The 121,896-nt window shown below is 39.2% G+C and overlaps 2 protein-coding genes and 1 pseudogene across 2 annotated transcripts; all 3 read right to left on the reverse strand.

Moving 5' to 3' along the window:
* Positions 1-33,777: 33,777 nt before the first annotated feature.
* Positions 33,778-36,921, reverse strand: LOC131707317 (uncharacterized; annotated as a pseudogene).
* A 21,593-nt stretch (positions 36,922-58,514) lies between these two features.
* Positions 58,515-66,422, reverse strand: psat1 (phosphoserine aminotransferase 1). The gene is made up of 9 exons (XM_034034305.3): positions 66,224-66,422; positions 65,533-65,593; positions 65,362-65,431; positions 64,693-64,898; positions 63,277-63,449; positions 62,575-62,744; positions 62,329-62,457; positions 61,334-61,471; positions 58,515-59,129 (listed from the first exon to the last, which is right to left on the reverse strand). The coding sequence occupies exons 1-9, from the start codon at positions 66,281-66,283 to the stop codon at positions 59,024-59,026; spliced, it is 1,113 nt and encodes a 370-aa protein (XP_033890196.3). The 5' UTR covers positions 66,284-66,422; the 3' UTR covers positions 58,515-59,023.
* A 2,669-nt stretch (positions 66,423-69,091) lies between these two features.
* cep78 (centrosomal protein 78) lies at positions 69,092-108,614 on the reverse strand. The gene is made up of 16 exons (XM_034036054.3): positions 108,395-108,614; positions 107,457-107,715; positions 107,017-107,186; positions 106,762-106,834; positions 105,583-105,686; positions 105,091-105,265; positions 103,012-103,125; positions 102,492-102,556; positions 102,015-102,123; positions 83,323-83,449; positions 82,783-82,831; positions 82,228-82,359; positions 75,223-75,300; positions 73,967-74,133; positions 72,419-72,569; positions 69,092-70,023 (listed from the first exon to the last, which is right to left on the reverse strand). The coding sequence occupies exons 2-16, from the start codon at positions 107,707-107,709 to the stop codon at positions 69,832-69,834; spliced, it is 1,959 nt and encodes a 652-aa protein (XP_033891945.1). The 5' UTR covers positions 107,710-107,715; positions 108,395-108,614; the 3' UTR covers positions 69,092-69,831.
* Positions 108,615-121,896: the final 13,282 nt, after the last annotated feature.

A 121,896-nucleotide genomic window follows, 5' to 3' on the forward strand; every position in this document is an offset into this window, starting at 1 on the left:
ATGGATATCACGATCCTGGAGTATGCGCTTCCACCCACTGTTGCCCTTTGCTGATGATGTCTTTCCCTCAGAGTTCCATGCCGACATCACCTTAGACACCGTTGCTCGTGAAACATCAGCAAGTTGAGCTGTCTTGGTCACTGAAGCTCTGCCAAAAGCACCCCAACAATCACCCCTCTTTCAAAGTCACTGAGGTCTCCTCTTGCAGCCATGCTAGCCATAATTATAGGCAACCAGGCCTGTCTAGCATTTTTATACATGACCCTAAGCATGCTGGGATGTTATTTGCTTAATTAACGCATGAGCCACACCTGTGTGGAAGCCCGTGCTTTCAATATACTTGGTGTCCCTCATTTACCCAGGTGTTTCCGTTTTTTTGTCCACTACCTGTACCTTACCCCCATCTATGCAGCAAGCACTAATAATGCTGATTCCCAAACCTAACAAGGACCTCTTAGATTGCTGTAATCAACCTCCAAGTTCTTTGCCTATTTATTCAATAAATCAGGAAAGTCATTATCGAGCTGTTGTATATGATTTAACATAAACTTCAGTTTTTTCCGGTTTTATTCTAAAATGTATTTAGCACATCCCCTACAGTTTAATTTTCTGTCAGATTCATTCATTCGTTCATAATAACACTGAAAATTATACCTGTTGTAAAGGGGTGGAGCTAGGGTTGGGCCAGGAGAGACCCAGACAGTCCGAGAATTGGCATCTGTGTCCGGGTGGCAGGAATTAAAAAGCCTGGACACCCTAGTGTGTGATTTTTAAATGAAACGCATAAGAAACACCAACCTCCCTATAAGTAAAATATTTTCATTGACATACATTAGTTGCTTAAACGATTTCCACTATCTTATTAGAAATGTACTGTTTACTACTGATTTATACATTTTACTTTGTCCCCAGCATTTGAATAATGCTGAAGACAGCGAACATATCCACGTGATGTAAACAAGAGTATATCGCTGCAGAATGAAGGCACCAACAGCGTAGCTCACACAGGGTAGCGCACACAGCGTAGCTCTCGCAGGGAGCTCACACAGGGTAGCTCACACAGGGTAGCTCACACAGGGTAGCGCACACAGCGTAGCTCTCACAGGGAGCTCACAAAGGGTAGCTCACACAGGGTAGCTCACACAGGGTAGAGCTGTGTGCGCAACTTATAATTTACATAGTGCTTGATTCACCCTCAACACCTCTACCACGTGACAATAATACCCCACGGACCTTAGGTTACAGGTTAGGTTATTGTTGTTTGTATTTAAAGTTACGGCCAATACCCCACGAGCCTTAGGTTTAGGGTTAGGTTATTGTTATGAAATAAACTTTGTTTTAGTATCCACACTTATCATACTTATCATGTGATCGGGCTGTAGCATATAATGATGATGTCTATTACCAGTTGCGCACACAGCACTACCCTGTCTGAGCTACGCTGCGGGAGCCTTCGTTCTGCAGTAATACCCCTCTCAATGTAAACATTATTTAAAGTTTATTTTATTTAACAGTAGAACCGCTGCCGGCAGTCATTATGATGGTTACATTTTAAACAACATCAGTATTAAAATGAAAGACAAACTATCAGATACAACTCAAAAGTTTTATTCAAGCACATCATATCAAACATCTGCACAGCTGAAATGCCGTATTTAAATGAACAATTAAACATAAAAGGGTTTATTTTCTAACTTACCACATATAAAACACTACTTCAAAAAATGAAAAACTATAATAAAATAAACATTTCAAAAGAAACTAGTATGTAAACAGTATGTAAACATGTACGTTTCAAAAGAAACTGTTACAAAAGAAACAGTATGTAAACATGTACATACAAATCTGTAAAAACACATTTTAAAATGAAAGTAACATATGTTTTCTCTTGCGTGTGTGTCACTCGGTGCAGCATTGAATCCAGGTTCAGCTGCAGCAGCCTGCTGCTTTGCAGTTTTCTGATAGAAATGTTTCTGCTGAAGCGCTGCGGCTAGCTTCAAGATGAAATCTCTCCTACTGATATTTTCCCTGGTGCATTCCTTGTACAAAATGAAAGAAATGGTGGCTGTCAGGTCCAGTAGAGATAACAACAGCCTTGTATATAAAAATAAAATAGAATATTGTAGGTTATATTCAAAATAAAAACATGTATTGTAAAAGGCAGTTAAAATGACTGCTCTGGCGGTTCTAGGTAGAGGGGTGTCACACAGCTGGCTGAGTGGTGACATCAGAACCAGAAGATGAATAACACAGACAGGACAGATGAGATGAAATGATGAAGACGCTTGCTTGTGCCGGTTTATTATAAATAAAAAGGTTTTAACAAAACACAGGACATGGCACTTTAGCCTAAATAAACAGACAAACAAAACGAACAGACACTAAGACACAGGGACGAACACTAAACAAACAAGTACCGTGCTGGTCCTCCAGCACCACGTAGCAACTGATTATTATTTATCTCCTCACTCTCTCCCATTCCTTCGCCCTGAACACACAACCCTAAGTGAATTTAATGTGCATCTATATATACAATTGTGCTGGGATTCAATTACCAATTAATTATTCACTTGAATTCCAGCACGTGAACTAATCTGTGAAAACCCTGTGTTCACATATTAAAGTACTTTAAATGCACGTGAAGTGAAGTGCAATCCCCGTGCCTAAATACAATTATACATTTTAAATAACTCGTGCTGCACACACCCATTTATATCCCGTGCAGCCATATCTATACATCAAAATTAACACATGCAACATACAACATAAAATACAAGAATACACACGGGCGGGGCACATTGCCACACGGGGATTATAACTTTTTTTTTATTTTTGCAATCCTGCCTTTCAAACGCTGTCAGGGTTTTTAATACATGTATTTAGAAAAAGACAAGAACAGACAACCAGTCTGGTCTGACGTCACCCACCAAGCCATCCTGCCATACGAGCATATAACTTCTAGGCATTGGTTAAAAAATAGTTTTTTCGCTTCGGTGAGTGGTAAATGTTTTCTTTTTTAAAAGATAAAAGATTTGAGGCAAAAGTAAATATTTAGTAATCCTAGAGCTTTGATTATTAGTTATCTGTGCAAACAAATCATGTTGGCAAGACAGATACAGAATGATATTAACCCTGTTTTATTATATAAACAGCTATTTTGCGGGTTCACTACAACCTTGCAGTGACTGTTTCTGTGTCTCATGGAAACACCTTCTACTATCCAAGTCTGCCTACTGTTGTGAAAACACAACTTTGGCTTTGATCTGTTGGCTCAACAACAAGTCCCATATACTTTATTTCATGCAAACAGTGAGAAGGAAGGTACTATTCTATTAGGTATTACGACCCTGGTAAAAGTAGTACATATTTAACAAGGCTGACTTTTAATGCTGTTTTTCTTTTCTGAAATCTACCAGTTTATTAATATATATATGTATTAATAAGCATGACAACCAGAATATATATATATATATATATAAGGAAAAAAAGAGAAAAGCATATTTCAGGTAGTTATAAAGGTAGAATAATTGATTACAAATCAATTATCAGGACGTTTCGGACTACAAGTCCTTCATCGGCTGAATACAAAAAAACAGTGCCAAAAAACTATATATTGTTCTCTTACTACGTTTTAAAATTGTAGATTGTATTGACCTGTAGTATCTTATGTTGTCTCGGTTTGGGTTTAAATTGATTTTGAAGCCTCGTGGAATTATGTTTTCTTTCAAACATTTTCTAATGAAAATGCAGTGGTTGGTTAATCTGGTCTTGGTTCAGCTTGATGACGAAGATGGCTGCTCCAGGATCCAGATGATTAGCAAAATTGCTGACAATAATGTTGCTAATTTTAAAAGTACAAACCCACCAAATCCTTCAGGTGAATTTCAAGCACTACATTTATAAACAAATGTGAAAGAGAAATAAATTTTAACATACCTACAAAACATCTTAATCAATCTAAAGAAGAACAGACTGCGCTACGAAAGCGAGATGACATTATAATAAAACCAGCTGACAAAGGAGGAGCTGTAGTTGTCTGGAGTAAAGACCTTTACATAAAAGAAGCTCGGCAACAACTCTCTGATACCATCTTCTACACTAATAATGATAACGATATCACTCTGAAATTACCTAGACACTGTGATTTCCACTATTGATAACGCCATCCTAAAAAACTTGTTAACAGCATCTGCAAGGAACCTCATTGTAGAAAACCCTTGTTGCAGTTGTTTCTATTTACTTTTACTCAAAATCCACAAACAAAACAATCCAGGTCGTCCCATAGTATCAGCCTGTTTATGTCCCATTGAACTCATTTCCAAATTTCTTGATGATATCTTCAAACCCATTGTTGAATCACTGCCTACATATGTAAAGGACTCTACACATTTTCCACAAATATTGGACAATTTCAAAGATCACTATCACTGTGATAATCCTATTCTGTTTACAATGGACATTAAAAGCCTCTACACTGTTATCCCCAACAGTGAAGGTTTAATAGCTTTAAAACGGATAGTGAAGGAGCCCCAAACAGATATCCTTTTGAGACTAGCTGAACTTGTGCTCACTTTGAATGGTTTTTCTTTTAATGGAAATTTTTACACTCAAGTAAGAGGTGTCAGCATGGGAACTAAAATGGGACTGTCATATGCCTGCCTTTTTGTAGGATCAGTTGAGAACACATTTTTGTAGCAATACAATGGTAACACACCAAAACTCTGCTTCGGATACATTGATGACATCTTTGGAATATCATTTCTAGACATTTCCTTCACAGCTGAGAATTCCACTATCAACACCACTATTCACTACAAACCTACCGACACTCATTCATATCTTCAATGTGACTCCTCACACCCAAAGGCTTGCCACAATTCAGTTCCCTATTCCCAACTTTTAAGACTCAGACGTATTTGAAGTGATGATCATGACTTTTTCATTAAAATTGAGGAAATGTGTGGATTTTTTGCAAATTGCGGTTTTCCAGACAAGATCATCAACAGTACTAAATCCTGTGTTTTGTGTTTAGACAGAAAGCATGTTTTAAGTACCACTAAAGAACACATAGTGAACAGAATTCATCTAGTCCTCACTTACCATCCCACCAACAGAGAAGTACAGAAAATTGTGCAAAGAAATGTTAAAATTCTACAGCAAGACCCATCTACAGCACCTATTTTTAAAAATCCTCCACTAATGTCCTATAGAAGAGACAAGAATCTAAAATAATACATGGTCCACAGTGAAATTTGCTCTCCTGCAGAACCTTTAAAAGGCACAGTCCCATGCACAGTCCCAAACTGAGATCAGAAGCCCTAAATCATCACATCCACCAGCCCTGTACATGTACTTCTAAAGGAGTAGTGTACTGCATCATTTGCACAAAATGCAACCAATTTACGAAGCATTTGAATTAACACCTTGACATTTCCCGTAGCTCGACACTTCAACAGCAATAATCACACTGCTGAAGACATCACCATCTGTGGAACCAGTCAGTGTTTTGGTACAAATTATACTCAGAAGCAAAGAGAACATGATCTTATCTTCAAACTTGGAACCTTGGAGCCTCTTGGAATGAACATTCTATTCTGACATCATCTTAACATCATCCTCAGAAGTTTTGGGAATCAACAAGTTTACTGCACTGTGTTATTTTTCTTTCACACAGCTGAAGAAGGGCTTTTGGTGGAAACGTCCTGAAATAAATTATTTTTTAATCATTTAAACTTTTTGTGTACATTATTTTTATTTTATTTTTTAAATATATGTATGTATTCTGGTTGTCATGCTTAGATATGGTCCGGGTGAGTTTAACAGTTTAAGCAAATTTAACATACACTACGTTTTTGGTTCCCTGCACTTCTGTCAAATAAATGATCTTCCAAGCCATATTACTCCACGCATTCTCCCAGTTGGCAATGGTCCTTACTGGATGTTCTCTCAATTCAAACCTCTGTGGCTTAAGGTGCATTCTTGAAGAGTGGGAAGATGAAGGACATTTTCTTTTCCTCCAGAGAGTGATGTTGCTGGTTCTCCATGCCAATGAGTTTCCATGCCAATGGGTTTCCACTAACAGAACCACTTTATGTGCAAATAGCAAACTCCAGAATACGCTTTAGTCAACTGTAAAAGAAACGTGGTGCTCGGGTATTGAGGTCCCCACTTCTCTTCAATACCCACAGCAATATCCACAGCCTTCATACTCCTATGCAAGAAAAGAACAAGGCTGGATTGGCCACACGTGGTTCAATATACAATAGCTAGTGGTTACATTGTCTGCTATTCCCATCCACATAAAATGATTTACTTTGCAGTGCTATAATCTTTCATAAGGGCAAGAAAGAACCTCCATCTGTTTTGCTTGCTTCACTTGTCTGGTTTAGTCAGAATGCAATCAATATGTAAATCAAAATCAATATTGCAGCAAACAGGTTATATCGACTTTTTCTTTCAGAAACACGTTTCTGAATCAGGTCTTAATCCAAGAAATCATTTTCAGTCCTTTGGGATCATATGGGACATTGTTTTTTTTCCTATGGTATTATGTTCATTATCTTTTAATTCTATTGTATATCATTATATATATTTCTGTGGAATCCAATAGGATATTTTTCTGTTATTTCCATTGAGATCTGATTGAAGATCATTTTTAATGATTTAATGAAGATCGACTTAAATATACAAATCTGTGAAGCAGTTGGGTTTGATAGTCGACTGTGAAAAGTTGCAATTTCCACATCTTGGATCTGATGGATCAGAGGGAATTTTTCTGGACTTCAAAGAATATATACTTCAAGAGAGGAACAGCATGAGTTCAGCTGCTCTGGCAAACAGCCTCTCAAATGATTCAGTCTTCAACATTTTGCAGGCCAAATTTTATATAAAGTAGGAAACACAAAAATCCTATTATTATTATTACAGAGGAATCCCTCTATCACTGCCTCCAAAAAGAGTCCAGAATGGTGTCAACAGAGAGCTGGGCTTTGTAAGGACATGAGCATGGATTTAAAGTAAAGAAACAAACATGAACAGAGGCAACTTACAGTACATTATTTTACTATTTGTTTTCCACGCTAGTGTTACCAGGGCTATATCATTAATGACTTTGAGCCAAGGCACTTGTTCTTAGTGCTGGGATGATATTCTGACCTTCCATTCGAACTCAGGGCCAGCTTTAACCAAAAGGGATCCAAGCATTACTACTACCATCTACTGGTTGCTGAAGTGTATTCTTTAAAAAATAAAGAAAACAGCAGGAGGCAGTCACTGGAACTTTCATTTTAAACCTTCTAATACCACGGTTGCTATTACATTATAGAACTTCAATTAACCTTTTTTGAACTATTGTTAATTCTGTTATTTTACCAGGACACTTGATTCTTATTAAGTTACAAATACATTATAATAATAATTTGTATAGCTAATCACTTTAATGAGTGACAATAACTTTTGTCTGTCTCCTGAAACTATGACTATAGGCTTTGCTGAATAGCAATCAGGTCATTCTATTTATAGCTGAGTCTTTCTCCAACATTTCAGTATACAGTATACAGTATTTCAGATGAGCTGCTTTCAATCAGGAGATGTTAGATGTGCAATTTCCAAGCACACAAAATGTCATTATTTTAAATCAATAGACAGTCTCTTCTTTTAAGCTACCCTAGCCATGCCAAATTAGATCTTGGCTCCTGGCCAGCTTTCATTATCAGCCCAATTTCTGGTTAATTGAAATTGATTCAGATGAGAAGTGTGTGGCCAGCCCAGTGTCAGCATTTAGTTCACACCACTAACTGCAATGCTACAGTGCTGAAAACTGCCTCTCCAGCAAGATATCTGTATGTAGAGAGAGGCTTGATAGGCAAGAATGAAAAGAAATAAAGTGAGAGCACAGTTGGGAAGCTGTGAATAGCACTTTTTAATGTCTGTTTTTGTATTTTCTTGGAGAGATGACTACTTTATGACTTTTGTTTATGAGTTGGGCTGATAAACAGATCATACCAAGAACCCATTTTGAGAGTGTTATCTAAAAAAGTCTTTGTAAAGATGAACAGTGTGTATGTTTGTCCCTTTATGCTGGGGTATAGTATGTTACCTCTCACATGTGGATGAAACCTGCAGCACAGAATAGTTACAGTTGCAAGAGAACCAGGTGGCACGTGGGTTTGAATCCAGCTTAGGTCACAAATGGTCTTAACTATCCTCAAAACCACCAAAAATGCATTCCTAATGGATACCTCAGGTCACAAAAAGACTCCCCTGGAGAATTAGAGCTTTCAACACTGGAGCAGGACTCTACATCATTACAGAAGCCTGCACCATCCAATCAGCACAGCAATTCAACAAAACATTGATTTGGCAGCCTTCATTTACAGCAATAGATGAGGCTTGAAAATGTATGAGCAAAGCCACTGACTAGGGTAATGTAGTTATAGTGTCTTGCTGTAATTACATACCAGTGTGTATATACTACAAGGGTTAGGTTATTTCATTCTGATAACAAGCAGTTTATACTTCAGCCTGAATAATTATCTCTTGACAATCAGATCTTTGAATTATAAAAATACAAGGTGGATGTTATTGTTGTAGATGCAGAGGAGAGACACAGGTTTCTACTTGAAATGCAAATGTGTAATGTCCTGACCTTTGCTGTCACTGTTTTTATATTTTATAGACAGTTTACAAGGCTCCCTGCCATGCAGGTCATGTTTTAGTCTAAACACAGTACTCTTATAGGTGTGTGAGGCAAGGTAATGATTACATTGGAATGATACTAATTAGGATATGTTGTTACATGCTGTCTTTAGGGGCTTCTTTTGTTGTCGTAAAATATTTTCTTGAAAAATAACTGGTGTGGGATTTTATTTCTTACAACAGTACTTTTGGTATAGGATAATTAAAAGGCTGTCATGTAAGCTAGCTGTTGGTATAGCAAAGATTTCAAACCAAATTTGTGACTTTTAGGGATGCTGCAAACTGGGAAAAAATTGGCAAACGGTTTTGGAGAAGCTACCAAATTAATATTCTGCCTTTCTGTTTTTTTAGTGGTTAGTTGATAATCCTTTGAGGAAATGATGATGAAGGTTGGTCATGTTGTGTAACAGTTTATGTATACTAGATTCAGGCTAATAAAACTCAAAACTCTTAGGTCCAACACTTATAAAAATAAGGCCTACGGGGTCCCCGAGTATCTCACCTGATAGAAGCGCAGCCGTGTGGTGTGCAGGGTGAGTCATACAGCGCAGGTTCACATCCTGGCTGTGCGAAGTAGGCCGTTCTTTGCTGGGGACTCCTGTGAGTTAGGGCAGGAACTGTTTCTCCTCATCGCTCTACAGCGAAGCATGCTGGCCAGGCGCCCAGTGAGCTCAGCGCAGACACCTGCAGGGCTGGCCTTTGTCCTCCAGAGATCAGTAGCTCGCTGACATCCGCTCTCGAGTTCCTGAGTGAAAAAGGAAGCCCCCTGAACCTTCAGTTCTACTGAGCTATGTGGGGAATTGCTACGGTGAGGGGAAAAGCGATTGGGCATTCCAAATTCAGAGAAAATGGGGGGGGGGATTATAATTGGACACACTAAATTAAAAAAAAGGCCTACAACAGTATACTGTTACGAAACACTGAACATAGTACATATGTTAAGCTAAAAGTCAGAATATTTGCAAATCTTAAGATTTACTATAAATTTCGACATTTACCAAGCAAAACTGTAAATGTCCGAAATAAACATGATAACGCTTTATTTTGTACATTTACCGGTAAATCTCAAGAATCACCAAGTGACTTTAGATAATGACCAAATGTCTCGCTTTTGCGCATTGTAAGGCTTCAGGAGTCCTGTGTAACTGCAAGTGCCACAAGAGTCTACCATGCTGCAATAAATAAGTAAATATATCTATTCAGTGCCTGTATTTGTCACATTTTGTGTCATAACCAAAGTGTGATTTTCTGTTGAAAAAATGCTGTTTGGAGTACAATATCCATCAACACTATTGTGAATGGTTTTATATGCAAATTCACCAAAATGCTGATTGTTCTACATAAGTGGATCACAATATTGTTCAGTACCATGTTGACTTGCTCAATTGTGCATTACTGCAAGCTCATTAATGATTATTTTGTTAATGGAATATGCATATGCAGAAATAAATATATTGTTCGACATTAATGTTTTTTAATGGAACATTTGTATGCAGAAATACATCTATAGTTCGACATCCGTATTTTTTTGTTAATAGAAAATGTGTATGCAGAAATAATGATGATTTTGTTAATTGACAGTTTATATGCAGGAATAAATACATTCTTTGATGATATACCTGCATTTACCAATACACTTCAGTAAATCATAAGATTAACCGGTAAATGTCTGAAAAGCAATCGATTTCTTAATAATTTCGGACATTTACCACCTCATTTGGTAAATGTTGACATTTACCAGTAAGACCAGGTTCATCGTAGCACATACACTATATTACTTATGCCTGTTTTGAAAAGGTTGCATGATTCCATTCACATCTTGCTTTATATTAACCGGACAATAACTTACAATTATAACATGGAAATTAACATGATAACACCTGCAACAACCTGGTAAATTATATTAAATATGCTTTGGGTTAGGTATATAGGTAGCATTGGGGTAATAAAACCAGCCATTACACAATAATGCTTTATGAGTAACAACTGCGGATAACTATTGTCTGATTAATTGCTCTGGCACTGTCCTATACTTGCAAATAAGGGTCAGATATAGTTTTTGCACTGGTATTACATTTTTCCTCATAACCATTTCTCTTCTATACAGTTCTGACTTACAATTATAGAAAAAATTCACACTTAACCATGCATGTATGAACTTCTCAGCTGCTGTTATGTATGTAAGATTTAATAGAAAAAAATACTGCTACACTGAAGAACAAAGACTCAATGCCCAATTAAATTGTGGAAATAAAAATTCTCTGTAAACCTCAATTACTTCTTATGTCTTATGACAGCCATGCTTTTCAAGGCATAATTACACTGCAGTGTTTGACATTTAACGTCCATGGCTAATTTATGCAACCTCAGCTTCAGAGGTGCTCCTCACCAGCAATGGTAATCACTGCAATTAGGTTGGAACCATTACAATGTTACAAGAATTTGTTTGACTTCCTATCAGCAGTAGTGGAGCTGTGCATGCCTGCTAATTCACCAGAAGCTGCTAATTCCTAGGTTATGCACAGAAAGGAACAGTAACACTTCAAATTAAGTGTGTTCATTAACATCTTATATGTACATGATTAAAATGATATATTGGCATTTTACTAAAATGTTCAACACAGGTTTCTTGTTTAAGAGTTGCTGTTTACATAGCTATGTGCAGTTTACTTACATTTAATGTAGAATTTTACTACACTCAAGAAGTTATTTTCTTTGATACAAAACAGAGTTTGGTTACAAGCAGTGGTAGTTGGTGGAGGGTCCAGAACACCCCTGAAATATAGAGAAGTTCAATTCATAGACAAACAACTCAATTACAATTCTCAAAAAACAATGAAAAGGTTTACTCAATTTAATTTTAGTACTTCTGTATATCTTAAGCGTTTAACATTATGAATGAACACCCAAAATAAAGACTGAAAAAAATATATATCATACAGTATCACTTCAGATTTTATTTTGAAAGTGTCTTTTTATTTAAGAAACTTAAATTTGAATGCGTCTGTTGAGAGAGGTATTAAGCTACTTAACAAATAATTGAAACTGATACATGATAGAAGCTATTAACTGTTGTTTGTATTTTACTGCTTTTTGCTGTGTGACGCAAAAGTCCTAAAAAGCAAATCATACTCTACTAAACCAAACAATAAATAAGACAGTGAGAAGTAATGAGGAGTGTACTGAAATTCCAATAATCGCATTTAACTTGGCTTTCAAAAAGAGGATACATAAAAACTGCAGTCATTCTTTGTACTTACATATAACAGGCACAACATTGAACCATGTTAAACTGAATCATATATTATTATTATTATAATATTAAAACAACAATTACAAGTAGGGATGTCACGGTATAACATTTTGATGGTATGATAACGTCAAAAAATACACCATGGTTATCGTTATAACGTATAATATATTTTTATTATACAGCTATTAAAACCAGTATAAATGTCATTAACATTTTTTTAAGTAGTTAAAGAAATAAAATTTTAAAAAAGTGTTTTAGCGAACATATTTTCCAGTTCTCTCTACACCTACAAAATACAATGAACATCCTATATAAAAGGACATATTTTATTCTATGACAGTGCAAAGCTTGCAACATTTTTCTATTAGGAAAAAATAAAGCGTTCAGTGTTTCAAACCAGAAATATGCTTACGGTTAATTTACAGTCATAAAATATTATGCAATCTTGGGGTACAACGCTACGCCAGGGTACTCACTGGTGTCTCATTTGTAGACTTCACTGCCATTTGACTTTTTTTTTTTTGGATCAAGCGCCAAATCGGCAAGCACCAATTAGGAGCCAGTAGGGGACAAACAAGTAAACTACTTTTGTATACCACGGTAAATCGTGAAATCGATAACCGTGGTATGGAAAAAAGGATCGTGGTATCAAAACCAGTAATTAAGGAATATATGGCCATTGCAGGTTGAAAAACTATGTTCAAAAAACAAATTATATATTAAAGTGACATTTATTATGTTCACAAGTTTGCAGCTCAATTACTTGCTTTTTGTGTTTTGTTTTTTAATTATTTCTCAATTGTACCCCATATTTGAAATGACTAATTCAAATGGCTATTCAGCCCTGTAACCCCCTTATCGATCAGGTGGAATGAAGATCAATAGATGACCTGCATTCTCACATTAAGACAAATGCATCTTTTCACCTGCTGAACCGAAGCAACAGATATTACCAAGCGAGCTACTGGAGGCTTCGCTTCATAGTGAGAATTAGATATTTTATACATCTTCAAATAATTGTTTTCTTTATTTCAGCACATTTTATTAGTTCTTAATTAAAATGGGCAAAAAACAATGTTGCTTTGGTGCTCAATTCCAGTGGGGTTTTAAATGAACTGGAGAAAAGTCACAGCTGTTCCAGAGTGACATAACAGAAATGAGTAGGAGGAATGTATGCATATTTTTTTCCAATAAATGGTCTGCCCTGTTGACATCACTCTGTATGCACAGGATATAAAAACATGAGTTATGTGAAACCCTTTGTGGTGTTTCCCACAAAAATAAATCGATTGTGACTTTTTCAATGCACATCCTTATTATTTAAAAAAAGCAGCCAATCAGTGCAAACGATATGACACTACAATTTGCGTCACACATTCTTCCATAGACAAAATGCCCGAATACACAGTAGGGAGGTGCAGTAAAAACACCAAATTGTGAAGTGGTCTGCTTGAATCAAACTCTGTTCCTCACGTGGTTTGAACAAAGGGTTCAGTCGAATTAACTTTTAGCTAGGAAAAAACATGTTAGGACCCGATGTATAAACCAATCGACTCAACTCCATTTGTTTTCTCAATCTATACCCAAGCAGGTTTTTTTAATGTTTCTGTAATCCCAGAAATCAAGACTACTGCTAAATACCTGTTGAATTTATAACAATGTTGAATTTACTTTTCAGAAAATTGATGGTTCTGGCAAATACCCTGAAGGGGGGCAGGTAACTCATGTCAAGGCAATTTACATTTGAAGACTGGTTTGCCACAAATGTAATACCACATATTACCAATTCATGACTATTTTGTTAAAAACAAACCTGCTGTCTGTCAACTTGCATTCTCATAAACCCCAGGACTGGCTGAGCCGACAACCCACACTCCTGAGGCCTAATAGCATTACAAACTCTCTCCCAGCATCCTTCTGCCCTCTCTTTCCCCTTTGCTTTCTGAATTAACTCGCCTTGACTGCATGACACTTTGTCTGGTGCTGTGTGCAAAGGCTGTCAGGAAGAGTCCCGAGCAACACAGGGAAAAAAACGTGTCTGGGGAGATAAACTCCTCCAGAGAAGGAAGCAGCTCAACCTCCCAGTAGAGCTGTATGGGTTTTGTTCAGTTCAAGGACAGTGCCAGCAGCAGTTCTTAAGTGACAGAAGTAACGGACACATGCAGTGTATCTGACTAGTGCTCCCGAAAGGCTATCATCAAGCATTCACTGTCAATAATGTATTTTACAGGGACAGGCTCGCCAAGTTAAATACCACTGATAGGACTGAAGTAGAACAGCCCGTGTGACAAGGAAGCTTTGGACTGACAAGAACTTGCTCACAATGTGTCCTTTGTTGTTAATCATTCATGTTGAAAATTCTTCCTGTAGTCTTTGATCCTTGAACCTACTCTAAATAGGGCCATCTTCTGTTGATTAAATCAAAGAAAATAAGCTGATCAGAGAAATATAGCTTGCAATAAGATTTTGTTTTCCACGAATCAAAAGTAGTATATAAAGGTCATTAACATAATCTAGCATTCAGCCCATGGTAAAATGCTGTGTCTACTGTTATCGTATGCTATCATTCGTAGGCATAATTAGAACTACAAATACTGCATAATGAGGCGTGGTTTCATTATTCAATAGATGCCTTCTTTTTCAAATGCACACTAAAACCTCTCTTGAGCACTACTGTGATCAATGCAATATCATTTACAATTATTATGGTTATTGTGCCTAAACGTTTATTGTTAATCACGTGTGATAACACTTTTTCAAATTTTCTTCAGCAAATCACATATATAATTATTTACATGTTTAACCTGAAGGTCTGAGAAAAAAAAGCATACAGAGCTGTATGAAACAAACTGACAAACCTTAAGCATGCATATTAACTGAAATGTTATCTTGTACTACCAGAGAAAGCATTGTAACATTATGAGAGAAACAGATTGCAGTAGCAGACCTTTTCAAATGCTGTGATCACTACTGTTACAAAAAAACTGTGAAACTAATCCTTGCCGTCACACAAGCATGTGCACACCTTATGCTACTCCAATAATACTCTCACTGCAATCATTGTCTCTGATCTGACAGATAGAAATGATGCATTATTACATGTCATCACCATTATAGAATGTTACCTTCGGATCCTGGTTGAGACACATCAACACTGCATTCTTCTAGCCTGTGCACGTCACTACATATTTGACTGGTGTGGATGTATTTTTGCAGATGTTCCTTGTACAAGGCTGCTGATTGGCAGATAGATATTGTATCATAATTGTTCCACAAAGTCTTTGTTGCAATTCCGGTACTGAAAACTTTTGATCGATCCTGAAAAAAATGCCTTAACTTATGAGTAACTGAGACACTGCAAGGGTTCAAACTTTCAGCTTCTGCTTATATCAGCAAACAACCAATTCCCAGCACGATTTTATACATTAAAGGATAATTTGATAATCCCATAACCATTTCCTGTCGCATACTGTCTGAGAAAGCACCCCCCCACCCCCCCACCCTACCTTGAGAGCAAATCAATACAAGTAAATCATCTTGATTCAACAAAATAATACTGTCATCATTGTTGTTGAATAATTACCCTCTCTGTGGAAGGAAACTTGAAGAACTAGAGATTCTATGACTAATATTTATAATCTTGATTGAATGGCACTAATGAATGAGTGGGCGTGCATTAGATAGGAATTTAATGGTATCTGATTTATACAGAGTCCAGGTCAGATTACTAATGTTAAATCCATTAAACTGTCTCTTACATCTGCCTTAATGTACTTCCATGAATGCAATACAGATTAAACAAATCAATTTGCTTAATAATACAGTTTTGTTAAAGAAGATCTGGCCAACTGGAGAATGATTAATCAATAAATGTGTTTTATGTTATTCGACGGCCAGTCAGATTTTTTTTATAAAGATGGCTCTGTGATTAGTTTGCTTCAGTATAAATCTTTTCATGTTCACTGCACTGTGTTCAGTTACATATTACTAATATATTCACTGTTGTCATCAGTGCAGAGGTCTGCAACAATTGACATTGCAAGGCTATCTTTGTTTTATGACATATCTCTTATACATTTCTTGGCTATGATTCAATGTATAAACTGAGAAACATGATGGGCTGTTACATTGTTGGTGCTGTTAACATTTGATGAATATCATGCCAGTGACCGTTCAGTATCACTTGATACATCGCCTTGTCAGGTTTATAGTGAATGCAAAATTCATTCTACAGATAAGAAAAGACGTATCACCCACCCACTCCCATTGTCTTTCTATTTTACAGGTGATGAGTTTAATATTTTTTAATATAAATTGAATTTAGCTTTGTTTGTTGATGCTGAAAGAATGCACTATTTCTACTATATAGCCCCCACCTCAGCAGCAGCAGCATAGGGGTCAGAATGTGCTGTATGTCTTAAATGTACATTATGTTGCATATGTAATATTCCATGTAGTCAAAGGTCAGTAAATTATATAGATGAGAATGATTGAATGCATACAGCAGCTTAACTAATACATATATTTACTGACGTTGGAAATACAGCTGATATACTTGTGTTCCAGTAGCAAGCTATTCCAGGTATACTGTATGAATAGTCTGGATTGAACCATTTGATGGGAAACACATCTGAAATTATTCATTAAAAGAAAATTAGTTATTTAATTAATTAAAAAGGTAGGGTTAATCAATCAGTCTTTATTTTATATAGCGTCTTTCATAGGACCACCATCACAAAGCGCTTTACAAGAAGCAGCAACAAGAAAATCCATAATACTTTAAATACAGAGAAATGCATAATACATGATATACAGTAAAAAGAAAAAAAAGCATAAAACATTAAATACAGTGAAAAATAGTTAAGTCTCAATGGGGCAAGAAAACAAACAACATAATATGAGACATCTTTGTCAGGCCTTTGTTATGACACAAAATAGATTGCAAAAAAAATACTATTTGAAAGTGTGATAATCTAATTTTTCTAATTTTATATATTTGGAACCCATAATTGTACAAAACACCCAGGAACCCTTTTTAAGAGTGTACAGTGCGAGTAACCTGGAAAAAAACACAAAATAGATTACCTTTGACATGATAGTCTGAATGCTTGAAAGGTCATAGATGCATGATAATGCATGCATCAAATGAAAGCTTTATTAGCCAGTGGTATTTCTGAACTGTCAAGCATAAAATAATGTACAGTCAGTTCTAAAAGGATAATTGATAAAGGGAGTGTTTAAGTCATTCTTCTACATACACAAATGTATATTGATGTATACTATTGCCATAATTTAGGTATTTTTATTTAGTATTATATTTTCTTCATTTATGTTTTTCTTTTGTGCCAGGGGTGGGGGGCACAGAATAAAATAAGCGTAATCGCCTTATAATTTTGTTTTTAGCAGACTTAACTGAAGCATCTTAAAACTTCTTATTCACTGTAAATCCAACAAGGCAGATGCTGAATATGCTTGCCACGTTGTTTATCATCTTGGATCTATCTCTGCTACATTCAATTCAGATTGCAGGGTCTAGCCAATTGATCTGAAGTGTGGCAGACCTACACACTGCCATTAAGTTAATTATAATTTGTTTACCAAGGTTATGAAAATCAAACATCTACAGTGCATGTGAGTCTCTTTTGGCAGTAAAAATATAAGAAGCTCCCAACCTGTTGAATACCACGAGTCAGCTCAAAATAAATAGGTTAGCCCTACTCTAAAATGCAAGTACATTGTGTGCTCCTTAAAAAATAAACACAGATAAAAAAAACTGAAAACTTCACACACAATCAAAGTATACAAACGCAAATTTACATAAATCGTGCCCAGCCAGTTTTGAATTGCATGGGCATTCTTTTGAACACCTCTTCAAAAAGCAAGATTCTTCTTTTTTTTCAAAACATGAACTATGTATATTTTATGATAACCTAAAATTTCTTGTATATCAAAAAACAATACAGACTTTCAAGATAAGAAGGATTAGGGGTTGGTAATGCATTTTCCATGAGTGGAATGATGGCTGCATACAAATGAAACAAATAAAAGTCTTAGACGTGGAATGAGTATGGAAAGGCTCAGTGCTTTGCTGGAAGTGACTCCTAGTTACAATAAATCAGACAGACAGTGTTGGCCTTTGAGGATAAACCTGTGAAGGCTTGTTGTGCCTCTCTGAACTGACTCTGAGGTCCAGGGACTAGAAAAGTGCCTGAATGCCATATTAAATCTACCAGGAGGATGGAGCACTTCAAAGAGGAGCACAATCATATCTGATGGAAAATACATTTTCTGAAAGCCACTGACAAAAAAGTACTCTTTGATGTGGATGTTGAATAACAATTGATATGGTCTTTCCTGACATTTTTCATTATTGCTGTCTTATGCTGCCTACTTCTTGTATTAAAGTAATATTAACCATTTGACAGGAACAGATCCTCAAACCTTCACACAGACAATTATTTTTTGAACTGTCTTAGCCCTCAGCCTGGAAAGAAGGTTCCCAAAATGCTTTTTTCAACATGACATTGCCACTGTACATTTTGGCTCCCCTACACCTGTTTGATAGCACACTGCTGTTGTACATAATTGTTGTTCCACCTCCTTATACATGTCTAAGAGAGGGCTATGATGTCCCAAGGTTATTGCTTCCATATGCACTCACATTTATCTTTACTTCAGTTAAAGCTTTGATTATAGCCGATCCAGCTGTTCTACAAAACACGGGTGTTGTTTGGAAATGTATCTGATTAATGTTTGTTGCTTAGTTTGCTTATGTTTGACATAGGATCATAAATAGTAATTCACTGTAAATTTCAATTTGAAAGGGTTCTGAAACATGCGTTATTAAAATAACAAACTGTATATATTAAAGAATTTTTTTTAATTAACTCACTTTTATCAAGTATTATTCCTATTGCTTTTGTATTTTCTGTATTTCAGCCTAGATGCAATGTTCTCTTTTGCTCATTGAAGTTCTGTTGTTTATATAGATTTGCACAAATTAGATTTTTTTTTCTTTTTTTTTTTCAAGCTCTGAAAATCTGGCTCATAGTATCAATTGCATTTTAAAATGAATTAAAAAGGCACATCATAAAGTGATGACCAAAGCTTTAAAATCTATTGTCTCTTTTTGGTATTGGCAACATACTGGTTCCCTTTTTGTTATTTACTTATTGTGTGCTTTTTATAACATTAAAATCACTCAGTAGATTTGTAAAGCCCTTTCCATCTTTTGCTTCTTGTGTTTACCATAGAGAATGACATTTACCACAATATGGAATAGTACCAGCAAAAAAGTAGTGTAGTGGTAGTTGAAAAGTCTGTATAGTGTGTCCCAAATTTTAAAAAAAAGCAATTAACAAAATTATCTTCATCCCAGTAATAGAGGGAACCAGTGATTTTATTGTCAGTGCTAACAAGAGATCGATTTAAAAGCTTTGGTTAATAAATCCAATATTATAATGATACTTGCAGCTTTAAAGAGTGAAGGAATAGTGTGTGTTTAGCACCACCCCTGCTATAGTGTATAGAGAGTGAGGTGATCTGACCAGGAGTGTTAAGTAGTGTATACTTGGCAAAGAGATGGAGCTTGGCAGAGCAGGACATAATATAGAAATGTAAAAGGGCTCACAACAGTTTGGCTGAAGGATTATTATTTGTATATTACAAGTATGGTATATGGCTGTAAGGACTATAACAGTGTGCAGATTCATTAATTCCCCTATTTAACCCTGAATGCAATGTAAGGGTATTGTCACTTATAACTAGGGCTTCTGATGTTCGGTTTTAACCGATAAAAACTTATAAAACACCCCCGATACAAAGAAAATGAATTTGATTATATCCAATAAACACCAGAAAAACACTGGAAATGGTTACTTGATTCATGTTGACTTGACCCCTCTCCCCGTGAAAAAAATTAAAATTAAAATAATCTGCAAAAAAAACTTTGTGTAGTGCAGTTGGGCAATGTCCCTACTTCCTGATTTGTATCTCGCATTGATTCGTTCTGAATACTTAAACCCACCCCAACTACTGAGTGGCAGCACATTCCTACATTTGTATTGGAGGATTGTAACATGCTTGCAAGATTTAAAATGAGATTACAAGAAACGTAGGATTGCTCTTGCTCGTGAGATTTATAGCTATATTCCAGTTCGATATGGAGTATTTACACACTCGTAGAATTTAAAACAGAATTGCAAATTGTGGCGAAATGTAACACAAAAAAAACCCCAAAGAAAATGCCCTGACCATAAGGATTTTGTTGTGGAAGACAGCAAAGGAAATAAGGTACAATTGAAAAAGTGTGCAAGTACTGTCGAGTTACTGTACAAAATATGACAGAAAAAAAAAACAAAAGTAACTGAAAACAATATTTTCATACAGCTTATAAAAAGTGAAAGCTCCCCCTTCCCCACACACACACAAAAAAAAGCATTTAAGTGTAACTCGAAACTAGCTAACAATAAGCACCAAAAAATGTCATTAATAAAAAACAGAAGCCCTACTTCTAACCAAAACCATGCACCAAGTACGGGGTTCATTTTTATTGTTCATGTGGTTCCCAGTGCTTCATTTCATTTTGGATCAAATTAACGTGCCAGATACCATAGGAATTTGTACGTTTGTTTTTTGGTGTTGTTTTGGGCAGCTTGAAGACCATAAGAACTTCTATAGAGACACAAACAAGAACATCTTTATTCCACAATAAACCACAGCTTTCTGGTAGTTTCTTTAGCACTGTTGTGGTACCATTACATGTTTTTTATTTTTATGTCAAGGAGTGAGAGCCAAAAGCGTGACTCAGTTCAGTGAAGCTGAACCTGAATAGAATTGGAAACACATGATTTAGTGGATGCAGCAACCTCACTCACATGGTAACAAAAGCATGTACAGAACAATAACAGAAAGATAATCCACAGGTTAATGGAAGCTATTTATAGAGGATGGCTCTTCAAGCGTGTGTGGTGGTGATGGCCATAAATCTTTATTATACACGTGATCTTTGAAGAGGAGATTTGATCTCTCAAGCCCCTGCTCCCTTATGAGAGGGCTCTACTAGGCAACCTACTGGAGTATTACCTCCAGCCCAGCTAGAAGGAATTTCCATTTACGCCAACACGTTATCTATTAGGAGACTGTTCCCATAGGGAGCATGGGGAAATAAATCTTCATGACAATATCTACTCCATTTGGAGTGTCTTTGAAACCTGTCCTTTTATACCTGCATGGCTTATTAAATTATGAACAGGTGTATTAGCTGAACTGATTTCCAGTCAATCAGTGTTCTTGGATAACTATGGCATTCTGGGAGATGTCGTTCCTCATTTAAACAGCAAGAACTTCATTTCTTTTTTTCCACCCACATTCCAGGGTAAAGACTGTGTATTATTCAGGGTCCTATGTCTTCTGGACAGGTTCAGGAACAACAGCAATTTCATCATTACAGTAACTCTCCATTAATTATATAGACTAGATTTAAACTCAGCTTTTGCATTTCTTTCCTGGCTTTAATCATTTTAGGAACATTACTAAATCATCTTTTTATCACCTGAGAAATATTGCAAAACTCAGACCTATTATCTCTGTACCGGATGCTGAAAGACCTTTGTGTCATCTAGGACTGATTATTGCAATGCTCTGTTTTCTGGTATTCCAAACCGCGCTGTGTCTCACTTGCAGCTTGTTCAGAATACGGCTACTAGAGTTCTGACTAGAACTAAGAAAAGCGAACATATCACCCCTGTGTTGGCCTCCCTGTGCAATTTAGTTGATTTCAAGATTCTGCTTTTAACTAACAAGGCCTTGAATGGACCAGCGCCTATTTATTTACAGGAACTGCAGACCCCATACATCCCTAATCGCAATCGCAGATCACAGAATAAGGGATTGTTGGTTATTCCCAAGGTTAATAAAATAAAAACGAATGATTTGTGGAATGATTTGTCAATTTTTGTCAGCAAAGCTGGGACTTTAACAGTTTTTAAATCCAATACATTTTATATTTTATAATTTTTTTGTATTATTATTTTTTTTATATGTACATACATTTTGTATTAGACTGTTTTTCATTTAATGGTTTTATTATGATTATTATTATTAATATTATTATTTTTAAGCGCTTTGGAACCCTTGGGATGAAAGGCGGTATAGAAATGTGAATTATATTGTATTGTATTGTTCAAACAAGATTACAGCCTACTTACATTTTGACTGAGTACTTCTCAAAAGCCAATCGCTGGCAATTATATTTAGGTCTTTGTCTGTTTCAGGTTCAGCAAAACAATCAATAACTTTACGCTCCATTTCTGGTTCACATTCCTTTGTTTTTTTCTTTTTTTTCTAATGCCACTTTCATCTCTAGATCTAAAACATAGTCCTCGCTTCTATCTTCACTTAGAAAAGACAATTGTCTATGTAAGCCGGATTTCAAACTCAAACTCCAAGGAACTCGTGACAACATTCCCACAATGTGCAAAAACCAAATCCCATTACCAAATTAGGAGTCAATTGAATCACGTTATCGAACAAGTATCAATTAGGAAGAAATGTTTTAGGTGGCATAAACAACTCAAAGTGTTGAATCGGTAAGACAATAACGCGACTCAAAACAGTGAATTCAACACTTACAGTTGTTTATCCCTTACCTAAACTGTGCTGCTGCCGAGACATTAAAATGTTGTTTTCACCTTCGGGATTGATTACTGCAGTTTGATTGATGACTGAGACTTTTGGCCTTTTTTGCCAATAACTATACATTCTATGGCACAGTTATATATCATACAAGAGTGCTGCTGCTTCTGTTCTCAGTCATGTTATTCCAATCCATTTTGTTTACAGTGCCTTCCAGTTACAAAGAGGGTGTAATTCAACATGTTGGTATGGCCCTCAAAGGCCTGCAAGGCCTGGTTTTGAGGTATATAGATTTAAACTTGGATGTTGGGGCTTTAGGCCATTACACCCCTGTATATAATCATCTATCTACACAAATGAGGTATTAGAGTGCAGTGTTTCTGTGCCTTGTTCCTGAATCACTGCCTGATTACAGTTTTGTAGTTTAAAGAGGTTTTAGAAAGTCTTTACCACCATCTAGTGGTGTTCATGATGCAATGGTTACCTCTTAATTGTAACAACAGTAAGATTTCAGTTGGTTTATAAGCAAATATCCAGCCTCACCATTATGTTCAGAAAAGGCACACTTATTGCATATTAACCTCAGAAATGTGAAAATTAATTGTATTCACATTGCATTTAATCTCTTAAAAACAAATTCCACCCACCTCCCTCTGTAGTTAGCTGGAACAACCTAATTTAAAAATACTGTACGGTACATACTTCAAGCCATTTTCTAAAAATGTATATAAGCCACAATTAATTTCACTATGCATTGGAGATGAAGAAAATTCTAAAAAAAATCTTCTGTATAATGGTGGTTACATGAATAATAAAAAAATATATTTCTCCAATGCTGTTTTTTTTTTAAACCTTAAAAATGACTGTAGGTCTATAAATTAACTATCATTTGTGTTACATAAAGGTATGACTTTTTCAATAAGGATTAACCCAGTCACATTTTTCACAGGAGTTGTCCATGTGACAGAGCACATTGCAACTAAGAACCAGTAATTTGCTTGTAATTCAAGTCAGGAATTAGTCACAGTAATGGGTGCTTGGTGGAGAGGTGGATTTCCTTGTTAGGAGCTAAATACAGGATTAGCAAAATTCTCCATGGAGAAAACTTGATTTGTCTTTCATGTTTTCTACAGAGAAGGGATTATGTCTGCTTAAAGCAAGTCTTTCTTAAAAAGATACAAAGTATAAGAAGAAGGATTTAGGGTTGCAGAGCCTGTGCTTATTTAAGTAGCCAAAGAGTAGATGATTTTAGATCAATGGATTATTTAAAGCCACAAACCTTGTTAAAACCACTGGGTCAAACAGACTAAAAGTAAAATGCTGAAAAGATGTTGGACAATGGCTAATACAGACATGCTCAAATTTGTTGGTGACAAAAGTAATTGGCATCCACCATTGTTTATTCCATATTTAATAGAAATCAGACTTTGCTTTTGATTTTTTATTCAACATAATATTGTAAATAATAAAACAAATGAAAATGGCATGGACAAAAATGATGGGACCGCTAACCTAATATTTTGTTGCACAACCTTTAGAGGCAATCACTGCAGTCAAACGTTTTCTGTAGCTCTCAATGAGACTTCTGCACCTGTTAACAGGTAGTTTAGCCCACTCTTCCTGAGCAAACAGTTCCATGGACCTTAAACTTCTTAATAATATTTGCAACTGTTGTCACAGGAACATCAAGCTGCTTGGAGATGGTCTTGTAGCCTTTACCTTTACCATGCTTGTCTATTATTTTCTTTCTGATCTCCTCAGACAACTCTCTCCTTTGCTTTCTCTGGTCCATGTTCAGTGTTGTGCACACAATAATACCAAACAGCACAGTGACTACTTTTCTCCATTTAAATAGGCTGAATGACTGATTACAAGATTGGAGACATGTGTGATACTAATTAAAGAAACTAATTAGTTTGAAATATCACTATAATCCAATTATTTATTATCATTTCTAAGGGGTACCAACAAATGTGTCCAGGCCATTTTAGAATATCTTTGTAGAATAAACTATAATTCATCTAATTCATCTCTTTTGTTTTATTCTATGACATACCAAAGGCATGCAAGTATACATGATAAAATAGCTTTTAATTTCATCACTTTTCAGGAGGAATGAAGCATTATTTCAATGAGCTGTAAGGGTACCAACAAATTTGAGCACGTCTGTATATATATATATATATATATATATATATATATATATATATATATATATATATATATATATATATATATGTTTATTTCTTTTTGTACTATATCTTAGGTGATGATTGCAATGTTAACATAAAAATGGTTAAATAAATTGCTACCGCCATTGCATTTACTAATTAAATCATCACCAATACAGGACAAAAAATGCATCAGAAAAATGTTCATTTTCTGGTTTAATCTTTGTGTAAAAGAAAAGGGAATATACTAATGTAACAATAACCTAATGTGTCAGTACGACATAAATGGTGCATGGGTTCAATGAGGAACCAAACAACCAAGCACTCTTTTGAAAGAGGAACTTTAAGGGCAGCAGTGTGGAGTAGTGGTTAGGGCTCTGGACTCTTGACCGGAGGGTTGTGGGTTCAATCCCCAGTGGGGGACACTGCTGTTGTACCCTTGAGCAAGGTACTTTACCTAGATTGCTCCAGTAAAAACCCAACTGTATAAATGGGTAATTGTATGTAAAAAATAATGTGATATCTGTATAATGTGAAATAATGTATAATGTGATACCTTGTAACAATTGTAAGTCGCCCTGGATAAGGGCGTCTGCTAAGAAATAAATAATAATAATAACTTTATTTAGTGAAACATGCGGCACAGTAATATTGATTCGAGCGGTGGGGCATTCACTATTTTAAACAAGATAGTAACAGTCATATATACCTCCATATGCTGACTGTGACCTACATTCACAGTGTGTGGAATAACATGTTCATAATTTCATGATCTATGTAGCTGCAATGAGACTAAAACAGAAGTATAGCACTGCACATAGATTTCATCTATGAACACTAACGTAGCACAGTAACTGCTAGGGGCTCTGCAGCCTGACATGACATTACTTGATCACTACGATGTAAAAAGTGCAGGGTTATAATTAACAGTCTTCTGCTGTACAGTGTAATTGGGTCAGGGTAATCATGATGTTGTTGAATAACTACTGTGTGTGTCAAAAATGTAATATACGGTATCTCAAATATACTACAGATTTATCTGATTACATTTCAGTTGCTGTTAGATATTTGGGGATTCTTTATTCTGTTTATTCTTAGATTTACATTTATTTAGATACCGTACAGTTATGAGCCTCATTTCTGCAGTGTTGAATGTAAAACGTTTAACGTGATATAATTACCCATGTGTAAAAACCATTGCGTCATCATTAGATTTGGCTGTTTGCATTATGTTACAGTGCCTTGCGAAAGTATTCGGCCCCCTTGAACTTTGCGACCTTTTGCCACATTTCAGGCTTCAAACATAAAGATATGAAACTGTAATTTTTTGTGAAGAATCAACAACAAGTGGGACACAATCATGAAGTGGAACGAAATTTATTGGATATTTCAAACTTTTTTAACAAATAAAAAACTGAAAAATTGGGCGTGCAAAATTATTCAGCCCCTTTACTTTCAGTGCAGCAAACTCTCTCCAGAAGTTCAGTGAGGATCTCTGAATGATCCAATGTTGACCTAAATGACTAATGATGATAAATAGAATCCACCTGTGTGTAATCAAGTCTCCATATAAATGCACCTGCACTGTGATAGTCTCAGAGGTCCGTTTAAAGCGCAGAGAGCATCATGAAGAACAAGGAACACACCAGGCAGGTCCGAGATACTGTTGTGGAGAAGTTTAAAGCCGGATTTGGATACAAAAAGATTTCCCAAGCTTTAAACATCCCAAGGAGCACTGTGCAAGCGATAATATTGAAATGGAAGGAGTATCAGACCACTGCAAATCTACCAAGACCTGGCCGTCCCTCTAAACTTTCAGCTCATACAAGGAGAAGACTGATCAGAGATGCAGCCAAGAGGCCCATGATCACTCTGGATGAACTGCAGAGATCTACAGCTGAGGTGGGAGACTCTGTCCATAGGACAACAATCAGTCGTATACTGCACAAATCTGGCCTTTATGGAAGAGTGGCAAGAAGAAAGCCATTTCTTAAAGATATCCATAAAAAGTGTCGTTTACAGTTTGCCACAAGCCACCTGGGAGACACACCAAACATGTGGAAGAAGGTGCTCTGGTCAGATGAAACCAAAATCGAACTTTTTGGCAACAATGCAAAACGTTATGTTTGGCGTAAAAGCAACACAGCTCATCACCCTGAACACACCATCCCCACTGTCAAACATGGTGGTGGCAGCATCATGGTTTGGGCCTGCTTTTCTTCAGCAGGGACAGGGAAGATGGTTAAAATTGATGGGAAGATGGATGGAGCCAAATACAGGACCATTCTGGAAGAAAACCTGATGGAGTCTGCAAAAGACCTGAGACTGGGACGGAGATTTGTCTTCCAACAAGACAATGATCCAAAACATAAAGCAAAATCTACAATGGAATGGTTCACAAATAAACATATCCAGGTGTTAGAATGGCCAAGTCAAAGTCCAGACCTGAATCCAATCGAGAATCTGTGGAAAGAACTGAAAACTGCTGTTCACAAATGCTCTCCATCCAACCTCACTGAGCTCGAGCTGTTTTGCAAGGAGGAATGGGCAAAAATTTCAGTCTCTCGATGTGCAAAACTGATAGAGACATACCCCAAGCGACTTACAGCTGTAATCGCAGCAAAAGGTGGCGCTACAAAGTATTAACTTAAGGGGGCTGAATAATTTTGCACGCCCAATTTTTCAGTTTTTTATTTGTTAAAAAAGTTTGAAATATCCAATAAATTTCGTTCCACTTCATGATTGTGTCCCACTTGTTGTTGATTCTTCACAAAAAATTACAGTTTCATATCTTTATGTTTGAAGCCTGAAATGTGGCAAAAGGTCGCAAAGTTCAAGGGGGCCGAATACTTTCGCAAGGCACTGTATATATGCAGTGTATACTACCAAACTACATTTAAAATATATTATGAAATATAACCAGTTAACCAGAGCAGTTACAGTGCAGTCTGAATCCAGATCAGGTGATACAGTAGCCCTCATCCTCTGTGGAAGTTATTGCCAGGTTGTATATTATTTTTGTTCATCGCTGGTTTCCAGTTCAACAGCTGTGATAGTCCCTAAGCACAAAGAACCCAACTTTTCATAATTTCCCTCATGATTTGTGCCAAAAAAAATAAAATGGAAACACCTTGAAAAAAAAACTCACATACTTAATGGATTTAGTAATAGATAGTCTGAAGGCAAGTTTAAAACACCCAAATCATGCAATACTTGCTCTAACCCTATGTGTTCTGCTACTGATTATAAATTGAACAATATACCCAATCACAGTTGAAAAGGACTAATGCGCATATAATTGACTTTTTCGTTTTGAACTGGAATAATTTATCATAGCACCTTAGCATTTTTCCTTGGTCTGAATGATTAAAACAAAACTAATTAGGGACAGGGAGTAGATGTTTCAAACTACTTAACCTTGAAATGGTGTGGAAGTCCTCTACTTAATATATTAATAAAGCTTTACATCTAGTTTCAGGTAGGGCGGCAAATATATTAGTTTATACTTGAGGAGTAGGGTAAGGACAGGAAAAAATGTAATAAAATAAGTGTGGCTTAATTTACTGTTGCTATTATTGTTTACTGTTTTGATTTAGTTATTCCATCTCACAGACCCCAGGCTAATTGGCCCTCTTTCCCATCTCTCCCCCCTCGACCCTGCCCAAAAGAATTGAAAATATAGGCTCTTGTTACCAGTATATTGCTTGTTTTTCCTCTAACCCCTGTTATAATTGCAATGATAAGCAGAAATCATAACCGCATTGCTGGATTGCTGTAGGACTGACCTCCCTTGACAGTTCCTGAATTATTCAGCTATCAAGGGCCCGCTAAACATTAAATTAAGCATCCTCTCTTCCCTGTCCTAAACCATTAAGTTATGCAAATGTGCAGATAATGGGACATATGACAGCTGGAGGCATTAATCAGGCAGCTCTGATTCAGGGCTGCTGTTATGTGGAAACCACATCTGCCAACAGACAGAAAAGACACAATTAGATCTCACTTAATGCAATGATAAGAAACTACCCAGCACTCCTCAGCTGTGCTGGGCTATAAACCAGGTGATGAATGGCTCACTGGGGAAATACATCCGTTGCCTTCTTATTCACTTAATTATTATTGTTTGTAAATAAGCCTGCTTTCATAGTACCCCCCTCCCCCCCCCATTTCCTCTCTAAATCTGTTAATTAGGGTATTTACACACAATATGCTGTATATAGAAAAGATTATGTGTCTATAATGTTGTAACCATAAGCACAAATAGATTTGCATAGCAGTTTCTTTCCTTGTTTTACTATGAATTTAATACGACAAACCAGAACGTGTTACCTATACATTGGCTCTAATCAAGCACATATTAAAATCTGAACTGGGTGAAACTGCTAAGCAATAAGAGTCCTATTTCCATCCTTGTGATATTATCAGACAATTTGAGTTATACATGTTAAAGCAAATATTTGTTAGATTTTAGTTACTGTATTTGATTTGCTGCATTTTCATTGTTAAATACCAGTATTTATTTATGTATACAGTGCCTTGCATAAGTATTCACTCTCATTGGACTTTTCCACATTTTGTGGTGTTACAACCTGGAATTAAAATGAATTTAATTAGGATTTTTTGTCACTGATCTACACAAAATAGTCGAAGTGGGGAAAAAAATCTACATATTTTTCAAAATTATTTACAAATAAAAAACTGAAAAGTCTTGATTGCATAAGTATTCACCCCCTTTGCTGTGACACCCCTACATAAGCTCTGGTGCAATCAATTGCCTTCAGAAGTCAGATAATTAGTTGAATGAAGTCCACCTGTGTGCAATTAAAGTGTCACATGATCTCAGATTAAATACACCTGTTTCTGGAAGGCCCCAGAGTTTGTTAGAGAGCATATCTAAACAAACAGCATCATGAAGACCAAGGAGCTATCAAAACAAGTCCGGGATAAAGTTCTGGAGAAGCACCAATCAGGGTTGGGTTATAAAAAAATATCCCAAACTCTGAACATCCCCCGGAGCACCGTTAAATCCATTATTAAAAAATGGAAAGAATATGGCACAACCACGACTCTGCCTATAGAAGGCCGTCCACCAAAACTCAGTGACCAGGTAAGGAGGGCATTAGTCAGAGAAGCAACCAAGAGGCCAATGGTAACTCTGAAGGAGCTGGAGAGATCCACAGCTGAGATGGGAGAAACCCGGACGCTCCACAAAGCTGGGCTTTATGGAAGAGTGGCGAGAAGAAAGCCATTGCTGAAAAAAACCCATATCAAATCCCATTTGGATTTTGCCAAAAGCCATGACCAAAATTGAATTTTTTAGCCTTAGCACAAAACGCTATGTGTGGCGCAAAGCCAACACTGCACATCACCCTGAGAACACCATCCCCACAGTGAAGCATGGTGGTGGCAGCATCATGTTATGGGGATGCTTTTCATCGGCAGGGACTGGGAAACTGCAGGATTGAGGGCAAGATGAATGGAGCCAAATACAGGGAAATTCTAGAGGAAAACCTGTTTCAGTCTGCAAGAGACCTGGGACTGGGGCAGAGGTTCACCTTCCAGCAGGACAATGACCCTAAACACACAGCCAAAGCTACACTGGAGTGGTTTAAAAACAAGAACCTGAATGTTTTAGAATGGCCCAGTCAAAGCCCAGACCTCAATCCGATTGAGAATCTGTGGCAAGACTTGAAAATTGCTGTTCACCAACAGTCCCCATCCAACTTGACAGAGCTTGAGCAATTTTGCCAAGAAGAATGGGCAAAAATTGCAGGATCCAGTGCAAAGCTGGTCGACACTTACCCAAAAAGACTCACAGCTGTAATTATTATTATTATTATTATTATTATTATTATTATTATTATTATTATTATTATTATTTATTTATTTCTTAGCAGACTCCCTTATCCAGGGCGACTTTCAAAATTGCTGCCAAAGGTGCTTCTACCAAGTATTGACTCAGGGGGGGGGGGGTACTTATGCAACCAACAAATGTCTTTTTTTTTGTTTAATTAACTTTTGTGTCACAATAAAAAAATATTTTGCACCTTCAAAGTGTTAAGTATGTTGTGTAAATCAAATGGTAAAAATCCCAATTAAATCCATTTTAATTCCAGGTTGTAACACTACAAAATGTGGAAAAGTCCAAGGGGGGTGAATACTTATACAAGGCACTGTATATTTATTTATTTATTTATTTCAGGGTTCAGAAATGTGTACAGGTTGTTAAAACAGCCTGCAGATAATAATAATAATAATAATAATAATAATAATAATAATAATAATAATAATAATAATAATAATAATAATAATAATAAAAACTAGAACTGCCAGGCAGTTTTACGGCTTCCAAGCCCAGAGCCAGTACCAGTACCAAACACTTTGACAAATACTAGTGCAGAATGCCATTTTTACTAATATGAATTCTATTGATACCTACTAAACTGTTTTTCTACTGAAGCAGTATTAAATTGAAGAAAACATAGGTCTGGTGGCCGTCTTGTTTTACAGAAGAACAATATTTTGGCATATTTGTACTCTATCATCACCAGGATGATGCGTACTAAGTTTGGAGTTAGTTGGCTATACGGTTTTCGAATAGAAGCAGTTTGATATTTGGGACGCATTTCGATTAATATGCTAGCGGCCATTTTGATAGTAACATTTATCTCAGCAACTACTGCTTTCAAAACTTGAAGTGGGTTCGGTGGCATATGACATATACAAAGTTTCAGATCAGTGGGTTCAACGGTTCCCAAGAAGAAGATTTGAATGTTTAAAAAAAAAAAAAAAAATGTGTCAGGCCGTCATCTTGGTTGACATAGGAGCACAATTTTTTTTTTTCATTTGATTTGTAATCTAGACGGTAGAGTCCTGCGCGGGTCCAATGTTTACAACCCGCTTCCGACCCGGACCCGCTACTACAGGACCGGAGCCGAACCTGCACCCCGCTGCAACACCGTCTTCTTACCCGAGACCCGACCCGCTTTAATAAGACCTGCCACCCGACCCAAACCCGCAAGTGTTTGTCCTTTACCTACTGTCTGCATCAAGTGACTCACTCACGCTCTCACATTCACACACAGGTATCTCACCATTCTCCACGGATTGAGTTTACACAGTGTTATGTTACTATCATGTATTATGCACTTTCCACTGTACTTAATGTATTATGCATTTTTCACTGTATTTTTTTTTTTTTTTACTGTATCATGTATTATGCATTTCTCTGTATTTCACGGGGCGTGAGCTGGGTTGAAGAGTAAGGCAGAAGAAGCAGCAAGGGGCTGTTAGTAGGACAGAAGGTGGTCACTGACTGAGGGCGACGATGCCGACACATCCCAGGGGTAGAGGACCCAGCAACCGAAATGAGATAGACAAGGTGATCGCTGACTGAGGGCGACGATGCCGACACATCTCAGGGGCGAAGGACCCAGCAACCGAAAACACTAATGAGGGTGAAGACTCGAAGAGCCGCCCCTCAAGAGGAGATTGGAGAGGTACCCAGCATCTGAGACTTCTGTAAGAGGCGCTCGTAAAACCCCTGATAGGCCGAGATGTCACGCTGCCTGGGACCTGAAATAAGGACAAAGCATTGAAGTTAGTATAGGACTCAGCACGAGAGGCCACGTCCCGAAAGAGAGGCAGTACAGAGCAGAGCCTCGACAGGTAAGATAGGCGCAGGAGCTGCGATAGAACAGATTTTGGCCGGGGGTCCGCTCTGACTCACATGGTGAGAACCCCCCTGAAGGTAAGGGAGGCGGATGCCTAACCCTGAGGTCGGGGAAGTGAGACTCACTTGCCCCCCAAAGGATGGACCCCCGGCACCTCACGAAAATTCCCACACCGTGAAGAAAACGAGAGACAGCACATGCCAACGCATAACATAAACAAAAGTACGTAAAGACGAACGAGACAAACAGAGAGATGGTTAGATTATTAGTAGCTGTGATTATGTGTATACCTGCCGCTCAGTGGAGAGGAAAAAAACCCCATGAACCTAATGGGGAAAAACCTCTGGTGGCTCCGGCGGACAGGTAGCCCCCACTCCGGGCATACTAGCGATTTTAGAATGGGCTACAACTATATCGGAGGGAGATGAATGAATGTAAGAATCTACTGCGGAAGAAGACCAGCGGCCCATGGTCTTGATCAGGCTGTGGTTGATGCTGGCCCTTGCAGCGGAGGTAGCTGCGCCTATACGAAATGAATGGGGAGAATAAAGCTGAGGAGGGAGGCCTGCTCTGGAGAGGAGGGTGGAGAGGTGGGCTGAGAACCAGTGACGTGTAATAATAGCGTGGGAGGAATCGATGAATAGAGGGTCCAGGGGGGGGGGGGATTTCCTGATGGAGAGATATTTTGACATAGCCGAGAAAGGGCAGATAGAAGATTCAATCCTTGAAAGTTGGATGAACTGACCATGCCGGAGTTGATCTGTCTTTGAGGTACGCAGCCGAATTATAAAATAGCAGTTGGAAATGCAAGAGAGGTCACATACACGAATACCCGCTGCGGGGAAGCTTGAAGCTGAAGGAACCGTGAATTCTGAGCTTCTGAGGAATCCGAAGAAGGCTGCGAGACAGATGGTCTCCATTAGGAGATCTTCGTAGGGGGAGAAGCAACCTTTCCGAAGAGTAGAGATGAGAGAATGGAGGATGTCTGTTGATATAGGCAGGCGGGAAGATGCAGCAGGGGGGGAGCTTTTGAGAATTCCGCGGAGAGTCAGACGAACGACTGGTATGGAGAGGATGATGGGTGAAGGCACGGACATGATGCGGTAGTGATATTGGATTCCTGAAATATAAGATTTAATGGATGCTGGGGAAAGATGGAGAGATTCTTTAGCATGAACGATGAAGGCTAGGATCCAGTCTTGATTGAAGGGAATAGGGTGGATACGATTATGAGCACAGAATCTTAAAAATGCTGACCAGGCCGTAGAATAAGAGGCTCTTGAAGAAGGGGCGAGGGCTGTAGACATGTAGTTTTGAGCAGATTGAAGGAGGTTGCGAAGGGTAGAGTTCAGTCTAGGAGCAGCTGATGAAACTGTGGGATCTGGAGAGGGCTTGGGGAGGCAGAAGGAACCAGCTGACGGAACTTGGATACCTGTAGGCGAGAGAGAGCATCAGCAGCATTATTGTGGATACCAGGCAGATGGCGGGCCTGTATTAGGAAGTTGAGAGATACGGAAGACCATATGAGACGACGGAGCAGGCGCATAATGAGGGGGGATGAAGAACGTCCTTTGTTGATGATGTGCACTGTGGGTTTGTTATCGCTGAAGAAAGGATTGATTTTCTTGACCATTGGTGACCCCAAAGGACAGCGCCCACTACGATTGGATAAATTTCTAGGAGAGCTGTAGATTTCTCTTGAGGGGGAAGGAACTGAATTTCAGGGGGCCAAGTGCTGGAGAACCATTCGGGAGCGAGGAACCCGCCGAATCCGATGGAGGAGGCGTCGGTGAAGAGGGCAAGGTCATGAGGGGCTGAAATGAAGTCGTCATAAAATAGAGAGAGGCCATTCCAGTTAGTAAGGAGATTGATCCACATCTTTATGTCTTTTCTGGCGTCGGCTGAGATTTTCACGTGAGAATTCATATTCCTAACAGTTGATGAGAGGGCTAGGAGACGTGAAATAAAAGTTCTGCCCTGAGGAATGATGCGGATGGCGAAATTAAAATGACCGAGGAGAGACAGGAGGTCCCTCTTCTTAATGAAAGAGGAGATCTGAAAACTGTTAATGAGTGAGAGTAAGCGTTGGAGTTTGGCAGGAGGCAGGCTGGCTTCGAATTTCACGGTATTGAGTGTAATGCCGAGGAATTCCAGGGAGTTAACAGGGCCGATGGTTTTCTCTTGAGAGAGAGGGACACCAACTAGGGAGAAGAGGGTCTTAAGCTGGTTAATTGCTTGGGCTGGAGGATCCAAAGGGGGTGAAATAAGCAAAAAGTCATCCATTAGATGGAGAAGGAAGGGGACATGATAGGAGTTGAGCAAAATCCAAGAGAGGGCTTCTGACAAAGAATCGAATATTTTTGGGCTACTGCGACAACCAAAGGTGAGCTGGGTGGAGAAATAGAACTTGTCTGCCCAACAGACTCCGAAAAGGTGACGGAGGGAAGGATGAATAGGCATGACCTTGAATGCATCAGAGATATCGGCTTTGGCAAGCCAGGCTCCATGACCTGCAATTTTGATGAAATAAATGGCATCTGAGAGCTTAATGTAGTGAAGAGCGAACTCCTCGCTTGAAATGAGGGAGTTAATGCTGCGTGTGTAGCCGCCCCGAGGAGCGGATAGATCAATGATAAGGCGTTTCTTGCCAGAATATTTGCGGGTAGCGATGCCTATGGGATTAATGCGAAAGGTAGTGAAGGGGGGTGCTGCAAAGGGGCCGACCATGAAGCCTTTGTCGACTTCGGCCTGGAGAAGGGAACTGACGACTTCTGGCTCAGTGATGGCAGAACGGAGGTTCTGACAAATGTGAGACTCGGAAGGAACGTGAGAAATGCCAGTGAAGAAGCCATTTGTAAGTCCACTAATTAGATAGGAGACGAACGCCTTGTCTGGATGATTTAGAAGCGCATTAGCTAGAGCCGGAACGATGATAGGAGTAAAAACCTGAAGTAACTTTGATTGTCACTTAGCTTTAAGAGGACATATGGACCGGGAGTGGGCATCATTGCAGAAGCTGCAGACATGGAGGTTCTTGCAGGCGCGGTTGAAACAGACAGAAGAATTAAAGTTATTGCATATTTGCCTGCCACCTGAAAACTTAATGGGACGGCCATAGACATCTTGAGCTTGAGATCTGGTGGGTGGAGCTGAAGCATGGATGGAAGCAGGGGTAAGATGTCTTGAACTGAGAAGAGAAGGCAAAGGATTAGGAATGGGTTGGGGAGCACTAGCTGCTACCTTAGGACATAGGTAAGAGGAGTGCGCTGTGGAGGCACATGCACTGCAGGCGTTGGCACGAATTCCGCTGAAAATGCGGGTGAAAAGATCTGGGTCGGAACGGGACCAATCCACGATACGGTTGTCGGCTGAGAGGGTGGCGGCAGCTTTGGCTGAGAAGGCACGGTGGTATTGATAGAACAAGGTGCCTCCGTAGCGCACAGACAATTCAACGACCAGAAAAAGATACTGATTTAGCTCCTGTAATCTATGTGGATAGACAGAACAAAGAATGTCACGATAGACGGAAAAAGCAAGGACGAATTCTCCCACGGAAAGGCTTTTTTTGAAGACGTGGGTCGCGGGACTTTAGAGTGACTGAAACGTCTCCGCAGTCAACCACTCTGTGATCTAAAAACTCAGAAGAAGCAATGAGAATAGAAACGAGATTAACATCCTTGCCTTCAATTATTAGCTTCCTAATTTTTGGAGAAATAGAATGGCTGGTGATAGCACGGGGAGAAGAGGAACTTGCTACAGTGGCTGAAGAGAGGTTGAACTCTGGAAGAGCAGCGGGGGGTACTGAAGAAGACGTACCAAAAGTATAAGCAGGAGTGCTGGAACTGAAGGCGGGTGGAGCCGAAGAAGGGTTCTCCAGTTTGTCAAGACGGGCGCTGAGGGCTAGCTGAGAGTCTATAATGGGCTGGAGCAGAGATTGCAGTTGATTAAACGTGACCTGAGGAGCGCTGCTGGAGGAGGGGACGGGCGGGGTGAGTGACTGCGGCGGCAGATGCTGTGGCTGCGTTGACTGCGCTGGCAGGGGGAGCTGGGCTGCGAGAGCAGGATCTTGCGCATGCGCAGCATGAACAGGAACTGAGAACGTAGCAGGAGAGGAGGGCCTGACGGCCGAAGCTTGCAAGCGGGGGGGAAAAATCGGCTCGGCTGACAAAGCTTCACAATAAGTAAGAAATAGAGACATGCGATCTCCACCAACGGGAATGGGAATGGACTTTTCAAAGAGTATTTTCAGCAGCTTGGGTGTCGTCCAATCTTTATAGTGGAGCTGCGGTGGAGGCTGGCTAGCGGAACCGCGCTTTGAGCCCCGCTCTTGCCTAGCTGAAGAACGGGTAGAAGCAAGGTTGACTGGCGGGGCTGGTGCGGTCATGGACCGAGACGAGGAATGGGATGCCTGACAGAGACGGACCGGTGGAGGGGTCGGAGGCAGGAACTCGTCTGAGTCGGAAGGAAAGGCGTAGGCTGAACGCTTCTCCATTTGGAAGCAGGTAAGACTGCGCGTATAAATCTTGATGAAACGATGGTCTTCGTAATATATATATATATATATATTTTCTTCGAGTAATGCGTAACACTACCGGTCAGGATTCAAAAACGAAACACTAGACAGAAAAGGTGCAGGTGATCAGAGCTTAAATAGAAAATAGATGCTAATTAACAGGAAATTAGAAAATTGGGAGATTGAAAGATTGGAAGCACCCAGCTCCACGCCCCCTGAACCACGCAGGCTAACATTTAAAGTATTATGCGGATTTTCATGTTGTTACTGCATCTTGTAAAGCGCTTTGTGATTGTGGTTTACAGCGTGATAGCTCTCCAGTGGTCTGCTTAACTATTGCTACTTACTTTTCTATAAAATACCTGTCTATTCCTTTCGTGCCACCAGTTGAAAGGGCTGTGCTTTCGTAGAGATGATGTACCAGTTTTGTGGCTGTCGTTTACAAAAACATAATGACACGTTTTACAAGCAACGAATCCATTCACATGTTCGGTATTTTCATTCGCTATGATTCCAAAATAATTCCACACTTCTGGTTTAGCTGTCAAACTATTATCCACAACATGATATAAACCCTGCGCTATCTTTTGTTTCATCTCGTTCACAAACATTTTTAATATCACCAAGCAGACGTGATAAAAGGATCTGCGACGTATCGAACAAGCGAGAACACATCTTAGTCAGCGGACTCCTCCCTAACCGTATCTTGCTATAGTGCAGGAAATACTGGTACATTTACCTTCTAATTTGGGAAAGGGTTACAGAGGAGTACGCTGAAAGGACAGAAAACGTTTTTGGTGATTCAAATTTTTTGGACACGAACCGCAATCCGCGAAAAAGTTCACATTGCGACCCGAACCCGACCCGCTTTTGCGGGTCATCCGGGGGCTCCGCGGGTACACGACCAGATGCAGGACTCTACTACGCGGGATGATACCTGCCAAGTTTCATGTTGACTGTTTTGGAAAGAAAATAAAATATATAATAATAATAATAATAATAATAATAATAATAATAATAATAATAATAATAATAACTGGCTTCCTAAGCCATCTTGGAAGCCGAATAATAATAATAATAATAATAATAATAATAATAATAATAATAATAATAATAATAATAATAATAATAATGTTTTATTACAAATCTCATTTTCTTCTGCATTATTATAACCTGTAATGGGGTACGCCCGCCCCTATGTTTATTTGTATTTTTTTATATTAATGTTGTTTATTTAAATGTATTTTATTTGTGATGTTGTTTTAGGTTGGCAGGGAGGGGGTTACATTTCTCCCTGTCAAAACATGTGGGAATGTGGCTGGAGCCAACAAGTGAATAAATGATTAGGTGATTAATTAGGCTCCAGTCACCGGTGTATAAAATAGGTGTTCACGGGTGGTAAGGTGGAAATGAAGGATTAGGGTTAATGTTGGTGATAGCTGAGGAGATGTGCGGGCTGTCAGCGCCACCACTGCTGGAGTACACAGCGCCAGCGCCACTGCTGGAGGGCCCCGTGCTGAGGTCAGCATTGTCACTGCCAGCGCTAGCGCCACTGCTGGAGGGCCCCGCGCTGAGGTCAGCATTGTCACTGCCAGCGCCACTGTTGGAGGGCCCCTCGCTGAGGTCAGCATTGTCACTGCCAGCGCCAGCGCCACTGCTGGAGGGCCCCGTGCTGAGGTCAGCATTGTCACTGCCAGCACCAGCGCCACTGCTGGAGGGACCCGCGCTGAGGTCAGCATTGTCACTGCCAGCACCACCGCCACTATTGTTTTGTTTCAAATGTTTGTCATTGCCATTGTGCCTATTTGTTTGTTATTTTATTATTAAAATGCGCAAAAGCACCTTCAAACCTGCAGCTTTCTTGTGTCTCCTTCCTGGTGGAAACAGCCTGGCCAGTGACATCATCCTGTCGCATAACCTCATGGATGTCAACTTCATGTATGCCCTATAGTCACCCCTGGAGGAACATATGCAAGTGAATAAATCCACACTCATCCCAATACTAAAGGAACTCAGCTCTCAGAGACTGTAGGGCAAGATTGACATTCCCAGCTGCTTGTTCTACTGGCAGCTCTCACTGCTCTTCGCCTGGTAACTGTCTAGATATGAAAGTTATCCCTGATTTTATAACTCCAAGGTGGCAGCCCTATTCAGGGTGAAGGATAAAGCTGTCATTCTCACGGCACAGCTGACAGTAACGAAGCGTGTCTGCCAGCCTTTCCGGAATCTTTACAAAACTGCCCTTGAGTTTAACGGCAGATACCATACCACACAAATCATTATTAGACACTAATTTAATAATTAATACATTTGTTTGTTTAAAATATACTTGGAGAGATAAGACAAAAAGCATCACACATTTTAGCAGACCTTTTTATATACAGCAGTTACAGTCTGAATTTCAGTAGCTTTCAACATCAAAAACATCTTCACAGGTGCTAAGACCTTGAATTTGCAAAAGACTAAAACCCATATTTAGTTCTTACCATTAATTATGTAACTTCATACAGAGAAATACAATACGACTGCTGGGATGATAGGCAGGTGTTCTGTGTTATTAGATAGACAATAAATGATCTTTCAGTATCCCCTTGTGCCAGTGTACTGTCAGACCAAAGGAAGGAAGGCTCAGAGGACAGAACATTCTAGATTAGAAGGTATACAGTGTGCTCACAAAGTATCTATTTAGAGTGTATTGGTTCATTTTCAGCTTTGAGCCCAGAACCCACAACCCACAAGGACTGTATCACTTCCCAACCTTGAAATAAGAAAATTAAGACAGACTAACAACTTTTATGGGATCCCGCCACAGACAGTACAGATATGTTTTCCAAACGTTTTAGCAGAGAAAAACACTTGCAAGGTTTTGCCAAAGTCTTTTTCTTTTCTTTCACTATTATCATTTATTCTGGGTGTTCTTGTCTGAAATCCTCACATATGATGTGAAAAGGTGATATTCTTGGTCAAACAATTCTCCATTAAACAAATCTGTCCCTTCACTGTCTCTTAGAATTGGCATGTGTGTCAGTAAGCGCAATACAGCAACATCACAATACAGTATTTTCAGCAACACTCATTTTTCAACCTGTAGATGCTGTAATCTACCATTTGCCAATAAAATAGGCTGCTGGATTTCCTTTCTCTTTATGTCACTTTATGTTTGGTTTTTCTGAATCTTTGTACAATTGCATTTCTATGTACAATTTAAGGCTTTGCTGATGACATTTCCAGACGTATTAAAACTTTAATAGCATAAAACAAGTCCTGGAGCTTTGCTGATGACACAAATGCTCAAATCAAACACTCAATTCAGTTCTCTCAGCAAATACCTCTGCTTGAGAACGGTTCACTAATCCTATAACTCAAGCAATTCCATTAGGCTATTTTGAGCACAGATTAATTAATCCGTATTTTCGTTTTTATTTCATTAAGCTCCATCTTTCCTCAGTGGTGATTTAATGTGTTAGTGCTCTTTGCTTCCATTACAGTTGCACACTTCACACTGGGGAGACAAATGTTCTGTAATATTCAGGTTTCATTTTACATTCTCTGTCTCCCTCTTGTGTTGACAGGCAAGACAACAATTGCATTTACTGTAGTGTCAGGGGTGGGCAACTTCGATCTTGGTGCGTCACTCCTGGTTTCACAGCAGTGTTAATTTAGTCTGCATTTTTTTATTTTAGTCATAGTCTTAGTCAAATTGACGAAATGTTCTGTAGTTTTAGTTTTAGTCTTAGTCTGTCAGTCTAAGTCGTTCTCTTACTCCAGTTGAGTGAAATGGTCAGATGTTTGTCGAGTTTTAGTCAATCGATGTTGTTGGAGTCAGTCTTAGACTAAAATTGTCCTGAGTTTTAATCTAGTCTTGTCAACAGAAATGTTGTCTTGCATCATTTTTTGTTGGTGTATCCAGATTAGATCATTGAAATGCAGCAGAGTAAGAACAATATACAGTATATTTGCATTTCTGTATATAAAAACACCTTTAGCTTTATGTTTATAAAAAAATGTAATGAGCGCACTAAAATGTTTACATGTGCGTTAAAGATACTCAATGTTATTTTAAAAAATGCACAATAAAAAGAAAGCTTTCGCATTAACAGTTTATTTAACTGCATAATAACAACAATCTAAATTATACTCACTGAGTATAGATAAGCTCTGGACCAGTAAACCTTCTTATTCAGTAACACTGAGTCAGTTTTGGTACCTATAGGCAAGTGTTTCATTCTAAAAGCAGTACGACAATTCAGTGTTTTATCAATGTTAGAAGCAATAGTCCAATCATTTTGTATATCTTATCATAGGTGTCTAACTGTTAAAAAGTGCGGGGCAAACTGAAGGATTAGCTGCCGAGCGTAGAGAGGCACAAATTATATATATATATATTACAATTAAGAAGCTGTAAAAAAAACAAGCAAACCTTGCTGTTGTGAAGTTACAGTTTTAGTTATTGCAGACCGACATCATTGGGCAGGTGTTTCAACATAAAATGTTCAAGCGCCTACTGCCCTTGGCAAGCGCCACGGCCAAGACCAGTCATCGGCAGGAAATGGAAGAGGGCCGAAGTAGAAGGGGAAGCTTCGGCCCGCGTCTCCAACCCCAGACAAACCACCAGCACACCAGTCATCGTGGGGAGAACCAGTATCGGGGCGCATCTCCATCTGAACTGCAGGGTGGAGGGCGTGCCCTGCACCGTGCTGATAGACACCAGATCCACCGTACCCTGGTCAGACCCGACATTCTTCAGCAGGCTGGCCAGATCAGCCAGGCTAAAGTACAACCACGGTGGTGCAACTGAGGACGGTGACTGGACAACTATCACCGATAGAGAGCTCCAGCAAATGGTGCGAACTAGGTCAGGAAGCCACCTCAGTGAGGCCATGGAGGGGGTGTACCAGCGCAACAAGGACAAGGAACGAGAGAGCGATGAACTCTGCACCTTACTGCAAGAGTTTGAGTACCTCTTTGCGGTCAGGGCAGAGGACAGAGGATGGATGGGAATGGTCAAACATCAAATCGATACTGGACAATCTCCACCCAGTCGGGAACCTCCTCACCGACTGCCCCTGTTCAGGCACAAGGCGGCTGCAGAGATCATTCAGGAGATGCAAGAAGCCGGGGTGATTGAGCTGTCCAACAGCCCCTGGGCCACACCCGTGGTACTAGTGAACAAGAAAGATGGAAGCCTGTGGTTCTGTGTCGACTACCGTCAATTGCAGTCACCAGGAAGGACTCCGACCCACTTCCTGCATCGATGAGTCACTGGACCTCATTGCTGGGTCCTCCTGGTTCAGCTCCCTAGACCTGCGGAGCGGCTATTGGCAAGTGGAGTTCACCCCTGATGCCAAACCAAAGACCACATTCTCCACTGGACAGAGCCTCTGGCAATTCAACGTCATGTCGTTCAGACTGTGCAATGCCCCGGCCACATTCAAATGGCTGATGGATAAGGTGCTGGATGGCATCCCCAGACAGGCATGTGTGGTGTACCTGGACGACCTGCTAGTACACAGACCGACCTTCTCAGAGGCTCTGCTCCACCTGCAACAGGAGTTGCAGAGGATCCAGGCTGCCGGGCTGCAACTGCACCCAGACAAGTGCCACCTGTTCAGGTGCAAGACCACCTTCCTCGGCCACCAGGTCAGCAAAGTGGGCATCTCTACCGACCCGGGGAAAATCTCTGCCATGCAGCAGTGGCCCACCCCAGCCAACACAAGGCAAGTACGCAGCTTCCTGGGCCTTGCGTCCTATTACAGAAAGTTTATGCAAGGATTCAACACCATCACCAGCCCCCTTCACCGCCTCATGAACAAACAACGGCCCTTCCAGTGAGCTCCTGGACACGAGGCCGCCTTCTCTCAACTGCGCCATGCCCTAACCAGTGGTCCTGTGCTTGCAGCCCCATCCACGACAGCCTCCTTCATCCTGGATACAGATGCCAGCAACTAGGGTATCGGTGCGGTGCTGTCTCAAGGCACCCCTGAAGGCGGAGAGAGAGTGGTGGCCTACTTCAACCGTGCCCTCAGCAAAGCGGAGCGTAATTACTGCCTGACCTGGAGGGAGCTATTGGAGGTAGTAAAAGCCATCAAACACTACTGCCCCTACCTCTGTGGTCAGCAGTTTGTGCTCCACACTGATCACCCCGCGCTGCAGTGGTTGCTGCGCTTCAGGGAACCCGAGGGACAGGTAGCCCGCTGGCTCAAGACGCTTCAGTCCTACGACCTGGACATCCGACACTGGCCAGGAGTGAAGCACGGGAATGCTGATGCCCTGTACAGGTGACCGTGCAGTGAGGTGGGGTGTGGATACTACGACCACCAGGAAGCCAGGGAGAGAGAGGCATTGGAAGAGGAAGGGGACACGGTGACAGTGAGTGAGAGGTGCAGCCCCTGTCTCCTGCTGAGTGGCAGCAGCAGCAGAGGCAGGACTCAGAGCTCAGTCTGCTCCTACAATGGAAAGAGGAGGACCAGCCACCTGACTGGGCTGAAGTAGCCCCGCTGTCGCAGACGGTGAAAGCGTTGTGGTCACAGTGGGCCACCTTGGAGCTTCAAGAGGGCATCCTAGTGGTGCCTGCCTCACTCAGGCACGCCGTATTCCAGGCCAACCACGGTGCGCCAGCATCTCCAAGGCACTGGCGCGTCTCCGCGACTGGTGCTACTGGGGACGCTGCCGCTGTGACGTGGAGACCGACTGCCGATGGTGCGATGACTGCGCCGCCAAGAAAGGCCCCAGCGAACAGTCACACCCACCCCTGCAGCAGTACCAGGTCAGGGAGCCAATGGAGGGGGTGGCCATTGATGTTATGGGCCCTTTCCCCACCTCCAACAGCTGGAACCGGTTCTTTTTGGCAGCCGTAGACTACTTCACCAAGCAGCCAGAAGCCTACGCGTTGCCAAATCTGGTGGAGGATGCGCTCATTGACGGGTTCTTCTCCCAGTTCGGGGTTCCCCAGGAGCTCCACTCAGACCAAGGGCAGAATTTGGTCTACTGGTGGTCTACTGGGTGCAACTTTCCATCCAGCATCGAAAGGTTGTGTTCCCCCACGACCGCGTCGCCCCATATCACAGGCTGGAGCCTGCAGCGAGACCTCCTTCTACCCCGCCACTGGCTCCCCCTGGGACGCAAAGGGCACCAGCCTTCTACCCCAGTTACGGACCTAAAAGAGACCACCCAAGGTGAAGCACAGGCCTTTGTGTCCTCCACTGCCCAGCACAGCTGAGCAATCGAACCAATCTCTTGGCGGGGGGGGGGGGGGGTTAAGGGTTGTTTTGGTAGCATGGAAGTGCCGCCACCGCTATTTGGACCGACAGCGGCAGTAAGGAAAACCTGTGCTGGATCGCAGAGATGCCAGCAGAGTGGAGTTGGACTCTTGGGCATTGCGCCCTGTTGAACTAAAAAAAGAGACTAAGGTGGGGACAATGCAGCGATCTGTGCAATTATGTTTTGTACTGTGTTCCTACTGCGTTTGCGTATTGTAATTCCTGCTGTATTGTGTTCCCTTTCCGCTCTGTAATTCCCGCCGTTTGCTTGTATAACCCTGTCTCTGTGTCTCTGTGTAAATGTAACCTGCACGTGTGGTGCTGTCTGTGTCTCCCCTGTAATTGGCTGTTGTTTGTCTTGTGAGAATTTGCACATACTCTTTATTTATACATATGCTCCGAGCACACTCTTAAATTCAGGGGAGATGTTTAAGGAGGACAGAGATGTTTTAAACACCTGCAAGTGGTTTTGTTTGTGCACTGGGCGGGCTATATGTCCAGACAACTTTTTAATCATCAAGAAAATCACACAGACTCATTTAATTTGACGTTTTAACGAATCAGAGCAGTAGTAGTGCTCTTTTCGGTTTATTAAATGCTTTAAAAATTTGATCAAGTGGTTGCACGCCACTTTGGATCCCTGCTAATAGGCAGCCTGGGTGTTTCCAGTGCATTTACAGGTTTATCAGCATTAGTACTTCAATCCAGTAATACAAATGGTTATCATATGCTTAGCCTTCAGGCTATAAAATGCAAACAGCTAATGTGCCCATCGCTATGTTCTAGAACACTCAATATATCACTTTCTATAGCTAAAATATAAATCCTATGCCTTATAGCAATGCATCAATATAAAAGAGATATTAAATTCAAATATATCCAGTATATGGAAGTGTAGTGTAGGATATATTGAAAAATAAGAACTTTCTTCAAAAGGCAAAGACTTGACTTCAACCAAACAGAGATCTTCAGAGCAAGTACTACACAACTTGTAGTTAGCAAGTCGTGCAATACTTGACTGGGGTTTTACCTTGGTTTTTATAGGATTTTCCTTCCATTGAATACATCAGCAGTCCCTATTAAATCTGATTATCAATCTTGACAGTTCCTATCTTTGAGTTAATGATATTTTCTAGAAGGATCTGGTCAACTCTGTTTTCAAAATTAACTGAATGTGAGCTCATGGTTCACTATCTTCCACTCCTCCTTTCCCTAAAAATAAGGTGAAATGGAGTTCACAGTGTCCTTGCTACCAAATACAATACAAATATATGCATACATATGAGAGATGTTTTTAATATGTAACATCTGATCTATTTAATGATATTAACCTGGGTCAAAAATATGTGTCCGTGTGACAGGGTAGCGTTGCGGGCCCAGATGGTATTCGGCAGGCAAAGAGACTCAGAGACAAGGAAACTGCAGTTAACACGCTTCTGAGCTGTTTAATAAACAAAAGGAAATCAAAAAGTCAAACAAAACACTGCTCACAGAGCAAAAATAAAACAGTTAAACAAAATCAAAACCTTCACAGTAAAACAAATCACAAAATAACTGGCACAAGGGCCCAAACAAAAGGTTTAAACAAAATACAGAAATGTAGGCTGAGCATTAGCCTTCACTACAGTTTCCACAGCACAGCACAGCACAGCACAGCACAGCACAGCACAGCACAGCACAGCACAGCACAGCACAGCACAGCACAGCACAGCACAGCACAGCACAGCACAGCACAGCAACAAACTCACCCAAAACACCTCCAACAAACAAAGGCATTTCCCCTTTTTTATACCATGTGGCTGGAGCCTAATTATCAATTACTCAATTAGCTCCAGCCACATTCTCACATGTATTTTTGGCAGGGATAGGAAATTAACCCCATCCCTGCCAACCACCACCAAATCACCACACAATATTATTATTTACAGGCAGGGCCCTGCCCTGCCACAGTCCGTCTTAGTCGCATATTATGTTACCTTTTTCAGTGTGTTGTCAATGGGCCAGTTTAACTACATATACAAATGTGTGTTAACAAAGTATTTGACAGAGTGTAGGGGTTTATCATAAGCCTTTGAATAAGACCACTAAGCATACAGTGGCAAGTCCAGTTATTTTCATTTAAATTCAAGCTATAATGAAACATGTTAAATATAATAGCCTTATATTAACTTGTACCATGGTTGGACCAAGCCTGACCTCTCTCTCGGTTTCTAAAAATTCACCTGCACAAGCAGGTTTTAGACACCCTGTTTACTTGCAAGTGTTTTAATTAATATGAAATCCATTGTAAGCACTTTTCCAAATTCACCAAAGTAATTTTTTGGCCGATTCAAGAGACACTTGGACCAGTATCTTTTCAGATAATACATAAAAACACTTACATCCTAATTTTTATAACTCAGCTCTCATTATTTTCTCATAATATACTGAAATGCACCGTCTGTTGGTTATCATTCAAGGTTGGCAAATCCGGCTTTCAATAGCCAACACCGAATCCTGCTTTGAGGTGCCAAAGACTAAGCTTTATTTTTTGAAGGTCTTAATGCCCTTCCAGAATTATACTGTGTGTCTGAGACAAACATTTAATTCTTTCACTTTAAAACTCCACAGTTTCCCTGTAAATAAATACTTTTGTTTCTTACTACAGTAAAACCTTTTTATAAACTAAACAGGTGTATTCTTTGGTTTAATTGTGTAACACAATTTTTGTTCCTGGGTAGTAAGTGTTATTTCCTAATTGCTTATGCCTCAAAAGTATAGAAAATGGCTATTATTCCCCACAAACTTTGCTTTTGTGACCAGGATAGTGATATTTTGAAATTGACCTATTTCCAATGAGAAAACGGGCGAATTTGTGTCTTTTCGTTCACATAAAGTCAGAAAAAAAAAACATATGAATCCAAATTAACATGTATTTATACTAAAGTAATACAAAAATGACTACAAAAGATTTAGATGTGAGTAGTTTTTAGAGATTTATGATTATACTGTAAATCACTTTCACGAATCAGCCCCCAAATGTAGTCTCCCATCATGTTCTCGTTATACTGTCCTTGGTAGCGGCGTTCAAAGTCCAGTATATCCTGGTGGAAGCGCTCGCCTTGCTCCTCCGAGTACGCTCCCATGTTCTCCTTGAATTTATCAAGATGAGCATCAAGGATATGGACTTTGAGGGACATCCTACAGCCCATTGTGCCGTAGTTCTTCACCAGAGTCTCAACCAGCTCCACATAGTTTTCGGCCTTGTGATTGCCCAGGAAGCCCCGAACCACTGCGACAAAGCTGTTCCAAGCCGCTTTCTCCTTACTAGTGAGCTTCTTGGGGAATTCATTGCACTCCAGGATCTTCTTTATCCGTGGTCCGACGAAGACACCGGCTTTGACCTTTGCCTCAGACAGCTTAGGGAAGAAGTGTTGAAGGTACTTGAAGGCTGCCGACTCCTTATTTAGAGCTCTGACAAATTGTTTCATAAGGCCCAATTTGATGTGCAGTGGTGGCATCAGCACCTTCCGGGGGTCCACCAGTGGCTCCCACTTGACGTTGTTCCTCCCCACAGAGAACTCGGTCTGCTGTGGCCAGTCCCGCCTGTGGTATTGCGCCTTGGTGTCTCTGCTGTCCCAAAGGCAAAGATAGCAGGGAAACTTGGTAAAACCGCCTTGGAGACCCATCAGGAATGCCACCATTTTGAAGTCTCCTATGACCTCCCAGCCGTACTCATCATACTTCAAGGCATCCAGCAAGGTCTTAATGCTGTTGTAATCCTCTTTGAGGTGCACCAAGTGAGCCAGGGGAAGAGACGGGTACTTGTTACCACTATGGAGCAGCACGGCTTTGAGGCTCCTGGATGAGCTGTCAATGAAGAAGCGCCACTCATTCTGGTTACAGGCGATTCCGATTGCCTCAAACAGACTGGTCACATTGTGGCAGAAGCAGAGCCCATCTTGACAGGTGAAGAAGCTGGAAAAAGGTTGGTGACGCTTCCTCTGATCTGCGACTTGCACACTTTCATCCAACAAGTTCCACTGCTTGAGCCTAGACGTCAAAAGCTCGGCATTGGACTTGGTGAGACCAAGATCTCTAATCAAGTCGTTGAGGTCTTTTTGGTTGGGGTAGTATGGGTTTCTCTCCTCAGCTCCACCTCTGAAATTGTCATCTGGATCTACAACGTCTTCCTCGCTCTCTGACTTGCTGCTCTCTTCTAAAGACGGCTGCTCTCTCTCCGGTGGAGTGGGTACGGGGAGCTCATGGCAGTGTGGCACCGGGGCGATGGATGAAGGAAGGTCCAGATACGTGATAGCAGGTGCATTCTTGCCAGTCTGACGTTTGGAAGGGTCCACCATGCAGAAGTAGCAGTTGCTTGAGTGGTCAGTGGGTTCCCGCCAAATTCTTGGGATAGCGAACTTCATGGCTCTCTTTTCCCCTCTGTACCATCCTACAAAAATACATTTATTTCACCCATGACTAATGTGTAAGAGATTCTCGCAACATTTTTCATATATGATATATTTTTTCAACAACATTGAAAATTGTAAAACATTTTAAAATTAAAAACTTTTACAATTTTAAAAATTTTAACAAATTTTATAACATAAAATTCCGAGCAACAATTGTCCATCTTACCTTCCAGAGTTTTTTTGCAGTGCTCGCAGGTGAAATGAGGTGCCCAGGGTTTGTCTTGATCCCCGACAGGCATGCCGAAATATGCCTTGTAGGCCTCACACATCTTAGCAGATGCTTCCACGGAGTACTTTTTCGCTCTTGTCTTGATAAATTGGCCGCAGACATAGCAAAATGCGTCTGCCGGATGCTTGCAGCCTCTTGATGCCATCTCAGAAAAATGCAGATATGTATCCACTTAGGCAGTTGGAACTAAACTGAACTGGTGGGCTTAAGGCCCCCGTATTTATACTACTATTTATATTACTGGAAAGTTCTAGAAGTTACTCCAAGTTTACTCAGCACTGAATCTATCTGGAATGTTCTGGAAAATAGGTAAATTTCAAAATATCACTGTCCTGGTCACAAAAGCAAAGTTTGTGGGGAATAATAGCCATTTTCTATACTTTTGAGGCATAAGCAATTAGGAAATAACACTTACTACCCAGTAACAAAAAAAAAAAAAAAAAAAAAAAATTGTCACACAAACTTTTTGTTTAGTTGGAGAAACTGCACTAATTCTTAAATTTATTAAATTAAATGAACATTATCGCAAATGTGTGTTAACAATATGTTTGCAATATTGTCAGTGCCATGCTTCTGTTATAATAAACTTTTACTATGTTCTTTCAACAGTTTAACTTTAAATGGCATTATAAGATGTATTTCTAATTAAGTTACTTCAGTTACCCCTAGAAATTGTAATATTATTTTACTCCATTGAGTTACACAGAAGGCAAGAGGCTAATTTTTAATTATTAATATTAATTGAATATTTAAACTTAGGACTGCTCATACATTTACTTAATGTTATTATATTAGGTTTCTTATTTATTTAAATAATTAATTTTTTTCTTACTGTAATCAAACCTTGTTCGATTGCTTCTAGCATATTAATTGTGCTCCACAGATTCTGCCATTCTGCTCTCGCTGGATCAGAATGTTTTGCCTGATAAGGGAGATTTGGAACTTTCAGCAGGCCAGTCTGACCTTCAACTCAATGAACTCCTTTTCACATGCCTTACACAGATTTGCTAATAATATTTTCTACTGGTTTTATATTCTTTAAAACACATTACAGTCATTACAATATTTGTTGCAGTTTCACAAATGTTCAATTTGTTTCCCAAAGATTGGCCTGCTTCCAGTAGCTGTGACAGTCTTGGGTCAGTTTCTGCTCTCAGTGAGTCACAGGTGTGGGTGACAGTCTTTAAAAGCCTGATACCTGCAAAAACTTGAATCTTGTTAGCTGGGATCCCATCTCTACATTCTCATTCCTATCGTCAGTGGGCAAACACATTTTAACTGAATCTGGGTCCATCAAAGAACCGCACACCCTTGCAACCGAGGCCTTCCATGCAAAAGGATCTAATGACTTATAGCACAAAAGAGAACCATCTGTGACAGCATTCCATAAGCAAATGAATACTGTGTGTTCCTTTTTTTTTTTTTATAACTACCACTACAATTCTACCAATCGAGCGATAGTAACACGATGGAATGATAGCGTGGTCACTATGGCATCTACTGTCAGCCAGTAATGCCTGGCAGAAAGACAAAGCTCTACTCTCGGGCTGAGAAGGTGACTGAAGTTGATGAGCCACAATTCGATACTACAACAAGTACATGGGTGGAGCCGATAGGATTTTCCAGAACATTAGCTATTACAGAATTTCCATCCGCTCAAAGAAGTGTGGCCATACACAATGCATGACTCACTCCCCTCCTCAAAAAACCTACCCTCGACCCCACCTCCCTCCAGAGCTACCGTCCTGTCTCCCTCCTACCCTTCCTCTCCAAAACCCTCGAGCGGACTGTACACCACCAGCTCTCTGCTTTCCTGTCCAACCACTCTCTGCTTGACCCTCTCCAATCTGGCTTCCGCTCTGCCCACTCCACTGAAACCGCCCTCCTGTCTGTCACCAACTCACTTAAGTGTGCCCGAGCTGCCTCTCTCTCCTCTGTCCTAATTCTCCTCGACCTCTCTGCTGCCTTTGACACTGTTGATCACTCTATTCTACTATCATCTCTTGCTGACCTGGGGATCTCTGGCACTGCTCTGGCCTGGTTCTCCTCCTACCTCTCCAACCGCACTTACCAGGTAACCTGGCGTGGAGCAACCTCCACACCTCACCCTCTCTTAACTGGAGTCCCCCAAGGGTCAGTCTTGGGTCCTCTCCTGTTCTCTCTCTACACCCGCTCCCTGGGCCCCCTCATCGCATCCTATGGTTTCTCATACCATTTCTATGCTGATGATGCTCAGATTTTCCTCTCCTTCCCCACCTCTGACTCCACCATCTCCTCCCGTATCTCTACCTGTCTGTCTGCTATTTCCTCCTGGATGCACTCGCATCACCTCAAACTCAACCTCTCTAAATCTGACCTCCTTTTCTTTCCCTCCTCCTCCCCCTCCTCTGATCTCTCTATCTCTGTTCCTCTGGAATCTACCACGCTCTCTCCCTCTTCCTCAGCTAAGAACCTTGGAGTCACCCTGGACCCCTGCCTCTCTTATTCCCAGCACATCTCCACTCTGGCACGCACTTGCCGATTTTTCCTGAGCAACATCCGAAGAATCCGACCCTTCCTCACCAACTATGCTACCCAGCTCCTGGTCCAGGCCCTGGTACTCTCCCGCCTAGACTACTGCAACTCCCTCCTGGCTGGCCTCCCTGCGTCCGCCACCCGTCCGCTCCAGCTCATCCAGAACTCTGCTGCCCGCCTGGTGTTCTCTCTGCCTCGCTTCGCCCACGCTACTCCACTACTCCGCTCGCTCCACTGGCTCCCGATCACCGCTCGCATCCAGTTCAAGACTCTTGTACTAGCCTACAGATGCCTTGACCAGACTGCACCCAGCTACCTCCAGACCCTCATCTCTCCCTACACCCCCACTCGACCTCTCCGCTCCGCCTGCACTAGAAGACTGACTCTACCTCCGCTACGCTCCCCTGCCTCCAGAGCCCGCTCCTTCTCCACCCTTGCTCCGCAGTGGTGGAATGACCTTCCTACAGATGTCAGGACTGCCCAGTCCCTGACCACATTCCGGCGCCTCCTTAAGACTCACCTCTTCAAAGAGCACCTGTAGAACTCCTCTGTTTGTATCCTGGGACACTATCACCCTTCATGTAAATGTGCTTTATTTTGCTCTTATCTGCCCCCTATTTTACTGCATTTAATCCTGTACTTCAGAATACTGTAATCTGCCAAGTGTTTAACCTGTAGTACTTTGTATCTAATCATATCCTGATGTAACTATCACTATTTAATCATACCCTGATGTAACTATCACTATTATCTGCTGTATTATTGAATTGTGGTTTGTCACACTTATACTTTGCTTGAACAAAAGTTATTGTATTTCTTGCTCTTATTGTATTACTTGTATTGTAACACTTGAAATGTATTTGCTTACGATTGTAAGTCGCCCTGGATAAGGGCGTCTGCTAAGAAATAAATAATAATAATAATAATGACTCCACAAATAAATCAAATGCAGAGAAGGTGTGCTCACTGTGGCAAGAAATCAAAATTTGAGTATTGTAAATGTTATGTTGGACTGCACATTGACTGTTTCAAGCCATTCCACCAACAGTGACTGGCAAACTGGTGTCAAGGTGGTTCCAAGTTTGTTTTCAATATCTGTTGACATGCTTGCAGATGTAAAAATATCAAATGACGAAATTGTGACATGCTGTAAAGTGGGTTATGTTGTGGATTTTACAGGATACTTTAATACAATGAAGTTGTTTACTTTTAGTAAATTGATTTACAATAAATAACAGTTATTGATATAATATTGTGGTTTATTACTACTAGAAATATATTCATTAATATTATTATTGGTAAGATATATAGCTTACTAATATATGTACCCATCTGTGCTTAGTGTCCCAAAAAAAGATGATTTATTTTTTTTTAAATAGCTAAAAAAATAAAAAATAAAAACCTAGAAATGTTCATAAGTGACATCTGCGCACAAGTACACCAAGCGAAACTTAATGATAACAATTTTGGCAGGAATGGGTTCATCATTCTATAACAGACAGCATTTTTGGGGTCCTGTGAATTAAAAGTACATTCAAAACTGTGATTGCTGTTTCTTCATAAAAAAAATATGTTTTCTGGTGAAAAAAATAAAAATAAATACATAATAACTTAAATTCATGATATTAGATTTATCTTAAATTAATTCACAATACGGCCTAGGTGTACATTTTAATGGTAAACTGAGCATGACCCAGAAACTCGGCTCTCGTCTGTAAAAGCAGAGCATCCCAAACACCCGGGCTGAATTCTCAAAATCAGATCGTGCCAGTATTTAAGATGTTATTTGAAAAGCAAAATGGACCAGAATTTGGCAATAATAATAATAATAATAATAATAATAATAATAATAATAATAATAATAATAATAATAATAATAATAATAATAAATTAGGTATAATAATAATAATAAGGTCTCAAAAAACAGGACTCATGAACCAGTTGAAATAAAGCAGTTTAACCTTTTTATAAGTCACAAGAAACGCCAATAAAGATGTTTACATGCTTTGATATTTTTTCCTATAAAATCTACAGATAGCATTTTTAGTAAAAAAAAATAAATAAGAATTTACTACACCAGAAATAGAAAGCAATTGACATAAACAAATCAAAATTCAAGCAGTTTTAATCACGTACCAGGGGTGGAGGCAGGGGTGGAGTCAGGGGTGGAGTCAGGGGTGGGGTCAGGGGTAGAGTCAGGGGTGGAGTCAGGGTGTGTGCACACATCTACCAGACACGCTGCACCAGCTTGCAGCTTTACCCTATTGGCAAGCTCTGGGTAACAGAACGCAACCATTGACTCTCGCAGTGTAAGGGCAGATCTGCAACATACAATCCCAAATCAAATGCTTCAGGGCTCATTTAGCTTCAGATTTAGCTGGCAAAATAAATATTTATTTTGAGAAAACCCCGATTGATTTTTTCAGATTTACTGTAATTGCTGAACAATAATGTTTTTCAGATTTATCTGTTAAGTAAATGTTGAATTGCCAAGTGTAAAAAAAAAAAATATGTGATTTCCATTAAATCCGGAAAACAAACACCTGTTAAAATATAAATTGTCAGCGGGGGACGCAACAAAATGTTTGCTAAGTGAGAGGGGCGGCATACAAAAAGTTTGTGCACCACTGCTCTATTGTGTCTCAGTCCATTGCAATCCTTCCGCCACCTAGGTCCTTAAAAACTGAATTGCACACCTATAGGCCTAACACAGTCAATCATGGAAAAAGCATAGTGAAACCACATACCGCAATAGAAGAATGGTCAAAACTGCAAACAAGTATGGTTAACCCAAACACCACATTTAAAAGCATTCCATCAAGATAATCCACATACAAATCTGGATAAAAATCACAATTGCAGGAGTCAGCTGTGAAGGTATTATCACTTACAGTTCAGGCTAGCAGTCTTCACAGCCACAACAGATTAACAGAAGGTTAGGATTCCATGAAGCACTCTGCCATATATATTTCAAAGTCTCTAAAGAGACCACACTGCACAGCAGTCCTGTCTTACTTTGTTATGGTCTGCGCAGTGCACGTTATGCCACGTTTCTATCTGCACCAAGAAACCAGCCTGTAAAACTCAATCTCTTCTTGTACCAGTATCAAACTGGGGCTGCTTCTGGTTCCATCTGCTGTCTAAAATCCAATTCAAAGATATGTATATGTCACGTTGCTGTATTGAATTTATAAGTAAATAAACCATCCAATATTTAATAATATTGTAATTTAAAATAAGATCTCCGTTCTTCCTTGCTTTTTTTTCCTGCTGTCCAAGGTTTAAAACCCACCTCTCATGTGCTTCATATTGGAGCCTCATTATGTAACTTTCTCCTTCTGTGCGAGTTGTAGAGATCAACTCTATTACAGTCCAAACTGGTGTTGATGGAAGTGAACAGGAATGATTTCAAATTAATGGCAGATGGAAACCTACCATGTCTTCGTGCCGTTCCTTTCATATCAACTATACTCAACACTTGCTTCAACATGCTTTTAAAATGCTGGGGCTGGTGAATTACAGTTAAATGTTTTCAATGAGAGGGGCACTCTGTACAGAACATTGGGCTGGTGGATCTAAGTGTCTCTTTCTGAGCTGTGGTTCAACAGAGGGTTGTTTAACTATATGAGAAGTTAAACAGTTCAGTATTAGGAACTAAACAGTCATAGAGATGCCTGGGTATGAATCAACATAACGATATAATCACCACACACTCTAGTATTCCCGGAACTGCCCATCTTTACAAGCATTTAAAAAAAATAAAAGACAATTTAGTTTGACTTTGTCTTCCTACACCCAGACAGAATTATAAAGGCATATGTTAGAGAGAAACTTAATTAATTTTGCACAGACCAAGCTTAAATAATCTGTATTAATTTTTAATATTTTAATGTGCCCAAAGGGGTGGGTAGTAACCTACAGGGTGCAACTGTAAGGAAGCTGCAAATTACTTTTCAACTGCTTAAATTAAATGTATGTGACAGGAATCAAACGCGAAGGTTAAAAGAAGGCCACTAAAAGATCTAGCATTAGTGCATGGTACGCTGCTGTATGTCACCAGTTATTTCTTTACCTTTTTTTTGTTTTATTTTACTACTTCATGCAGCCCGTCATTTGAAAAAAATTTAATATATTAGGCAAAGAAAACATGATCCAGGGTTATCACATTCACACATATATGCTAGGTTATTTCAGCTTTTGTCATATCACACAATGACACAGCATGGGTTATTCACCATAGTGTAGGTGAATGACAACAGCTACATGAAACAGGTCTGCTTTTACACTAAAAAGTTGTCTATAAACAGGCAAAATTGTATTCGCAATCTGAAAGTACTAAGTAAAGAATGTCAAAACTGAAAAGCATCTTTTCTTTCTATTTTGAGATTTTTTTCCTTGTTATTCTGTCAGGACAGAGAGGTGTTGCATTGTTAAAATATTCCTAGTGATGTCTGTGCAGTCCCCTACAGGGAGTTAAGAGGTGTCTTGTCTGCTGTAGATGCAACATCATATTGTCAAGACTTTCACACAATTGCATTTTCAGTTTATTATATTTCTGCTTAGCAGCTCAGGGTCTCAGCATCATTATGCACACCAGATTAAATATACTTCTACAACTTTCTGCTCTAGTCCACTTTCATCACGGTCCCAGTGGTGATTTCTTTCACATTATTAGAATGTTAGAATATTATATGTAATCTCTTGCAGACTGATAAAAGGGCAGGTAAATGTTCTTATACTTTAAATTGCAACGTTGTAAAGATGGCCTGACTTTACCTTTTCCAAGTGCTTCTGCTATGTCAGTTACTACCTGTATCTTCAAGAACATCTCCAAAAATAGCAGTTTTATTTTGAGTGACAGTAAAGGATGCACAAACTCTGAAAGGGATAGATCATCTACGTAAAAAAAATAATAAAAACCTGTTTAATATCATGTTGTGTGTCATGTACTATTTTTTGTCAGATTATTATTTTACCAAAAAAAAAAAAAAGCTTCTGAATATGTGGTATGGGAAAGTGAGATGGGGAAGCATACTAAAGTTGATCTGTACACTAAAGCATTTGGGGGGGGGGGGGGCTCCCAAGTGGTGCATCCGGTAAAGGCGCTTTGCGTGGAGTGCAGAATGCGCCCTATAGCCTGGACGTCGCCGGTTTGAGACCAGGCTATTCCATTGCAGACCGTGGACAGGAGTTTCCAGGGGGCGGTGCACAATTGGTCGGGTGTCCTCGGCTCACCGCACACCAGCGACCCGTGGTCTGGCCAGGCGCCTGCAGGCTTGCCTGTAAGCTGCCCAGAGCTGCATTGTCCTCCAACGCTGCACCTCTGAGGTGGCTGCAGTGTGGAGTAGTGGTTAGGGCTCTGGACTCTTGACCAGAGGGTTGTGGGTTCAATCCCCAGTGGGGGACACTGCTGTTGTACCCTTGAGCAAGGTATTTTACCTAGATTGCTCCAGTAAAAACACAACTATATAAATGGGTAATTGTATGTAAAAATAATGTGATATCTGTACAATGTGAAATAATGTATAATGTGATATCTTGTAACAATTGTAAGTCGCCCTGGATAAGGGCATCTGCTAAGAAATAAATAATAATAAAAATAATAAAGAAGCGGGCAGCTAACGGCACACGCTTCGGAGGACAGCGTGTGTTCGTCTTCACCCCTCCTGAGTCAGCGCAGGGGTCGTAGCGGTGAGCTGAGCTTTAAAAAAAATTTGACATTCCAAATTGGGGGAAAATAATTGACTACATTTTTGTTATATATAAAAAAATAGAAAAAAAAAGCATTTGGGACTGAAACCACTGCAAAATCACTTCCTGACAATCAGCCTTTAGGATCCTTTTCTCATAGGTAATTCAGCAAGGTAAAACTTAAACATAAGAATCTCAAGTCAAGTAGACAAAAGTTTCAGCTAAATGCCTTCATCTGTATATTGTGCTTCAGCATAACCTCACTGCCAAAATAAATAGTGTCCATGCAGTGCTTCAGATAATGTTTTGGGTCTGTTAGTAACTTACCATCTATTTTTAACACTGAGAGAGTAAAATGCAACATTACCTTGAAGTCATGAATAATCTCAATAAATACTGTACAATGTTTAATGGTAATGGGTAGGCACAAAATTTTTTTAAAAAAAAATAAAAAGAGCCTTCCATTTTAACTGCAATGTTTACTTCTACTGCTATACAACCACATGTGTGTTCTACAAGGTTCTTTATCAGCTCAGCGCTTTTTTTCAAGGTATCACACTGGCTCTGCAAATTAATTAAGTTACTTATATTTTAACATTACATCCTTAAACTTGGTGAACATGTTAGAATTTCAATATAAAGTCATACAGATAAATAAGGAAATGCAATAATAAGTTATAAAACAGTTTGTTGAATATTATAGGCACTTTTTTGAGTAGTTGCCTCGGATGATGGTTCCAGTTGGATTTGTAGCTGGACTGGGGTGTTTACGCTTCAACCTATGTAGCTTCTAATTTTTATTTTTTTAATATTCTTACTGTGATTGGCTGCAAAGATATGAGGGCTAGCCCGAGACTGGGTAACGTTTGTTGGTGTTGGTTTCTTGTGTACAGTTTCCATGTAAATGAAGACATTGCATTTTGGGAGATGTTGTTTGCGGAAGTTTTAGGGGAGGCAGACAAGTTGTGCAGCAATATTGCTATGCGTATTTTTACGCATTCAATTTAAATTTAGTCTGCATTTCAGATTTTTTTTAAATGCGTAAAAGCGGCAGGTACGCAGCTTATCTGGACCGCTGTGTCCATGGACAATATTCTGATATCGGGTCAAAAAATGTACAATAGTTAAAAATGCCACCTTACAGTGGAGAAGTCTTGACCACTGTCCCAGGACTGGCAGAAAATTCTGCTCATGGACCGATGAAGGCACTAGAAAGTTGGTCTACTTGACTTTGTTTTACCTACTCATAAGCCGAGCATGATAGAGTAGGAGGGAAATCTGCGTCCTGCCCATATGTCCCTGTGCAGTTTCAATGTGTATTCTGACTGACTATACCCGCTGACTATTTGTTTTAATACCCTGAAGAATTACCTGCTTGTTGAAAGGAAAAACCAAACACAGTACAACAAACAATACCCAAGTACATTATTACAATGATTACAAGGCATTTAATAGTGTTTTTAAATTCCTCAGATATAGTTAGAAAATTAGATTGACGAAATGTCAAGTGCTACATCAAATGACAAGACACCATTTTTATACAAAAGTCTTCACTATATATACAGTATGCACACACATTATACAGTTATGAATGTCAGAACATGAGGTAAAACATTTACAAAACTAAGTTACTGTAAGTAGACAAAGTTTATCTAAATCTGCTGGTATCCTAAAAAGACAGAATGTAGTGTTGGATATTCAGACAGTCATTACCACCTTTTTAAAACAGAATGATATTGACAGACATCCAGGACAGATAATGTATATTAAGACATTAGTCCCTGTATTATATAAGGCACAAATACCAACATATATTTATTGTGTAAATTAATGACAGTTTTGCAGTAATACCCAGCGTTTCTTGGCTTAACTATAGAATTCAAAAACACCACTACATATGCTTCTAACAAAGTACCAACTCTCAACACAACTGTCTAGGATTGGTGTGTCTTCATAAAAACTTTCATAAATTCTGCAAGCTTTCTTGCCTCTTCCACTGTGATAGCGTTATAAAGAGAGACTCTGATTCCTCCCACAGACCTGAAATGTAAAGAAGGAACCCTCTTAATACACTATTTCTGAAGTTAGACAAGGCAACAGCAGTGGCCAACAAAATAAAAGTAATCCACACATTATTCATGGGTTAATAATAATAATAAATGTGTAAAACAATTCTCACTTACACACACAATTGGATTAAAAATAATTACGCTGGATGGCACTCTTTCAATGCGGTAATGCAAAACAGTGGGAAAGAGAACTTTATTTTATTTTTAACACGTGAACTGTGTTATATTTAGGCTTGCTACTATTAGATTTAATTTTTTTTGCCAAATCAATGATTAATATCGACGTTTATTTTAGAAATGTTTTACCGTTTTGTTTTCGATCTTTATTTTTCAATTCAAGCAGAGAATAGGTGAAATCGACCTTTATGCCATTGAGAAACGTGTCATTTAGCGAAACCCCTTTATCATATTCAACAAAACCATGGTTACCAACATTCTAACTGAAATAATGTATGGTCACAGCAGTGCTATACCTTGTATAGATAAATATCCTACACAAATTAAAGAATTGACTCAAACCGTAGGAAAAAAAGAAGCATATAAGTGTATTACGCAGACTTTTATAGTATAAATTTACAAGTACAAATAATATGCACAGAACAAAACATTAGACAGTTGAACAGAACTAACTTGCACTTATTATTCAGAGTCTGCGCTCCCCCCTCTCCTGCTTCAGCACAGCTGGACTCAAAGTCACTGGAAGGCAAGGCAGACTGGCCCGCTTCGTCCTGCCGCGGAGACTTCAGCCGTCGGTCAGGGTATTGTGCAAAATATTCATTAAGCGTTTTCCTCTTGCGCCCCATTTTCAAATTAAACTAGTAACTGTCACCGTATAGCTATAGCAAAAGCTTACCTACACCTTAACCAGCTAATTTCAAAGTAGGCGCTTTGAATGACAGGCGCTGTAGCTGGCAAATGAAAGTGCACAGTCAGTGCAGGTCATGATGATTAACAGTCATTTAAACAAATGAGAGCATTGTAGTGCTTCTTCAATCAACGAGATCCTGTCAGAACAGGGTGAAATGACAAGGACAGTGAAACTACAGTACTAACGGACCACTGAGGGACAGGACAGACAGGAAGTATAGAAACTACGCAAACTAGAGATATTCCTAAATGATTATTTTTGGTAAGAAATAAATAGGAGAGTGATTTTACCCACGGTTATCCTAAATAAATTTCCCATTTTTTGGGAATTCGACATTTAACAAGCTTTACCGATTAATATCGAAAAGTAGCAAGCCTAGTTATATTGAACAATTATACACAGTATTTTTAGGGAGCATTTCTCTCTATTTGCATACATGAGCGTTTTATCAAAGAAGGTTGGCGATCATGTTTGGTACTTGCAAGCAAATGACAATAGTTTGACTGTGAATATTCTGGTCACTACGGCTCAAAGTGAAGTCTCAGATAAGATTAACCAGGCTGTGCTGAACATAAAACCCATGCAGTTTTTAAAATTTGGGGAATATGTTTTTTAGTAATAAATATTTGTTTTTTCAGTTGCACATAGCATAGTCATATATAGGATTTAAAATGTACACCCTAAAACATAAGAAGGTGGGGTTCAAGATTTTTTTATCTTTCTATTTCATAATAAAAGATTCAGGGCCGAGTTATGTATAATAAATGCATCTATAAATAATAAACCTAATGCCTTTATGATTTGTCTATAAATTAACAACTTTTGTAGTACATTTGGGAACGCACTACCAACATAACTGCAGTGCAAACAATTCCAAACAGCCAGATAAAAATAAAAGCAATGCAGTACTCAAAAACAACCTGCTTGACTTCTAACCCACTTTCTAGCTGTATTATTTATCTGGGAACATCCAAACCTTTTAGGATCCCCGAGCAACAAAATGTAGCATTGAAAGGAATGTGTTTCATTAGAGTACAAAATGGAAAATCTACAAATAGCCATCAAAGTTGAAAACTTTACTCTTTTTTCCTTCACACACACACCAGAGGAAAAGATTCATCAAACCTGTGGCTAAACAAAAAATATATAACGTTACAAAATTACATTACAGTATTGTGTTTTTGTTTATCTATTCGGATACAAAATTTATATCAAAGTGTTATTTAAGAAACATGACAGCAAATGAAGTGTCCTCTGAATTTTGACTCGTCCTGAAAAAAGAAATGATAAAAAAGGAGTCTATATACCTGTGGCCTTTGAGAGAAATCATACCGAGTTTAGCAGCTTCATCCAAAAATGTTTTTTCCAGGGCTGCGTCTCCATTATTATTTCCGATTCGGAAAGGAATGTTCATTCTGCTTCTGCTTTTCACTTCAACAGGGCACCTTTTATTGAAATTGATGCATTTTTGGTCAGTCTCAGAGAAATGTAATAAATAAATCAAGGCTTTTTAGCAGATACCCATTTCCCCCCCCCCCCCAATTTCAAAGACACTAACAGTTTTTTCTATGAATGAAGAATAAAACTAAAGTATGGGTTACAGTAATAGGTCACGCTTAACTTTAAGGGCCGTTTGTTTATTAACCGTTAACAAACAGCTAATAAGCATGTTCACGTACGTTATTTATTTTCTGTTAACTTAGTTAAATAAATAATATGCCAACTAAAATTGCAAACACCAGAGCCCTATGGATGATCAATACCCAGTCAATCATATGCTTGAAATCGGTTCAGATTGTTACTGTAGTAATGTTTAGCAAATTAAATCAGGTTTTTATTAACCCTAACCTAAAAATTAACAATGTTTGTTATCAGTTAATAAACTAAAAAAAAAAAAGAGCCATTAAAATAAAGTGTGACCCAGTAATATGCTACAGCTAACAATTAGCAAGCTTCAGGTTTTTTTTTTTTGCAGTGATATGCTGCCCCCTTTTCCCGGAGATAAATACTGACCTACATCCATCATATGTATGTGACGCACAAAAGGTACTGTCCATATGGCCGGACAGGTTACTTCATATACTGTATGCCCAGATTGTTGCAAAAAACTTAAGGATGTCTGTATCAAGTGTCAGCACAGTTGGATAAGCAGTTCTCTAGAGATCTCAAACTGTAAAATGTGATATTCAGATGTACAGAATGATAACAGACACTCAAGAAAAAAAATCTTAATCTGCGACTGTGTGTTGCTTAATTAAAACCACTACAACCCACAAACAATGAGAATAATTAAAATACTTACACATAGAATCCATTAGATTCATTAATCAGGTCATAAATCAACTTTGATTTAGTGATGTTAAGTTTCTCCATGGCTTTAGCGCTCCCATTGTTCTTGATCCATTCAAGGACCAGCCCCATGATGTAGATACTAGTTTTAAAATAAAAAGAAATGTGTTAAAACGCAACATTTATAGAACCACCAACACAATTATCTGACTTGGGTGTACCAACAATTTACAAGTGGGCAGAATAATTTCCGATTTACCTGAAACATGGAGGAGTATTGTATATGGAGTTATTCCCAGCCTGAATTTTGTAGTCCAGCACAACAGGGCATTCTTTGAGGGCAACTCCCAACAGGTCTTCACGAACTATCACCACTGTCACCCCAGCACAACCAATGTTCTTCTGAGCACCAGCAAAGATCAGACCAAACTAAAGAAGGAGGAGGAGAGGGGGTTATTTAAGCATTTCACAAAACCAGCGGAGTTCTATATTTTCCCATAAGCAACTGAAATTTAAAAATAAAGAAAATAAAAAATGGTATGTTACCATGAAAATGTGTTTGAAGTTCAGAGTCTGTGATAAGTGTTAAGTTACTGCTGTGACTAGACACAATAAAAGCTGCTTGCAAGGGTCTGATGCATCAACACGTTTCTGACAAGATATGGTAACTTGAGATTTAATTATGTTTTAAACTAATCCTTCTATAGAGGATTGTGTGGTCTACAAGGGTATGCACTGCCTTGACCCAAGAAAAATCTCATTTTTATTCCAAAACTGCCAGCTTCTGTATATTTTGTTTAAAACAGATTTAACCCCATAGTCAGGATCTTCAACCCAAAGCAATAACTGTACAGTTCACAAATTATATTTTCAGTGTACAACAGACAGTGTCTTCCATTCCTGTAGGGATATATAAGGCCTAAAAATGAGGAGAGGGTCTTGAATTTAGAACAAGCTTTACCTTTGAGACATCCACCGGCTTAGATAAGAAATTGGATGACATGTCACAGGCAAGGACAGCTTCTTTAATGTCAGGGATAAAGTCAAACTCCACACCGTTCACTGTCTCATTAGAGCAATAATATACATAGGATGCACCAGGGCTCAACTTCCAGGTGTTGGGGTCTGGAATTTCTATGAGAAAAAAGTAAACATTTAAAACCAAGGAATTTGATGCATTTTATTTGTACACATTTTTTTTTTTTTTATGTACTGAACAAAAAAGTAGCATCTCAGAGGCAAAGCTGTGGCTTGCACTCAAGTTAGTGGAACAACTTCCCCAAAGTTTTTTAAAACATGGGATCCTGTTCCCGAGATGTAGCCTTTGGGTGCAATGAAAATCTATCAATTGTATAAAAGTACTTCTTGAGCCCTACATCTATAGCATGTAGAATAAAATCTCAAAAATATCTATTCAATTTGTGAAAGATGAATGTCCATACCATGTTTCTTTACAACTGAACTGTATGAAAGATTCTCATTATAAGCATGGCATATTTATGCATGTTTGGGCACCTCAACTTCCGGATTCTAGCGAGTCACCGCCCCAGTTTGAATGATCGCACCCCCCCCCCCCCCCCTAGGTTTTAATAACCATGTGCAAATAATGCTGGAGGGGAAATATCGCGGCTCTTCAGATCAGATGATACAGACTCAGTCTGCAGGATTACACTTTCCTGTTACACTACAATCCTTTTTTTTTTTTTTTTTTTTTTAAGACACCGCAAGAGCTGTAACTCAGGCATTTATTTGTATTGTAGCGATACACGTTTGTGTGTTTTGTGATGTATTTCCACTGTTTGTGTACTGTAATTCCTACTGTAATTGTGTTCCCTTCCTGCTCTGTTTTTCTCCCCCACTGCTGGTGTGTTTGCCTCTGTCTCTGTCTGTGTGGTCCTATGCCTTTTGTGTCTCCCTTGTAATTGGCTGTTTGTCTGTGTTTTGTCTTAATGATAACTCGCCCCCTCGGTATATGCCTGTTGTCAGGGATATTGATCCCTTGCCTGCGAGGGATATAATGTAATCACCACTATAAAACAGAACTGCTGACTGTTGGTTTATTCCACTACTTGCACACTGGAGACAGGTTTAAAAACAACAGGAAGCAAATCTTGTGCAACACTCTGTAGTCATTCCTGTCTTTCATGTTATATATAAACGTTAACTGATATTGTAGAAAGGGGAAATAAAATAACCGATTCTGGACCTTTTACAGTATATTGCCTGAAACTACTTATAAGGTGTTAGATAGATATGGATAAACTATTCAAAATGTGTGTGTACCGTATTATTGTATATATAAGCTCATGCGTCAATTCAAAAAGGTGTGGTTATGCGGTACTGTATTTTATTTACAGCTGAACAGTTGGATTCTTACTTGTATAGCTGTCCAGTTTAGGGTGGACAATATTCACTTTGCCATACTTCTCAGCCTCTTTAGCAGCCTTGGCTGACCATGCCCCAGTGACTATGTAGTCAGCGCATCTTTCTTCCTTCAATCCTAGCAGGTTCAACGGCACTGCACTGAACTGAGCCGATCCACCACCTTGGAGAAAAATCACCTTGTAGTTCTCAGGAATGTAACTGCAGGAAACAAAACAAATGTATTGCCATACTACAGTCATTATCTAGAAATGTCAAAATGGAAGTTGCAATGGAAGTGCAGAGAAAGGCACAGAGGATTTCTGAGGAGGAAACTGGTGTTTGTGAGGCTTTTGCATCTAACCGTCAGAAAATATTCCAGGAGAAGGGATACTATATATTTACATCAGGGCATTAATAACCTCTGTCCCCACAAAGTTCAACTGCTTACAAGAATGCACGCACGCTAACTTTGTAACAATGTAGCATACTGGCTATTTTTTATATTTTATTTTAAATGAACATTTAAAGAATGCTGTCACAAAAATAAAGAAAAACTAGAACATTATTCAAACAATCACGTTTAATAGTAAACATAACCGTTTCGGTTTTCCGTTTAAAACTACATTCGTGCAAGCTCTACAAGAATATTTAGCGTGACTACAAATATTAAAAGTTAACTTACAGAAGCTCGCGCAAAAGGTTTTCTGTTGAATTCAAGATTTTCGTGAAATCTGCAGACCTGTGACTCATCTCTAAAAAGAGCATGGGGAAAAAGCAATTACGATAGGGTAGGCTAATATTAAAATAATGTTTGAAACCATCTTGAAAAGCAGGGTAGTTGAACAGCACTTACCAAGGACACTGATGCCCAGTCCTTTGTAATCCAACAGCTCTTTCTGTGCTTCAAGCAAAACCTATTGAAGATTTGAAAGAAACAGTCACAAGTGCACCAAGGGACCACATTTTCATTGTCGCCAGCAACCGTAAACAAATGAAGCGTCAGCAAGAAATACCTCCCCAATTCATCGTATTTTGTTTTGTGACAGAGATAGATAGATAGAGATGAAACTTAAAACTAGTAATGGTTTAACTTTTGTTTCTACTGCAAGTACAAAAAAATGGGTAAAGTACCGTTCACTCTGAACACGACTACTGATGCGAGGTGCGCCTCCACTGCTGTACTATCATTGCAAAGCTGATGCAATCCAATACACTTTATAAAACTACGCGAATGGTTGTTTGTTTGTTTGTTTTCCATAAAATAATCTTTGCCATCGCGGACAGTACTTATTTTAACTCCGTCTTACACAGGAATCAAGACTCTGACAAATGTACAACGTTGCAAATGTGTATGAGTGACCCTAATTGCATCAGTTGAATACTTCATTACCGTAGGTGAAAGTTCAAATGCAGCTCCACAATTTCACTAACGAGTTTAAAATAAAAAATATAAAGCATAGCATTACACACCAGGACTAGTAGAATAACTGAATTAAATAACTGCACAACACTTAAGATACTAGGTACCACCAGCACGGACTTACCGAATGTGGAACTTTAGCAGGTCCCGCACCAAAATTGACTGTTTCCGTCTTATTCTCCATAGTATTGTTCAGCTTACTTCTTACTTTAAATATATACCGTATATTTTTCCTCTATCGACGCCAAGACACTATTTTTTTTTTAGTGCAGGTCCCTGTCCTGTGCACTGGAAATTTCTATCATCTGCAATATAAATGTTGTTGTATCGACTATTTTCATTGGCCGCTTTCACATGGTGACTGTGATTGGTATCAACCCATTGGTTACACGAGTTTCTACTCTGGCATAATTGGCTACCAGGTTCACGAGACCTGCTCGTGATCAGAGCAGCTCCATGCAAGTCTGCACACAGATTGCACCATCCAGCGATCAATTCAATATGTCGCCGACAGTTGCCTGAGCAATTGCTGAGTGTATTGCATGATTTTTTGCATGTTTTGTTATTGTGTGTTTTGTGTTCCAGGAGGTGCCCTTTTTTTATATACTTTTTTTTGCTATTATTAGAACACTAAATATTGTGGGTTATATTGTTTTATTTATAACACTGTACGTAGGTCCCTAATACATTTCAAGAAAAATAACTATTTTTAATTATTGCAAATACCCCTTTTAAAGATTGATACCTAAAAATGAATATTTAATGAAACCCTGAGCTTTACCCTGCCAGTTTTAGCAGTAACACATTTTAACTAAAAGTAGCCTACATGTTTTTCACATTCCTACAAAGTATTTTACAAAAAATAAATAAATGTAAAGTTTATGTTGAATGTTTGTTTTACTATATATATTTTTTTTATTATATTAAGGTTTGTGCAAAAAAAAAAAAGAATGCTGTATTACAATGGCAGTTGTAATGTTCTAATATTTTAAAAAAAATGAATTAAATAAAAATATCTAGAAAACTAAGACACTATCTGAATATTTTTCATACAAAGCCTGCAAACTAATGTTACTCCAGTCATTCAACAGCGTTTGTAAAACTATTACAAATATTAAACCTGTCTAACCTGGCATTGCTTGTGACCAGAAAATTGTGCCAGATAAGTGTACTGTAAAATATTGTGCCTGAAAAAAAGGTATACATGACAAACTATTTGAACATTTTGGAAAACTGGACTACAGTAGGCCAACATACCTTTGGAGTACTGCCAGGATACTCTGGGGCTTATGTGGTGTATTAGAGAGCAGCAGAACGCGGTGTATCTTGGATAGATGTAGTGCTGCAAGGCCATTGCTCTTATTGTCATGACATTTAAAACATAATTAAATCTCAAGTTACCATATCTTGTCAGAAACCTGTGTTGATGCATCAGACTCTTGCAAGCCGCACTTATTGAATCTAGTCACAGCAATAACTTAACACTTATCACAGACTGTCAACTTCAAACACATTTCCTTGGTAACATATTTTTTTCTTTTAGTGTTTTAATTTTACTGCACAGGTACCATACCCAGGAAACATGTGTCTATTTACGCAATATACCTGATTGTAACATAGAAAATAAAACCTGATGACTTCAGTCAGATTTACATTGGTTTTAAACATTCAAAGACTTACAAATGAGGTCGGATTCCAGAATATGGATTTGTTTGGGACCTCCAAATGATGCCGTTACAGAATGCTGGTTTGTAGGGCAGCGAGGTTAGACGTGCTTTACTGTGAATTTGGGTCCTGTCTCTTTGAATAATTTAAATGCAAAACGTACAAAAGTCCATGTGTGTTTTTTGGATTTTACACTTTGATAGTGTACTTGTTTAGTGTACTTTGATAGGATTTATTTTAGATTTCGATTCTACAGTCGCAGACAAAAGTATTGGCACGCTACGCTTTGGGTCGTCGCGTTGGAAAATAAACTGTCAATCAGCCTATGAGCAGATGGTATCGGTGTACTTTGTAGAATGTTTTGATACATGGCTGCATTCATTCGATCTTCAATCACACGAATGTCTCCAGTTCCTGAACTGCTAAAACACCCCCATATCATCATCAAACCACCTCTAGGTTTAATTGTAGGTACAAGGTTCTCTTCATTGAAAGCTTTACCTTTATTTTCTCTCCAAACATACTGTGGCCCTTTTTTTTGGTGGGGGGGGGGGGGGGGGGGGATGGTTATATTTTAGTCTCATTGGAGCAGAGAATTTAGTTAAAGAATGCTTCAGATTCCTGTGTACCTTGTGGTTTGCAGCAGGTTCTGCAAAGCTTGAATGAATGTATTTCTATTTTGTGTTAAAATGACACACCCCCTTCAAGGCGAAACATAACAAACATTTTAGATTTTTGTTTTAATACCAAGTAATTGGACAGTATTGTGAATTTTTGTTTTAATACTAAAAGATTTATCACGCCGTAGCTAAGGCAGTATACATAATTTAGATTGAATCCTCCCCTAGTTTGTGCTGATTTCCCACTTGTCCGTTTTAGTTTATCCTGACTTTTTAACAAAGTGGTGGTCATTAAACATTCAAGAGTACTTCACAACCCCTAGACTTCATGAAGACCAACAAGTCTTCTTCATTTACTGTTTTGTGTCTTTACAAGAATATTTTTTTCACTTTTGACTGCTCATTTCTCTTTCATTTTATCAAGATAGTAAATTTTTTTTTGCATGTTGTGTTACCAAACATGTATAGAATGGCATTCAAACATTTAGAAACACTTTTTTACCATTAAAGTTTGGTGCTGTATAGAATTCTGTGTAGTATAGACATCTGTATATGTATGTGTTCCTTCACCATATCCCAGTGTGTCGTCATAGATATTTATCCCAAAGTAAGAATAACCTTGAACACATCATAGGATAATGGATATATCCATATCCATATTTTTTGGTTGATCATGATGCACAAATAAAAGCTCAAGCTTTACTTGCTTCACTGCTGATAAAATGTTGTTTATTTATGTACTTGGTCATTGGTTAAAAATGCAAAACAACAACAAAAAAAACAATTTTGCTTAAATCTTTTAAATCAGCATCACAATTAACAAATATTTACACAAGTTAAAAGGGAAGAAACTGATTATGCAGAACTTACCCTTTTGAAATATATACTTGGTATGTTTATAAAAATACTTATGGGCATTCTTTCTTTTTTTTAAAAAAAAAAACAGAGAAAAGAGAAAGGGAAGGCAAAAATGAGATTCACTTTATACAAAAAACAAAACAAAAAACCATTTAAGGTCATGAACAAATTGACATCCGGATCAAACAGTTTAGATGTACGTGTGTATGTTTGAACTGTTCATTATTTTACAAAATTGAACAAAATAAAGGCATTTTCACTTCTGTAATAACATAGAATACAGTGAGATTTTGCCATGTTTCAAAAACTAAAAGAACAGAGACTATCTCAAAATCCCTCATCAAACCCATCTCCCAGGCTTCTAACAGAACGGACACATTGGGATTTCTTATCTAGTCTTCACAGTAATCAACTGGTTTCGGCTTCTCCAGCTACAGCAAGAAAAGGTACGTTGACAATGGTTTGTGAACCATTCTTTACGGATTTGCTTCTGCTCCCATTACTTTGTCTGTGCACCGTTTCCAAAGCATGCTTGACTTCTACCAACAGATGGATCTTCAGACAAGCACTGAGGTTTCACAGATACCTCTCAAAACTTTCTCCCAGAAGCTGAGGATTCCCCACTGCTTTGGCTTGGGTATTTCATTTCAGGCTCGCTTTGACTAGACTGCAAGCTTTGTGAACCAGATTTCTGCCATTCTTTTCTTGTAGGAATTGCACCATTTCCAAGTTCCGCTGACTTGAATACAGATTGAGTATGATCTGTATTTCCAGCAGCAAACTACAAAATAAAAATAAAATAAAAATGTACATTCTTTAAAATAGTCTTTGACTTATACACTGTAACAAACATTACAGTATCATGGAAGGGCCCACGCGTTAAATGAAGAAGGAAACATATATAACATAACAGAGAGTAATTTACAGACACACAATCTTACCATCTTGTCTGGGCTAGCAGTGTTTTCTGACTCAATAGTCATTAGTAAATGCAAAAGCAATCCAGCACTATAGTGGAGATGGTTATTTCTGTACATTTTATAATCGAATACACATGATTTACTAAACGATTAAACAATTACACTTTACATCAACTTGTCCCTGGCAAAAAAATGATGCTTACATAATACCAAAATTGAAGTAATACAGTAGCTTTTTTTATTAACAGGAAGTATAATACAAGTACAGTATGCATAATGAGCAACTTCTGCATAGCAATTAAATTCATCATAACTTACAGATTATAATGACTCAATAAACTTAATTGGACAACTATAAAATATAAATAAATGTTTACCTTAAATAACATGTCTCATTAAATGTGGTACATACCTCCCGGTCCTGGGGTATGTTCTGCTACATGAAGCCTTTTAAATAATGTAGCGCAGAGTAGATGTTAAATCACTGAATGTCATTAAATAAAAAGTTAAAACTTGTTTTTTATATAACCCTGTCCTTCAACAGCACTGATAGGTAGTGTATCTTTAGAGATCATTTCAGCCATTAGGTTAGTTATTTGCTCCTTTGTGGAGTGCATTTGGTGGAGCAAACAGTAATGGTTCGTTGTGATTTATCGGTACTTCTGTTGCTTGTGTAAGGCGCATTCCTGACTCATTCCACTGTACAACCGAGACGCGCCAGGTCCGTACCAAGCCCTCAAAGTGCGGTTAAGGGGACCCTGGGTTGTTTTTCCACTGCAGAGCCGAGCCCAGCCGTGCTACTGACGTCACACACGATGAAAGTTGTTAATTATTGTTATTAATTAACTCAGCTTGCCAAAAGATGTGCAAACAAATGGTGTTAAAAAATAGACCAAGGGTACAGCTGTATCTTGCATCACTATATTTTGTAAATATATTTAGGAATGTCTTTATAAATCAACATAAAATCAACAAATTTGACTGATTATATTGACGTACTAAAGTTAAATTTGTTCTGTTGAAGGGGAAAAAAGAAGGTTTTAAAAATATGATTTGCCAAAGATATCTCGTTTAAGGATAGTTGTTTTTTTTCTAGTTGTTTTTTGTTTGGGTGCTTAAAAAAAGAATCTGCGCAAACGCAACAAGAGCCGTATGTTTTTGAGTGTGAGTTAAGTGTACCGTACCTCCGGTTTATGTCCATTTGCTTCAAATCGTCAGAAATTCAGGCATTAACTTTCTCATTTCTGACGCACGACTACAGATATTCCTGAAGTAACACTTCTATCTGCCCACAGAGAAACTAGAACCTGCACTTCCTCAGCATCCCAAGGCTGTACTTTTCTCTCATCACACTCTCTGGATGTCATTTTAGCTGTTTTTCTTTCTGGAGTGTACTGACTGATGCAACATAATGATGCAAATCCTTAACCCCGCCCCTGGCTCAGCTTAGTTGGATCCAGATGTCTTGTGAGGCTGGAGTTTCACGGTTTGGTTCTCGCTCGGCTCGACAAATAGCCAGTGGAGAACCACCCGTACCCGTACCGCACCGAGCCCTCACGGGTCGGATGTGCCAGTGGAGAAGGGGTATCTGTCTCACAGTCAACAGAGCCCGAGGATTGAGTCTGGAACTCTCTCTGCAAGTAGGTGTATGCTTGTATCATAGGTGGTTATTATTGTCCCTATGCTGTTCATGTAGCCCAGTCTTATTGCAAAGCATGAAATGTACTGTTTTAGTGTCTACTTTGATAAAATGTCCCCAAACAATAATTTCATTTTTTATATTTATTTATTTATTTATTTTTAAAAAAAGCAGAATGGAATTTTTGAAAAGGTTTATCGGCTGCAATCTCATTAATGTTCCGTTTGGGATCGGCTTGCTTATTAATATAAATCACCATGGTTTAAGTATAAATAATTCTGCCAGTTTTAATATGTGCAATGGTGCATTCCAACCCCCTCCGTTACCCATAGTTACAGTAATGGTATCACCCTGCACTTTTAAGAATGTCTGTTCTTTTATGTCAGGAGCTTGAGTAATTTAGAGCCATAGCAACAAATAATTATATTTAATATTTATTCCTAGTAATACGTTGGGCTGCAGCGGCAGGCTTTGTGTGGTTAATGGGCCTGTTCAGACCATTTACATTTGTTGCAATACAAAATAGATTACACAATTAGTAATTTTCTAAACGATTAACAATTTTCTTGTTGATTATTCGAATAAACGAATAAACTTAAGCCCCAAGCTTCACTCACCTGGCTTGCAGAAGGTCGTTCCTCTGCTCTGTGGTCTGTGTCCTCTGTTAATCGTGCTTCAGGTTTACCAACAGTGGAAGAAAACTGGGGCCGTCCCAATGGTCCAAAATCAGACTGACTGATTCCGGCCATAGATGCAAGCTGCCCCAGGCTACAGAATATTAAATAATAAATAAATGAACTTATATCTAAAGAACTGACTATAAGAAACTAAAGGGTTCATTTTACAAACACTGTTGGAATAAGCCACAGCTGGAATTGTTTTAGAGCATTTTACAAGGGGATCCACCTAGATTTGTCTCTTTTACCCACACAAAATCTAATGTATTGTGTGGACTACATGTTCTTGGGGTTTCATAATAAATGGCTATTTGGAGATGTTAGTATTTCTTGCTATTGCAGCTACAACAGTAAACTATTTAAAAAAAAAAAAAAAAAGACAGGAATTGTTCATTATCCATAACAATTAAATACTCAATAGTGCTAAATTTACAAATACTAAAAAAGAAACTTAATAAATGCAATTACAATTCATAATTATTTTATGAATTGTTCACTACTTATGAGCCGAGTAATAAAATGTAAATAAAAATGAACAAACACAAATTTTGTTGTAACATCAATTTTGTTTGACAAAGTCTTAAGATACATTGAGACATTTTGCTGCCCATTGTTCTGCAAAATCTCACTCTCCAATGCACCAATTACCTATATTCTGTCTGAACTAGTTCCGTTTGTTTTATCCTTCTTTGAGATGACAGTTTAATGAACATGTCCTGTGACAAGCAGTATGAACAAAGACAGTTTAGAAAAAAAAGGAATTAAATCTTTTGGAAAACTTCCACTAGCAGCTTTATAAATCGAAAAACTCATCTGGCGAGGCCTTAGTATGCAAACTTCATAGTGTTTTCTAACTAACTCAGAATCTAGGTCATGTGAAAAAAGAGTGCTGTAATTCACAGCTGCCTTTTGAAATGATCCTCTATTCTCAGTGTACCCAGTGACTGAAAAAAAAAAAAAGATCTAATAAAAAACAATGAAAGATATTTCAGAAACAGATTACAGCAATACATTATGCAGGATTAAGGGATCAGTTTATGTATTATGAAATTATTTAGTAGTGCGTTTCAATCTTGATACTACATTCTATTCTCTCCATGCTTAAAGAGGAAGTAGCAGGGTTCCGAAAAATATAGCGTTGCATGTCCCCACGTATTGCTACAACTGTTTAAATAATGTACCTGCAATTTATCTTTTCATTGTTAACATCCTGACAACTTTTTACACTAAAACTTTAAATTCGGTTTCAAAGCTCTTTTTAAAATGACAGGTACTTTATTTAAACAGTTGTAGCAACATGTGGGGATGTAGAACGCTATATTCTACAGCTTCTGCAGAAACACTAATAGTACGCAAGCCAATACGTGTGGGTACATTTACATGCATCGTCAGGACTAAACCTGTGGGGGAAAACTTCAATACATAGGGGCTGTCTTTTTCCTGGTTTCAACTCCATAATCTCTGGGAATACCTGAGAACATGACTTACCCTGCATCTTTAAGAAGGTCCAAAAAGGCATGGAACTTTTTAAATGAAGTCTCAATACTCTCTAGCACTGCCTCATCTTCCAGAATACTTGACGTCATGCACTGTGCATGTAGAGCCTCGGACAAAGAAAGGTTTATGTTTCTTATTTGTGCGTTTTCAACATCCAGCTGAAAGCAAATAAAAATGCACATTTGAAGTAAAGTTTTTTCAAGTTGCCATATATATATATATATATATATATATATATATATATATATATATATATATATATATATATAAATAAAATCAGACTTGTAGTTGAGTCCGAGTCCCGAGTATCGAGTCTGAATCCAAGTCATCAGGGTCCGAGTCTGAGTCACTATCATTCGAGTCCGAGTCAGAGTCAGAGTCACGAGTCCTTGAAACAAACTCAAATCAATTTTCATTAAACTAGTGGTAGTCGTGGGGGAACAGTTTACCTAACAGACGTTGTCTGATATCCCTTAGGAAAAATGCAAAAAAATGCATAAAAAAAAGGAACACACACAAATAAGCATCGAGAGATCCAGTATAGAATAACTTTCATATTTGATATTTGGAGGTCATTTTTTTTTTTTTTTTTTAAACCAGGTCTCATTTTGGAATCTGATCTTGCATCCTGAATCGCACTGTTCCAAATTCCCAATTAGCGCACATTGCTAAGCAGATGTAGAGCTTCATCTGAAAGTAATTGTGCACTGTTTCCTTTGTTGTAGCCTATTTCCTGCTGTCCATATCACAAAAAATTATTTTCAGCGTATTCCCGTTATCTTTTATAATTCAAACATCGGAGGTAAAGAAACAAGGGAATATTTTTTGTTAACTTTGACCTCAGGAACATTCGCTAGAAGAAAGAGTTTTTATTTATATTTTTAACATTCTAGTGTATGCTCCCTCCTACAATAATGCCAGTGGTCTGAAATGAGAGGCGTATTGTGGAAACAAAAAAAACAGCATTGTTGTAGGAGGGAGTATGATATGGATACACTGCAATCCTTAGAATTTTATTTCTGCCAAACATTCCAAAGTAAATGTTGAGAAATAGATTTCTTATTTGTGGATTAAAAATGTAAAAAGTGTCAGCAATATGCTTAAATATAAGAAAATAGTTACCAGCTTCCGGACTATCGCAATTGGCAACGGGCAGAAAAAAACATTTACACTATTCAAAGCAAGAATGCTTTAAAGAAATTATTTTGTATAAAGAAGCAGTATATCATGAACAAACAAATCAGTACCTCAACCAATCGTGCATCTGCCTTGGCTCTTGCCCTTTTTTCTTCCCTTAGCCTGAGTCGACACTCCTCCAATTCTACCTGCATGCAAACATTATATATCATTAATACACTGTGTAGTCCAGCAGCCTTCGAATCAACAGCTTTTCATGCAGTATCCTTCTGAAATAAGTTACAAATACAAAAAAACAGATACATGTTTTGCCTATATTTCTTAGTACAGATATATTTGATTTTGCACTGTATGTACAGTCTGTGTGACAGTCTGGAACGGGGAATTTGTCAGGGCAACATGTTCCAGAAGACCTGGAGTGACCAATTAAGTAAATTAATCAGCTGTGAGAATTATATAACCAGCTAGCAGAAAAACTAGATTTAAACTTAAGCCACAAGGGGGCTCCAAGATGTCAATCCTGGAATTTACATTTATGGGGGAAGTCAAAGTTCACATATCCCATTTTCACCTGAGAGATACTGAAGATAAAGGAAAAACAAAAAAATATCAAGCCTAAATAAAACACCAATAACCTGAGTTGCATTCGCTCACAAATACATAATTAGTAAGGGCAGCAGTGTGGAGTAGTGGTTAGGGCTCTGGACTCTTGACCAGAGGGTTGTGGGTTCAGTCCCAGGTGGAGGACACTACTGCTGTACCCTTGAGCAAGGTACTTTACCTAGATTGCTCCAGTAAAAACCCAACTGTATAAATGGGTAATTGCATGTAAAAAATAATGTGATATCTTGTAACAATTGTAAGTCACCCTGGATAAGGGTGTCTGCTAAGAAATAAATAATAATAATATAATGTTGCATATACAGGCTAACCTCACTATAACTAACCCCCATGGGACCTGGAGAAATGTTTATTATATCAGTGTGTTCACTATAATAGGGTTTGGCATTTTTATGTATCAGAATAATGACAAAACAGCAAATTTGAATTGAATATCAATATATACTACTTTTATAAAGATTTCTTCACATTGATCAGCATTTAAACGGTATTGTGACAAGGTACTCATGACACCTGTGTGGGTAACCGCATTGCACAACAGAGAGACATGGTTCTTGAAACGTCAGCACAAACGGGTCATGTGACGCTACCAACGATGGTAACGCACAGAGGACACATACAGAAGACAGGCAGGCAGCAAGTCTCAAATCGAGCGCCCGTCTGTAAACAATCATTTGATCAAACATAACTCCAAAAAGCACACAAAACAAACCCGTTTCCACATACAAATTACTCCAACACTAATTTCCCCTGCGCAGGGGAATCACCATGCTACAGGTATGTTTAAAAGAAAACAGTAAAGAAATGAAATGAAAAAGGAAAGAATGTACACTTACATGCTGAATACAGTAATTACATGTCCTTTCTCTTGAAAAAACTATCCAGTGTAGAATGCTCCTCACGCCCGTTGCCTGGTTGTAGTTTGTGTGAAAATGACGGACAGGCAACGATTGCATTCGTCATGCATGATTCGTACTACAATAGGTCATCTTTAGCGTTATCTTTGAATTAGTCAACCATGTTCTTTGTTTTCACTGAGAGAATAACGCACTTGACACCGTGGAAAGTTCGGTCAGTCAGTACTGAGATAGTTGTATCCGGGTCGATCCTGTATGTGATCGTTCAAAGAGGGCTAATTAGCATTGAAAAAAATCATTTCTTGCTGTTGGGATCGTTGTAAGTCGTTATATGTTCATTACAAGAAGGGTTCGTTTTAGTGAAGTTAGGCTGTATATATACACATTTTTTTGCCACCATAGTGCCGCGGTAGCACCACTATTGTTAGGGCTGAGTAGGCAGTTTAATGCTGGACTTTAAGCACTGGACCCCAATTTCTGTACTTTAATTACCTTTGACCCCATTCAATGGATTTGGATGTGTGGTCCCTTTGGTTAGATCTCTCGATGTGGGCCATTTTGTTCTGCTTGGATATGAAGATTCAGAGATTCAGATAGTGAAAAAAATGTAAAAAAAAAAAGTTTTTTTGCGGTTTTCTGCTGTTTTTTTTTTTGTCAGTCTCCAGCTCCCAAACAAACAGTTTGGAATTTTTGTTACACAATTTTAGGGTACAAGGGGACTGGCCCTGAATAGTGCCTTTTTCTCATTTGGTGAAAAAATATTAATCTGTTCCTGAGTTATAGGGGTTTAAAATTTTGGTTTTGGAGTATGCTCAGTATAGCTCTTGCAGTTTGATGTTTAATCTCGAAAAAGGAATTGGCCTCACGACAAAATATTCTTTTTCGCGAGGGTCTAATCTTTGTCAGAATTTTTTTTTTGTTCGTGAGGTGGACATTTTCTTTTGTGAGGTTCTATTGAAAAAATAATTTGGACAGCCACCGCCGAGTCCTCGGGAGAGGTTTGTCCGGGACAGACAGCACTTCCCGGGGCAGCAGTGTGAGGTACCTGCCTTACATTTTAATTGCCGATACCTCACACAGCCTCTGTTTGAGTTAAAAAGACATTCATTTTGTTCCTCTGCTATCCATCTACAGGAATATGGAACTGGTTTGTTTATCTCCAGTAAAAAATGAAAAAACAACTATTAACCACTGCCAGGTCCTTGGTTAATAATAAAAAACATATAGTGTAGCAGCAGGGTGGCCGTGCAGAAGGAGTCCATGGACAATGAACTATACTGATTGACTTGGGGAGGGAGAGGGGCTGGGAGAACCTATGGACCCATTATTTATTTTTGTTGAACGTGTGTGGTTGTGCTTGTGTGTTACTGCTCGCTCTGTATCTCACTACACTGGCTCATTCTCCCTGCCTGCCTGTCAGTTCTGTGTGTGAGGTGATGACATCACTATAGTGTAATGGTTAGCACGTTTGCATAGCACGCCGAAGATCACTGGATTGAGAACAGGGGAAAACTTTTTTTTTTTTTTTTTTTTTTTAATATTAAATTATACTTTTATACTAACATAATTGATAAGTTTTTGTTTATGAGTGCGAACATCCAAAATGCTAACAGTGTATTACATTTTATATATTAAATATTTTAATAGTAAAATTAAACGTCCTTGCCTGAAAACTATTAACTATTAGTTTTTTACATATTTTTTTGCTGAGAGATTATTTGTATTTGGTTTTATTACTCAGTTAGGGTTGATATTAAAACTACAAAAGTAGGGAAATGCAATGTTAGGGTTTTTAACCCCAACTCTGCATTCCCTCCCACCCCCTTACAAGCAGTGGAAGGGGCAAGGTAACACAAACACCCACAGACAGCCATCATCAGTTAAGACGAACAACATACAACTCTCTGCAGACAGAACAAGAGACATCCATAAGAGCGGATATGTAAAATGTCGGAGGAATGAATTGTTTTAAATACCATTATACACAGCTGTAACAATTACTATATTCATACAATTATTGTTTTGAGATTCAGCTTTTATTAGGGAGCTCCCCTAAATCCCTTGTTTAGAAATATACAGGGTATTAATGCTTGTGACAGAGTAGCCATGTGGGTGCGTGCATTCACTGCTGAGTGACAGGCAGGAGATCGAGATGGAGATTGAAGTTGATATGCCCTGCAGGCGAACAGGATTTATTTACATATCAACACAATGAATAGCTCACTTGACACTGCCAGCAATGGCAGCGCATGGAGCACATACAACACAGTGTACAAAACCTTTGGTGGGATCTACAATATCTGAACTAATCTTCTCTGCTGAAGAGGCTGATCATGGCAGATAAATGGTTAGGGCAGATACATGACAGATTACTGAACTTTTTTTCTTCCTACATGTTCAACACCGATTAAAAAAAAAAAACATGAAAAAACCCTTGTTTGCAACATTTTATTCCATAATTTGTGTTTTTCGTTTAGTTAAACTGCTAATAGAAACTCTATTCCGTTTTTCAAAATGTCAGAATAAGTCAATTTAAGTACAATGTCAAAATAAATCAAAATATAGATATTATACTACTACTGTAAATTCCAGTAGTAACAGTGTAAACAACTGACAAGTGGTACTTGAATGGATTTAAAAGTAATAATGAACAGTGCAGCAGTAACTAAAATCAAGTTACACATCCTACATCACATCTGTATTAACCTATTTTATTTTAGCTTGTCAAGTACCCAAACACTTCAAGAACATATCTGTGTTACTGAACTTTGCTTTTACAAATTTGTTGTAGTAATTAAATTTTTACTTGAACAGTATTGCTTGCATGAATTAAAGCAAAAAGCAAAGCAATAAACTAAACAGTGCACCATCTAATAACCAGTAAACAAAACATCTTAGTGTTGCATACGGTGCAGTACAATTGCATTAAACATCTAGCTGTACAATGATACATTCATTTTGTTTTGTTAATCAGAACCATAACCATACACATACTTTGCAAATGTACCACTCCATTGCACAGACACGAAGAACAAGTTTGTGTGTATTAAAGTCATTCAAAGTACTCCATTCAAACAAAATGTTTTCAACATTGGGCCATAAACACTCTCCTCCTCTATCAGCTCATTTTTCTTTCAACATATTTTTTAATTTGTCTTTGTATCGTCTCCAGTCACGTACTGTTATTTCTTTAATTCCAAACTCTTATGCATTGCGATTTTCAAGCTTTTCAGCAAAGCCAACAACGTGCAATTTTAAGCCTGTTGTATGTAGCTTTGTCATTTTTTGTCCGACTGTCCTACTTGATCCCGTCTCAAAAAATAATCAGGTTGTCGACAGTTAAGTTTGTGCGAGCCATAACCGTGGCTGTAGTTATCCCATTTGTATAGCATTGTTTGTGGCACTGGTACAGTAGTTTAATAAACACACTTCCCCCTTTTAAGAGCACCGTAAAAATGCCTAGAAAATCGACTTATACAATGGTTTTCACAATTAGTTAAGTAATTGAGAGCTCAGCTGGAATGAAAACTAGCAGACACATAGGTCCCCGAGAACCAGGATTGAGAACCACTGTTCTTGAGTGTCCTGAACCAAAAAAATACACATTTAAGTCTCTTCTACTAAAAAATGATTTTTTTGGATACATTTCAAAGATAGAAAGCCCAAGTCAGCTAAAAATACTAAAGTTTAAAAAAAAACAACAATACAAAATAGGTAAGTTTTTATGGTTTCTGAAGTACTTTAGTGTTCCCCAGAGTGTTCTGAAAAAAAGAACACCAATTCCAAGATGCAATTTTAAAAAAAAGAGATTTTTTTGTGAATTCTTAAAAGAGAGTCAAGTACAGCCAAAAAAAAAAAAAAAAAAAACCCTCTAGGGGAGCAACCCACTAACAAAGTAAGTTAGCTTTCATTTCTCTTCATACAGTCTTCAGTTTCATATAAAATTAATTAATTAATTAATTAATTAATTAATTAATTAATTAATTAAATTAATTAATATGGTTTGATAATTTTATTTACAAGCATAGGTCTGCAATTTATTTATTACCACGTTAACGTTTTTAGTTTGACACATTTGGGGCTACCCCCGAGAATAATTCAAACTAATCTATAGCGCCTTTCATAGTGGACCACCATCACGAAGCACTTTACAGAGGTAGACTGTGAACTGTGCATTATATGCAGAGTCACTTACAATAGGACACTGATTTATACGCGGATAGAGCACAAGGAGGTTAAGTGACTTGCTCAGGATGACACAGTGAGTCAGTCAGTGGCAGAGAGGTGGGATTTGAACCGGTGACCTTCTGGTTACAAGCCCTGGACTTTAAGCACTGGACCACACTGCCTCCTACACACACACACACACACACTACAAAATATACTACAAAACAAAGAGGCTGCAAACACTAAAATTTCACCTTCAGTGATTTCTGACTAACTAAAATGCAAACAAATCCATCTCGACGATGTAAATAAATATGACGTTCACAAACTCAGACTCCTCCGAGAATTCTGTGCCGCAGTGAAGAAGTCAGACGGACAGGTCTATACAAATGTTTCATGTTTAATGTGAATTTTATGAATTATTGTACTTTACAATGTTCTTCAGATGTTATTTAAAATGTAATACTTATGAATTCTCATGTTCATGGTATTTATTTATTGATGTTATTTATTTGTTCTGTAACAGCTATATTTAAACAAAACATATACAATCATATTTAGTACACAACCTTGCCTCCACTACTTTCTTGACCGATTCATAAAACAAATATGGACTGCAGACCTCGGCTCATACTAAAGGTGTACAAAGTAAAACAGAAATACAAAAGCATTTTGGATGTTGCGGATATAAAAACAGTCTTTTATCACTCAATCATTCATCCTTGATCATGACACACTTGAGTGACTATGACTGAAGCATATGCACTTAATCACCTAATTAGTGAGACAGCTGATTGGACACTGGATATGGAGTGATTTCAGCTGTTGAATTGCAAGCCTGAATAAAAGCAAGAAGATCACAGAAAAAAAAAAACAAAAAAAACACAATATGCCACGTCTGTCAAGAGAGCAGCGCCTTCGTGCAAATCGGCAGGACTAGGGCAGCATACTGTGGCTCGCAGTCTTGGGTGCTCACAGCCAACAATTTCAAACCTGGCAAGATGGTATAACCAGACACACTCTGTCAATGACAGGCCACGAACTGAGAGACCAAGAGTCACAACACCTGCCCAAGATCGACAGATCATTTTGCAGCATCTTCGTGATGTTAATTGTTAAATCAGCACAATAAAAAGCACCTGCTCTACAACAGAGTTTGTCATTTTTCGATCACATCTAGTGAATTTTATCATGTTTCTTTTGATGCTCAGTGTTTGTATGTATGTGTATATATATATATATATATATATATATATATATATATATATATATATATATATATATATATATATATATATATATATATACACACATACATATATACATATATATATATATATATATATGCGTTCTTTAAAAGTAGCATATTATTAAGGTGATTTATTTATTGTCAAGCTTTTCGCTCACACTCTATGAAATGATAATAAACGGTTTGACTGAAGTGCAAGACAAGTGCAAGTGATTTTATACCTGTAGCCTCTTAAACTGTTTTACATCGATTTTGTCTGGAAAGCTGGATACTGTAGGTCCCTGCAGATTATCGTCCAACTCTTCTGTTTCTGAAAAGTCACTTTCTAGAATAACCTTCACAGGACTTCCAGCCTGAAAACAAAAATACAAATGGAGGTACATCTGAAAATGTTCATAAAACAGCAATTACAAGTGTACATTTGCAGTTCACTGTCACACTTCTAACTACTTTACATTGACAGAATGTTAAATGTATAAAATGGACGAAGTCAGCCTCTGTCCCGATTGACCTAAACTCTCATGGAGGGGAGAAAATTGAGCTTGAGACTAAGATGGGCAGGACAGGAAACCACCTCCAAAAGAATAACTTAAAATGACCTTAATTGCATCTATGCAAGAGCAACAGACAAAAATGCGAGGCCTATTGGGGAAACTTTCTCACTTTCTGAACTTCAAGGCCTCAAGAAAAAAAGGTTAAGAACTACAGTAATCATTAAAATTACTCTAGGCTTAATATATTACTGGCACCCATAATACACAAAATATATACTGTACCTGAATTGTCTGATCAACAAAAAAACTCTCTTGTAACGACGAACACCCTCTGAGGAGAGATGAAAACTTGACAAGTTTCTTTGAACTATAAAAAGGGCAGATCTTAAGCGTAAGCATCACATTCCTACACAAAACAAGTGTTATGAGTAAAAGGATAAAACATTCTAAATTAGGCTCGTAATACTAAGCAAAGCTAATACACAGTATATGAACCATTAGCCTTGTTCACTTCATTTTTTTTTTTTTTAATGTAGACATATTCTTTCAGTTTTAATTAGCTAAAAAAAAGTGTAATATTGCAAAACAGAAAAATAAAAGGACTGGTATTTAATCTTTTACCTCATAAAAAGGGGGAATAATGTAATGTACGGAATGTGCTTAATTTCAGATACAATTTATTTGTAAAATCTAAATTAAACTATTTGTTAAATTTAAGGGTGTGCATGTGTACATTAAAAAAACAAAAACAACAACACCACCACCACACAAAAAGGTCACCAAGTTCAATTACAGCTAAAAACAATCCCATGTTCATCTTACCTGTGCCTGCTAGCACGTGCAGCAGTACGCCAAGGAATATAACCATGAGCCCCAGGTGGTAATGGCTGTGGGACATCATATCCAATAACAGACAGACTTTTCCCATTAGACGACAGTTTCCGTGGTCCTAAAATAACAAAACAACATCAAACTACATTCAGGTGGGCCACTGTTTTTTTTTTTCAAATATGTTTAATGGAATAGCCAGGAAACAAATGGTAAGGTAAGCAGATGAGTCACACAAGGAGACAATCCTGTGGATTACAATTGTTTTCATTCAAGATCGCAGCAGAAAGGATTGCTGCATGTACAGGCAAAGGTATGCCTAGGCATGAAAACAAGCACAAGGGAAGTACTGTGATCAGCAAAATAGGAGCTACAGGGGCACGTGCTAGTACATGAACGCTAGCCAAATGCATTTAAACTTTACGAGAAAAACAGTAACTTTGCCGACTAGAAGCAAGTTACAGTTACCATTCTACTGACAGATGACTGCTTACCACATCGTCTCCAAATAACTGAAGCAAAGGTAAAAAAGAAGACAAGGCTGAATGATTCAGCAAAGATTAATTCATGCCAAAAATTAATAACTAAACCACACACCTGGCTTACCTGGGGATTGGGAATAATAATAATAATAATAATAATAATAATAAACAAACAAATTAATCTGATGTATGCTTCTCACATAACACTGCAATACAATTAAGGCTGCAATGTTTACATTTTTTTGTAAATGTGTAAATGACCTGCAGTAAATTAAACGGTACAGTTTAAAGCGATGGACAGGGCCTGGCCAAGAAAAAAAATACTGTTAAATTACATTAAAATGAATTATTATTATTATTATTATTATTATTATTATTATTATTATAAAACACCACCTTTCAACTGTGTATTAACATAACTTCTTATTTACTACAGTACACAACAATTTTTTGTAAGGTAGAATCAAATTTGATTCATTAGGAAAAGGTGCTTTCATACATGTGGCTCTATTGGCGAGTACAGAGCATTTAGAAAAGCTTATGGTCGCTAATGAACATAAAAGCATAAGCGTAAGCACACACCAACTGACGTTAAGATTCACTTTCATCAAACATTATGCAAATCAACTGGTACACAACCAAACTAGGGATCAAAATAAACACAAATAGTATTTTGGCAATAAAACTACTTTAGATTTACAAAAAATTGGTATACTGTGGTGAGAGCAATGGCTGCATAAAAATGAAGTATCGAGCGTTATTCTCCACAACAAAACTGAGGTCAATGCGATATGAACTTTAGTTAACCTGCCCTGCATCTTCTGACACTGCAGGCCGTTATTTGACTAGAAACGGGTTTGTCACAGATTGCTACTGAAGGTGTACTTCCAGGGGTCACAGGCCACCTTCTAAAATTAAATATTACATGTTATAATGTGATCAAACAGGAAATTGAACTAAATCCAACCAAATACATTACAAGAGATGTGGACCAATGCAGAAAGTTAAACATAAAATGTTCCAATCTTGATCTTAATCAAAAACTATACAAATAACGTAATATTCTAAACTGTTTGTGGCGAATGAGATGTTTAATATATTGTAGCTTCATGTTTTATTGTTCAGAGCGGTAAAATAAATACATATTGGTACTTTATTACAAAAAAAAATTATCGTCATTGTTATTATTATTAATATTAAGACAGTCAAGCCCGCTTAATATCTCTTCAATGGGACTGGGCAATAATGGTCACAATACTTAGAGTTAACATTATCAGGAGTTTAATAATAATGAATAGTAGAAAACAACAACAGCAGCTCTAATAACTATTTTTACGTGGTTAAAGTCAAACTATGCACCATTTTTTCATTAATACAAAGTTACAGTAAAATGCAATATATTGCAATTTATTACCATCTACTTCTGTACATTATTTCAGCTTTTGTGGTTATGTCAATCTTTTTGTTTCCAACACATTTCCAGTGTGTGAGAACAGAGGCTGCACAGCCAGCATGGCAAGAAATGTGATCCTGCAGCAGTTTGAGATGATATTAAGCCGAGTGTGATAATAACTGAAGTGATATTATCAGAAGCTTGATTCTGTTGATTCCCATTGTATTCTGGCCGGGACATTTCAATCTGGTGATAATATACAGACTGCGACATTAAGCGGGTTTTTCACTGTATTATTATTGTTGTAAACCCTTACAAGCATTTCAGTCAAAATGTCTTGGTAGCCATGAAATTATATATATATATATATATATATATATATATATATATATATATATATATATATATATATATATATATATATATATATATATATATTATATATATATATATATATATATATATATAAAATCTGTTTTTTTTTTATTAAAACTAGATTTTAAAAAGTTTACAAATAACTGACTTTCTGACATAGGATGTAATCTTTTTGCTATAAAACAGCGCTAGGGCAGGGATTTAATATTCTCTGTCATTTCAAGTTTGGAATCTGTATTTTCACAATGCATATTGTGACAAGCCGGGGATTTCTTTGCTACGTTCATGACCTTTATCACCGTCTTCTAGTGTAAAAAAGTAGTATTTGCCGGGTCGAGTCCAGGCTATTCCTTTGCCGACCGTAGACGGAAGCTCCCAGGGGGCGGAGCTCAATTGGCCGAGTGCCGCCTGGGGGAGGGAAGATTAGGTCGGCCAGGGTGTCCTCGGCTCACTGCGCACCAGCGACCCTTGTGGTCTGGCCGGGCGCCTGCGGGCTTCCCTGTAAGCTGCCCAGGGCTGCGTTGTCCTCCGACGCTGCAGCTCTGGGTGGCTACATGGTGAGTCTGCAGTGTGTAAAGAAGCGGGTGGCTGACGGCACATGCTTCGGGGAACAGGGGTGGTAGGGGTGGGCTGAGCCTAAAAATAATTGGACATTACTAAATTGGGGAGAAAACAATAAAAATAATTGGCGACCACTAAGTTAAAAAAAAAAAAAAAAAAAAAGTAGGGTTGAACCAGATGGGTTGAAACAGGGTGATGCCTGTATTTTTATTTATTCATTTACAAAAGCAAAACAAAAACCTAAATGCACCATGGAGCGCTAGCTAAACTTTGACAGCTCTAACTAAGCCGTTACCAAGGTTTGATAGTAATAGATTCTGCATAATAGAAATGTGTTGGCATTTGTTTTTAAAACAGTCAGGATAAAAGGTCGTTGGTCACCGAGTTTGAAGACACATTGATAAAGATGGAAATATTCAGTTAGTGACACCTACCATCCCCACTCACCGCTCTTTCTTCAAACACCATACCCCTACCTCCAAATTGCGAATCACTGTGGTGGTCATGGTTAAGACATCAAATAAAGCAGCATACCTAGTTCACAACGTAACCGAAATAGTATTTGCTTATTATGTTTTTCCCCCCCCATACAATATGGTAGTCCCAAGTGATTAATTATAATTAAAATTAAAGCCCCTTTTATGTCGCACCCTCTTAAATAATTTGCCTTGTTTTCGTTTTATTGTAATATTGAGAAAATGTCACCTATATTTCTTTTTTTTAATGAAATATTAGTCTTGTTTTTATAAACAAAATATAATGAATCACTTCGGCTTTAAATAAATTATACATAAGATAATATTACAGACGTAAGGTACTGTTGGAATGTCAATAAAAGTATCTGTGTAGTTTTAATATGCCGGTTTTAACGCTAAGTGCATAAAAAAACAACGTTGAAGATGATGCTGTTATTCTAGCTACCTGGAAGCTTGTGGTTAATGTATGCGTGACGTCACACCGGGATAAGCTAGCCGACCAGTCTGCTGCCTTCATGCTTTACTGCTCACCAAAACTGTGTCAGACACACGTGGAATGCACCGCAGGAAGTGATCATGGTGAACAAGGGTGTAGTGTTCGGTTGCTCCAACGCACCAGGACTTTTGGTACCTCTCCAAGAGTTTCCAAAATAACCTGAACGTTGTCGAAAATGGGCGACGTTTGTGAAGAGGACCATGGCTTGGGATGCGAAGCCCAACACCAGCTGCATCTGCAGCTCACTTCACAGAGGACAGCTTCATAAACCTGATGATGGTTAAGATTAGGGTTGCAAAGAAAGCTTTATTAAAAAAATGATGCACCATCTATTTACCTGGAGGGCACCTGCAGGACAGCAGCATCAACTGCTACAAGCAATGTACTGAAAGTGGCTGCTAGAAAAAATGATGTGCAGAGGGCAAGAACATGATCCTTTCATTACATTATAATTATTATCTCATACTGTTTGATGAAAATATGTATAAATTGGCGCTACTATATAGCCCTAATCCTCCCTGTACCTATTAATAAATACTGTGATAAAAGTATAATTCATGTCATGTTCGAGCTTTATCGATTTCATGCATGGGGCCCCCGTGAAGCTAACGTTTGAATAATAACGCTTTCAAAAGCTTTTTAATAAAAGCTGAAATAATATTCTGCTGACAGTTGTGGCTTGAAATACTGCCAAGAAAACTCAAGAAAAAAAAAAAAAAAATTGTCAGCGATGCTACTCCACCGTTATCAAACTACGTATAAGGTTAACAACACACTCAAGTCACAGCGTGCTGCTTCTCCACGTTAGACTGTCTTCATACCCAAATACAAACTGCCCTGTTTGAAATATGGAGGCTGAAAGAAACGGGAGCAAAGCAAGTGCAGAAAACACAAACAATTAAAGTAAAATCAATAAACAAACAGCAATAACAACTTTTACCAGTGGTTTCACAAACTGTGATTAGGTCTAATCTTGGACTACCTAATGTAAATTTATGTCAACTGGTCTTGCCATGCACTTATGAATCCAGTGATTCACATGATGCTTGAACAAAAGTTATTGTATTTCTTGCTCTTATTGTATTACTTGTATTGTAACGCTTGAAATGTTTTTGCTTACGATTGTAAGTCGCCCTGGATAAGGGCGTCTGCTAAGAAATAAATAATAATAATAATAAATAATGATGCGGACAATCCAGAAACACAGTCTGTCATCCATGATGATGTTGAACCATTGACAAAAGATGATGGCACTCAGTGGGAGCCCCCTGATGAACCAGAAGTGTCAGCACAGAAGTGTCGCGTCTGATGATCATATACAATATTCACTGCATAGGAGTACATGTACTAACATTTCAGAAGCATTAATTTCTGTACTTGGAGCAAGCACGTCTTCCACCTCCACCTGTCATCTCTGGGTCTGGCTAGTAGCTCCAACATATATTCTAAATCGGTCCTGTGTATAAGTTCAGATCATTGGAATCTGATGTCGGGGGAATGTGGAGGCGAATCATCGTCCACATCATAACTCCCACACGAATCGTCCAAACCAGCGAGATCGCTTTCAAATCCAGCATCTGCCATCTTACTGCGTTTATTGACATGGATTGTTGTCCTGGTGTGACGTCACGCACGCGCCCTCTTCCGGGTAGAGGTAGCGAAGATTTTTTTTAAAAGCTGTCTCACCAAAACCTTGCATTTTTTCAACTTAGAAGTAATGAATATGAATGAAACTTTCAGGGCATGTATAGAAAGGATAAATACACACCACAATGACTTTTTTTTTTCACTGCACCCCACCTTTAAAAAGAAGAATAGACTATTATCACATATTTAGGAATAATTGTTTATATTAATCAGTGTCTGTCCCAAAATTCCTTACTAAAGATTGTATTGGGACACGTAATTTGGCGGGGTTTGTCAAAAAAAAAAAATAAACTAGTGTCACGGGGGCAATAGTTGGATTTATTTTTGGTCATGTGATAAGGTTTTAACCAAGCACATGCCAGAATTTCTGATTCATATATATATATATATAAATATGGACTGGAGAGGAGGCGTATAGTGGGGAACTATGGCCCCAGAGGGAAGAACTATAGTTACCAACAGGGGAATAATTAGGGGTCTTCTTAAATCGCGGTAAATTTTGGTATTTTTCACGGGTAGGTGGCGGAATAAAATTAGGATTTCGCGGACCTGCTTAAACATTAAATAAACCTAAGTAGACAGTATTTCAGAACACTATAAAGCCTAAAAATAGTGGTACTTGCTTCCTTACTAAAACAGAGTGCTGTCATTTGTTAAAGGCAAGCATGCAGCATCCCCCTGCTGTTGACTTGCCCATACATTGAGACTGCACGTTCTGCATCCACTGAATTGGTTGGAAGTTAAGTTATACAGATGTGGAAATCAGACAGCCCCAAAACTCGTTTACCCAAGGGCATCTGGCAAACTTTAATAAAGGCAATATATGGAGCACGTTCGTTGTCATGTTATTTGTCCCATCCAATAATTTATTTTATTAGTACCGAGTCAAAACAAAGAAAATGTGGCTATTTGGCTCTAAAATTCCAACTGCGAAAAAGTAAGCAGCAGGTTGAAGCGAGGTGACTGTGCTAGATCGTTGTAGTACCGATTTAACTTGTAGACAGGAATACTTTTTGTCTGGGCTGACTTTCCAGTTTGGTTTCTAAAAGATGTTTATTTTACGTTCTGTTCTGCAGCCTCTTAGTAGCCTTTTGTTTAATGTGTGATTCTGAAACTAAATAGCGATCAATCATATTTTCTCCAAAGACACATTAAGATGTGCAAAACAATTACCTCCATCTGCATGTACAGTTTCTTTGGGAAATATCTTGACACGATCAATCACTGAAATATACTTTGCTTTTTTTGCTTTGTCGTCCATTTCTGGTATTTTACCTCCAACGCTGAAAACTAGATTTTAGCAACCTAAATCAAAACAATGCAGCACTGACTTTGTCCCACCCCCTACTGTACCGTACAGGTCACAGAAAAGCAGTAGAGATCACTGAAAGGCTGATTAAAACTTCGTTGTCATTTGAATAGTAAACAAGAACATTAACCGCTTTGGAGATTTTTTTTTTGTAAATGTTATTTGCGGACATTTTTTGTTTGTTTGTTTTTTACTTAAATGCAATGCACACAGGACGACGAAGGAATACAAAAAAAAAGGGGCTATCTACAGAAGGAAGATACGTAGTTTGTGTCGCTTGCTTTGTGCATTTAAACTAGTTTTTTTTTTTCCTCTCCATACTTGATCGGTATGCATTGGCCCCTAAAAGAGTTGAATTTCGCGATGACCCCTCAATTTCACGATTTCTGCGAAATCTGCAAAATCACAATTTAGGTAGACCCCTAACTATACTGCCCAAAGCCGCAGGAAGTAACTATAGTTCTTCCTGAGGAACCTTTAATTTCCCCACTATGAACCGAGGTCTGTAGTCCATATTTCTTTTATGAATCAGTCAAGGAAGTAATGTTTTTTGAAGTCCATAGCGCATAGTTATTAGTTTTTTTGGCATAGAACCACCCTTCTGACTTTCTCACTGCAGCATAGAATTATCAGAGTCTGTTGAGTTTGTGAAAGTCATCATTATTTACATCGTCAAGTTGTATTTGTTTGAATTTTAGTAAGTCAGAAAACACTGAAAGCCAATGACGATTTTAGTGTTTGCAGCATCTTTGTTTTGTAGTATATTTTATAATTAATTTTCTATGTCCGTCATTTTGCTTTGTTGTGGGAAGAGAAGAAGGATGCTCAGCGTGATGACGTAATTAAGGGAAAAAAATATTGACCGTAAACAATGGCAATAGTTGGATCTATTTTTGGTCATGTGATGACGTCTTACAACAGTGAAGACTAAAGATGATCTCCAAAATATATAAATCTTATTTTCAGCTGAAAGAAGGAGAGAGCAAAAGAAGAAAGTTTTAAAAGAAGAAACAACTCAATAAAAAATTATTAACATACAACTGAAATATTTTCATGAGTATAAAGAAAACTGTGAAAAGGGAAAGAAACAAAGCAGTATTCACAGAAAGAGGAAGAAAAGAAGCACTACCCTACCTTACCATATGTTCAGATGTTCTGTAATAAGTAATAACTTTGTACATTGTGGAAGCTCTGCTCTATTAGAGTACGGACTTCAAAGTCTGCAGCGAGTGGGGCTTTAACTGACCTACTTTCAGCATCCAGCTATACCAAAACCTTTTCCCAAATAAATATTACATGTATGCTAAATTAGGGGGCAACCATATCCCGCATGTGTATATAAAAAAAACCCAAAAACAACCAAAAAAAAACTAACAAATAAAAACAATAGCCTGTAGAAAAAAAAACAATAGAAACACATAAATTACATTCCATTAAAGTAAACAAACAAGTATTCTCTAACAAAGCCTTGGTTCAACATACTGCTGGTTTATTTGGTGCATATGTATAGCTATTATGTACTATACAGTGCTTATAAAAAGTCTACACCCCCTTTCAAATTTTCACCGTTTGTTGCCTTATAGCCTGGAATTAAAACGCATTAAAAGTTTTTTTTTTCATTTATCTACACATCCTACCCCACAACTTCCAAGTGAAAAAAATATTCTAGAAATTTGTAGAGAATTAATTTAAAAATAAAAACTGAAGTAGCTTGGTTGGATAAGTGTCCACCCCCTTGTAATAGCAATCCTAAATTAGCTCAGGTGTAACCAATCGCCTTCAAAATCACACACCAAGTTAAGTGGCCTCCACCTGTGTTAAATTGTAGTGATTCACATGATTTCAGGATAAATTCAGCAGTTCCTGTAGGTTCCCTCTGCTGGGCAGTGCATTTCAAAGCAAAGACCATGAGAACCAAGGCGCTTTCAAAAGAACTCCGGGACAAAGTTGTTGAAAGGCACAGATCAGGGAATGGGTATAAAAAAAATATCAAAGGCCTTGAATATCCCTTGGAGCACGGTCAAGACGATTATTAAGAAGTGGAAGGTGTATGGCACCACCAAGACCCTGCCTAGATCAGGCCATCCCTCCAAACTGGATGACCGAGCAAGAAGGAGACTGATCAGACAGGCTACCAAGAGGCCAATGGCAACTTTGCAAGAGCCTACAGGCTTTTATGGCCAAGACTGGTCAAAGTGTGCATGTGACAACAATATCCCAAGCACTCCACAAATCTGGCCTGTATGGTAGGGTGGCAAGAAGGAAGCCATTACTAAAGAAAGCCCACCTTGAATCCCGTTTGAAGTATGCAAAAAAACACTTTCTGTAGCCATGTGGCAAAAGGTTTTGTGGTCTGACGAAACTAAAATTGAACTTTTTGGCCTAAATGCAAAGAGTTATGTTTGGCGCAAACCCAACACAGCGCATCACCCAAAGAACACCATCCCTACTGTGAAGCATGGTGGCAGAATCATGTTATGGGGATGAACAGAGAAGTCCTTGAGGAAAACCTGCTGCCCTCTGCAAGAAAGCTGAAACTGGGACGGATGTTCACCTTTCAGCATGACAACAACCCAAAGCACACAACCAAAGCTACACTGGAGTGGCTAAGGAACAAGAAGGTAAATGTCCTTGAGTGGCCCAGTCAGAGCCACAACCTAAATCCAATCACAAATTTGTGGCATGGACTTGAAGATTGCTGTCCATCAACGCTCCCCAAGGAACTTGACAGAGCTTGAACAGTTTTGTAAAGAAGAATGGTCAAATACTGCCAAATATAGGTGTGCAAAGTTGGTAGAGACCTATCCCAACAGACTCACAGCTGTAATTGCTGCCAAAGATGCTTCCACCAAGTATTAACCCTTTGTGGTCCTATGTCGGACCTGGTCCGACATTGCAATTAATCCTATCCGGTCCAATGTCGGACTATTAGTATTATTATTATTATTATTTATTTCTTAGCATATGTGAAAGCTATAGCGAACGAAAGGGTGGGGCGGGGCTGGAGATGCCTAGTGAGTGCTTTGTTGATAAAAAAAATACTTTTAAACAGTGCGTCTAAAATTAACTGCGCGTGTGAAAATAAATTGGACCTGACGCGCCTGACACACACTTAATAAATGGACTGCAAAGGGTTAACTCAGGGGGGTGGAGACTTATCCAATTATGATCTTTCAGCTTTGTATTTTTAATATATAACTTTTTTCCCCTTAACAGTGTGGAGTATGGTGTGTAGATAAGTGGGAAAAATCATTTAAATGCATGAAACTGAGGCACTGACACAACAAAATGTGAAAAAAATTCAAGGGGGTGCAGACTTTAAATAGGCACTGTAAATCTGTATCACACTAGCAAATCCAGGCTTTTTATGATCTCATTACCCCACTGTCTGCCTGCATGATACTCAAATCTTCATTAATATAATATAATGCTTCTTTATGCAAAATTAAATTTTAGACACAACGCTGATAACTTCACTGGTTTAATTTGCCCACAGTTTATTTGTTTTGTCTTGTGGAAGTGCAGTACATTTACATTTCCGTATCCTCCAGTACTTTACATCACTTTAATTTTTTCCCCAATCTGCCCAACAGACTAGGACACATTAGAGGCATCCCGGCTATTAGATAAAATAAACAGGATTGTAACCTTGTGACCTTTTTGCGTTATAGCACTGCAATAGTATCATAGGTGCTAAATAGCTGGCCATGGCTACTATAATATATATATATATATATATATATATATATATATATATATATATATATATATATATATATATATACAGACGTGCTCAAATTTGTTGGTACCCTTACAGCTCATTGAAATAATGCTTCATTCCTCCTGAAAAGTGATGAAATTAAAAGCTATTTTATCATGTATACTTGCATGCCTTTGGTATGTCATAGAATAAAACAAAAGAGATGAATTAGATGAATTATAGTTTATTCTACAAAGATATTCTAAAATGGCCTGGACACATTTGTTGGTACCCCTTAGAAATGATAATAAATGATTGGATTATAGTGATATTTCAAACTAATTAGTTTCTTTAATTAGTATCACACATGTCTCCAATCTTGTAATCAGTCATTCAGTCTATTTAAATGGAGAAAAGTAGTCACTGTGCTGTTTGGTATCATTGTGTGCACCACACTGAACATGGACCAGAGAAAGCAAAGGAGAGAGTTGTCTGAGGAGATCAGAAAGAAAATAATAGACAAGCATGGTAAAGGTAAAGGCTACAAGACCATCTCCAAGCAGCTTGATGTTCCTGTGACAACAGTTGCAAATATTATTAAGAAGTTTAAGGTCCATGGAACTGTAGCCAGCCTCCCTGGGCGCGGCCGCAAGAGGAAAATCGACCCCAGAGTGAACAGAAGGATAGTGCGAATGGTAGAAAAAGAACCAAGGATAACTGCCAAAGAGAAACAAGCTGAACTCCAAGGTGAAGGTACGTCAGTTTCTGATCGCACCATCCGTCGCTTTTTGAGCGAAAGTGGGCTCCATGGAAGAAGACCCAGGAGGACTCCACTTTTGAAAGAAAAACATAAAAAAGCCAGACTGGAATTTGCTAAAATGCATATTGACAAGCCACAATCCTTCTGGGAGAATGTTCTTTGGACAGATGAGTCAAAACTGGAGCTTTTTGGCAAGTCACATCAGCTCTGTGTTCACAGATGAAAAAATGAAGCTTTCAAAGAAAAGAACACCATACCTACAGTGAAACATGGAGGAGGCTCGGTTATGTTTTGGGGCTGCTTTGCTGCGCCTGGCACAGGGTGCCTTGAATCTGTGCAGGGCACAATGAAATCTCAAGACTATCAAGGCATTCTGGAGCGAAACGTGCTGCCCAGTGTCAGAAAGCTCTGTCTCAGTCGCAGGTCATGGGTCCTCCAACAGGATAATGACCCAAAACACACAGCTAAAAGCACCCAAGAATGGATAAGAACAAAACATTGGACTATTCTGAAGTGGCCTTCTATGAGTCCTGATCTGAATCCTATCGAACATCTATGGAAAGAGCTGAAACTTGCAGTCTGGAGAAGGCACCCATCAAACCTGAGACAGCTGGAGCAGTTTGCTCAGGAAGAGTGGGCCAAACTACCTGTTAACAGGTGCAGAAGTCTCATTGAGAGCTACAGAAAACATTTGATTGCAGTGATTGCCTCTGAAGGTTGTGCAACAAAATATTAGGTTAGCGGTCCCATCATTTTTGTCCATGCCATTTTCATTTGTTTTATTATTTACAATATTATGTTGAATAAAAAATCAAAAGCAAAGTCTGATTTCTATTAAATATGGAATAAACAATGGTGGATGCCAATTACTTTTGTCAGTTTCAAGTTATTTCAGAGAAAATTGTACATTCTTTGTTTTTTGTGTAGGGGTACCAACAAATTTGAGCACGTCTGTATATATATATATATATATATATATATATATTAGGGTTGTAAAATATTAAACGGTTAAACGTTTAAAAGATAAGTATTTATCTTACCGTTACCGTTAAATGCGTTACCGTTAATCCGTTAATATATTTTAGTTGCTATTTTTTAAACTCGGCCCTATTAATTTCGATGCGGCGGCGCACCAAACTTTAAACTGAAACTACAGAAACGTAGCTTTCAAACGGCGTCATACCTGCTTACTACCGCGTTTCGTAGCCTTAGCAATAGCCTTCCGCATCTCAAATCACGTCTCATCTTTCAGGGCGCAGGTGGATAGGTTGCTTTACATGTCCATCACTGTAACAGGGCGAGCAGCCCTGTACATTGTTTATTTATTTTTAGATCGGGGTCTCCCCCTCCGCCCCTGTGCAGTGTGTTTTTCTTTTGTATTTAGTTTTATTGTATTATATTTATGACGGCGTAGCGCCGTGTTTTGTTTATTTTTTAAAACGTGTCCTGGCAGAGGCGAGATCAGTGCTCGTCCTCTGCCAGGAGTAATTAATTAAAACTCGTGCAGAAGGTGGCCATCTCCCGAATGAATTAAGTGGTTTAATTTGTTGCTAATCGGGAGATGGTCACCTGTTATAAAAAGCCTGCAGCTCTTTAGATCGGGGTGGGTGTTGGAAGGAGAGTGAGCGAGAGGATTAAAACGAAACTAAAAAGTAAACTCCAGGAACAGTGAAGGCAAATGCTCAGCCTGACCTGGGTTTTGTTTATTGTTTTTGTGTTCGTGATTTTGTTTTGTTTAACTATTTATTTTGCTCTGTGAGCGAGTGTTTTTTTTGTTTAAATATTTTATTTATTTTTTGGATTCTTTGAATAAAACGGCGCCCGCGCCACTGCACAATACCTTTTTGTTGTTGTGGTCCCTTCTTCTGCCGTGACGTCAGACCAGTCAGCCATTCCTGCCACAATCACTCATTTAAAAAAACAAAAAACAAAAAAAAAAACCCAACACTACGACCCCTCTCGTTATCGCGATATTTGGCAAATACTTCTTTTAGATCGCTCCAAACTATGAGTGTCTGTACTGTTCTGGAAAAGTAATGCCTGGAATCATTTCACAAAAATAACACCTGTAACAGTTAAATGTAAACTGTAATACAGAGCTCAGGTATACAAGCAGCACTGGAGCAATGCTGAACCATTTGAAGCTGAAACATCCCTCTGTTTCATGTGAAGAAGACAAAAATCAAACAACGCTGACATAGTTTGTTTCTGGCAGTGCATGGAAATGCAACACACAACGTGCCGAAAAACTAACTGAGTTGCTGTGTACCATGATCACTACAGATATGTTGGCTGTAAGTTTCGTTGAGGGTACAGGTTTTCGTGCATTGATGAGTTTTGTAGAACCTGAATACCGTGTTCCTGTGAGACAGACTGTAACCTCGCGACTAGAAAAGTGTTATGAAGACCTTGTGAAGTCGCTCCGTGCAAAATTGGAAACCGCCGTTAATGTAGCTTTCACCACAGACTGCTGGACAGCATTAACTACAGAAAGCTACATGACTGTCACTTGCCATTATATTGAAAATTGGGAGCTTCGATCCGCAGTTCTACAAACCGAAAGTATGCCAGAACGACATACAGGAGCAAACCTTGCTGAAAAATTAAACACAACAGTGGAAAGATGGGGTCTGGCAGGCCGTGTCCTGGCGTGCGTACATGATAAAGCAAGCAACATTGTGCTCGCCAACACACCGAGGTATGTTACAAGGGAATCTGTCAGTTGTTTTGCCCATACTTTGCAGTTAGCCATAAATGATGTTTTTTCTTCAAGTGGTATGGATCGTGTTGCTGCAGCTGTAAGTAGACTAGTTGCACACTTGCACCACAGCACCGTGGCTGCAAAAGCACTCGAAAGAAAACAAACACAACTTCAGGTGGCGCAACACCGCCTCATCCAGTCGTGTAAAACTTGCTGGAATTCGGTATATGACATGTTCGAAAGACTCAGTGAGCAAAGGTGGGCAATAACAGCTGTGCTTTCAGATAACTCTCTGTTACAAAACAATCTGATGCCCGAACGCTTAAGCTGCAAGATGAGCACTGGCAATTAATAGAGGATATCTTACCACTACTTTCCACTTTAAAATGCGCTACAACTGCCATGTTTGCTGAACAGTCAGTTTCAATTTCATATATTTATCCCATTTGCAACAGTCTTCTCCAAACTCACCTCAGCGACAAAGCACCGGTCGAAAATGGAAAAGTGGCTGATTTCAAGGCTGCGGTTCGTCGCTCTCTGGAGCATCGCATGAAACCCAGCGATCTTGCCATAAAGGCACAACCTGCACTTATCGCCTCTTTGTTAGATCCACGCCATAAACACATGCGGTTTCTTTCGCCTGCTGTCCAGATAGCTGCTAAATCAAGGCTTATGCAACTTGCGTCAATGTTAGAATTAGAAGAACCTTCAAGTGCTGTGGCTGAACCGAGAAGTGCTGAACCGGATGAGCCGATAGAGCCAGCGCCGAAAAAAATGCGTGAAACTGAGAAGAGTGCTATAGCGATGCTTTTAGGTGACGATTATACAGAGAATGGAGAGAATAAGGATAATACAGTAGAAAACAAACTGCATAATTACTTCAGGGAGCCTTGTCCTTCATTGGAATGCAGACCATTGGAGTGGTGGAAGGTCAATGCACAGCATTTTCCAAGGCTTGAAAAACTGGCAAAGTGTTACCTTTGCATTCCAGCATCGTCTGTGCCTCCAGAACGTGTTTTCTCCAACGCTGGCCTTACTGTTAATCGTCTGCGCACAATACTGACACCAGAGCATGTAAACATCAGTAGAATTTAAATGCAGGAGTTCTAAAGTTTGATTCAAGTGAACTGGACTCTAAAACCTTTTTTTTTTTTTTTTGTTCTAAAAATCAGACTTTTTTGTGTTTTTGGACATCTGGGATATTATATAAAAAGTTGCTACAGTTGTACAGTTAGTTGTTGCTGCAGATTTACCCATTGTACTTTCATCTTTGGTGAGTATAATCTAAACTATATATAAAGCTGGGAGGAACATGTCGGTATTTTCTGGGGCTCACAATACCACCGTGACACACCATATTTGCCTTTATTTAAATCCTATAACTATACAAATTAATTCTCCAGTTACTTTATTAGTTAAGTGGTTAACGTTTCATGTGACTCATCTAGTGGTATCATTAGTACTGAGTACCACAATACTAAAATTGGTATCAGCATCATGGGGCAAAATTTTGGTATCGCCCACCAGATTAACTCCTTAATGGTTAAACGTTTTAACGTTATAATATGAATAGTTTAAATGGTATTTTTTAATGAACGGGAATACCAGTCAGTCAGTGTGCAATTGCAACACAATACAAGACTTGTCTGCTGCTTAATGTTAGTTTCTAGATTTTCTAAACGTTTGTTACAAGTCCCCTCCAAATCCTACCCTATGCCTCAACGTGGCGGAGGGGTGGCCCTGGGTGTCTGCCGGCGATGTACAGCAGGGAGCAATCTCCAGCAGGTCCAACCAGGCTGAGAGGCACTAGACACCCAGCTAAGTAGGGAGGTACTGGTCCTAGAGGCCCAGCAAGCCAAGGGCCGGTCAAGCATCAGCTACGACAGCGAAACAAATGGGCCCCAGTACCCTGCACGTCCCTGCGCCCGTTCTACGGCGACGGAGCGATCAGGCCAAGGATGAGGGGCTGCTAAGAATTTCAGGTAGTAGGCCGTCTTCAGGAAACCGACCACGGAAACGGATCACCAACCTCAACATCGCCACCTTCAACGCCAGGACCATGTCGAGGGAAACCGACCTGGCAACCATCATCGCCGAAAAGGCCAACATCAGGTGCGACATCCTCTGCCTGTGCGAGACGAGGCGTCGAGAACCGCTGCACGTGCGCTGGGAAGACGGGTCGACAGTCGCTCTAGGCGCCGGCAAGGGGGACATCGTCTCCAAGCGATGGGCGCCTTTCATAGACGAGGTCGACCTGACCAACTCCCGAGTCGGTGTGCTCACACTGCTGCTGCCCAACAAGACCACCATCTGCATCATGCAGGCCTACGCGCCAACGGCAGCTGCAGACGACGACATTGAGCTGTTCTACGAGGCTGTCCTAGCGGCCATTGCCCATCGAGCCACATACTACATCCTGATGGGCGACTTCAACGCCAAGGTGGGCCGGGGGCTGGACAATGAGCAGTTCATTGGCCCGTTCGGCAGCGACGACCGGAATGAACGGGGCGAGCGGCTGGCAGCAATGGCCGAGTCCAACCGGCTCTACATCGGCAACAGCTTCTTCCAGAAGCGCCTCGGCCGCCGCTGGACGTGGCTGTCGCCCAATGGGGCGACCAAGAACGAGATCGACTACATCCTCTGCAGCCACCGCCGCATCCTCCAGGACGGTCATCGGGAAGGCGTTCTGCACTGGCAGCGACAGCCGACTCCTCAGGGCCAAACTGGTCATCGACGCCAGGGTGGAGAAGCGCGCATTGGCAGCCAGCAACAAGACACAGCGACAGCGGCAGTCCACCACCGACCCGACCGTCTTCAGGCACATCGTCAACAACACCAACTGGTCGCAGACCGACGACGACGACGACGACATCACCAACTACGACCAGTTTGCGAACAAGCTCCGGACAGCACGCGATGCAGCTGCAAAGCCGAGCACCAACAACCAAGCCAACCGAATATCAGACAACACCAAAGCCCTTCTGCAGAAAAGGCGGCAAATGCGGGCAAACGGCACAGACCACGTCGAGTATGGCCTACTCTGCAAGCTGATCCGGGCGCGGCTCAAAACCGACCTGGAGCAGTACAAGAACAAGCGCCTGCTAGAAGCCGCCAAAGAGCGAAAGAGCCTGAAGAAGTGCAGACGGCTGATGCAGCAGAAACACGGCCAGATTCCGGCATTGAAGACAGCCGACGGGCGGACGACCAGATCCCGATCGGGCATCGAGGCCGAATGCAGCCGCTTCTACTGCGACCTCTTCGCTAGCAAGGTCCCAGTCGACCCGCCCGACCTGCAACACGACACACTGCCAGCCATTCCGCCGGTGCTTATCAGCGAGGTCCAATACGCGATCGAGAAGACCGAGAAGGACCGAGCGCCGGGGCTGGACGGCATCGAGATCGAGCTGTTCAAGGAGGGCGGACCGACGCTATGGGCAGCCTTGGCCAGTCGTTTCAGTCGCTACTTCGCGCAAAGAAAGATCCCGGACCAGTGGAAGACGGCCAGGACAGTGCTGCTGTATAAGAAGGGCGACCGCGAGCAGCTCAGCAACTACCGGCCCATATATTGTTTATTTATATATTGTTTATTTAGCAGACGCCTTTATCCAAGGCGACTTACAGAGACTCGGGTGTGTGAACTATGCATCAGCTGTAGAGTCACTTACAATTACGTCTCACCCGAAAGACGGAGCACAAGGAGGTTAAGTGACTTGCTCAGGGTCACACAATGAGTCAGTGGCTGAGGTGGGATTTGAACAGGGAACCTCCTGGTTACAAGCCCTTTTCTTTAACCACTGGACTACACACCCTCCTATGCCCATCTGGCTGCTGTGCACCACCTATAAGATCTTCACCAAGGTGCTGCTCAACCGACTGGCCAAGCAGTTGGACGAACAACAGCCACCCGAACAAGCCGGCAGCTCGGTGGCCGACGTGCAGCAGCGACTGACTGAACTCAACCAGGCCGGTGCCACAGTCGGCCTCAAGATCAACATGGCCAAGACCAAGTGGATGCGAAACGCACAGGTCGCCGACAACACCATCCACATTGGCCAGAACCAAATCGAGCAGGTCGACAGCTACATCTATCTGGGCCAAGAACTGACGATGGAGCACAAGAACAGCCGCGAGCTAGCGCACAGACGGAAGGCCGCCTGGATCAGCTACGCCTCCATAGCCGAGGTGGTCAACAACATGGGCAACAACATGACCCGGCGCGCCGAATTGTTCAACAGCACCGTGCTGCCAGCGATGCTTTACGGCGCAGAGACATGGTCGCTGACTGCGGCCGACCGGCTGAAACTGGCCGTCACCGAACGGGCGATCGAGCGCCGGATGGTTGGCGTCAGGCGGACGGACCGGATCAGCAACGAGCAGATGCGGCAGATGACCAAGGTCAAAGACGCGGTCGAGTTGGCCGACAAGTCGAAGAAGCACTGGGCCGGCCACCTGGCAAGGAGGACCGACGGCCGATGGACACTGGCCGTGACTGAATGGCTGCCACTCGACATCAAAAGACCGCTCGGTCGTCCAGCCACTCGGTGGAGAGACCAGCTCCGACAAGAAATAGGACGGAATTGGATGTGCCTGGCCCGAGACCAAAAGGCTTGGGTACTCCGCTGTGGTCTGCGTCGACCAGACTAATAGCTGGCGACGATTGACAGACCGATTGACGGGTTGACGGGTTGTTACAAGTATACTAAATGGAGACATTTACACATTTAAAAGGTGGCAGCCTTAAATATAATAAAAGTAAATAGTTACTTCCAAAAATGTTTTTTCATACCTATCCTGATGGTAGCTTTTCCTCTTACTCCACTTCCAAGCATTATAGTTCTTTTCCGCTGTTTAGGTTTCAATGAGTCCTTTGCAGGTGGAAGGTTTATCCAGTTGTACTACAAGAACAACAACATTACTTTGTTGAGTTTAATCAGAGATAGCACCTTGCCCAGGACTACAATCCCACAATTCACTGCAGAGATGATGCATTTCTAAGGAAACTAAGTGGAAAAAAGTCAAACTGTTGGAAAAAATAATTGCATATAAAACATGAGTTCTAGTTTGTTTGATCACGACAAGGTTCTACATTAAATAACACAAACAAATTTCTTACATTAGGAAAATATGACTATTGGCACACCCCTGATTCAGATCATGGACAAAGTAAACAAGACATACCTAAAGCCAAGTGCATATAAGAGCAGTTAAACATTGCATGTTACATTACATATTTGACAGAATAAATTAAAGACAGAGAACCTACCTCAGGGCTTGCTTCATTGGAATTCACAAGTACTCTTTCAATTAGAGACTTTATAAGAGCATTATCTGAGAAAAGAACACCAATTAAAAAAGTGTATTTATAGGATTTTTTTGGTTTCTGAACTGCAATGGGTCAACACATACACTGCCAGAACACTTAATTAGGACATGAATTTGGCATTGTACTGAACTAGATGCAAATTATTTTGATCATGTGATGTGACATTTAAAGCTGTGGGAGCAGCACAGCTGCAACCAGTCTACCAGCCACGTGGAAGGCATTACCTTGTGTTGTCAAGGCTGTGATCAGGACAAACCCATGTCAGTTACAGGTACTAAAAGAGGCCAGGCAGTGTACATCACATTACTTGTTTTACAATTTGAAGCTGCATAATAGGAGAACATAAATGCTTTTCTACAGCAAAGTTTATGGCTAAGAAGAATACAAACTTGTTTGCACCAACTGTATGGAAAACTCAATTACAAATCAATAACGAAATTATTGTAAGCAAAACACTCACCAACTAAAGGATTTTTCCTAAGATCGAGAACTACTATTGTGGTGTTAGACTGCAGCACATCCAGCAGTGCTCTGGCTCCTTCGTTGGATATCCCACACTTTTGAAGGTCAAGTGCTACAAGAGATACCAGAAATAATGTTGAGACTATAGCTGTAACACGTACACACTGGATGTAACTTAATGGCCAGGAACGAAAACCTGCAAAGATCAGTTGATGTGTTTACTGTATACAGTTTCATCTGTACCAATATACATGGTTACATTAAACGCGCTTACCAGTTTAAGGTTTTCTCTGCCGTTTATTTTTAAATATCAAACCTAGCAAGACAGAATTGCAAAGTATCCCTTTAACATCATGAATGAACTACAAAAGCAAAAGGATGACACAGTAGTTATGATTAAGAAATAAATCTTGCGTAGTTCAGGTAAAAACTAGAAAACACATTTTTTAATAATAGTCCGCACAATAAACAAAGTGGCCATAGATATAAAGCAACAACATAACTTTTTAACTTTAATAAATTTACATATGGAAAAGAGGGTGCTGTACAATGAAAAAAAAAATATATATATATATTTACCCACCCTTTTATTTCTCTTTTATTAAATTCCACATAACACTAGGCTTGAAAGAAAAAAAAAATTCAATCTCCATACGAGTCATTTCTTTTGCAAGTTGGAGTGACGTACCTGACCTGTATCATATTGCAGACATAAACGAACCCCGAGTCTGGAGCAGCACCAGCAACTTCACGTGTATGTAAAGATCACTATTTCAAAAGCTAGTGTTGCTTACAAAGTATAATTTGGACACCGTTTACAATGCTAATGTTTTTTGACAGCCAGAAGTAATTAGGGGACCAAAAGGGGCTGTGTTGATCTTTAGTTATATACATAGTGCCTATAGAAAGTCTACATCCCCTTTCAAAATGTTCACCTTTCACCCAGAGAACACCATCCCTACTGTGAAGCATGGTAGTGGCAGCATCATGTTATGGGGATGTTTCTCACCTGCAGGGACTGGGGCACTTGTCAGGATAGAAGGGGAAAGTACAGAGAAGTCCTTGAGGAAAACCTGCTGCCCTCTGCAAGAAATATGAAACTGGGATGGAAGTTCACCTTTCAGCATGATGGATGACCCAAAGCACAGCCAAAGCTACACTGCAGTGGCTAAGAAACAAAAAGGTAAATGTCCTTGAGTGGCCCAGTCAGAGCCACAACCTAAATCCAATCGAAAATTTGCGGCATGACTTGAAGATTGCTGTCCATCAACAATCCCCAAGGAACTTGACAGAGCTTGAACAGTTTTGTAAAAAAGAATAGTCAAATATTGCCAAATCTAGGTGTGCAAAGTTGGTAGAGACCTATCCCAACAGACTCACAGCTGTAATTGCTGCCAAAGGTGCTTCCACCAAGTATTATTTAAGGGGGTGGAGACTTATCCAATTATGACCTTTCAGTTTTGTATTTTCTATATTTAATTTTTTTCTCAATAAAAACTTTTTTCTCCCTTAACAGTGTGGAGTATGGTGTGTAGATAAGTGGGAAACAATCCTCATTTAAATGCATGAAACTCTGATGCAGTGACACAACAAAATGTGAAAAAAGTTCAAGGGGTGTAGACTTTCTATAGGCACTGTATATATATGTTGTGCATGATTTACACACACACACATTATATATTATATATTACACACACACACACACACGTTGTTATATGTATTTCTCTTCATTCATGTAAAAAAATAAATAAAAAAAAATAATGGATATTGGGATATTAGCTGGACATTGAAATGTGCTGTTTTCCACCAGGACACAATGACAAGCCATACCAGGAGTTACCTAAAGTGGGTACTGGGGTACATAAAAATGTATTAGTTCCTGACATCATACAGGCTTGCGATACATTAAATGTGGCACCTTAATATTTCCTCTCACTGGTATCTTGGTGAAACCCACCAAATGTTATTATCTTCCAAGTCATTCTTTTCATACTAGAGCTTGTATAAAAGATAATACTTCATTTATAGGATTCATGAATACCTGACACCTCAGTTTTTCTGGCATCATCTTTCATACCTTTTAGCCAGAGGTCTTCTCTAAGTGCGTCTGCGAAGGAAACGGCTCCCCGATCCCCAATGAGAGTGTTGCAGCTAAGGTTGATCCTTCGCAAGCCAGTCATACAGTCTAGGTCAGGTTTTCTATAGCGAAGACTTTCAGCCCAAGCTTCGCTGTGTCTTTTGGTTGCCTGGTACTAGAAGAGCATTTGAAAATACTAAGATCGGTGATTGTGAACTGTGAAAATCTCCAGTGTCTGACATTGAGGTACATATACACATACAAATACATATATAATACATTTAGAATACTGTATAGGGTGCAGTATAATTTAAGCTGATACCCACAAGAGGTCAGAGAGACTCCCACAAAGTGGGTGAAAATTGGCTAGTAAGTGGCACTAATTACACAAATACTGAACAGAAAACAAAATACCCTCTTCTGGACAGTTATGAACTGTGTGACATTGCATTATTTTATAATAAATACAGGTACATTCTTAATAAATTTTACCTTGACGATGTTTGCCATGTGTTCAGCCCCACTCCATGTTAGATTACAGCCTGCAAAATTAACTGTCTTGATTGATGCAGAGTTCTTCACACTTTGGCAAATAACTGAAAAATAAATAAACAGTAATATAGTATTCCTATGTCACTATATAAAAAAAAATGATTCATTATTTTAGTAAGTTAGGTAGCAGCTCAGGAACGACTGAATGCTCCCAAGGGTGCAAATCTACCCAAATCTGATACTACCTTTAAATATGATGTTTCTGATTCTAAAGAATTATATATTACTACAACTACTAATAATTATTTATTTCAATCAAAACATGTCTGATGAAACTGGAAACAGTGTTGTTTCATTTTGCTCAGACAACTTTCCTGCTACTTTTGTAGGTGCAAGCCCTTTGTTCTTGCCTACAAAAACAGTAAACACGACCTAAGAAACATCTGTTTCGTTTTTTTATTTTTTTATTCAATAATTAGACTGTTTGTAATTTCTGACCATAATACATAAATATGATGTTTAAAATATATGATCAAAACTAGTAGTGGTGCCACATAAAAGCCAAATAAGCAAGGACTCAATACTTAGCAAACTATCTGGGTAACCGACATTTGCCAAGTCAAACAAGGTAATTCTGTTGAATGAATCACTCTTCAGCGATTAGCTGCATCAACAAGCATGTCTGTAGTCGAGGAAACCACTTTTTAACATGACAACTAACAAACAGACTAGGCTCAAATTAAGATTTATATTATTATTAACCCACTTAATCAAGAGGACTGAAGATCAAGGTGCATCTCTTGTTTCCCCCATCAAGCCAATCACCTCTTAACTGCCAAACCTAAGCAACGGGTTACTGAAACCTGGAGGTAGGAAGAGCTTGGGAAACCTTAAAGGGTGGTAAAGAATGAGGGGTTGAACTAAGCTCAGCCTATGTTACTAGACCAAGCAGAGGAGCTCAAAGGCTAATGCAGCACTGCCTGTGGGCCCTCAAGATTAACATTATTAGACCCAGCAAGCTCTTGACAGTGTGACTCATCCTGTGGTAGTGCCTTTACTGGATGACCCACTGGGAACCCTCACATAATGGTATTGTCCATAGTTCATATTACTATTGTAATCAAACTTCTGGAGCATGCAAGTTTTCAACAACCAATCCCAGCAGTGTTTTCAGTTTACCTTCCAATCCTTCATCTCCTATGGGGCAGTATGCCAACGAAAGGTTCTCCAAAGATGTTGTTTTTGCTAATCCCTACAAGATAAACAATATAACAAAATCTTAAATACCAAGGAGTAAACAAGCTTTGACTTTTGTCATTGCTGAAGGCTGCAAAATGGTTGGTTCCAGAAATGAAATCGTGTTTTCTACCTTGATGTGCTACTATTAATTTGCAATCATCTGGAAATTATATAAAATGATAGCTTTTACTGTACCTTTGTTAAAATAATTAAATCTCTTTCTCGCAATGGAAGGCCTTGCAGTTCCAGAGTTTTGAGAGAATGTGAAACTGTCAGACAATCTCTAACTGATTTACACAATCTGAACGTCATGTCCTTGGAACGAAACGCTGGGATTTTTTTCCTGTAAGACGTTCTATATCTTTCTGTAACAAAAGAAGAAAGGACACTCAGTGGGCACAGTAATTAAGATTTTCTTAAAAATATAATTCCATTGAAGAAAAAAGGTTTGTAGCACTGGCTGTGCAGATGTCAGATACCAAAAGATTAACTATATCCGCAAGAAATTAAATCAGTTTCAAGAAGAATTACTAAAACACATGAAAATGTGTATTTAATTTAAATTCTGAAATAATGTTATTATCTGAATTGACAACTATTTAAAACTCTGCTTGTAAGTGCTTAAAATAACAAACCTGCTTCACCAAGACTTGGCTGATGGTAGCTTCTTATTGCAACATGATGTAGATGTTTGTTAATAGCAAGAGAATTTAATATAGGAGTCCAGTCAACCAGCTTTAACCGATCTCCATTGAGGTCCAAGATACCCTGGCCAAGCTTCGCTTTCACAGCTGGCAGTGGAACAGAGTCTTGCAGAGCGCAGGCATATTCATAGTAAGACTGAAAATCTACAGCTCCCCGACTCCGTACTTGGACACTGTCTATCATTGTGAGCTGGAATATAAAACAAATCTCCTTTCTGTTACCAGTTCAATTACGCTTATTTGTGAAATGGGGCTCCAAAAATGTCAAATGTTGCAATTTTTGTCTATTAACTCATTTGGTTTTAAAGTACTAACATTTTCTTAATGCATATATTTTTTCAAGATGTTTGCAATCAATCCGAGTGGTTCAGATCATCTCTCTGTGTAAAGGTTCGTAGACGGTAGTTCAGCATCATTAAAGCCTAGATAAGCAAAGTGTCTTTATCCACATTTTAACTACATGACGCTGGAATAAACACACTTTGACTGATCAAGCCTGTGCTATGTCACTGGCAATTGGTAAAAAACAACTTAAGCTATATCAAAAGGTAAATATTTCAGTAATTTAAGAAATAATTGCAATCATAAATATTAAAAGGCACAGTTAAAAAAATACAACTGTACTTCTGTATACATTTACTGAACATATTCGTCCAGACTAATAATAGTAGTACTGTACTGTACATAACTTAGCCTGAAATTAACTAGTGATATAATTTGTATGGAAGCTAAGAAACAAGCCACTTACTTTGATTCCTAGCAGATATTATTACATAAAAAGCAGATCATAAACACGTAGAACCTCCTTTCAGTTACATTAACACCTTAATTAATAAAATGCTGCAACAATTTCTAAGTCATGGTCTTACCTGCTAAGCTTCCTGCATCCAGCAGTTATCTACCTGATCCAACAGCGTTATTGTTTCCTTGGTTTCCCAACCGTCCTCCTGGTGACGACAGATTGTTTCCTAGTATGTGTATGTGCAAGTTGTTTTTAGACACCATCTGCACAGCTCCTGCCGCTGAGGTTTTAAAATGGCCACCTAGCCATGCCCCCAAATCTCCCAGCATACCGTGCGCGGGTAGCTCCACGCTGCGCCGTCCTTACTCTGTTTATAGTTGTGCTTACTGTGGTGAGGGAGTGAAGTGCGTTTAAAAAAAAAAAAAAAAAAAAACCTGTTGTTGATACATTCGTGAAAATTGCAGTTTCTTTGTTAAATTATTTAATATATTGTTGTTGTTGTTTTCATTTGAAAACGTTTAGATATAATGTCCACACCATGATTTGAACCATTTGAGTTTGAATACACAGCCTGTCTTAAATTTAAATGGATGGTGTGTTATTGTTGTACATACACGCAACCCTGTTTACAACAGCAGCAAAGTTTATAATAGCAAACGTTATTAGGAGGTTTTGGCCCAGTGGTTAGAGAAAAGGGCTTGATAAAGAGAGTTTGCCGGTAAAATCTCGGTGTAGGATCAAATTAGGTTCCCATTGAAATAAGTGTCCACTGCTCATTTTGCGCATGATGAGCTATCTTTTTCCTGTCTGTGCACGGGGCTTGGCTAATTTTGTCAAAGCTGGTTTGTGGTGACAGTAGCTGTTCAAGGAAAAAGTTTATTTTAATGTAATATCTGCGCTTTAAATATAAGCATTCAAAGCTGACAAGCCTATATTATTAGTAGTATTATGAATTAGTCATTTAGCAGATGCTTTTGTTATCCAAAGCGACTTACAGAGACTACATGCTCCCTCATGATGAGTACACATATCTTTGTAAATTTGCCATCACCCTTCTTACAATGTTTGGAGTTACTAAATTTGTAATTCAGTGTTTTACACTAAAACTATTTCTTACTGTTTACTGTTTATTATAGCTGTGGAAATTGTTGTTCCGCCTAGAGAGCCAAACCTGCCAACTCCCGTATTCACCGGGAGTCTCCCACATTTTGGACCTGTCTCCCGGACGGAGTTTCTCCAGTATTTTGCTCAAAACTCTACTGTTAAACCCCCTTATGTCAGCAAACCTTTAGTGTATGCAAAATCTGTGGCCAGTGTGTGGTTACTGCAATCCCTGTCTGTACCAAGCAGTATTTAGGACCTAGGTGAGCCATGTGGCAGGCATGCATTCAGTGCGCGAGGCAAGTTCACATATTTAGCCACGCACCTGCGCTACAAACAAACTGTAGTACTGTACTTCAATTGTAAGACTTTGCAAAGGAACAGAAAAGGCAGATGCAGGAGCTCATGGAAATGCAGAAGATTGCACTTGAGGTTTCAAAACAAAGAAACTAACTGCTAGTCATTCACAGATGTATTCAAAGAATCATTGAAGAAATAATTTATTTGGAAAGTTTGATTTTTTATTTATTTTCTGTATAAAATGTTACTGGGTTGAATAATTGTTGAAAAAATAAATGGTTCTATTTTTGGACAGTTTTTATTTTATTTTGCTGTACAACAACACTGACACATAATAGAAATATCTTAATTGCAAGTGTAAACTACACTGTAGCCACCTGTAAATAAAACATGCAATATGCAACAATCACAGTGCTCTCAACGTAGTTTTCAATCCGTACAGGACTCTTGCATTTGTTTGAATTCACTGCCGCTAAAGCCATGGTGTTGGCTGTCGATGCAAGTGCAATAGAGGCATTAAACAGCAGATTTTCTGGAACGTTCCTGCACACTTCGGTCCACATAGAGGAAGTCCCCTGCACTGCCCTGATTGACATGAGTCGTCGATCACCATCGTCCGACCGGACGTGTTGCAGCAGGCAGGGATGGACTGGAGAGCGAGAGTCCTCCCAACCCTGGTGCAGTTGAAGACGGTCACTGGGGAGCTGGCACCCATGGAAGGGAAAGGATGGCTGCAGGTCGAGTATGGAGGAGTAACAAAGGACCATAAAGTTTGGCTGGCTGCAGTACAAGACCCCTGCATTCGCAGGCTAGACTTTCTATAGTGTGTGGGGACCCTGCTCGACTTGCACCATGTGAACATCATTGCCTCGCCCGCCCTGGACTCCCCGAGCACCTCAGCACCAGCCACCAGCGAGCCACCTGCTGCCCCGCTGCCCCCATCAACCCAGTCTAGGATCTGCCATGGATTATTTTATTTTACAGTAAAATTATATATATATATTGTGATCGAATAAGAGGGAAAGTAATAAAAATACATATGTAAGCCTGAGAATGAGTAGAACCCTGTGTCCAGGTTTTCTTTAAAAAATCTTAGTCAGGATTTACTGGTATTTCCAAGAGTATCCACTAGAGGTCGTGGGAAAATCTAAATATCTGTATTATTATTTATTTATTTATTTATTTATTTATTTATTTCTTAGCAGACACCCTTATCCAGGGCGATTTACTGTTGTGAATGCACATACCTTTGAGCAGGGTTAGAAACTCCTGCTTGCCCGAGGCGAATTAAATCTGATGAGGACTAGTTGATGTCTGTGTCTCAGTAGTCCTCTGGGCGAGTACTTAAAACAAATGTAAACATATACTGTGACGTTCACAGTCTTGCAAAAAATGCAATGCAATGCATTTCCTGCAGGAAAGCAAATTTTCTAACGGGGTGTAGCAGTGGTGAATAAGCATTCATAATGCTTATAAAACAGTCACTCGGAACTGAAACCTCCCTTCATATCCATTGCAATGCCAACCTCTTTACATTTGTGTTCTCTCTCTGCACGGGATGCAAAGTTTATTGGGCATTTGAATTTACTGAAACATGTTGCATTTTTTAAGTAAGTGTAAAGTCCTTTTACAAAAATGTGGAGATTTATACCAGGTTGAGACCCCCCACCACAAAAGAAAGAAAAAAAGACTGAAGATGTAATTAGCAAAAGGTGCCGGTTATACTAACGAGATCAACAAACTTGGCCATGTTTTATTAAACATTTTAAAACTAATAAATATACAATTACCTTAATTAACATTATTGTGATATGTTGCTTAAAACACAATATATTCATAATAAAGTTGAGTTCTTACCTATAAACAACACATTTAAGGTTTGGGACTCACTGTCTGTAGCTTGGTGGTGTATACATTATGGAAGCTGAAGTTACTTTTTTAAAACACACTTTTCTTTTAACAATACAGTGCTGGTAAGCGATAATCAGTTTGAAAATCAGGCTTTAATCACTGATAATAGGTGCCTAGGCGGCGATTCCATGAGTGCTCCAGGGCTCAAGCACCAATGGGGGAAACATAAGGTACCACATAGTGCAAATAAATCACCTGTTCTGTCAAATTGTAGTGTGGATGCTTCACAAACAGAACTGTTATTGCAGCACTTAAAAAGTAAAACATTCACTGGTGTCTCTGACAAAAAGATCTGCATTTCCCTTGTTTTTCTTTTGTATTTGTTAAGCTCTTATTAGTATCCATCCTAGTAGATTCAGCATCCATCAGTTCTGGCATTCTACTGTATTTGCTGAAGCGGTTTTCTCCTACTGCTAATTAAAAAAAAATTTAGCCACCTAGCTAACAATTTCATCCCAAGGGCTACAGTGAAACGTACTGTTTTTAAATTGGGGACTTAAGTGAAGACCGCGTGTGTATGTGAGTACATTAATTATTGTAGGTAGTAATTCATAGTTGTTTAATCACACACAGACTGTAACCCCCAACTGCACAAACCAGCCAGCATTTTTATAAATAGAAACACATGTAATGAACAATAAAATAAACATTTTATTTGTGTCATCTGTGTCAATTTCAGGCGGATCTTCATGGTCAGCAAGGAGATACGGAGATAATTGTTTTCCTCTGTCATCCCAACTGGTGCTGTCAGTGTCTGTTTCTCAGCACACAGTACAGTAGTCGCTCAGTAACGAGGTGCAAATAGGTGATCGATTGATCTCTAGGAACGTTTACTAAGGCGCTTTTGTTAAAAAAAATATATATATATTCTAAATATAGCACAGTATTTATTTTTTAGAAAAATAAAATGTAAGCCTATTTTTAGAGACCCCAACTGTTGTTGTTGATTCCAACAACAACAGTTCACATAAGAACGAGTAAGTTTACATCAGGACTAGCAAGTTTCAAAAGTTACTAGTCCTTTGGACTAGTACCAAAATATTATTAGTTTCTAACCCTGTTTAAGAGTAAAATCAAGTATAAGATTGTGTCAAGTATGATTCTTGGTGTTAGATCTCCCTCTCGACCTGTGAGGGCACGGTGTAAGAGGAACAAGGGTACCCTTAATTAAAAGGCACAACAATTTATTCCATAGGGTAGGTGGAAGTCGGTCATTTAGGAGAGGGACGGAGCTACGGTATCCAAACTCAATGACCCCGACGGTAAACGGTGTGGCATCCGAGGATTGGAGGAGAGGATGCACCCGTTAACTTAGGGGTCATGAATGAGGATATAAATAGGGGGGTAGCGTATGTGATCTGTTCCTTTGTGAATGGTTTGAAAGAACCAAAAGGAAACCCTGCAATTTGTGAGAACCGTGAGTCTTGTATTTGTTAGTCTGTCTTGTAACATTGTTCTGTTTGTGTCGTTTTAAGACTACTAACACTATCCGGAGCTGCAGCCACAGGCCAGCAACAAATCCGGACACCAGCACTTCCCTGTTTCACAACGTCTTTTCACCACAAGCATTTAAATCATGCACCGTAGGAACTGTCTCTGTGTCTTTGTGTTTTGTGTGAGTGATAAAACTGGACATTTTCGTTGCGGGTCAAACCCGTGGGAGTTTACAAAAACCGAAGTGATACACACCGCTGTAATCACTTCCAACATTATTATTTATAGGTATTTGCATTTAAGGCTCTGGACATTGTAATTTATCAATAAACACCCTTGCACCTGTTAGTAATTGTCTGTGTGATTCGTACCTGCACTGCACTCACCTGTATCCACTCACCACTTTGCCACAAAGATACATAAAATAGTTATAATTAAAAGCAGTAGTAGAATACGGCAAAATATGTGGCAGTTCAGTGCAAGTACAAGATGATTCAAGTACTGGTACAACTGGGTGACATATAGTCCGTTATAGTTGAGAGTTGTGAGGTTTACAGATGCTGTCTGAACAGGTGTATCTTGAGGCGCCAGAAGGTGGTCAGGGACTGAGCAGTCCTGATATCCATGGGTAGGTTGTTCCATCACTGAGGAGCAAGGGTGGAGAAGGAGCGGGCTGTGGAAGCGGGGGAGCGGAGGGGGTACAGCTAATCTGCCTGTTGTAGAGGAGCAGAGGGGGCGAGTGGGGGTGTAGGGAGAAATAATAGTCTGAAGATAGGAGGGAGCAGAAAGGTCGAGGCAGCAATAGGCGAGTACAAGAGTTTTGAATTGGATGCGAGCGGCGATAGGGACCCAGTGGAGGGAGCGGAACAGTGGTTAAGCGTGAGAGAAACAAGGAAGGGAAAGACAAGGCTGGCAGCAGAGTTTTGGATGAGCTGGAGCGGACAGATAGCAGAGGCAGGGAGGCCGGCCAGGAGGGAGTTGCAGTAGTTAAGGCGGGACAGTACCGGGGCCAGAACTAGGAGATGCGTGGAGTAGTTGGTGAGGAAGGGGCGAATTCTGCGTGTTGCTGAGGAAGAAGCAACAGGAGCGTGCCAGAGTAGAGGTGCTGAGAGAAGGAGAGGGAGGGGTCGAGGGTGACACCAAGGTTCTTGGTGGATGAGGAGGGAGAGAGGGTGGTGGATTCAAGACAAATAGAAATAGATATCAGCAGTAGGGGAGGAAGAGGGGGAAGAAAAGGAGGTCTGATTTGAAGAGGTTGTTTAAGATAATGCAAGTGCATCCAGGAGGAGATGGCTGAGAGACAGATAGAGATACGGGAGGAGATGTTGGCAAGAGGCAGTGTCGGAGAGTCCCAGGTCAGCGAGGGAGGACAGGAGAATAGAGTGGTCAACTGTGTCAAAGGCAGCAGAGATGTCAAAGAGAATTAGTACAAAGGAGAGGGAGGCGGCACAGACGGAGAGTAGAGAGTTGGTGACGGAGAGAAGAGCAGTTTCAGTGGAGTGTGCCGGACGAAAACCTGATTGGAAGGGGTCGAGCAGAGAACGTTTTGACAGGAAACCAGAGAGCTGGTGATGTACCACTCGCTCGAGGGTTTTAGAGAGGTGTTGAGAAGAGAGGAAATGAAAGGGAGTAGAGCAGGGGCAGCAGCATGGAAAAGGTGAGTGGGGTGGGGGCCCAGAGCACACATGGTGGGTTTATGGCTCTGGAGCAGAGAGCAAAGATCAGAGTCCGAGAGGGGCGTGAAGAAGAAGGGGGGGTAGATTAGCGGTTGTAGAGGGTGATTGTGAGTGAGTGAGCAGATGACGGGGTGGATGGGGAAGGTGGGGAAGTATTGAAGAGTGTGCGGATGTCTGTGATTTTGGAGGAGAAGAAGGAGGCAAAGTTGTCAGCCTAGATAGAGGAAGGTGGAAGAAGGGGAGGGCTAAGGAGAGAGGAGAAGGTAAAGAAAAGTTTACGAGGATTGTTAGTAGAAGACTGAATGATAGAGTGGAAGTAGGAGCGTTTGGCAGAGGTGAGTGTAGAGGAGAAGGGAGAGAGGAACAAGCAATAGAGATCCAAGGCAGCAGGGAGATTGGTTTTCTTCCATTTCTTTTCAGCAGAGCGCAGTTCGGTATGAGCCGAGTGGAGCACGGAGGAGAACCAGGGCTGGGGCAGGGAGGGGCGGGTAGGTCAAGAGGTGAGGGGGCAGAAGGATCGAGGCAGGACGTGAGGGAGGGGAAGAGGGTGGAGGTAGCCGGGTCTACAGAGAGTTGGGAGAAGGAGTCGATAGAGGGGAGGTGCAAGAGAGCAGCAGAGGAAAAGACGGGGGAGAGAACAGAGGTTTCGACGGAAGTTGATAGGTTGGGTCGGCGGAGTAGGAAGGGATAGGAGCGACAGAGAGAACTAGTGAAGGATTGAAGAAGGTATGTCTGTATGTACAATGCAGGTGTAAACAACTTTGTAATAAGTGGTCATTAATTATCTAATTAAGAGCCCTAAAAAGGAGGCTCTTTGTCTAGATGAAGGCAAGTAGGAGTTTGAGAGCAGAAGCGTGTATGAACCGTAGAAGCCATTTTGAGTGTTTGTAATCTGAGAACAGTACCATCTTCTGGTTTAAAGCCACCTCGAGTGAGTAACCATCAACAGCCCAGGCAGAGTGAATCCGTGTCTGGCACCTTTGGCAGCAGTTACAGCCGTGAGTCTGTTGGGATAGGTCTCTACCAACTTTGCACACCTAGATTTGGCAATATTTGACCATTCTTCTTTACAAAACTGTTCAAGCTATGTCAAGTTCCTTGGGGAGCGTTGATGGACAGCAATCTTCAAGTCATGCCACAAATTTTCGATTGGATTTAGGTCGGGGCTCTGACTGGGCCACTCAAGGACACTTACCTTTTTGTTCCTTAGCCACTCCAGTGTAGCTTTGGCTATGTGCTTTGGGTCATCCGTCATGCTGTAAGGTAAACTTCTGTTCCAGTTTCAGCTTTCTTGCAGAGGGTAGCAGGTTTTCCTCAAAGATTTCTCTGTACTTTGCTCCATTCATTTTCCCTTCTATCCTGAAAAGTGCCCCATTCCCTGCCGATGAGAAACATCCCCATAACAAGATGTTGCCACCACCATGCTTCACAGTAGGGAGTAATCAGACCACAAAACTTTTTGCCACATGACTACAGAATCTCCTGAGTGTTTTTTTGCATACTTCAAACGGGATTCAAGGTGGGCTTTCTTGAATAATGGCTTCCTTCTTGCCACCCTACCATACAGGCCAGATTTGTGGAGTGTTTGGGATATTGTTGTCACATGCACACTTTGACCAGTCTTGGCCATAAAAGCCTGTAGCTCTTGCAAAGTTGCCATTGGCCTCTTGGTAGCCTCTCTGATCAGTCTCCTTCTTGCTCAGTCATCCAGTTTGGAGGGACGGCCTGATCTAGGCAGGGTCTTAGTGGTGCCATACATCTTCCACTTCTTAATAATCGTCTTGACCGTGCTCCAAGGGATACTCAAGGCCTTTGATATTTTTTTATACCCATTACCTGATCTGTGCCTTTCAACAACTTTGTCCCGGAGTTCTTTTGAAAGCGCCTTGGTTCTCATGGTCTTTGCTTTGAAATGCACTGCCCAGCAGAGGGAACCTACAGGAACTGCTGAATTTATCCTGAAATCATGTGAATCACTACAATTTAACACAGGTGGAGGCCACTTAACTTGGTGTGTGATTTTGAAGGTGATTGGTTACACCTGAGATAATTTTAGGATTGCTATTACACGGGGGGTGAACACTTATCCAACCAAGCTACTTCAGTTTTTATTTTTAATTAATTTTCTACAAATTTCTAGAATATTTTTTTCACTTGGAAGTTGTGGGGTAGGATGTGTAGATAAATGGAATTTTTTTTTTAATGCATTTTAATTCCAGGCTATAAGGCAACAAAAGGTAAACATTTTGAAAGGGGGTGTAGACTTTCTATAGGCACTGTATATATATATATATATATATATATATATATATATATATATATATATATATATATATACTGTATACTCACACTCTCTGACTCCCAACTCACCACCACTTTACCCTTTCCAGGTGAAGCCCAGGACCAGGTTTATACCAAAAAATTCTAGCCCCTCCCCTGGAATATGCCATTACATATAAATGAAGACGTGTGAAATTTTGTTTTATTTTTTATAAATTTTCGTTTTATTTTTAGCAAATTTCATTTTGTTTTATCAACTAAAAAAGTTGTTTTATTTCATTTTATTACAGATGCACATTAATAAAATAACTCAAATAGATAAATAAAAACAAAGTATACATCATGTTTTAACTATATACATATTTATCCGTCTTTTTTATTTATTTATTTTGACATAAACAGCACAGAAAAATAATTTAGTTACCATAATTTCTCATTAGAGGCAGTAATGGTAACATATGTGAAGTCCTCTACTGTTTTTAATTAACAGCCTGTTTACAGTAAATACTGTCAATGCCCTCTATAAAAATACAATAATTATTTCACTGTGTAGTGTATGCGATTTCAGTATGTAGTATATGAGGTTTCAAGATTTCAGTATGGAGTGTATGCGTTTTCAGTTATTATTATTATTTATTTCTTAGCAGACGCCCTTATCCAGGGCGACTTACAATCGTAAGCAAAAACATTTCAAGCGTTACAATACAAGTAATACAATAAGAGCAAGAAATACAATAACTTTTGTTCAAGTAAAGTACAAGTTTGACGTACTACAAGTTTCAGTATGTAGTTTATTGCATTTCAATGTGTACCGCATACAATTTTAGTGTGTCGTGTATGCGGTGTCAGTTTGAAGTTTGTCCCTAACGGCGCCTCATATTATACAGTCATGACATCAAGCATGTTTCATAGAGAAGTCTGTTCAGCACTATTCACAGCAGATGTGAGAGTCAGACACTCGACTTATTTTAATGAATGACCATTCTATGGTAAATTCATGTAGATATTTCTGACAAGCCAGCCTTTATCTTTTAGATGGAGGAGAGTGACATTTTTTGTTTGATGTAAATATAAGACGTTTAAAAATGTGTGCTGCGCTGCACCGTCTGCAGATTGCGTTTCTCTAGTGTGACAGACCCAGACAGCAGCCACAAACAGCCGGCGAAGCAAGCTCTGGGCCTGGGATAAAGGATTCAACCAATGATAGCAAGACGACATTTGCGCAGCAGTTTCTGAAGGACCCCTAAACCGGTTACTAAGCAACCCAGCTGAGCGCTTTTAGTATGTCAGTTAAAATGTCACAATAAACTGTCAGCGAAATACAGTATTAAGAACAAATAATTAATTAAAAAAAGAAATACACATGGTATAAAAAATCCTGGTATTATACCCCTTCGATGTATCGCGGTAGCAGAACCTCCACAATCTCTGTATAGGGTATGACAGTAAGGACCCCCGGAGTTGTCCTTCACAGTGCCATTTAATGTCCCAACCATACTGTTTATAAATTAACCATCTTGAAAATGAATTAGCCATACTGTTGGTAAATTAACCATCTTAAAAAAAAATTAAAAAATTAACGATACTGTTTATAAATTTACCATACTGTTCGTAAATTAACCATCTTAAAAAAAAGATAACCATACTGTTTATAAATTAACCATACTGTTTATAGATTAACCATACTGTTCGTAAATTAACCATATTGTTCGTAAATTAATCATACTGTTTGTAAATTAACCATCTTAAAAAAATAACCAGTGTTTATAAATTAACCATACTGTTCGTAAATTAACCAATTAATTATTTCCTGAACGGCGCCCATACATTCGTCCACTCTTGCCAGTGTTTGACAGTACCATGTGGTTAGCTCAACTCGCCTATCTCACAGATATATTTAACAAGCTGAATGATATGAATTCGTCCATACAAGATTATTATACTAATATTCTGAATCTTTATGACAAAGTTAATGCTTTTATAAGAAAAAAAAAAAAAAAAAGAATTCTGGAAATCCAAATGTGGAGACAAAGACTTTACCTGTTTTCCACTGCTTGACATGTATCTCAATGAAGTCTGCCCAGGGGGAATCGAGCAGAATAAAATTCAGGCAATAATAACAGACCATTTGGCGCAGTTGTCGTCTCAGTTCCAGTCATACTTCTCCAACATTGAAGAGCAAAACAGTATGACTGGATAAGAAACCCATTTGTTCTGCCAGGTGTTAGCAGCTGTAACCTCTCTCCCAGTCAACAAGAAAGTCTGCTTGAGCTGTCCTCAGAGTGTGGTCTGGAAATGAAGTTTAATGACTCTACTCCAATGCAGTTCTGGTGCATAGTGTAAAAGGAGTACACTGACTTTGGTGACCAAGCTTTGGATGTCCTGTTGTGATTTGGGTCAACATATCTTTGTGAAGTGTCATTTTCTGCTGTGACTGCCATCAAGTCAAAGGCCAGGAAGCGACTCAATGTGGAGAATGACTTAATTGTTGCTGTCTCTTCACTGCCTCCAAGAATGTCAAGACTCGCAGGTGAAAAACAGGTTCAAATATCACACTGAAATGTAAATACAGTATTTCTAACATTAATTATGGCTTTTTTTCCTAAGATTTTTATTTTGTAATTGTATGGTAAAACTTTAAAAGTAAGCCATTTTTCAGTAAAGTGAGTTGTACCACTTTTGTAGTGTTATGGCTGATTTTGAAAATAAGTACTTTATCGGTAAGATAATATTGGGTGTACACAAGACAAATCAGATGATTGAAAGGGGTACAGTAGTCTGGAAAGGTTGAGAGCCACTGCGGTATTGGATAAGCTGGCATTCTGGCACCTGAGCCAAACAGCACGTCAGTAATATCTAGAGTTGTCAAAATTATTCTTAACTGCATCTTTCACACTGTTGCTTAGTTTCATGTACCACAACACAAAACTATGTATTTCCACTTCCCTCAGAAGAGGCACGTTCACAATACAATCCTAAAACATATTGTTATCCACTGATACCTGAGTGGCTCTCTCCAGTGAATTAAACAGTTGGCCAAGAGAAGTCAGGAGCAGTTCTTTGCAGCGTTGTTTAAATAATTGTTATGCACGGTTTAGGCATTTTATAAACAAACGTTTCTTCTCTTCCATCACAATTTGAATTCCCAAACGACTCGCTCCAAATTATACATCTGTGCATGTGCTAGTCAGAGCTTCAGTTTCCCTTCAGACTGTGTCTATGGTAACGGCTGAGCCTTGACAACTATGATTGCAAGGATTTGTTTAAAGTATTTTTTGTATAACCCCACAATTTAAAAATATCATTTTATATTTGCTTTATAATTATTTTTCGTTTTATTTCATTTTATATTTGTATTTCATTTTATTTTGTTTTATATGTTGCATGTCGTTTTATTTTGTGCTATTCGTATTTGTGATAAACGTGGGGCTCTACATATAAACTAAAACTATTTACAAAACAGATTTAAAACCATCAGATACAAAGAATACTGTTTACACAGTCATATACAGTACATTCTTATTTCATTGTCCCAGGTAGGTACTTTTTTTTCTTAGGCAATCACAATATCGGTTTTACCATGTCTTACTTCCCCCTACATAGACTAACATTAGGCGCGCTCCCGCTACTCTGTGAAAAGGCACACGTGAAGCGAAAGCACGTGCCTGCCCCACGCTCTAACTGGCCATAAACTTCGTTTCAAGTTTATGTACTTTTTTGTCATATTTTTTTTCACCAGGGCTTTTAAGTAACATGTATGTCATTTAATCACTTTGTTATTTACTTTTTGGTTCTTTATTTATACAGAGACACTGCACAAGTTCACCCGCTCACTGAACTCCGTCACCATACAGGTAACAGCATTTTGTTTAATTAATAATGGGTTACAGGCTTAAAACGTATTCTACAAAGCACTGGTTATGCAAACAACAACAAAGTCTGTATTTTAAATGTAAGGTGGCAGTGTCGGTAACAGAGGGGATTTCACTCTGTAGCAGGCTATCTGGGAGTCCCCGATCAGAAAAGGTGCCACTGTGCCAGGTTTCCCCTGTGGCTAATCATTCAAACGCCATCTGGTACGCCTCTACGTCGTCTTCTTTTGTCATCTTTTGTAGTAGATGACTGGGCCTCATGGTTTTCGTAGCGGCGCGGTTGGTTTCAGCTACCATGAGCTGGTTTTCCAACTCTTGTCGCTCAACTCGCCCCTGTGCAATTTGTCTACAGGGGGCGTTAATTGGTTAACTGGTTTTTGTTCCAACTGTACCCTAAATTACTTAATTGGACCAATTAAGTGGTCCAGGCTGTGTGGTCCAGTGGTTCAAGAAAAGGGCTTGTAACCAGGAGGTCCCCGGTTCAAATCCCACCTCAGCCACTGACTCACTGTGTGACCCTGAGCAAGTCACTTAACCTCCTTGTGCTCCGTCTTTCGGGTGAGACGTAATTGTAAGTGACTCTGCAGCTGATGCATAGTTCACACACCCTTGTCTCTGTAAGTCGCCTTGGATAAAGGCGTCTGCTAAATAAACAAATAACAATAATAATCCCACTGTGGTAACATGGCTGGGTACAACAGTGTAGGTGGCTGCAGACAACACTCTGGAGACTTTGTTTTTGCAGTTCCAACACGATTTTATTCACAAATTATACAACACAAAATAAACAGACAAAGAAAAAGCCTATCTTTACTTGAAGATACTAAGTACACAATTTAAAGTTGCTTCCCTATCTGCTACAGGACAGCTAAGCCTTTTACCTGTCTCTTAACACACAAGTTCTTGTTACTCACAGTATCTTACTCCACTCTCTCCAGCACTCCCTCTTGTTCTCCACTCCACCTATTTTATGGTTAGTGCTTAATGAATAACAGTCCATGTGATGGAGAATATGACTAATGAAAGCAACTCCATCACGAGTACCCTACCACTGA

Source organism: Acipenser ruthenus, chromosome 1 (assembly GCF_902713425.1).
Source record: "Acipenser ruthenus chromosome 1, fAciRut3.2 maternal haplotype, whole genome shotgun sequence".
Lineage (NCBI taxonomy): Eukaryota > Metazoa > Chordata > Actinopteri > Acipenseriformes > Acipenseridae > Acipenser > Acipenser ruthenus.

Coding starts and splice junctions, on each gene's coding strand:
- psat1 (XM_034034305.3), bottom strand. CDS start 66,283: ATGGAGAATAAGACGGAAACAGTCAATTTTGGTGCGGGACCTGCTAAA. Junction 64,899..65,361: donor AACCTTTTGCGCGAGCTTCT/GTAAGTTAACTT, acceptor TGTTTCCTGCAG/TTACATTCCTGAGAACTACA. Junction 61,472..62,328: donor GAATCTAATGGATTCTATGT/GTAAGTATTTTA, acceptor TTTCAATAAAAG/GTGCCCTGTTGAAGTGAAAA.
- cep78 (XM_034036054.3), bottom strand. CDS start 107,709: ATGATAGACAGTGTCCAAGTACGGAGTCGGGGAGCTGTAGATTTTCAG. Junction 105,687..106,761: donor AGGAGATGAAGGATTGGAAG/GTAAACTGAAAA, acceptor TTTATTTTTCAG/TTATTTGCCAAAGTGTGAAG. Junction 72,570..73,966: donor GACCTTCTTAAAGATGCAGG/GTAAGTCATGTT, acceptor AATATTCTGTAG/CCTGGGGCAGCTTGCATCTA.